Source organism: Myzus persicae, unplaced genomic scaffold (assembly GCF_001856785.1).
Source record: "Myzus persicae strain clone G006 unplaced genomic scaffold, MPER_G0061.0, whole genome shotgun sequence".
Lineage (NCBI taxonomy): Eukaryota > Metazoa > Arthropoda > Insecta > Hemiptera > Aphididae > Myzus > Myzus persicae.
The window spans coordinates 1-144,179 of record NW_019103839.1 but is presented as its reverse complement, the minus strand read 5'-3'; the positions used below and the strand labels follow the sequence as shown (position 1 = coordinate 144,179).

At 29.1% G+C, this 144,179-nt stretch overlaps 7 protein-coding genes and 3 non-coding genes across 17 annotated transcripts; 6 read left to right on the top strand and 4 right to left on the bottom strand.

Moving 5' to 3' along the window:
* The first annotated feature begins 4,374 nt into the window (after positions 1–4,374).
* Trnad-guc lies at positions 4,375–4,446 on the top strand. Its single transcript has one exon. It is a non-coding gene; the product is annotated as a tRNA-Asp (tRNA).
* Positions 4,447–8,447: 4,001 nt separating this feature from the next.
* LOC111035412 lies at positions 8,448–22,131 on the top strand. The gene is made up of 7 exons (XM_022317016.1): positions 8,448–8,754; positions 12,744–12,919; positions 13,721–13,870; positions 14,736–14,835; positions 15,797–16,118; positions 19,611–19,877; positions 21,196–22,131. The coding sequence occupies exons 1-7, from the start codon at positions 8,694–8,696 to the stop codon at positions 21,755–21,757; spliced, it is 1,638 nt and encodes a 545-aa protein (XP_022172708.1). The 5' UTR covers positions 8,448–8,693; the 3' UTR covers positions 21,758–22,131.
* Positions 22,132–34,262: 12,131 nt separating this feature from the next.
* On the top strand, positions 34,263–34,334 carry Trnad-guc. The gene has a single exon. It is a non-coding gene; the product is annotated as a tRNA-Asp (tRNA).
* Positions 34,335–37,686: 3,352 nt separating this feature from the next.
* On the bottom strand, positions 37,687–37,758 carry Trnad-guc. The gene has a single exon. It is a non-coding gene; the product is annotated as a tRNA-Asp (tRNA).
* A 27,432-nt stretch (positions 37,759–65,190) lies between these two features.
* On the top strand, positions 65,191–73,884 carry LOC111035413. Of its 2 annotated transcripts, none has more exons than XM_022317018.1 (9): positions 65,191–65,358; positions 67,736–67,874; positions 68,660–68,790; positions 71,143–71,292; positions 71,379–71,494; positions 71,898–72,199; positions 72,294–72,583; positions 72,676–72,899; positions 73,241–73,884. In XM_022317018.1, exons 1-9 carry the CDS (start codon positions 65,295–65,297, stop codon positions 73,526–73,528), a joined length of 1,704 nt encoding a protein of 567 aa, XP_022172710.1. In that variant the 5' UTR covers positions 65,191–65,294; the 3' UTR covers positions 73,529–73,884. The 2 variants fall into 2 exon arrangements, with proteins under 2 accessions (XP_022172710.1, XP_022172711.1); XM_022317019.1 differs by lacking the exon at positions 68,660–68,790 and adding an exon at positions 69,275–69,387 and having other exon boundaries at positions 73,241–73,635.
* Positions 73,885–77,638: 3,754 nt separating this feature from the next.
* LOC111035405 lies at positions 77,639–83,931 on the bottom strand. The gene is made up of 3 exons (XM_022317012.1): positions 83,262–83,931; positions 78,667–78,841; positions 77,639–78,602 (listed from the first exon to the last, which is right to left on the bottom strand). Exons 1-3 carry the CDS (start codon positions 83,366–83,368, stop codon positions 78,336–78,338), a joined length of 549 nt encoding a protein of 182 aa, XP_022172704.1. The 5' UTR covers positions 83,369–83,931; the 3' UTR covers positions 77,639–78,335.
* A 237-nt stretch (positions 83,932–84,168) lies between these two features.
* On the top strand, positions 84,169–92,234 carry LOC111035403 (glycerol kinase). Of its 2 annotated transcripts, none has more exons than XM_022317005.1 (14): positions 84,169–84,285; positions 84,350–84,603; positions 85,979–86,059; positions 86,167–86,232; positions 86,434–86,692; positions 86,791–86,878; positions 87,227–87,374; positions 89,088–89,197; positions 89,675–89,780; positions 89,876–89,986; positions 90,287–90,543; positions 90,804–91,009; positions 91,794–91,922; positions 91,996–92,234. In XM_022317005.1, the coding sequence occupies exons 3-14, from the start codon at positions 86,006–86,008 to the stop codon at positions 92,097–92,099; spliced, it is 1,638 nt and encodes a 545-aa protein (XP_022172697.1). In that variant the 5' UTR covers positions 84,169–84,285; positions 84,350–84,603; positions 85,979–86,005; the 3' UTR covers positions 92,100–92,234. The 2 variants fall into 2 exon arrangements, with proteins under 2 accessions (XP_022172697.1, XP_022172698.1); XM_022317006.1 differs by having other exon boundaries at positions 84,178–84,304; positions 84,423–84,603.
* Positions 92,235–92,540: 306 nt separating this feature from the next.
* On the bottom strand, positions 92,541–95,527 carry LOC111035406 (geminin-like). Its single transcript, XM_022317013.1, has 5 exons — positions 95,294–95,527; positions 95,107–95,207; positions 94,924–95,039; positions 94,682–94,854; positions 92,541–93,482 (listed from the first exon to the last, which is right to left on the bottom strand). The coding sequence occupies exons 2-5, from the start codon at positions 95,190–95,192 to the stop codon at positions 93,330–93,332; spliced, it is 528 nt and encodes a 175-aa protein (XP_022172705.1). The 5' UTR covers positions 95,193–95,207; positions 95,294–95,527; the 3' UTR covers positions 92,541–93,329.
* Positions 95,528–95,690: 163 nt separating this feature from the next.
* On the top strand, positions 95,691–100,293 carry LOC111035404. 4 transcript variants are annotated; one of them, XM_022317011.1, is made up of 9 exons: positions 95,691–95,847; positions 96,668–96,833; positions 97,582–97,784; positions 98,047–98,250; positions 98,315–98,614; positions 98,705–98,799; positions 98,897–99,099; positions 99,168–99,299; positions 99,367–100,293. In XM_022317011.1, the coding sequence occupies exons 3-8, from the start codon at positions 97,718–97,720 to the stop codon at positions 99,286–99,288; spliced, it is 990 nt and encodes a 329-aa protein (XP_022172703.1). In that variant the 5' UTR covers positions 95,691–95,847; positions 96,668–96,833; positions 97,582–97,717; the 3' UTR covers positions 99,289–99,299; positions 99,367–100,293. The 4 variants fall into 4 exon arrangements, with proteins under 4 accessions (XP_022172703.1, XP_022172702.1, XP_022172700.1 ...); XM_022317010.1 differs by having other exon boundaries at positions 95,691–95,929; positions 99,168–99,287; XM_022317008.1 differs by having other exon boundaries at positions 95,691–95,929; positions 99,168–99,291.
* Positions 100,294–103,198: 2,905 nt separating this feature from the next.
* On the bottom strand, positions 103,199–135,129 carry LOC111035414 (retinoic acid receptor RXR-alpha-A-like). Of its 3 annotated transcripts, none has more exons than XM_022317021.1 (8): positions 134,561–135,129; positions 110,851–110,977; positions 106,737–106,889; positions 106,502–106,667; positions 105,157–105,309; positions 104,935–105,067; positions 104,638–104,862; positions 103,199–104,540 (listed from the first exon to the last, which is right to left on the bottom strand). In XM_022317021.1, the coding sequence occupies exons 1-8, from the start codon at positions 134,577–134,579 to the stop codon at positions 104,275–104,277; spliced, it is 1,242 nt and encodes a 413-aa protein (XP_022172713.1). In that variant the 5' UTR covers positions 134,580–135,129; the 3' UTR covers positions 103,199–104,274. The 3 variants fall into 3 exon arrangements, with proteins under 3 accessions (XP_022172713.1, XP_022172712.1, XP_022172714.1); XM_022317020.1 differs by lacking the exon at positions 134,561–135,129 and adding an exon at positions 126,446–126,900; XM_022317022.1 differs by lacking the exons at positions 110,851–110,977; positions 134,561–135,129 and adding an exon at positions 109,156–109,539.
* Between the last annotated feature and the right edge of the window lie 9,050 nt (positions 135,130–144,179).

Sequence of the window (144,179 nt, the reverse complement as noted above, 5' to 3'; positions counted from 1 at the left end):
AAACAGCATTATCAGTTATCATTGTATACCTATAAGTATAAATAAGTAAATATGTATATGAATAAATGTAAAATAAATGTAAACATTGCCAGGCTTTATAAATGTCAGCCGATTTCAACACCTTAAGCAACTGTAATATAAAGACAGTTATCTAGTTGTTGTATATATCTATGAGTGAAACTAAAAAATGTTAAGTGTTCCATAAAATTTGTACAGTGAATTTTATATTGCTATTGAGTTATGGACATGTGCATGTGCTCATGAGAATTGAATTTAGTACAAACACTATAATTATAATTATAATTTGTTTTTCAGTGTCTTTATATATTTTTTTCATATTTTTAAAATGTCCTGCAAGTAATTGTTCGTACCTCAGCTCTTCAGTATTTTTTTTATTCTCATTTATATATTTCCCTAACGTTGGATGGTATGTATCTGCAATATGAAAATAAATTTAGGCATAAAAAAAGTATAAACTTCATACCTAATAATGTACTGAACCCTCTGTGCCATCTTTCAATGTTATATTATTTGTTCTCGGCAATTTTTTTTTTGCCAAATCATAACAATTTCAAAGTTCCAAGGGAAATGTTGGTGTCCTACGGGTCATTTGTCTACTACCAACAAGTCGCCCTGCAATCTAATTGCCTTCATCGTTATCAATATAAAATTGTGAATTTAATAATTCGTCAAATGCTGTTACTAAATATGATTTAGGAGCATAAGCTAAGGCCGGTAACATTGTAATATGTAAAAATAATTTGGATCTGACAAATATTTTTCAGCTAGGCCAGGTATTTTTTAAATTTTTCTCCACAAACATTGAGTGAAATGAAAAAAAAACATCGAGATTGTTTGATATTTGGAAATATATTTTTAAAAGTGATTAAACTGCTATACCCGAAATCTGTCATAATAGTCTCTGAATTCAAATTTGGGTTAATTTCTTTTATTTTTGAAAGCAGCAATGTATAAATATCTTTAGTTTTTTCGGTAATGCATATACAGTGGGAATGATTGTATCTTCATTTATTAACACATGTATCGTATAAATTTAAAAAAATAAGACTGGGGAACTTTTAAAAGTACATCTGCGAATCATTGTTTAGATTTTTCCATCAGTTTCATATTTTTTTCAGTAAAATATATTAATATACGATTTTTACTCGGCCACTGTCAAATATTAAAAGTGGATGTCCATTTTTATTTTTAGTGTAGATCTTAGGAGTTTCAAGTTAAATTAAAGAAGAAGGATTTTGAGGGACATTCCGTTTTTTCTGACGTGCTCTCCGTAAAGTACGTTTTAAAATAGGAATAACGGGAATATTTCCGGCTGCACCTGCAGGCGTAATTAGAGAACTGGCAATAATTTATTGAGGATTATCATTAGACGAACATACTTTGATTTTCTTTTTTTCTACGATTTGTCTGGATTCAATTATGGATTCAACATTAAATGTAAATTAAAATGTAGTTTCGTTTAAAAATAAATATTCATTATTCTACGAATATCTAATAATAGATACTTAAAAAGAAGATGTTTTTTTTCTAAAATAATGCATAATAATATGTAATACATTTTAAAATTGCATAATACAACTACAGGAGTTTATATTATACTCATCCGTTTTTGTGAAATAATTTAAATAGGATTTTATATATGTATTAAATATTTATAGTGTCTTGCATAAGTGGATGTCTATAGCGAATAAATAAGTTTATTCATTATATAAGACTTCGTACAATTTATTATTGTATTATACAATTAAAATTATACTTGTATTTTGCCAGGATAACGTATTCACACACATACTGATCATAATATACAATTGATTGTATTATAATATAAAAATATAAAATCGATGCACATACTCAGGGGCGTAGTAGCCAAATATTGCGCCCGAGGCAAAACTTCAAAATCCGCCCTTGTGTATTTTTAATTATTATAAAAATTTAACACTGAATTTTTTTAATGCAATTTAAACTGCAATTTTTTTTCTTCATAAATATACAAGCATTTGATAATTTTATTAAAAATCAATAAATATTTAAAATAATAATGTATTTACAAATTTTAAGTATAACATAATAATATGTATAGGTTATAAAAGTAAATAGGTACATAAATTACTTTTACTTATTCATAACATTTAAATTATAACTTTTCCAGCTTTTTTCAATGCAAAGTTTTCAATAAGTTCGTTTATTTCTTATGTATTTACCAATGTATGTTCAATGGATGAAATAGCCATATCAGATATTCGATTTTGTCTCATTGTTGACCTCAAATAGTTTTTTATGAGCTTTTACTTACTAAATTATCTAAAAGTTCATGCCTACCTAGCGACTTTAATATATTAATATTAATTATTTATTATACACTATAAAATATACATGAATATCCGAATATGTTTACAATTTTTTTTTTAAATTTGTTTTGTGTAACACGAGCTCTTTAATATTATATTATTATAAGCCACTACTGTATAATCTTATAAAAATATAATAAACTCAATCACATACATATATGTTAGGACGAAAGGCTGTAGTAAAATAAAAATCTTCAAGAGCTCAGGGCTGAGCACAGGACAAAACACAAATTAAGTAATAAATAATCAACGAATAATACATTTAATAACTAATAATCAATTTTTAATAGATAACGATTGCTACTGTTGTATAATATTCAATAAACATGAGACATTAAAAATTAAAATCATTAATTGGAATAATTTTGAAATAAAAATAGATGAAATTTATAATCGTTATATACGTTTATCATCTTTAATTAATCTCGATATTTATAATATGGAGCATTAAACTAATTTTATATTAATTTTATTCCTATAAAATACACAGTAGAACATTATGACTGTGAGACGGCACCAAATTATATTAAGTTTAAACATATTATAGCAATGGCTTGTTGGGTGCGGACAACGGACATACCTAATATATTATAATACTATAAAATAATTATTTAAGTGTAAGAACTTTCTGCACATAGATCGATTGTATTTACTACTTAACTAATTGTTGGCTTAGTAGGTACCTACTTTTATATAAAAATATATTATATCTTCAATTATTGGAATAAAGGATATTGAAGTTTTTATAAATAAAATATACAACATCGACTTTTGTAATTTTAACATAAAATCCAAGTTTTTAATTTTTGCGCCCCCCTAAGGATTGCACCCGGGGCGTAGGCACCTCTCGCTCCCGCATCGCTATGACCCTGCACATAATAAATCAATAAAAATTCGTTTATTCCACAGTAAAAAATATGATTTATAAGTACGCCGTATAAGATGCCTAAGCATTGCTCCTTAAAATACGCTTCAGCGTAACGTCTAATAACATAATATTCTTCGGATCTACTAGTAAAGTGAGTGAACGATTATTTTATTTTTTTACCATGCAACGCCTGTGGATTTAATTTATAGACAGCCCAAATCACTTGTGTGCTTGTCACCTAACCGCTCGGGTCCCCTAAATCGTGGTTACGGTAACTTAATAAAATTATATTATATTATTATTATTATTATTATTATTATTATTGACTATTGTTGTTGTTGTCATAATGTCATCAACATCAACGGTGTCAGACACACATCTCCATTCTCTGAACAGACAAAATTTAATAGTTTTATTAGATTCGTTGTATATACCTATTTTGAATGTTAATAACTTTCAGAACCAATGAACCAAGATCGAAGATTATGACGAAAGTACCTGTACCGAACTACAACATTAATATGAGAAGTATAAAATCGGATGGTTATCGCTTTAGTAACTTCTTAAGTGCCAAATTCAATACGGACACATGGTACATTTAATTCGACGATTAAGTAAGTATAATAATTATATGTCTTTTAGCCCAATTTTTTTTCGTAATGCGGTATTTCGTCTTTCGAGCATCACGTTCGATCGAAAACGGATGTACAATGCTCCAAGTATAAAATTAATTCTAGTATAGCGCCCTTGACATTTTACTGGTAATAATTATTAATTTCAGGCTGACAGTCAAACAACTTCGAAAGCCGTTGTGAATTAATAAAAATAAAACTGCACAGAGAAAACAGCGGTGCCATGCTATACCTATCTATCGCACTTCTAATATAATAGGTAGGTACGAAAACCATCAACAAGAAAAATAAAATAAAAACAGTATTTTAATATTACACATAAGGAGTATAGAGAACTGGAAGGTTAATACCTATATGAGTCATGAGTATTGAGTATACAATAAACAAATATACGCCATGCACATTCTACATTTTCAGTGTTTTTCAAAGTACGTAAGTATATAAATGATGTTACAAAATGATAATGAAAACTGAAAAGGCTGTGAATTCAGGCTCATCATCGTAGTCCTCGGTAGTATAGTGGTAAGTATCCCCGCCTGTCACGCGGGAGACCGGGGTTCGATTCCCCGCCGGGGAGGAAAATTTTTTGCACTTTTTTTAAAAATAAATACTTTTTCTTATACATTTTTATTACTTTCAATTTTTATGTTTCCATTCTCAAAAACCGGATTTACCGTTTATGCCCAAGTACCAGTTATCACCGCCGTCGTTAGTCTGTCAATTTTTAATATTCTTTAGTTCTTTACTACTATTATAATACCAAAGATAAATAAATATGTTATATAAATGATTATGCTTTATTTTAATTACTTATTTATAGACAAAAAACTAACAGACCAAAAAGCACAAAATATGGAATTACTTAATAATAAATCGATATGGTCATTAAATAAATGAATCAATTATTTATAAAAGAGTGAAAGCCTAAAAGAGCAAGTCCAAAAACTAATACTCTAAAATAGAAAAAAATCTGTGCCTTTGTATTGTTCACAAACTAAATGTTTGTATATATTGTTTGTACATATAATCATATACGAACGCAATTAACGTATTCAAACTTGTAACAAAGTGATTTCTCCTCAAAACGATTTTAGTTATTGTTTTTATTATTCAAAAAATATTTATTGCAGAACCTTAAAACATTCCAATATTACTTGAATTATCGTTTTATAATTGTATTAAAAAATTAATTTGTATTCGTTAAATCAATACATATATACTATACTGCATTAAATATTTATATTCTACATAATATGATATAATCAGATATATTGATAATGCATTTACAAATAGGTCAAACATTTTGAACATTTAATACAAGGTTATTCTCATAAGATGATCTCATAGTATTCTAAAAGTACCGATTATAGGTTCATAATAATTATGCACATTTCTTTTTTATAGACATATTGAAGTTCTAATTTTGATGAAATTAGATATTTTAGTACATTAAACTATTTTAGTAGATATGTTATAATAACTCAAAAAATATTAACCATAAACACTTTCTTACCTTTAGGTAGATGTATTAGTAATTTGTATGTAAGTACACTTTTGACATTTTTAAAATATCTAGACCAATTTGTAATCCTCTTCAAAACAATAAAATATGATATAATATTCCGTCTCCACTCAAAATCATCTTTCATGTAAGTTGGTATAGTGATTTATCACTGAATTCACTACAGTGACTTCTACACTTCCACTGAATGTCGAAGTACAAATACACTTACGAGTTACGACTTACTGTACAAGTCTCAAGTCTGTACTGCATTGCGGTTACCAACTTAGACACTTTTTTCGATTTGAATATTGTTAAAATATCTGACAATATTAAAAAAGAAGAAAATAGGTTACGTCTTATTGATATTCATTTCTGAGAATGCACGTAAAAACCTATTACGTACTTTTGGCGCGAATGTTATCATCGATATAATGCCAGGAAGGTGGCAGGAACGAAAGTCGTGTTTGATCAGTTGTAATAATACATAACTATAGTATTTATCCAGTTCATACAACAAAAGAACGAATCAGAATTTTATACTTAGGGAAAAAAATGTAAAATATTTTGGAACCAGTGAATTTTGCTTTATTTATTTGTGATTACTTATGCATTGCAAATGGTACACACATTGGAAGTGATATGGAAATTACATTTTGACTTGATTTGATGAGTAGGTATTGTACATAACTTTGAAGGACCTACTTTAACACTGAAAATTAAACGCTTCAAGAAAATCTTTGCTCGTCGTTCGATTCTTCGTAATTTTTTTACTGAGAATATTGATATTTTCACGAAGATACTGCGTTTCGCATTTACCTTCCTAGTAATCTAAATGGTAAGACACACCTATTTATTTTTTAAAAATATGAACTGAAACAGCTGAAAATATAGAGAATTTCAATAAATTTGTTCACGGTTCGTCGTAATACCTATGTAGGTAAAAAAGCATATCTATACAAGTTCTATAGTTTTTAACATATTACCGTTATTATAGTGTTCACAATAATCAAATAGGTGTGGACAGTTGACTATTAAGCGAACCTACCCATTTTTTTTCCGTAAATAAAGTAATAATAGAAACCTATGCGACATATATATCCTATATTGTACGACGAAATCAGTGCCACGTGTTTATGTTTATACGCATTACAGATTAAAATTCTCGTATGCTTACAGCGTTGTATTTTATTCGTTGTATATTATGTGTTCGTGTGGTGAGTGTTAAAATGCCGAAAACATCTAACAATAGTCGTGTACATATACATATTATTTTATACCTACAACACGTATCCGAGTTTAGAGAAAACATTTTTTTTCTGTTGATGCGATGATATTCATTAATCTACAAACAGTGCGTGGGCGTTGTAACCAGGCCAGCCCCGCATTTTCACTTCGAGCAACCTTCATTTTGAAAATGGAAAAACATCATTCATTTTAACTGCGCTAACGACTTACAACTTTTAACAAGTGCCTAGGAAACTATATTGATAGACACTCCCAAGCGTTCTCCATTCTGACTTGACGGGTGAAACTGGGATCCTGCGGATAGATAATTTATATTCCTATGAATGAATTTATATCGAGTGACAACGACTTGAGGTTTTCCTGAACAACTGTCCGAGTATATTACGCTGGGAATATCAATCTTATGAAAAGGCCAAAGGTTATATTATAATAATATAATATGTGTACATATATTAATTGTAATCGCTATTGTGTATAATATACTCCAACATAGTTCTCATTTTAACGGAAAAAGGATGAAAATACGGAATTCGTATTCACCCATTTGTATTCGGGGGACTGTGGTGGCAGAATGGTAGGTACTTTTGCCCCCTCAACACATACAACTGCAGAGTATGAAGTGGTAAAAGAAAAATGAATAATCCAACAGTGAATCAATATATTAGCTACTATACTATAAGTCTATGTATTTGCAATGCAATTGAATTTCAAAAAAACATATTGCATATTATATTATGTTAAAATAATGAAATTATTATTATTATATTATTTGATATAATATTACTATTATAGCCGTTATTATTTTATATAATTTATAAATCAATACCGACGAACGCGACGACGTAAACAGGTAATATGTTTATGGTGCAAATAAGTAATAACTATAACAATTATTAATTAGTAATTAGTAATTACTAATTACCTATATCTAAATATTTTTAAAATGTCATTGCGTGCATCCGTAGTCAATAATAATAATATACGTACTTATAATGACGAAAAGTAAGAATTTGCGAGTCCCTACTAATAATATTTTTAAACTTATATAAAATATTAGGTATACAACTAAAATCGATCATTTTCGTTTTATAATGTTCAGTAAAAATTTGAACTTAAAATATCTAAAATACAATTTTTCATACTTTTTTGTTGTGATATTTAGGTCTTGTAAGAACAACTTGTGAGGAACCAGATACACAATGTTCAATATACTTGATTATTAGAATTGAAATTTTAAAAACCACGCATCATTGTAAAAGTTTAAAACCAATAAATTCATAGTCCCTCTCGAAATCTAAAATGTTTGAATGTCTACAGTGTACTAATATTAAAAACGGACACATAGCGTACCCACCTATGATTAAAGTGGTCAGATTAATGAACAGTATGGTAACATAGTAATTTTCAATTTAAATATTATACACGCGTGTAAAATAAAAATTACGTTTTTATTGAAGAAATCTTGTAAGTACCTGTACTATAGGTACTGTATGCCTATACGACTATTCGAGCGTGATGCATTTCATAATAATATATTATTCAACCAGCATCAGCAATTATATTATGTTCGAAAAATCTGCTCAAATAATGTTTCAAAAGATAATATATTTATTCTTAGTTAATAATTTTTGATAGTGCCCAATATCAGCATTATACCCATGTAACATTATTATTCAGTGCCACATTATCATTCGCACGTCGATATTATAATATACGCGTATGGACGCGGCAAGACTTTCACGACTGTTGCTCGATCAGTGGCTCTACCTGTCGGTACACCGACGAGTTTAACGCCCCGGTGAAATGCGTCCCGGCGTATATAAGACAATAAATTGACGCGCCGCAGCCAAGTGTGAAACCGAGTCTTGTTCCGTCCGTCACTGTTGCGGACAGTCGTAGGTATACGTTGATTTTCGAGAGACAGACAGAAAAATATCAATTTTTTACAGTTCATTGGTAGTACAGTAATAATTTTTTCGTTTAATTAGTAACTGTCCGGCAACACACAAACATACGCACGCGGTCGTGTGCAGTTTGTTTGTTCGAAAGTGCTTGTGCGCTCGCATCAGTCTGTCATGAGGACTACCATGTCAATCTCACTCAGGCTCCTGGCGATCGCATGTCTGATCACATTGGGTAAGTAACTAGAGTTAAACCATTTCACTGTACCTAAAACAAATTATATATATATATCTACACACTCAACTGTGTAACACCGCCGTCATTGGGCATTTGAAATCTTTCCGATGAAATCGTTCATCCAACATAATTATATTGTACGCTGCAGGTATTGGACAATGATCAAATGGTTCTCATTAAACCGATAATAGGATGTATTTTTTATGTGCCGGGTGTCATACACAATATAGGAACGGTAAATCTTTGTCGAGGGTTTTTTGAAAGTAATAACACTCAGCAGTGCCGTATAAAAGGATGTATACAACTGCGTTTTTGAAAGGCATGTGCACTGCTGAAGTATAGGGTATTTTTTTCTCAGACGCTAAAACACGGTTGTTCCTTCTATTTATAAAAAAGATATGTTTGTAATTAAATGAATTGTACATTCTTCCAAAATACATAATATGCGCTATGTTCATAATATTATAATTTTATTATATAATTTTTAAATTTTTAATATTATAAAATGGTTGAAAAAAAAACAAACAATAAATCATATAGATGCTCGGAAGAGAGTTTATTTGAATGATTTAATTTCTATATTATGCTCTATTTTACTTATAATTTTTACAGTAATAAGTACATTTAGTTATGAGAAAATTAAAAATTTCGAATAAGCTCTTAGACAGTAAGCTTTATTTATATTCTAGTTGTAACTTGTATTACCTACCTATATATATAGGTAACTAGTCAGCGGTAAATCATTTTTATGTCCACGTGGAAACAATGATTAGGTACATGTCTGTATTAACTACATGTAATTAGGAAGTTCAGACGACGTACAATATGTTACGCTGTTATTACCAAGACATACACACACTAATGCGAAGACTATAGATTGCCAATAGTAGAATCATAATACGATGACACGGATAACGCAATGTTTGAAGTTACTTAACTGCATAACGAGAAATATACGTAGGCATATTATTATACCTAAATATAAAAATAAATGGACGCCTATATTAGCTCGACGAGTAGGTTTGTAGCACAGATGATGATGATGCGTGTAGGTACATGACGCCCACTGAATAAAAAATTATAAATCAATCGAAATCTTAAAAAAATTGAACTCCATTGTCGTTACATGGCACGCGGCGTTTCTTACTTATATAAACATAATATAGGTGTGTGTATACGTCCATAGTAGTCCTGTATAGTTTTATAGTTGTAATACGTATGTCATCGCCCCACTAGATGTATACCTACTACACGGTTTATAACAATTTTAGTTACGATCTAAACATTATTTTACTATAATATGTATTATAATTTATAATATATATTGCTTGCGCGACAGTAGGTATTGGCTGATAGATAATAATAATTTGCCGTGGGCGACAACCGTGTCTAAAGATGATTTCACTCGAATTCCAGTGGCAAATAGGTGTGCACAAAGGAGTACGATTAGATACCCGGATGTTATACCCCGCGTAGGTTTTCGTCGCTTTTCTTGAGATCAGAGTGTGGTTTTTCCTTGTGCGTCGAAAACGTGGTACTAACAAACCAACAAGCAATCGACAACAAGGGCAATATTTAAATATATCATATTATGGTGTCCCTGATCGACTCTCCTACTTCACCCCAACCCCACCAAATCGTTTTTTTGTTCAAAGAACTTCACGATTTTGGTACCAATCGGCTTACGAGATCGGTTGTGATTTTTACAATTTCTAAACCGCTTCATATAACCAATTTGTTTTCTCGATACCATACCTACCCACCTATTATTATTTACGCGAACTCGGATTCGTTTATACTATGGCCATTGGTCAACATTCGCTGGTCATTAATTATTTCCTCTATTTATCGGGCCTCACAACACGTACAATATTATATACCCATGTATGGAAAGGGTCCTCGCGCAAGAGTCCGTTGACCAAACTGTCACACCGTCGCGTTAAGATCGGACACAAGAGTATTATATATAGGTATCTAAGTATAGAAAGTAGAACGCGCGTGCAGTCGTAGAGCTTTTTTTCCTCCCACCACGCAGTTCGTACACGCTTCCTTCCTTCCTTCCTTCCTTCCTTCCTTCCTTCCTTTCTTCCGTCCTGTCCAACGATAAAATATTATAACAGGACCACGTGCAAAATAATATATACCTACGTGGTGTGTCGACAGACTCGGCGCTCACGCGTGCCGTTTTCAAATTTCGTTTGACCCGTTCGCGTGAAAGTGGAATACATTATATCGTATAGTGCAATAACAACAACAGTACCTAATACCTATACGTCGTAATTTGTGATCCGCACGTACGGCGGCAATATAGTGGCCCGGCATAGGTAGGTAGGGTAAATACCTGCAGAATATGTGCAAGGTAACACAGTATAGGTAGTAGGTTTATCGTGATGTTGTCGTAGATACTATGACGTGCGAGTAAACGAGGTCGTGCGTGCACGTTCCAAGTTCATCAACATTACGCGGCCAAACCGACACCGGAAGGCATATTATATACGACATAGGTATACATTAAACGATCCGAAAACCATTCACGTAGGTACCTACCTCCATATGTTCCGTGTAGTTCCGACTCCACACGCGTATCCGACCCGGATAGTTAACGATTCACGATCGTAATATTATAGGAGTACAAATGCGTTTAAAATGTTCGAACGAACCACAATTTGCCTACCCATAGTCAAAGCTTCTTGTCCGAGGCGGGCTGCAAACGTAAACCTACGTAATACCATCTACTGCACATATTTTATAGATGTACCTATAACATTAAAGACACGAACGACTAACCTAACACGCAGCAGTTCTTCTCGAAGGCTTATTATTATTATTATTATGCTCGTTCGTGTTTTCGATTTGAAAGATTACATTATGAAATATTAGCCTCGCCAAACGAGAAATTAACCGTTTGGAAAGACGCGTCAACAGGTATGGATACAGACATAGGCGCCTATACCTGCTAACACCTCAGTTTGATTTAAGATCCTTCTCGTTTTCGTGTAACGCGTAATAGTTATATGACGTCCAAATTATTTTTCGTTGATTAATAATTTATGTTCACGAGTCTCACCCGGCCGATTTGGTAGTGACGCAATGCTGCATTTTCCATAACCACCACCACCACGACAACTTTTGATATCTTAAACATAATAATATAATATACTACCGTACATTTGTACAATAAAATATGTAAAATGTATTAATATTCTAAAATTATATGTAATCGGCAGTTGGGTAAACATATAATAATTAAAGCGTAAATATTTTTTGTAGCTTTATACACGATTTATCAATTTAATACTAACTTACATTAAATGTTAATAATAATATTGACAATAAACTGAAGTGAAAATATTTTTGCAAACCTATTAACAAATTATTGATTCATATGATTTATAACATAATAATATTTTTTATATCATAACACTCGTTGTTAATGTCCAAGGATAATATTCACTTTTTATAGCAACTATTTGCTTACCAAATGTTGGCAGTACATATAAAATACATTTATTATACAATTTTGAAATTAATTAATTAGTATTCACAAGCCATTATACATTCCAATTCACGATTACGGGTGATAAACATAATTACTATTAATAAATAATTTAATTATTAGTAACATCATAAAATATGTCTTCAAGTTAAAATACTTACATGAATGTAATGAAATAGTCTAATAATTTGAAAAGATTTTTAAGATAATTATGTATTTTGTATATTGTAACGTACTTATGTAAGATTAATAAAGATTATAAAATATAACAAGGAACAAAATAAATTTGGGTTTAATACAAATATGTGTACTTATAAGGCTACAATAATACTACTTCATAATATCAGTATTATTTAATTAAAATTGAAATTTATAACTCAGTCTGTTCAAATATTAAGTTTGTTTTGATTTTCTGATAGGATAGATTAGTTAGAGAATACGTATGCTATTATTTTAACTAATTAGCAAATTTGTTTTTTTTTTGCCCCAGGATCTTGTGATTCGTTATTGTCACGAATTAAACGTCAACAAGCGTCAACAAGTGAACCAAAAAAAGAGGAAAGTTTTGAGATCGAAATATGTAAAGACAAAGACGCAGGAGAATGGTTTCGGTTAACTGCACAAGATGGTGACAGTTGCCGTGACGTCATCCAGTGCACATCATCGGTAAGTAAAACGGAATGCATTCAAAAATGATTATTTTTTCATATAAATTTGCCATGGATACATTGAATTTATTGAAATGAAAGTTATATTTTATTCGTAAATAATTAAAAATATATATATATATTATAATTTTAGTCATTTCAGTGACCCACGAGTATTTAATCAAAAATGTGTAGATACCTACCTAGTTATTATAATTACTTAACTCGAGCAAGCTGTACGGTTGATTAAATACAATAAACTACACAATTATTTTTAATTATTTTTTTTGAAAATTGGAGAAATTAACGAGTTGTATTATATGACGCTGGTATTTAATATTGTGGTCCAGTGTTTGCATAACCTAATCTTTACTCATTTACATCACTTCTGTCGCTCAATTCTTGTAAAAATTAATTTGTGAGGTATATAATACTAAGTATCTGAGAAAGTGAGCAATATTAATATTTAGTATACCTACATTTATAGGTAATGGTTAGCAATAAATTGTACATGTACCTGATGTTTTGTAGACTAATAAAATATATTTCCTATTTTAAATGTTAATGGTTCACCAATTATTAATGTACCTACTGATTATCTATTTATTAAAAATGTGTACCCTTCAATAAAAAATAATTCCAACACGTGAGACGAAAAAATATATTAGAATTTTCGCGTAATTCAATTTGACGACTAAGGCGCAAACTCTTTATAAATAATAAATAGTTAATCACGAAAAGTACTTACATATTTTACTGATTCCGGTAAAATAATATTAATAGTAATACTAATAATATTAATAATATTTACATTTTACAGGGATTGCAAGCCATTCGTTGTCCTGCCGGTTTGTATTTCGATATAGAAAAACAAACATGTGACTGGAAGGCTGCAGTAAAGAATTGCAAGTTGAAGAATAAAGAACGCAAAGTCAAACCTTTATTGTTCACAGACGAACCATTGTGTCAGGTATTAGATAAAGGATTATTTTTTGTATAGATTTATAGTGCTTATATCATTGTTGTACGCATGCGATTTACGATTACATATTATTATAGATAATGATGATACGTTAGATAATGATAATGCAAACTATTATTTCAGTTCTGCATTGATGTTGAAGGTCTTTCAGTGATTAATCCTCTAGTAGTTTTTCAACTTGATTTTCAGAATTCAAATTAAATCTGAACACATTTCATAATAATATAATAGTAATATTAGATACGCATAACTATAATATATCAATGGAAATGTGTACGTACATTTCAATAACGATTAATAGTAGTTTGAACTCCCCTTTGAATATTCTTTGCATTTATTATTATAGATAGGTACATTGTAAAATTTGCATGAGAAATATCTCCAAAAAACATCCTTTTAAAATTTAAAAAGTTCGACTACTATAAAAAGGATACTATACCTAATTATTGATTAAGGTGGACCTTTTCGAAAGTTTTTCCGGTATTTATCAGCACCAAATTTACATACACGAGAATAGTGAAATTTACATCAAGTCAGTTGTAATACATTTTACTTTAGTTCATTAGTTGTTTTGTTGCATTATCTAGAAAATAACAAAATTTGTCGTTTCAAATTTTCATCGCATTATTTTTATGAAATAATAAAGTATTTAAAAAAAATGTTATCATGATAACCCACGTGGATTCTAAAAGCATATACATAGATCATTAAAATGTTTGCCTTTTGATAATCGAATATGATTATCTCGATTGCATATTATATTTTATGTATACCTATAGAGAACACACACATTTAAGTACAACATACTATGTATACACATTTTAATATACGTTTATATTTCCCATTACTTTAGGACGGAGAATTGTCTTGTGGTGATAAGTCTTGTATTGAACGAGGACTATTTTGTAATGGTGAAAAGAATTGCCCCGATGGTTCAGATGAAAATTCTTGTGGTTCGTATGAATTAATAATTACTATTACACAAAATGAGTTACCCGTAAAATAATAGTAATTTTCAAATTGGCAAATAATAATTAATACGCCATGTGTCGTATGAGTTAATTAATAAAAATAATTTATACTATAGCATATACTATATAGATTATAGGTAAACATATAGATGTATTAAGTTTTGTGGTTTTATCATTTGCTTTCATCACTGAAAATTATCTTAGGCAGTTCTACATCGTTCATCTATAGTTTGACAAAGCTAAATAAAGTAACTTATTTCAAAATTATAAATAATAAATTTCCGTCTGACATTATAAACACTTATGATAAATATAATATATTTTTCGCTATGAATTATGACAAATCATAGAAGTTAAACAAAATGTTTTGTACATAACATAAATAATTTTGTTTGTATGTACCTATATCAATATTACATTTTTTCTAAATTATTATTCGAATAGTATTAACCTTCAAATATATTACAATTTCAAAGTGTACTACAATAATGTCTTACTAGTGTAAGAACTTAATAAAATTAATAACACAATGAGTTATCTCACACATTCATAATTTTAGATTTGAAATCGCACGCTAGTATATTTTTCTGACAATCATACGTAGTGTTATATTTCTCACAGTATGTGAAATTATCTATCTTTTTAAAAAAATTATAGCATAAAAATACTCATTGCCTGAGGTAATCGAAAACAATGTACAATTATTATGGATACGAACTTTATTAAAGATATTAGGTATCAAGGCGATATTATAATATATTATAGTATTGCACTTATACATTTTTTTTATTTTACATAAAACTATAATATAAATATAACATTTTTTGAATAATATTATCACGTAACAGCCTTGATGGTAATCCGAAAATTGATGCACGGTTCAATAATCTCCGATAATGGACAACAGTAATTATTTAATTATATTTAATTTTTTTTTCTACAGATAACGATAATGATCCTAATCGCGCACCGCCTTGCGATCCAGCCGTGTGCGTCTTGCCCGACTGCTTCTGCTCCGAAGACGGCACCGGAATACCAAACGACTTGCCGGCCAAAGAAGTCCCTCAGATGATTACGATCACCTTTGACGATGCCATCAACAACAACAACATCGAACTGTACAAGGAAATTTTCAATGGCAAACGCAGGAACCCCAACGGGTGTGACATCAAAGCCACGTTCTTCGTGTCGCACAAGTACACCAACTACTCGGCGGTGCAGGAAACCCACAGGAAAGGCCACGAAATCGCAGTGCACTCAATAACGTAAGTACCAAACCTGATGCCTGAATGATGAGTACAATAATAGGTTTTCAAGCGAGATTTTCGAAATCAAACATAATACCCAGCTACGTCATATTGTCATTATACATTCGTCCGAGTTGAACGAACGTTTTTCTGTTCCGGTTAAATAATATTGTGAAATACTCACAAGCTGTAGATAAGTCCGGATAGAAACACGGCATAATAATAATTTATCATTATAATATTATAATATGAAATACCTACACTACATGGGTACCTAAAAATCCGGTTCTCGTGAAGACAGATTTTTTCAGACGTTCTAACCTATTAATGTGTTTTAATCAAATATTAAGATTCACACGATTGTGGTGTCTGCGTATAGTTGTCTTCGTCATTATGTCATATGCTCATATGTATACCTATTATACAATTCGGAATACATTTATTCATTTCCCTTTCCAGCCGAATATATTATAATATTATATTGTTTCTACCGGACTAATATATAAAATAACACTAACCGATACAATATTTTACGCGATAGCAGTATAGGTAGTTAATATTTTTGAACGGTCGTGAAAGTAAGTACTATAACAGATAAACTGGAAAGTAAAAACTATCATGTAATAATCCGGTAGGTTAGGTACCTAACCATAATTAATGCAACTAAAGAGAATGGAATTGATTCGGTGAAAAATCATTATTTATAAGTTATTATAATAATTCCAATATGGATAATAGGCAAAATTAATTAAAATATATATATATAATATTATACATCGATGAAACACCATCATTTTTTTATAATACATTTTTAATTGGTGAGTAAAATTTCAAATTTGAATTAATAAGATTTTAATAATAAATTATCGTCGTATATGTATTGTATAGGTGTATAACACATTATTAAAACCTCGTGCCATTATATGCATTTAATTGAGGAGGACGTGTTACGCTGCCGAGGACGATACCTGCAGTCACAATATTTAAATATTTTCATGAAATTTCTATTAAAAGACCGATGAAATTCACTTTTTTTTTTAAATTTAATTTACGACAAATGTTTACAAGGACACCTTCTCGGCAGCAGTTTCAGTTGCGTAATCCAAGTGCACGAGAAATTATATTATGTACCTATACACAATACTGATAATATGTAATAGCATTCCGATCGATGTGTCTGCCGGTCGCAAGAATGCCGAGAAAATGTGGTATCCGTTTGCATATTGAAATAATACTGACGGTAATGTGTTCGTGTGAAAACCGGTATGAACATGTCAGACAAGTTCTTTTTAGCGGTCTATTTTCTCATTTCTGCTAATCCAATGTTAATGGTTCAGACGTAAGTGTCAAAATATATATATATGTATATATATACAGTATAATATATTTTATATATGTATATCTCCTATTTTATACTATATTATACTTGTATTTTGAAAACCAGTACGACTTGAACGCGAGGAATGTATTGCACAAGCCCCAAGTGCACAACACATTCAAGAGGATCTATCCGTTTACGATTTTAAGCTCCGTTGACTGTTTGGAGCATTATATTTTCATTTTTTTCCTTTTCCGTGAAACCAACAAGATTTAATACGCACATTTTTCGGTTGTCTTATAAGTTGTATAACACTAAAATTACATTTTTTTCCTAAAACATATGAAGCACAGGTACCTCTATACCTATTATTATTACTATTACATTTAAAATCACACATAAACTCTTTGAATTTCGTTTGTGTAAACTACATAATATAATGTGGGAAGCGTATGGTGTGATTGTATCTGGTTAGTTCAGTCAAGTTATGACAGTTTGAATAATTGAATCCGAAAGGGATACCTACTACCTAGTTGAAACAATTTGAGCTATCGGAGATTTGATTTAAAATTAATAATGATTCTAACATAGCTTATTTGTACTTCAAAGTGTCCCAAACTGTATTTACTCTCCATAGTATAATATACTTTGGTATTTTAAACATCATAACGAGTTATAATGTGTCGAGACACTATTTTTAATGATTATTGTAATTTTCATAATTATTATTAAACTTGTTTTTTTAAAGTACCTATCTATAACCTTTACGTTGGTAGACGAATTACTTCTTCATTTTATATTTTAATTTTTTCCGTGTTTATGCCAAGGAAGGTATAATATAATATAATATAATATAATATAATATAATATAATAACTTAATGACGTCTACAACTAGATATAACTAATAAACCTTGATTATTGCAGGCTATTGATCGATCAATCAACCTGAAGTCAATATCATTATAGAATAGGTTTACGTCAATTTTTTTTTAAATAGAGACTTGAACTAACATTGGAATACATATTGACAACAACATATTATGACACCTTTCAAGGTTACGACTATTCGTATACCTACCAAATAAAATGTTCCCTGTCAAATAAAAAAAAAATGCAACAAAAGTAATTTTAGATTATGTACCTATTTACTTTTATACATAAATAACTATTATTAGTTACTATTTTTTTTTAAAGTTATTTTATTGTTTTCTCGAAATGAATTTGAAATTGAAACATTGATTATACAATGTAACTTTCATAGAATTATTTGTACATTCAAATTATTTGATAATATATAATTATTATAAAAATTCTTTATACACTTACCCACCGATAGTGCTATTTTTTTGGACTAATGGTTTATTTTTGTTCTGTATTTATTGACAACTTAGTAAAAATTACATCCAAAATCTATAATTTAAAGGTAAAATACAAAAAAAAAATATTTAAAAATTTTTTTATTTTTTATACATTAAAATATAATGAAATTTACAATTTATAAATTGAAAAAAAAAAAAATAATACATTTGGTGAAAGACGGAAGATCGAGGTTTATTAGGTCACTGACATAATAACAAAATGCAAAGGATAATAAGTAACTTTTATTTTCATTGATCACGTCATAACTCGTTAATTTGTGGTTATACTGGTTTTGTGGTCGAAACGTCATAAAATTTCCCACTCAATGAAAAAAACATAATTTAAAGTTTAAAAAACGTATTACATATAGGTAGGTTAGGTTAGGTTAAGTTATACAAATTTGAAGTATTTTTAAAATTAATTTAACAAATAATAAATAATAAATATTGAAACAAAACTTTGCTGCAGTTGCTACTTGTTTTATTTGACTTTAAGATTTTATATTTGCCTATATCAACAAGCTAATCTAATCGATTCATCTTTTGTGTTGGTTATACATTTATAACAATCAAAATTCGTGTTTGTATATAAAAATTATATCTCATAATATTATAACATAATTTTAATGAAATGGCAATATTACGGCGATTCCCGTACAACAATGTCTCTAAGAATCAGTTGTAGTTCCAGCTCAAGTAGCTGATAAGACTGAACACCTATTTAGTGTGGATACAAACAGGATTCATCGGCTCACGACCCCTTCGCATATAATATTATATGATGTGCAAGATGAGGTTTCGTCCTAAACGATCGTTATATTGGCGTGTTACAGGCACAACGACGACGAACAGTTCTGGAGCAACGCCACCGTCGAAGACTGGGCCAAGGAAATGGCTGGTATGCGCATTATCACCGAAAAGTACGCTAATCTGACAGACAACAGCGTTGTCGGTTTGAGATCTCCTTATTTGCGAGTAGGAGGCAACAACCAATTCACCATGATGGAGGAACAGGCTTTCTTATACGATTCATCGATCACTGCACCCTTATCCAACCCGCCACTCTGGCCTTACACCATGTACTTCCGCATGCCCCACAGGTGAGGTGTTCACATAATAGTAATATTACATGGTAGATAACCTGCTGTTATTGTCGTAGTCGTCGGATGACATTTTCTTTTATCATCGCTGTCGACCAAACTCATCTATGATATTAATAAATAATATTATTATTGTTCATCGGACTCGACGAGACCGTAACAGACAGCAGAAAATAATCGTACTCATACGATATATAATATAATATTATTGTTATTACGTCCGATAATATTGTGTGGTGGTTTTGAGAAGTATAGTTGTTCGAGTGGCTTATATTAATATGTTTTTATATGGGTCGGTACTCGAGACAAGTACAATTTTAATTTATTTGGGCTGTCTTCGTGATCGGGGGAGGGAGATCTGTGACTAGTGCGATGATGATTTAAAATATTCTACGTACACTGCAGTTTCCAATCAAGCTCATAATATATTGTCTAAAAATTTATATAATACACTTGTTATAGGTACAAGTGATGTATTATATATAGCATGCATATGGTTATATTATATTATTATCGCTATTTCTAATAAAATCGTCATATATTATTATGCTGATTAGATATACTTACCTCCAAGCCTATTTTGTGTCTAAAATTTCTTAAACGTATCGGCTTGATAAATTTGATTTAATTTAATTTCATCAACAGATGACAAAATGTATATCATGATACTAACTTACAGAAGCTTAAAATAGTGCTATTCGAACTAGAATAACATGACGGTTAAGTCGTTATGGTTAACTTTTAGTTTTCTATTAATATTGCGTAATATTATGTTAAATATTAATTCATGAACTCGCTTACACGAATACAATATATAAGATTCGGCTTATTAGAGTATCGGGATTTAGAACAATCTGTATTTCAATTTAGGTAGTAGGAAGTAGAATGGAATGTTAAATTTCTAGTCAACTATATTATAGATTATACTGCAAGTGTACAAGATGTTATTCAATCAGCGAAAGTTGTCTAGATTCAAGGACTAGAGGGCGTATTCTGTATATGGTTTTAAAACAGCTCTATAATAACATACCTACCTAACATTTTATTTTTTTATGAATGAATAAATATTTTAGATCAGATTTTTTTTCATTCGAGTATTTTTAGACTATTTGAAATCTATTTCAACGGTCAATCCATACTACCTATTATAATGTTATAACGACATTTTTAAGGTTACCTTTCCATCACAATACTAATACTGTAGCTGTTATTACAAGCATTCTTTACCAGCTCGATCTATAAAAATCAAAGCACATCGATTATAGTTTGTCCGTGCGGAATTAGTCTTACTCACAGCCACAATCTTTGATTCTCATAGATGTCACGGAAACTTGCAACACTGTCCGACTCGTAGCCACGCTGTATGGGAAATGGTGATGAACGAACTGGACAGGCGAGAGGACCCTAGTTTTGACGAATACTTGCCCGGTTGCGCCATGGTAGACTCATGTTCCAACATCCTGTCCGGGGATCAGTTCTATAACTTTTTGAACCACAACTTCGACCGGCATTACGATCAAAATCGAGCACCCATGGGCCTGTACTTCCACGCCGCCTGGCTGAAGAACAACCCCGAGTACTTGGACGCGTTCCTGTTCTGGATCGATGAAGTGCTGGCCAACCACAATGACGTGTATTTCGTCACCATGACGCAGGTAATCCAATGGATCCAAAAACCAAGGATCATCAACGAGGTGAAGAACTTCGAACCATGGAGGGAAAAGTGTGTGGTCGAAGGACCACCAGCCTGTTGGGTACCACACTCGTGCAAGCTGACCAGCAAAGAGGTTCCCGGGGAGACCATCAACTTGCAAACGTGCGTCAGGTGCCCCAACAACTATCCGTGGCTCAACGACCCCACCGGAGACGGTTTCTTCTAAGTCACACGCACATTGTTCCCCGATCTCACACACCCACACTCATTAATCGAATTTTTTTTACAATCCAATATATATATTTTTTGAATTTTTATTATTACTTTTATTTTGTTTTACTTATTATTCTTTTTTTTGTTTTTTTTTTATCTGGCTGTCGAGACAATGCATCTCCGTCATTCTTGTCCCAAACAAAATTATTTAATCAACAAATTTCTATAGGTTCATTATGTGTATCGGGTTTCTCAATTAACTGTGATTGTTGTTGTTTACGACGTCGTCGTCGTCGTCGTCGTTCATAACTACACTACATCGTCAGCATTATGCGGCGGCATAACGCGTGTTACTTATTTTATATTGTAATAATCGTCAAACATCGATATTAATTAATTTTTTTTTACTTTGATTGTAAGAACTTTTTTCAAGCAAAAAAAACAGTTAGGTACTTTTGTAAAAATTAATGAAACGTTGTATCTATAGATAGTAAATAAATTATATTAATATTTAATTGTTTCGTAATTTTCTATGTAAATCTATGATTATTTTTTTTTTATTCCACTAGCATCCTAACTACAAATTACATGAAATAATGCAGGAAAGTATGAGTGGCCTATAACTTTGCATATTTATAGGCAATGTTTTATATTATAATATGTAAGACTATACCCAAGATCAAAAGATCGTACAAATAATGCAGGTATGTAATAACATAGCTATGACAAATACTATGCACGAATTAAAACAATTTAAAGTGCCTCAAGCTCAAATATATTTAAACATTTTGAGTATAATACTTAAAGTAAGAAATGTTAAATATATGAAAATGAATCTAAATGTTTTACGGCCGTTTTCAAATTACTTCTTAACCTAAAAGTTTTTTTTTAATTTTCTATCCTATTAAAATTATACGTGTATCGACGATATTGATTCACAAACATGAGTCATCGTTTTGAAAAAGTATGATATGAGATTTTTTGTCTCGAAAATAGCATACACATTCTCTTTTAAGAAATCGTTTTTGCGTTTAGAACGCGTGCTAAGTTTTTCTAGTTATATTCATCGAGATTCGCGGTGAAATGTTACAATTTGTAACAATATAACAATTGACACTAAAAGTGTTATTAAATCAATTGTCTTTGAAGTGTATTCTTAAACAATTCTATATACCCTCATCCTGTGTATCATATAAAACAATACATCATGAGTATGTGCATGCATTGTCCCTGTACTTATTTCAAAGGGTAATTATTAATTTTTTTTCCTCGAGAATAGCGCTAGGGACACAGGTAAACGTCATATGCGTAATTCAGATTTATTTCTAATCGATCGATAATTGTCAAAAACAATTGAGGTTTATTGTTCAATGCCCTCTGCAAGAGTATTCTCGGCCAACATCATGGACGAGGAAGCGTTTCATAATAACTAATAATGTAAGCATAGGTGGGCAGTTATTTCTTGTGACTTGTAAGGTACATAATATAGTGTATATATATATATTTTTTTTACATGGCATGTACCCATTGTTTTATTACGCGTAACCTTGAAGTGCGATGACTTTTTATCGACGGAGAGCGTACGACATTTCCAAAGTGAAAACTAACACGTTAATCTCGATTACGAAAAAGTTGTTAAGAATGCAACCAATAATATTTCAAACACCATAATATATTTCAGCTCATCGGTGTAATAATCAAAAATGCGTCGACAGAGTTATGACTTGTGAAAAAAATTGTATATATATAACCGCATTTCCGGATAGTATAAATGTCATATACTTTCTTCTTTTTTTCCCATAAGTCTTGTTGGATTTAAAAAGATTGAACGTTGGACAGTCGGCGACCTGAGTTCTAAAATATAAAATTATCATACAATTTTTTTCTATAGTTTGTTAAATCAATATTACATGAGTGCAATACTATATAGCTATAATAGGCCGGTGAAGATTGTGCAGCTGTATACGTATATATCTCACCTATACAAAACAAGACAGTCCTTTGAATAGCAATATATTCCCCAACGCAATCTAAAAATATCAAAAATACAAGAAGAAGAATAGTTAATTATACATACCTACCTGTGCTCTGGGCAAAGAACAACTAACAAGCGTGATATAATATAATCAAACTATAATAAAAATACCAAGGTAAATTAGGTAGTCTAAAACAATAAGAAAAGATAGGAACATGTTTTTGACATTAAAAAACGTAAAGTTTATTAGGTCTATCATTGACAACAGTTTAAGCCCACAACACATTTTAATAAAAATTATTTCAGGCATTAGTTTATGGCGTCCTCCCGTCCAAGTAAAAAAAAACTTTGAGGACCCCTTCAATTCCTGAATTCCTTGGATATATAGGGTGACGGCAGGACCCTCTTTTCTCAGAATAGACACATCACACATCTGATGTGTAAATAGTATGATGGTATTCGTATTCCACACTATACGTCAGAGTGGCTTGCCCCTTTTTTGCAATCTGCTGATAACACATACTTTCGAGACTCACTTGGTTTATGAATTTTGGTAACATATTATCAATATTAATTAGACACGTAGGTATTTCGTAAAAATAAAAATATCACATTTAATCGCACGTACGAAATAATGCAAACATTTAAGTAAACGGGTGCCAAATTAATCTATAAAGATAAAAAATAATAATAATGATAGATATGTACTCGTATAGAAATATATTTTGTAAAAAATAGTGATGGAATATGATAATGAATAAATGTTCTAAAACCTTAAACAACGTTGAGTAACAATAAATTAAATAGATACAATAAATTTTTTTTTTTCAAACACTTCGATGGTAAATTTATTTAAAAATGAATAATGAACTTTGAATGAATCATTACATAAAAAATCTTTGCTATCATTAAATTATACTTTAATTGTGATATTTTTGATTGAATACCTAATTAAATGTTCGATTATTTTTGTCCACACTTAAAAATATATAATACGTTACAATAGTAATGAGAAATACAATAGTGTAGTTGTAGTAGGTACCTATACGTTAGGAGAACAGAAAATTGTCTAAAATATTGTTTTCTGTATTTAGTGGATATTTATAATGCTTTGGTTAGTTTAAATTTAAAATCAAAATTGAAAATAATAATACTCTTGGTCTGTTCCATACAATGCTGAGGAAAACTAAGAATTTTCTCAAAATGTATTTGTAAAAAAATGTACTAATTAAGTGAAGGATTTATTATAAAGTAACACTGTAGCATTCAGGTACAAGTGTACAACACTACAACAGTAAACGATAACAAAGAAATAGTGCTTATGCCAAATTCTACATGACGTAGGTACTTAGGTATAGGTAATTAAAATGTTACAATCGTATTGATATTTGCAACTAGTTTTTTTTCAAGGGACACATCAGTTACCTATATTATTATTATACGTCACACGGTTCATACCTACTTACATATTCTATCCTGCAGTTCGTCGCGTTTTTATTTTAATTATATGTAAGCCATAATAAAATAATGACATTCATTAGCATATCCGCGTATTAGCTAATTATAAAGTATAAAAGTTTGAACAGTGGTTTATTTATTTAATTATTACTACTGCAGAGATCATTAGATTTAGTCGGTTCATTGACTTTGGCCAAAATATAGCTTGAGAGGACTACAAATTATGGCCAACAAGTGGATCAAGGGAAAATATCTACAGGTCAATATCACCAAGTGCGCGTGTTGTTAGGAATAGTAATAAAGTCTTTATAATACAATAACGTCACGAAGGCGATGTAGAACATAATATGCATTTATTTTTAAACGGACATACAAACTGTACATTTATTTACAAATTATTTATTGCAAAATTGTATTTTATGATACTCAAAGACACTTTAATTAATTATTTTAACGTATATTATTTGTATTCTATATATTTCAATATTTGTATACCTATAATAAATGTAAATAAATATATATTTTTGTTTTCAATACATTTTAATATGAACATTTAGTTATAATGTTGTAAGGTACATAAACATAACATTAACTTTTTTCACACCATTATTATTTACCTGGTACCTTTAAAATACATTTTATAATTATTTTGATATAGTTCAATATTATTATGTACCTATATTTAGTTTCTACATTGTTCAAACCATCAATAATTACTATTATACTTGAATGTATAATAGTAATTATGAACTTAATGTTAATCGAATATCGTTTGATATCATCCCAATCAAAAATCAAAACGTATCTTACACAAACAACTAATGTTATAAACATTTTTGATCAGGTGATAACACGAATACGTCTTTTTTCGATATAAAGAAAAATTTGTGTTCTAAATATGTTATTAAGCTACATCGCTTTAGTCATATTTTTGTATTAAATAATTACTATTCCAAACCATACTTGCACCTGTTGATATTTTTTTTTTTTCTTGATCCACTTGCTGACCAGCCATTTGTAGTCGTCACGAGCTGTACCTATTATTCTTACCAATGTCAATGAACCGACTAAAATACGATATTGACAATATTATATTATTGCCTTATTAAAAACTATTATTTTCACATTCACCAATACAATTCAATAATAAGCGAAAACAATTAACGAGACGTGTTACGTTTACCAAACTATATTCGCTTGAAATAAAGTGGATACCTAAGTGGTATATCATTTTACAAATATGTGTAAATATATGTTGGTATTTAATAGACTGAATACGTATCTACAAGTAAAAAGTGTGTATACTAGTGTTTGTCTAATCAGTAATCGACCACTTGCACAGCTGTTAATGATGTTTTTACAAATATATATGGAAAGTTGGATATTTTCAATTTTACATACTCACGCGGAAAATACAAAAAAAACCTCACTTATAGAGTCAGGCATTAGTGTGTTTATTCAGTTTCCTTTGTCTAACATAATATAAATTATAAAGTACGCTACTGATCATTTATATTTATGTATATTGAATATGTCCATATAATATAGCTGAAATTTAAATAACACGTGCAGTGAAATAAAATTGGCAACAAGTAAATGTTACATTCATTACGATAGTATTTAATAAGTTATAATACATTTATAAATAATCTATGGAATTCGAATAACCTGTTTGTGCTAATATAGTTATTATTCGTTTCCAATGTTAACAATTAAGTAAATAAGTAAATAAAAAATTAATAACAAAACCATTTTATGGTTCTGAAGAGATGTATGTGTGTATGAGAAGATTTTTTTTTGTGATAATATTTTAAAAACCGTACAAATATTTCAAGTATCATAAAGAATCAAATCACTCCAACTCGCAGTTTCAAAATAAACACGGATGGTACTTTAAACTTCAATAAGTGGTCTTCCTAATTCCTGCATAGGCTTATATAGTTAAACGAGACAAGCATCGAACATAAGTCATTATTTCTACCAGTCAGGTTGTTTTTCAATGATACAACTAAAAAAAAATAACAGAACTTCCATTATTGTTTTTGTTTGAACTACTTTAAAAAAATATATTTTTCGATCGAACATATACAATAAGAAATACAAAATACACATACATGAAAGCTGAAAGGAAGTTATAATTTGGAAACCAACATTTATAAATGCTGTTTTCGTACACGATTAAATCAGAATAGTAGACTGTTAAAATGTGAAAACTATTAAAAATAAAAATGTATTGTTTTATTTTTATTAGATCCTATTTAAAAACACCTAATCATATTTTATTTAATAAAATAAAAATTTTCTTAAACTTAATACAGTTATAAATAATAATCGCCATATTATAGCTGACTGCAATGGATCAATTTAATGTCAATTGTTTGGATTTAACCAAACCTAAATGCCAGAACGCAACACGTGAAACAGGAACACGTTTATTTGAAAATTTTCTAAACGATTGGATGAAAGCTTAGCAATTGTTAGGTTTTATTAATTATTATTTGTAATCACTAATCTGTATTTCGTAAACATTTTTGGGGGAAGTAAAATTTATAGAAGTGTATGAACAACAAATTTTATATACCTACCACATATTTTGATGATATAGAAAATCGAGAAATACTTATCTTTTAAGGTGCAATTATTTTATTTTATCAAAGCCCAAAGTACATTTTACTGTAATGGAAATCGATATTCTTTTAAATAATATAAGCAAAAGGGGTCTTAATAATATTATTAAAGTACAGAAAATTAAAACAAATAAATAAAAATTATAATATTCATGCATACTTTTACATTTGAATCGTATTTAAACTGTTATTTAATAGTATGTAACAATATGATGATATTTTTGGCATACATATAGAGTTACAATGTTTGTCGACCACTATTATATAGACTGCACGTGAATTATCCAGTATAATTAAGTGATTTATATAATATAATAAGAATAATATAACTTGTATTTAAAAAAAAAAAAACTACAAATCTGCCATAAAATATTGTCATTGGTCATTTCACAAAAAAATGATTATTAAAAAAGCACATTTGTTTGAATTCACGTAGTCACTAACTCACTTGCATGTACCTATATTATGCAATACATTTTGAAGGTTATGGCAGATGCTATAACCAGAAGTTAACGTGTAAGGTAACAATATATACTATATATAAGTAAGTAACATATATTACATGTATGATTGTGTCATGTACCTATGTGGCTATATGAGTGTAACACGTTGCATATTATATAATATTTATTGTTTTAAGGACTTCTTATCGAATGCAGTCGCACTAAATAGAAGAATGCAATTATTGGACAATTCATTGTCAATATATTAAAAGACCAAACGGTTTTAAAAATTAATATTTTCGTCCATAAGTCAACCCTAAAAAATGTTAAAATATCACTTCGAATTGTATTGTATAAAATATATCCATATTCAATATTAATAAAAGACTATTTTCGTGTGTGTAAACGACCCACTTCCAAATCCATCGCATTTCTGATTCTGAAATTTGATAGGTACATAAGTAGTCCTTACCCAAAAATTTGCATCTAAAAGATAATTTTTTTAATTTTGTATTTTGAAGAGGGGCTTATGCAGGGATTTGTAAATTACGATAAACGAATATTGTTTTGTTTATTTAAGGTTGTACTGGTTACATCAAATAAAATACGTAGTTATTATAATCCATGTACAATTAAATTAATGTTTGTCTGTCCTCTTTAGACTTCTACTGGGCCATTTTCAATAAAAATGCTATCAAAAAATTCCTCGATTCTAGTGGAATTTTTGATTTGTACAGCTTTTTTCAACCATTGCGGTTGGTATGGGGTTTCTCACACATGAATTTAGTTTGCGTTCATGAAAATCGAATATTTTTTTAGTTGATATTGATTATGTACTATTATTATTAGTAGAATAATTGAATATGTATATGGCACGTAAACATTTTTACTCACATATCACATAAAAAAACACATTACAATGATGTCACTTTTATGTTTTTCAATCATGATTTGTATTCTCAATTCTGGACATATATTTCCTGTAAAAACGTATAGAGACAAAAACGATCGAAGGATAAAATAATTTTAACCCGTGGACATAATAATACAGCTATATAGTGTTGTATTATATTCGATGGATTCTATATATGCACTAGGTATAGATTATGTTACCCGTTTGAAAACGAAATTATCATCGCGTTCAAAAACGATTATTCCAACTGCAGAGTTCGGTCGAAACCGCATCGTTCCCAGTGGAATATCTGCAGCACTGCCGCTGAGAAGTTTGGAAAAAAATAAAATAAAAAATGTACGTCTTACACGCGCGTCCGGGCTCAGGTCCACGGAATGCGGTTTGACTCCGGGCCGACGGGCTCGCCAATGGCGGCGTAAGTATCTGTGCATATACATAATAATATAATAATATATATGTATACATGTGTATGGATAACATACACGCGCACTTTCGGTTGTATGGCCCGCGGACTCCGCATATACCTAAATCATATACGTGTACGTATATAATATGTGTTGCGCCTCTCGGCCGGAGAAATAGAAATCCGCGTCTGCACCCGAGGTTTTCGCTTCCATCCGATCGTAAAATTTATATATTATAATACCTAATGATAATAATAATAATAATAACAATAATAATAATATTGTTATTATTATTATTATTATTATTATTATAATATGTATAGTGGATACTGTATGCATGTATAGGTGCGTATTATAATTAGAAAGCTAAACGGCGGCGGTCAAACGGGTCGGACGAGTCGCGCGTGTCGTGGGCGGCCGGGTCCACGGATGGCGACGGCGGCGGCCGAATGCCAAGTTCACGTGGCGCCCAGGACAAGATAATACGAGACACATATATAATGATATTATATTATAATACACGCGTTATACGTATCTGTATGGGTATATGTAATACGCTCGTATATATATATATATATGTGTGACATAGGTACAGGACAGGTATAGGTATATTATATACGTCACTCGCAGCTTATTATATATATATTATATTATTGTCAATTTTTTTCGGACGTATTCGCACACGCAATTGATCGTGAATATGCTTGCCTTGCCTATACAGTGTATTATAATATTATAGTGACCTACCTTTTTCTCTCTCACTCTCTCCCTCTTTCTCTCTCGCTCTCTCTCTCTCTCTCTCTCTCGCTCTCGCAAAATGTGCGCATATTACGCATTTAATACACGCACAGCATAATAGGTAGTCGGCTAGTGATTTTGTGTGTGGGTGTGCAATGTGTTCGTTTTAGATAGTTACACTTGAGTTTGTCACTCGACCGAGTGGCTTATCGCTTACGCATATTATAACGTATCGCGTACAATGTACACATTGTATATACATGTATACATATATATATATACTGTTTAGATATAGCAATCTGCCGTACCTATGATATTTTATATATTGCGTAACAGAAAGAATTATTCATTATTTATTATTATTAGGACCCGGATTTATATTCCCTAAAAACTATCAAAAACACTCTAAACAATAATCATAAATATCTTTTCAACACAATAATGTCCCTGAATAATCTCCAACATTTTTTTCATACGCACGAAACTACGTAAGCGACCGAAAAACGGTGGTTTAAAATATGATTTAAAATATTCAACACTTCTTTATTTTAACTAAATGAATAAACCAAAATAAAATACGAAACTTGGCACACACAAATACAAAATAGATAGACAGTTACTCTTTCTATACTGGAAATAAATGCGATCGTGATGTAGGTATCTTCAAATAACCAATTAGTAATTATTTGTTTGAGTCCTACTCATTTGAAAGAATGCATCACCGCACATCCGATAGTCGCTGGATATACTCGTATATAAAAACGTTGTCATATACTGATATTCGTAAATAGAAAGTTTGGCATTTGGTACAGAAGAAAAATACCTGAAAACTATTAAAGCAAGTATTATGAAAAATTGAAAACCATAGGTATTTAATGACATAATATTTTGAATTTCCTAATTTGCACTAAACGTTTGTACAAAGAACAAAATTATTACCAATTTAATTATATACATTCATACACATTTGTACATACAAATACATGCACTGTCAATTATTTTAATAAAATGGTCTAAAAATGCAAAATAATAGTTTTATCTTTGAAGTATTTGTTACATAAAACAAGTTATGTACTTGGAATGCATTGTATATTAGAACAACCAAAAAATAATGCACTTTGCAGCATCGAACTCCGGGCCCTAATCATTATATGTTTAACAATGTTTTTTATTACTAGAAACAGGTTTAAAAGTGTTATAACTTAACATGCAACTATCGACGGACCTTATATTATTTTAACATATATATATATATATATATATTATATGCAGCCATGCAGGTATATACTATTAAAAATTAAAATACGACCGCGAGACTCGAATTATTTAAGTAGGTAATAGTATTATATGACGTATACTAAAATTCTTATTATTGCGAGATGAGCAATGAGTTGTAATTGCTGAACATGAAAAATATTATAATTATTATTTTTGTTGTTGCACTTTTACTGTTTATTCCATTTAAATCACATAATATCGTTTAACGCAATACTTTTTTATTTATTTATTTCGGCCAAATAAATTACAATAAATTGCATTAATCGTATAGCTGGTATAATATTATAGCTATATTCGTAATATAGATGCGTCAAACCAAGTACAAATCATCGAATTATCGAGTATATTTCTCCTCGCAATCAAACTTTCACGCATACATTATTTACTATTTGGTTTGACCACGGCACTTCGATATCATCGATTATTAGAGATGTCTGCACGGTTAGGTTAGGTTGTTTTGCTGTTCCACGATAATAAAACATTTTTACCGTGATACCTACCTAATTATAATTACAAGTTATATTGCGTGCATTGTTCGATCGTTGTAATACACGCCACGCGATGAGATGAACACTGACCCCCGAGATTATATAATACGTTTTTATTTTTTAACACGGCCGTGGCAAATCCATTAGATGCAACAAGGAGGAGTACTATATTGAGTAATTTTTCTCTCTAACCCTCGATCAGAAATAGAATTTTCGTAATAGGTACACCGCGAAAAGTTGGTCTCCTTAATAAACACGTTGATTATAATAAATTTATATTTATGAATATGTTCATCGATTTATTTGAATTATTATTCGACCATTAGAGCGTACCTAATTTTATGTCTGAATAGTTTTAGACAAGTCACATTTGTTGCGGGCTTGCGGCGTACATGCTTTGGTCCGAATAAAACTATTAAAACCTATTTTTGACGAAAATTATATTATAGTCCTACACTTTAATTTCATCATATTATAGTAATAATTTACAAGTCATAAAATAACACATTGTAGTGTATTATATCAAATCAAAAGAAAAATTGTGGGTGTATTATTTTCTTTTGTTGAAATAGTTTTAACAGATTTATCGAATATAATTTTCTGATTACAAATTTTATATTATAAAAGACACACCCACAACATAACATAGTTCTATAGTCTATCTAGTACAATTATTTAAAATGCAATAGTTACTCAATCGTTGCAATGATGTGAGGTCATGCAATTGCTCCAGGGAGTAAATTAAACTTGTGATTCTCACGAGAATGTATAATACAATATTGTACAATAAAAAATAGATAAGAAGTTAATAATATAAGTCACCTGAAAATTATTGCTACCCATATGGAAATAATATTATAATATCATGTATGTATATAAATAATACATCATAGGAATGTTATTGTTACGATAGAATTAATACTCAGCTATAAATTAGCATTAACATTTTATTTAGTCGTATGAATACAATTATTATTATATTTAAACTGGAATACATTATAATATATTGATTAAACAATTTATTTTATCATTATTTAAATCATTCAATAGCTGAAAGTTTTGCTGTACAACCAACTACTAACAATTCGATTTTTTTTTTACGAATTTCACTAGTGTTAAAACACTTAAAACCAAATATTTTTATCTCATAACATTCTACTGATTAAAAACTATTTTTTTTCTCACTAGATACTAATATTATCTTCTTAGAAAATACTGTCAGAATATTTTTATAAAATCGCATTACCATTCTTGTATTGAATGTAAATGAACCAGCCTTGAATAACTTCCGTGATACTCGTGATAGTATTCATATAACTGTAAGACATGAAAATACATAGTATAGAAATTATTAAATAACCACATCACGTACTAATCATAAGCATTGAAAAAACCAAAAACGAGTCCGAACAGAGAAAGTTTGTCAATACTTTTTGGTATATTCCTTTATTTTATTAACTTCCAAACGAAGTAATCGAAAAACAATTCTTTAGTGTTTCTATAAATTATACTTCATATAAATAATGTAGTAAACAGATTAGTTCACTACCTAAGCATCCTAATACTTCCAATTTATTCTAATAATTTTAATTTTTGGAATTTGTAAGTATAGCCAGTATAATAGGTAATTACCTATACTTAAAAACCATATTTTCAGTTAGTTACGTAGGTTTATTGGGAAATTTAAAAAGTGACATGAATAACTACAAACTTGTTTTTTCAAAAGAACAACAATTTAGATTCTGAGAAGAGTGATGTATTGGATTTACAAACATGCGTTTTTTATGTATGTGTAATGTATACTGACACTCCTGCCACCTCCATCAACAGTGGACAATGTAAATTCTATAATTTTCAACCTTGAGGGTGGATTCGGGTAATCTAATCTAATTGGTATTTTTGGGTGGGTCATAAGTACAAATGTAAAATACTTATCAATATAACCAGGATAAACAAAAACAGATTACTGAACAACGATCTAACTCAAAATCGTGTCTAATATCTATTCAAATAGGTATGCAACAGTTTAAGTATGACTACTCGGCTATTATTAATCGTTATTGACTATTAGTTGTTAAGTCTTAAGTAGACAATAAAATGTATTACTTCGACGTAGTACTGATATTATTAAGTTAGAAAATATTATGACAATTAATATAACGAAAAGCCATTTAATTCAAAGGTCTAAGCATAATCCTCGGTAGTATAGTGGTAAGTATCCCCGCCTGTCACGCGGGAGACCGGGGTTCGATTCCCCGCCGGGGAGGAAAAATTTTTTGCACTTTTTTATAAACTGTAATATTATTTTACATGTTATTACTTTCAATTTTTATGTTTCTATTCTCATTAACCGGATATACCAGTCATATCTATTTACCGAATATCACCATCGTCGTCGGTCTGTCTGTTTTTACTATTCATTGTGTCAAAGTATTATCTATACCTTCGGGCTTCGACTATAATAATATGTTCTATATATCAATTTTAATGATAAATTGGTTAGGTATGCAGTGTATGCTAATCAATTTTTTATCTTTACATTTGTTCTAAGTTCCTGTTGTTAGTTTAACAAGTCTGGACAAATTATTGATAATTTTTAATTGAGTTAAGTTAAGTTGATATAAAACATATTAAAATGTTTAAAGTTAATAGTTATGCTAATTTTTTTTTAACACAGTCAAATTAAAAGTTAGATAAATGAAAACTTAATTACCTTAAGTTATTCATTAATTTTATTTTTTAATACATAAAAAGCCAGTAGCACGTTTTAAAATAATAAAAAGTAAATGTTTCTGTAACATATATCATAAATAATTAATAATAATGTTGTATTTTATTTATTATTTAATGATTTATAAATTAGAGTAACTTGACTTTGATTAAAAATAGTGAGTTATTTATTGAGAATATATGATTAAAAATCAGTTAAGTTAAAAATTAAGTTAATGAAAATAAAATGTAAAAAGGTAAAAAATTAAGATTAACTTAACTAACTCGTTTATTATTTCCAGGCTTAAGTTGTTGTAACCTTTCTTTTAATTACTTATTAGTAGGAGTAGTAGGACAGCAGACGTACAGTCCAAACAAATCATAGAATATGCTAGAACTTCATAATTAATCGATTATAAGTTTATAAATGAAAGGGATTAAGTCCAAAAAGTAAGAATTTCGGAGAAATAAAAAAACTGTACCAGTACTTAGCAGTTAGTATTATTCATACACAAACTAAATGTTTTAATTGCAGTGTACACTGCGAAAGTGCGAACACAATAATATATTACCATTCGCTCCTACTTCCTAACTCATTTAAAAATTACCAATTTAACCTATATAGGTTAGGTTAGGATCCATCTTTAGCCTCATAACATATTGTTTTTTTTTTATAAAAAATCATTTTCTGAAAAATTGTCACTTATTGCCTTTCGTAAATAAACGATTCGCATGCACTAAAATATAACTTTGTATCAACGGCTTTATCAATAAATTAATAAGCATTAATAAAATAAGAATAATGATAAATACTGTCGGTACGAGCACATATCCTCAATCCACCTGCAGCACTGAGCAAACTGTTAAGGTTTTCCAAAAATAAAAAGTCTTAAAACCGTTTGTAGTTTTGATAAAATATGTTGGACAGTAAAAAAAAAATACTCATTGAAAAAAAAAATAAATATGCAACCATTTTCAATTTAAAATGTTGACTTCATTTTTCTATGAAACAAATTTATTAACTGGCCTTTGCACGGAACAAATTACAAAGTGATTGGTGGAGACCACTGTACCATACCGGTGAAAGACATAAGCGCCAAAATGTGATAAGAAAAAAAAAATCGTACCTTACAAAAGCGCCAAAATCGTATCGTACATAAGCGCCAAAATGAGATGAGAAAAAAAATCGTATTTTACAAAAGCGCCAAAATCGTATCGTATATAAGCGCCAAAATTCTAGGTACCTGTGTGCTACGCAGTGGCGGCTCGTGCCTAGGTGTGCAAGTGTGAGCTCACCACATATATTAATTAGATATAATAGTGAAAATGTATAATAATAATGCATTTATGTATAATAATAAATTAATTTTAACAAATATCTGTTTAACTGTATTTATTATATAAAAAAATTAAATTTTAAAAACAAACAAACGACAATTATTATTATACTCCGAATTAATATTTTTTAAAGTACTTAATATTATTTTCTAAAACTGTATAATCTCAAAATTAAAAATGCTAATAAATATTTTACTAATTACATTTATGCTTAAAACAGACTAATTTTTTTAAAATAAACTTTTGCAATAATTACACACCGCCTACTTTGAACACCACGAGCCGCCACTGGTGCTACGGTTAAAAGATATTAAATAACAGATAATATTATAATTAGAACTATATCGATCAAAAACTCCAAACGTTTAATCTTAATCGATAAATGTATTATTTTACAAAAACTCAACCAATTTATTAAATTTATATTTATTGCATGTATACATACCTATACTCTTATTATATTTTAACAATTTATTATTGAACATTTTTTTAATGTAATATATTATATGAAATAAAATATTAAATTTGGCGCAAATGATAGGTCATTATTATACCTTTGGCGCTTATGCCATGTGTTAAGTACAACAGGTATACAATATTAGATTGGCGCTTATGTCATACAAATTTTGGCGCAAATGATAGGTCATTTTTGTACCTTTGGCGCTTATGTCATGTAGCCTACCATACTTATTAGTTAGATATATTATAGTATACTAGCTGATCCCGTGCACTTCGACTTCTTTGCCCTTTGAAAATGCTAAATCTATATATTATGATACTCGATTGTTATAATGCGAACAGTAAATTATTAGGTAGGATATTATATTATTGTTATCGTACCCTACGCTAGGCGTATCTCTATATTAATAATATTTTTTATTTTAATTTTATTTTTTATTTTGACTGTGGATGAGCGACTATAAATCCAATTCAGCAATCTTAGTAGGTAATGTGTAAAAATTTGATTAGTTATTTTTTACCAATATCTAATATAACACATTCGCTTGGATATTCAGATAAAATTAATTGTTTTTTTTTTTTTTTTTGCTAAACTAAATAATTATAATAATTGTTTATTATTCCACGTCGATACCGACCTGTCTGGAAGCATCTGTGGTTGTCGAGTTTGAATGTTATTTATTTTCAGCCAGCGACTATTTCTTACTAAAAAAGGTATGGGTATACAATTTACACGTTTATTTTAATTAATGATAACTAATTATTTATTAACTTTATCGGACTAAACTTATGCGTAAAACCTTCTCTGTGATGTCCTCTTTAATTTAAAAAAACTGCACGATCATCCGATAAGTAGTTTTCTCGGTTAAAACGGTCGTTCTTTTCTTAAATAAAAAAAAAATTTTTAAAAGAACGGTCGTAGAAAACCCCTTACAATTGTATAAAAATATAGTATAGATTTAAATAAAACATTTTCTTTCATAAACTTAAAAATATAAGATAACAATCCATAATGATGTAAATGTGCAAATTAATTTGATTTAATAATAACTCTAAAATTATTTCAAGTTTTTATGAACTGAATATAAGTTTAAAAAATGCAAAAAGTTTTCCTCCCCGGCGGGGAATCGAACCCCGGTCTCCCGCGTGACAGGCGGGGATACTTACCACTATACTACCGAGGATTACGAAAGATGAATTGGATTAAATGCCTTATCATTTAATATTTTTATTATTTTGTTTTATAGGTATCTATTACTTACTTACTAATGCTTACCTAATACTTATTAAAATACCGTTGGTTTAATGTTTAGAACGAAACCTAAAAAGTATTTTAAAATAATTTGGAGTACTTATTAAGGATTCTCATAAATAGTTCATACTATAAACAAAAAATATAGGTACATAAACATTTAAGTTCAAATTTGGACTGTGTTAGTTACTTTTAGTTTTTGATGTAATTTAAAATTATCATTCGTGAGTATTTGAAGCTATATTATTCTACATATTTTATTCATACAATGACATTTTCAAATGCATTTTATTCGGCATAAATTAGTTTAACCTAGTTACTGCAGTTCTAATCTCTAATAGGTACCTAGTAAAATAAATTACTTTAATCACAAATCACAAAGTATCAAAAAATATCTTTAGTATAATAAGTGATAACTAATATTATAGACTGGAGGATCATCTTCGCTCATAATCTTTTTTTTTCATAGTATTCGAATTTGACACATCCATTATAGTGACTCCTATATATAGACTATACTACTCGGTACTCCTAATAACTCGTGTACTGCAGAACGTTACAAACTCTCCCACTTTTTTGAAATTTTACTGTAATTCTTTTTTCTTAGCTTTTCCAATAAAAAGTGTTTGATCATTTAATCAAAATTGAATAAAATCATTAAATCTTAACTGTTTCAATAATCTGAGTAACCAATGATATCATATTGAAAATTCATAATGTAAATAAACAGATAAAAAAAATAAAAAATAACACTAGGAAACGTTAAAAGACATTCATTTCTGGACTCGGAGAAACTATAAAGTAAATATTGATGATTGCACAAATATTCTATTTTCACTTAGTTTGTTTATTTTGTATAGTAAATCGACATTATGATAAAATTATAATGAATAGTGAAATTCAAATTTCAAATTGACTTTTGTTGGAAAACAATTGTAATCTCATTTGAAATGATTTTTATTTTTATTTTTTTTTTTTTTTGTGTTATCAAGGATAACTTTGCCTTTTAAAATTAGTTCATACGTATAAAATAAGTACTTACTATTAATATTTCAAGCACGAGGAAGTCATTTTTATTTTAAGTAAAATAAAAATTGAACTCAAGGGTAAAGGGCGTTGTCTGGCTCACTTTTGTTGTATATATTGATTTCCAAAAGAAAAAATACCATAATCGCCTAAAGATACAACATTGTGACTCAGGAAGCTTATATAGTATATCAAGGTCTGGAATACTTTAAAAAATGTCCACGTCATTAAAAGATTTAAGAATCGTATAGTTAATTATTTCCCTTACATAATTTATACATTATTAAGTAATTTATAATAAAGTGTATCGAAATGAAAATGCAGACGTGTATAATTATTTTTAATGAATTCTTATGAATTATAGAAATAATAAAAAATCAAATCATCAATTTAATAATAATAATAAATTATATAATTTACATACATTCATAACAAATCAGTCTATGTATGTACATATTTCACTCAATATTTAGAGTTGTTTTTGTTTTATTAAAGGTTTAATTTTAGTTGAACAGGATCTATCGTGGCTGCATGATATAGCACAATTAAATATATTTAATGGATAAAATAATCAACATTAAATATATCTAGGTATACTTCTCCTATTTTTCGGTTGAATATACCACTTAATTTTAAATTATTTATAATATTTAAGTTGTTATGGTTGCAGTATTGCACTGTGATTAAAATGATTAAATATATGTATTACATTATATTATAATATAGTATATACTTGTATATTATAATATCATGTTGTAAGTATTCGACATATTATTATGATTTATGATATAAAACGCAAGACGCTGTAATGTTATATAATCGCTTAAATGCTTTAAAAACATTTTAATGATTCACAACTCACAAGTCAAAAACATATTGATGGCAATATTTTACTGTAATTATATATACACTAATTATATAACTACTCTTAAAATAACTATTACGTTACCCCAAATATTTGTTTCGTATTCAAATGAAGGGCAGAAATTTTAAAGATACTCATGTCGTGAGCATGACGTATTCATCACGATCTCAGAATCCACCAAGGTGACCACCGCCAAACAAAATTTTTTCTCTAAATACAGAGAATTGAATTATTCTAATTTTAACCCAAAATGAAAATATGATACATTCATTTCAGAGAAAAACTGTTGGTTTATCCCTCGCCTACATTGCCGTTCAGGTTACAACAAGTAGGTTATCTCAGAATCCACCAAGGTGACCACCGTCCACTACCAAACTCAGTTTTTTTTTCTCTGAATGCTTAGAATATTCAATTATTCTATTGACTATTTTTACTTAAAATGAAAATATGATACATTCATTTCAGAGAAAAAATGTAGCCTGTAAAGTCACTTTATCCCTCTCCTATATAGCCGTTTAGGTAACAACATAAGACACAATAGGTGTTCTACCTATAATACAATTTACATTTTACAGTAGGTATAAGATAATAATGATAATAATAATAATAAAATAATGCCACAAACTTTTCTATGCGTATACCTATTATACCTATACGGAAATAGAACGGTGTATACTGTGTAATGTGTTGCTGAAATGCTGATGAAAGACGAAAACGCTTACTATAAAATAGCTGAGTCCAAATCCAAAGCATTTATTTAAAAATTAAAATCTCCCCACCCTTCCGTGGTACATGGCATCCATTCATTTAAGTAGACATTTTTGTCTAATAGCTAAATAAAATGTTCTGAAATTGTATATCCATGATTTATATCATAGGACATAGGTACTCGAGGTACCTACATATAATCGTGTATTGATTATGTTTATACTATTTTCAGCTGTAGGTATTGTCAAAAAAAGTTTTATTATCAAAATACAATTATTATATGATCATCATCAATCTTCATTAGTAAGTAAAGTTTAACGAACAAAAATAAATGAAACTTATAAAATGTCAATCAGAACATACAACAAACACAAGCCAAACATGACACACAGACTGGAACTTGGGCCTTGATCCCAATTCGCTCACATCGGTGCTGGATATTGATGTTTCATTATTTATTTATTATTATTATGTCATGAACTGTACCCCTAAATTAGTAAGAACGACAAACGCACATGTACGTATGACTACATACTAGCAATCGTCATTTAATATATACATACATATAATATCTGATCTTATGGAAAATACGTTGACGTAATTTTATATACTATAATGTTTTAATAAACATGACCATGAATAAAATTATTATCAATAAAACAACATCATATTAATGATAGAGGGATTGTATATTAATTTATTATTACATTATATTGTGTGTGCATCATATAATATGTAACATGCATGGGCGAATAGTCTATACGTTTATTATTATTATTTATTACGTTAAAAATTGAAACATGTTCTGTACCGGAAAATATTTTTTCATCTACAGATTTTCATTGGATTTGACTATATCATCTACATGTTTAAATATTAATATAATATTTTTCAATTTTGAATATAGATTTTTATGTTTATAAATTCTCCTAGTAGGAATGTTATCAAAAAGTAACAACTATAGTCATCTTTTATGTTTTAGTTTTGCATAGAATCAACTTAATCTAGATTCCATAGTTATCCTTTTAAGCATAATATTATTGGACTTTCAGCGAAGTAAAAACATACTTGTATTAAGTTTAGTGTTATACTATAAATTGTTATTTTTAAAGCCGTAAAGACAAATGAACAACAAACATTGAAAAATGTAGAAGTTTTTACAATAATCTGTTTCAATGCCGATTTTAGTTATTCGTCTTTAGGATATTTAGAACTTAGTCGAAGATGGTCTTGACATTTTCACTAATTATATGATTGAGCAATATCATACTAACGGGTTATAGTTATCTAATATTTTTATCTTTCTTTGATAAAGTATTTCCATAGGATTTTTTTTATGTATTTGAAAAAGTGTGTTGGTTTTAAATTCTTTATACTAATTATTTAAGTATTTAAAATATATTATCTCAATAACTATTGTTGATTACAAAAAGTTCATAGTAGCAAATAGTTAATATTTGTCATGGGGGTGAGTAAAAATTCGTTAACATCACAAAAAATTTGAAAATTTGAAGTTAAAATTCATACCGTTTTTAATTTTAATTTTAATAGCTAAACCTTATAACATTTTATTAGGTATATAATATTTAACGTTAGGGATTTTCACAACAATTTAAAAATATTGAAAATTCGTAATATGCACAGTTTGAAAGCTCAAAATATTATAGGTAATAATATCATAGTGCCTTTTACCCCTTTTCCATTTTGCGCCACTTATTTTAATAATTAATAAAGAATAATAATATATAGGATGTAGATTGTAATTTGTTAGTACATAGAAGTATGTCATGTTTTTGACATAATTTAGTTTAACCTACATATTACTTATAACTGTATAAGTTATTATTAGTAATAAAAATAAATTACTAAAATAATACATAAGTAATATTGTAATAATATAAAAAATTATTAAATATCCTTTAAAATAGTTGCTGACACACTGTCTCAAAATCTTTGTTCGTAAACAAATATCAAAAATGCAAGTGCCCATAATGCAAAATTAACACCTATGTGACCTGCTCAATAATAATGTTACACTTGAAACCTATTATGCAGCAAAACGACTTCACAGATTATTAAAATGTTTGAAATTTCAAAATTTTTCTCTTCAGACATAAAACTGATGATGTAATAATAATTTAGGCAATAATTATTTATTCCAACAATAATTTGAAACATTCAAAAATCTTTAGTTGGTGTTATCCTGTATATAGATACTTTTTAGGCAGAATAAACTTCATCCAATAGTTTCCAATATTTAAGTATCTACATACAGTTATACGCTACCCTATAGAAATCTTTAGTGCTTTGAAAAAAGTCATTTATTGTTTTTCCATAAACAGGTGCCATCAGAATTGTTTATGAATCTTTGTTCATTACTCATTGTTCATTACAAAATGACCATATTATACTAAGACAATATACTGTAGGCTTTTATTAAAAATGTTTGAAAAGTTATATTTATTTTTAGTAATTATAGTATGGTAATATATATTTTAATATTCTGGTTACGGTCTTTATCGTAGAATTGATAGATGTATAATAATGCACGATTTGGTATTATATTTTAAATTATATTGTTTCCAAAAAATTTCACTAGAATAGGTATAGTATTTTATTAAGCATTGTGACACTTTTATAGCAGCAGCTATAAATATATTAAATAGTACGTATACGTGATTGTACGTATTAGAAAAATAAATCTAACAATACCTACGCGTTTCATGTATGTAACACATTTTTCTTTCATGTGCCTAAAACGTGTGATACATATCATATTATTACTATTATTATGATACGTTCGAGTATCTATGAAACTGCCACACGGCTATATTGAAATTTAGCAGTCCAGATGAAACCTAAACAACGATATTATTTTGTCGAAGGTGAAAAATAGACTCGTTGTCTCGTCTAAAAACACGTACACAATGATCCAGTTTATTGCGATCAGGAAGAAAAAAAATTGTCATATAAATATATATACATATTGTGGAGAGTATGAGTGTTGTATATATATAATGAACAACGGCATAATAATATAATGATACATACGTATATAAGCCAAACGTAAAACATTCCGACGGGTTGGCGGGTGAAAATGAGAGTTGAACAGACCGCGGAGTTGATTTCATCGCCGGGCTGCTTTTACTTTTAACCTCAGTCGTTTTCATTCCCAATACAAGTCACTAAAAAAAAACACCATGTTATTATATTATTATTATAAACCGGATAGCTGCAAGACGTTTGACGGATTATTGTATAGGTATATGCAACGGGTAATGGGTATAGTGCGGGTACCCACACGGACCCTATGGTAGTCCGGTATACGTATGTACATCGCAGACTGCTTCCAGGTACGTGTGTTTTGTTCGCCGGATCGGAGTCTGAGTATAGCAACGAAAAATATTACCTACCGGATATTATATGAACGGTGTACTGTTTTAATTACGTATATCCGAACGTTATCGGACAGGAACTTCTATAATAGAAGAATATTTAATATTTTAATACAGAGATTAGGCTGGAACAGTCTTTATTGTCTAGCCAGGGTTAAAATTCACTGGTTCTCGTATAATATTATTAAAATAACAATTAATAATTAATAAACAATAAGGCGCGAAACAACAATAACACCGTTCTAGTGCCATTTAATTATGTATAGACTGGTTATACTTTACTTAGTTTCAATTGCATAACGCACTTGTGCAAAAACGATGTGATATAATAATATTACATTATTACAACGATCAGTTGATTATTATCTGATTTGGTACATTATAAAAGTCATGCAATATTAACAAATTTCTTTCTAACTTATTATTTTAATGATCTATCGATTTGTATAACCGTTTAAAAAATAAGCCAAGTGTACGTACACTGATTCACGAATAAACCCAACTAAAAAAGTCGTGAAAAGAAATCCACAATATTATGATTTATGAATAAATGTAAAATGTATGTTGTACATAGTGTTTAACATTATTTTGATTGTATTCCCCTTATTATATTATTCTTTTTGTAGTTGGTCACAATCTCAAATCATTTATATCCATTTTCAACGAATCGTAACAGCTATACGATATACATAGTATATGTATCGAAATAAATTATTGAAATAATTGCTTGGAAAAAAGTTTATAATTTAAAATAATAAATATAATATTTCAACTGAATGTAATAATATAAGTATAGTGGTTCTGTCAATTATTATTAGTACCAAATACTAATTTCTATAAAGATAAATTCAATTACATTTAAAGTTAATTATTTTGTTGACCAATATAAGCTACCAGAATTTACAATTTTCCATAAACAAAATCCAAATATTATGTAATACTGCAGGAATAAGAAAAGGAAGTCAAAATGAATGACCTTCTAACTAGTTATTACTTATTATTGCTAATCCTTAAGATTTTTAAAATCGTTATTTTAAGCCATTTAAAAAAAAAAGTAAACTTATTATTAATATACAAATAATAATAATTTTATTACAAACTAAGATAATAATTTGTCTTATTCTATAATAATTCCTACAGAACAAATTTTCTTAGAAAAAAGGTATTCGGTAGATTAATCATTAATACCATTATTAATATTATATGAATAATAAATTAGTAATAACACCGTAAGATCCAAGGCTAATTTTTATTATTTTAATACTCCTGAACTATAATAGTACGTCTATAATTTACATAATAGGTATACTTGTATTAAAACTATATATTATTTGTATTTAATAGAAAAATATTTACTAATAAATTGTATACATTTGTATACACAATTGTATTACAGTACATACAGTGTCTATAGTTCTTACCTGTACAATATATCAGACGCATCAATCGTCTATTCATCTATTGGATTAAAAACTCGTGTGTTCAGTAATAGGAACATTATGAAAATAAACCAAGTATACATATAGTGACATCACATAAGACTTATAATTCATAAAATTAATGTTTTGACGAAAATCAAACTGTTTTAACTTATAAATTGCAGCAACAATAAAAAAATGTAATATCATACAAGTTATGGTAGAATTATGAGCTACACTTTTCATTGTTTTGCAATTACTTAAAATTATGTAAAAAAAATTAATTTTTCAAGAAAAGCCTAAACGTTAGTTAAACATTCGAGTCTTTACTTTTAAGACCACAGGGACCTCGTCAAGTGTTTTTTAGGTGAAGTAACTTTGTGTTGGCAAGGGTGAACTGGCAAGTGCCCTGTACAATTTTACAAAGTGGAAAAATCATTAAATTTCAAAAAAAGAATGCAATACATTTATAAGAAAACATTTTTTTAAACTTAATTTATTGCATATATAATATTACATTAATTATTTCATGTTTCTCCTGTTGTATTATATTTATATATTGAGGTATATTTAACGTTATCACATAACACACATCCCATTTTTTTCAGATATTATGTTGTAGCGCTTTTTTTTTAATGAACTCTTATTATACGTAGGTACATAATATTATTTAACGATATGAGTAGGATGCCTTCCAAGTCATAAAATTAGTTTATTACTTGTGTAAAAGCAAGCAATCATGCTATGGTTTCGATCTTGGTGAATAATTTATTTTGCCCTCCCCAGATTTTTTCCCACTTACACCACTATAATATATATATGGTATTACGAGTTATGACTATATATAATAAAAATAATATTAGGTGCCTGTATCTACGTGTGTATACTATTCTTATATTTTATTTATGATTCACTTTGCCTGCGAGGGGTCGTTATACCGACGACGGTGAAAAACGAAAAGTCGCGTCACTCGTCTAATGGCGGTGATATATTATTATAAATGTATTAATATCTATTATTATAATACGAGTGTACACAATAACATCGGGCTTTCTCCGAGGCGGCTGTCAAGGTTTACCGCCCCCGGTAACACGTCGAATTATTATTGCTCATCGTGCGTAGTATGCACCTATCATAATAACACACACACGTGCGATGACACTTCGTATTTATTTCGTCTATTGTTGTTGTTATTATTTTACGGAGTAAAGTATGAGTTTCGTCGGTTATTGCCGCCGTCCGCCGACGACGACCGCGATGTAGTCGTCGTTGGGTTTACGCAATGTCGCAATACAGGTACAATATTCGAGCAAAATATATTATATTATTTTATTAATACGATTTAGTTGGTCACATAGGTATATGTGTGTTCATTATAATATATATATATATATATATATATTAATATATGATATGCATTTGTAGACACAATTGGCCCTAGGGTAATACCTGTGTTTATAAAGTGTATAAGAGTATATTATGATATACATTGTTCTTATACATACATGTTATATGTAGGTATATTATAATATGTGTATCATTTATTTTTGTTATGTGAAATTATATCAGCTCAATAAGGCGTGTGTAATTCATCCGAAGGCGGTACTTATAGAGGTGCTATATATAGATATAATAGTGTGCGTATTATGACATCGTCATTATCGTTTAAATTTCTAAGCGGAGCATTGCGTGTATTGTTTTTAGTGTTTCCATGATGACGTTTTGATTTTTTTTTTAAAGAGCCATAATATATTTTGAAAATCATCTCAGGTCTAGAAAATTCTAGACATTACTAGTATAAATAAATGAAAAAATATGAAACCTCTAAGCATATTTTTGAATTACAATAAAAAAAAATCGAATATTGATACATTATTTTTCTTTTAATGTTTTTATGAATAGTTAGAACAAGGATTTTTTTTTATTAACTAGATATTATTAGGTACCATACCCCTTGATACTGAAGATAGAACTATTTTGGTCAGCTTTCAAAAAGTTTCTTCAGTCACGAAAAAATCACACGCACACACCATAAGAAAAACAAATAATAATACATAGGTAGGTACATCGCTCAGCTGAAATTATGAGTAAAGATTTACACCACGAACCTATCCACACCGTCTTACGGTAAATCGCCTCATCTGTATTGACTTTAAAGTTATACAAGTTAATAACGATAATATAAAATGTTATAGATATAATAGTATTATGTATTTTAATAACTACAACGTAATATATGCAATGTTTTTAACAAAAGTGAGTTCAATCTATAGTATTAGGTAACTACTATAATACAAAAATAAATTACTAATAGTGTATTCCTACCTAGTACCTAATATAAATCAACTGTGAAATATTCTTAGAAATAAAAGATTAAAATCGTTTTTCAAATGCCACGATTTGATATTTTGATGTATCATTGAGCTCAAAATTAACATATCCATTTCATTGACCTACTCGATAACGAGTGAAAATAATAACCTACTATACAGCAGATTGACTCCCAGGTTTTCATCATCAACATCCATCTGATACATCGATATCCATATCCATCAATAAACACACATGCTTATCTATAATTAATTGTATACATGAATTTTTAAAAATTGAGTTATAAAGCTTTAATGATGCCCTACCCTTTTGTTTCGGTCGACCACTTTGGTAAACAAATAGAGCTGGCTACCAAATATAAAAGTATGAATAATCACAATTTTGTATAAATAACACAATGTACGTATACATAATTTGTTATTATATCACCTAAATTGGACTTATTTCTTATCTTTTAGATATAATAAGCAACATATTCATTTTTTTTTCTAAATATTCTGTATAAAATTGTACCAAGCCACATAAAATTTCCTCGCTGCTCTCGTGAAGCCTGGTTGAGCACCAGTGATCCAGTGCTCAATGGCATCATGATAGTTTTGATGGAAAAACAAAACCTTGAAATTTTTTTTAGGAAATTTAACAATGAGTCGTGATTATTGCCGATTACACATTCAATAAATTAGCTAATACTCATTACCTAACTCATGCATATTATGCTAAGTAGTTGAATAAATTAATCGTTTATTTAGTTAGTCGTATATCATATTAAAATAATCATCGACCATCAAATACGAATAGTTATGAAATTTTTAAAAATATAATAAACTCATAACCATTATAGGACAATCCAATCGCGTGTATTGGTGTCCCCGTCATTAACTTGGTTCAAAGTAAAGTCGACTTTCGTATATTTATTTCAAAACTTAATTAACAATCGAAAATTATGCATAAATTTAAGTTAAATGTCACGACATAACCTAACCAAGATTTTAGTAGCTAGTATTATATAGTGTTTTTAATTAAGTATTTTTCGAATTTTGAATTTAATATTGTATTACAATTTATTAGGTACTTATTTAAAATTTTAGATGCAGCACTGAAACCAAATTAAAAAAGCAACAAAATCATTCTTTAAACTTGAAAGAATAAATTATATGATGTTATTTGAAAAAAAAATATTTCAATGTTAAAATTATAAAAAGCTCAATAAAATAAATTATTAGTTGTTTTTCTGAAGATAAAAACATGCCCCGTCAATCTTTACTGAAAATAAGTTTAGGCTCGTCTGAGTTGCAACCCTGAAGATAACATAGTACAGATTGGTAAAAAATAAACTTCAATTTTCATTCTTTTTGATGTTATAACATTTTAGTCTAAATATAGGTATATCAAATGTAATATCCTATTTTAGGTAGGTATATATTGTACGCAACGCAATTATCAATGAATTATAATAGTTGATGCTTCTTAGTTTTTACTGCTTAAAATATGTTATAAAATACAAAACGTTTAATAAATAAACTGTATTATTGTACAATAGTTTAAAAGTGTTTTTGATATCAATAGTATCATAAGACAATGACTTGTTGACTGAAGTGAATATACTGGGATACAAATGTAAAAAAGCTCAAATAAGTGATATTAGAATTATATGATCTGAGATATGAAATATGCTTGGTTCAAAGGTCTTAAAGGCTCGAGGGCTAAATATGACTCTAAAACGACAATGAGTTTTTGGGGTCTGGACATAGCTGCTGTATAAACGGGACTGTCGGTGTTCAAAACAGAAATTATTACAAGCATCTATGCACCATGTGTGTCGATTCTGATAGACTGGAAAATAGAGAATACTTCATAATAATGAGCTGAAGAACAGAACTTGTTTCAATGATCAGATATAATAAAATAAATGGCAAAAAGAAGGCTACCGTGGACCTTACATACACTTTGAAAAAAGAGTTTATTGATAAAAACCGTTATTAAAGAAAATCTGTTCGGAAAAATACTCTTAGGTATGCTATTTTTAGTCGGGAAGATCAGTATTTGAAAAGATGTCAAAGCAATTGAACCAGACATGAAATGGAGAAAAATGGAGGAGAATTAAGGTTAGGTTAGGTTATGAAAAATTTGTTTGAGGGCCGATATTGGAGGCCACGGAAAAACCAGCAAAATTCACAGTATGAAGAAGAAAAATAGAAGGTATATTATATAAATAAATAAAAAAAATGCAGAACGATGAGTTCTACAAATAAAAACGTCAATATCGCTATTGACGTACTGAGATGATATTATTGCATAAAATATACTAGCTGATCCCGTGCACTTCGTTTCCCATTAAAAATGCCAACTTTATATGAGATTCACTTCTGATAATGAAAGCAGTATATTATCAATTAGACAATGCATCTGCGCTGGATTGGGGACCCTGCTAGGTGCATACTCTATATGAATAAAAAGTTTTATTTTGTTTTTATTTTTTATCGTGAACACGCCGATGAGAGGCTATATACCTAAGTGCTACTCGGCCACCCTGGTAGGCAATGTGTGAAAACTTGACTTGATGCATGCTCGGCTCTGCGTTGATTATTAATCAGGAGGACACTTTCCTTTATATACATATATATAGAAGATAAGAATAGGTATCTAAAACATTTTTAAAAAAAAATTTGTTTTATTACCGGCATGGTGGCATACAGTTGAGTACCTACCAAATAACATTTTTTTTGTGGTTAATATCAATAATAGTTGTTATTGCATTAAATATAATAATATGCTTTCGAAGCATTCCTTTCCTGGTTGCGGTAATTGAACTGAACTTAAAGTGTATTTGACGTGTCTCTTATATATATATATATATGTATATCATATCAATATCATTCTCTTAATTTAGGATTAATATTAATTTTCCTTTCAAGTGTAATATCTACCTAATTATTATTATTGTTTTGTTTCACATCGCACATTTATACACTGCAAGCAACATATTATATATTTTTAACTACATATTAAATATAATAGTATATAGCCTTTCCGCGCAGTTTCGAAGTCTAATGGCACAAAGAATCACGTCTGCCCCTTCTATAGTTTATATTTATAAAGTTACACACTTGTTGCCGAGTGTTTTATGTTCTATCGATCAAAACCTATGCACGACGATGATCGGATAGCAGCACTCAAATTAGTAAAAGATAATGTATACATGCACGTGATGGAGAGAGAAATAGTGTAGAGAGAGAGAGAGAGAGAGAGAGGGAGAGAAATACAGACTATGAGTACACCTACCCACCGGTATATACTTATATACTTGCTCGTGTAGCTATATACAACACCTATTGTGTATATACATGCATATAATATATATAAAATTATACATTGTACATAAAATAAGAGAAAGTGAAAACTCGCACAACACGTTCTCTCTGTAGCGGGCTGTACCTATCTCGTTATTGTATGCTTGTATGTATCTCCACTCGGCGTCGGTTTCGTATAATATATATACCTATATATTTTTATTATTATTATTATTATTATTATTATTATCATCAAGGGTAAGAGGAACGCTCGCTCGCGACCGGTCTTCGCAACGTGCTTGCGTGCCGCCGACATCGCCTCCCGGTACGGGTCGTGGCGCCCACTCGACGGCGGCGACGGCGGCGGATTTCGTGCAGCCGAGATATGAGCGAGATATTGCTGGAAATATAAATTACCTCACAATCGTCTCCGGACGACTAGTCGGCCAGCTCTTATATTACATTCGTGTGCGCCCGAAAACCCGAACATTATAGGTAGGTAGGTATATAATATTATAATAATATATAACTGCAGGACGAAGGGCGGCCGCGGTGGTGACTGGCGGGTTGAGTTTTCGTATATTATAATTCTCTGCGTCAAACGTAACCATTATATTATTATATATTATATTGTACTTCTTCGCTGTATACCTATTACATATATATAATAGGTATTGTGGGATTAGCATAACGCCCTCGAGGCATCCGAAAATCGATTCGTCTGCCCGGTAATAATACACTTGGCTAACTCTCGTTTTCAACAGCTCGTGCAGTGCCTTTATATATTATAATAAACAGTATATTGTCCAGGCGTATTGTCATATTATAATATATTACAGTAATTATAGTCATAAATATAATATAATATATACGGTTCACGAAAAAGTTTAAGGACCGGCTGAGAGTGTTCGATCGTATAGGTACAAGTCTTATCCATGGTAGTTTATGATACAGCCATTTAGGTAGGTAAACACCGGACTACGGAATTACCTATAAAAATGTTTAATTGAACAACTCGACCGCCTTGAAAGTGCGGGGACGGTAGGAGCTCTTTCAAACAATTCTCAAACCACAGGCCCCCCAAATAGGTATTAGGAAAAAAAGCCCCAATATCAAAACACGGTAAAAAAAGCCCCGTATACAGGAAAAAAAAACCCGTACCAACTAAATACATAACACTTTTTTAGTATAGTGTACATTTGATTATTTTTAACTTTTAAACAATGTATTATTATTTATCTATACTTTTTTGATATCGGGATCTATAACCATGTACATAATATTTAATTTGTATATACTTTTATACCATAATAAATGTAATAAAATAATAAACTCAATATTTTAAACTATTTAGGTATAAACATACATTTGAAATATGAGAGATTAAAAAATATACTATATAGTAGTAAAAGTAATTGACATTTGACTTTATCTTAAACATGAAGAAGGTATTATATTTTATTGTAGACTATCTTAGTATCTACAACATTTTATTATTAAAAATGTGGTTTTTTCGTTCATATAGTTATTACTTATTACTTATTTCTGTGATTATTTTAAATTAAAATGATAATAATTTAATTATTTATAAAAAATAAATTGTTAACATTAATTGATTAACGTTCGGTGTATTAACTTATTAAATATTATTATTACATAAAACTATAAAAGTTTATACAAATTATTAAGCTAGTATTTTATAATATAATGTTTATGGATATGGATATGTTAAAGAAGTGTTACATGGTGTAATATAATGATTATATTATGATTATATTTAATCGTGCAAATCAAAATAAAAAAGAATAATGTATTTAGTTGGCACGGGGCTTTTTTCCTATAGATGCGGCTTATTTTTACCTATTTTGATAGCAGTGCTTTTTTTCCTAGATTTTCTAAAAATGCCACGCATATAATGTACATAAAATTATACTAATTTAAGGCTTGTAATACTAGAATGATTTTTTATACTTTTATATTAACAAGGATTTTGTTTTGGTATATTTTTTGTTGAGCTGATATTTTTATCGTTGACGACACTCATCTCATTATTTCGGAACTAAGCCTTTTTTTCTTTTCATCAATATAAAAATTACTTTATTTTTTTACTTCATTCTTTACTATTTGATGTTGTGTAATTCCAACCTAACAGTTAATTTTTAAATAAATACTATCTAGCTAATTTAAGTTTCAATATTTTTAAATGTCGTTAATTGTTATACTATATGACTTGGCTGTAAAAGCTGTTAGAAACTGCAATAATGAAATCAAATAAAAACATAAATCAATACTTAAGAAATATGTTTTACTGTTTAAATAAATAATTTAGATAAGGTAATATAATATATATTATGTTATCTGTAAAGTGTTGAATATAGCTTTTCTACAGAATCCCTATTATATTGTGCAATTATTTGGCAATGTATGACATTTTAATGTTATTTTAAATTATGCCTAGTCAACTTGAGTTTGGATATTCTATACACTTCCTAGAATTTATAAATAGAATTCCAATGCTATATTAAGTAAAATATGAAGTTTTGAATAGTGTTTGATCAAAATATACCTATTTATTATTAATTTATTTGGAATTTACTTATTACAGAATATAGTATGATGCATGTTGATGTAAGCCACTTAGGACTACATTAAATATTATTCTTTGCACAAAAATATGTTTTGATTTGAAATTTTGAGTTTTGACTTGGCACTTGCGTGTGCATTTGACGAAATACCTTGTCCAGTTCCCTTTAAACTTAAACTGTTAAGTTACTATTGTCTGTACAGCAAATGTATATTCTTCATTTTAACTTCTTCAATCGTAACTAAATTTGTATGACATATTGCAAGTTTAAAATATAAATAAAAGGTTTAGCTTTCTATAGAGTATCCAATTAACATTTTATAAATGTTATACTTTTTCCAAACATTTTTGATATCTCATAGATATAAGAGGTCCAGGTATTTTATGTGGAATGCCGGAATCAACACTGCCTTACAATGAAGTATATACCTGTACGGTAAACACAAAATAAGAAAATTTAGAGTCTTATTAGTCTTTTAAAAAAATTATTGAAGATAAATAAATTTAGCTCGGTCGAAAAACTTAAAAATTGAATATAAAATTTCTAGTAAGTTATTGTTAGGGGACATTTTTTAAAAAATTGAGAGTAAATCCACAATTATTTTTGTATAAATCTACTTTACCGAGCTAATTTTTTCAATGTGTGTTAGTTCATGCTTTTCGATTTAAAAATATTAGCCTTTTTAATATTTTTATCTATTTTTTTTAGGAGCGCCTGAAGTTAGAATTTCGACAATTTTTTTTTAATGTTGGTAAATGCATCGTTGGTGCTGTAAAAGTACGATAAATTTAGAATCACTATACTATTATATTCACATGAGCAACTCAAAACATATACGGAGTAGTCAGCTACATAAAGCTATGCATATATAATATATATATACATATAATGTAAATATAAACAAAACATTATTAATATATTAGCGACTGTTTTCGAGCAAGTGATAAAAAAACATTTTGAGTCGGAAAATTGATCGGTCTACAACTCCTCTCTTCCCTCCCAATGACCTGTTCTCGATGGCTTTGTAAACATGCTCAATGCTCATACACACATACACATCACACATCACACATTCACACATTCACACATATAGTTATAATGGTGTATATTATGTCTACATCGTTTTATTATAAAATAATATTATTATAAATTGCTGCTATATGAGATCATAATTATATTAAGTAGGTAAGTACGTATATGTTAGATTAAATTTATACAGTTGAGAGATGTATGCGACTAAGACTATTTTGGTACTTCCCTCTTTGCTCATATCTATCAAGGTTTCGTTTAAGACTTTCACTTTTATAAGTCGAACATTTTTCAATACAGCATTGAGCGTATAAATATTTTCTCAGACTTAAAAACCGTGATTTTTGAATCTAACCTATAATATAAAAATATGGTGCTGAACAAGCCGGTTAGGAAAAAAAACTATTATTTTTTTTATTTTTTGGAAATAAACTGAAACTCGTTGAATGGCTCTATTAATAAAAAATAAAATGCCGGCATAATCAATGTATTGTTTTAGGTAGTTGCCCGACACAGTGGAACAGTCCGACAGCAAGACATGGGCCCAGCGGCGGCGGATTAACCCGATCGCGAGAGCCCCGAAAAGCCGTAGAAAGTGTACGTTAACCCCGATAAACCATGTGCCGTTTCTCTGCGGCCCGCCGCGATCACTTTCGGTGACTCGGGCGAAAGTCGATTGATCATAAACTACCTACATCTCGCTCGTGATATTTGTGTGTGTGTGTGTGTGTGTGTGTGTGTGTGTGTGTATGTGGTTCTTTTAGTGAATAAACACACCACGAAAACATTAATTATTATGATATTAGGTAAGTATTGTACACAAAAAAATCAAAACCTATAGTATACAGTCATAGGCGCAATTCCAGTTTTTGACTTGGAAGAACTTAACATAATATTTAAATGAAATAGATCCATGAAAGGCTCTGGCACACCCCCTCCCCACATTAAAACACATTTAAACCTATTACTTTAAGTAAATTCAAAATATTTTTTTTTAAACAAATAGCAACATTTCGATTTAAGGTATACCTGCTTATATATACCTACCTGTATAAATTATAATGTTCAAAATTAAAAATGTATAAAAAAACACTACTGTATTCAATATCAGCTTTATCCTAGACGAATTATAATGTTTTCAATATCTATTGTAATTATTAACAATTTGTAATACTATTGTTAAACCTAGATTATATTCTGTGGGTGGATGCGACGTCTACTACGGAGAACCCACGAATAATGAATCATTGTTTGAATTTTAGAAGATAATTTCTTCAAATAGCGTTTACTGAGTTACGTAGATAAGATAACTGATGAAGGATTTAATACTTCAATTAAAATACAAATTTTTGGAGGAGCAAAGTTCTCCAAATTGCGTCTATGTATACAGATGATATTACATTATACACCACATAAAAACAGGAAACTTGTTCTATGAGATGACAAGTTATCACTTTATCAGTTTGTTTGGATCAATTTTTGATAAACATAGCTAGTTATCATGATTCGTGATTCATGAGTGTATAGCTAGAGAATTAGGATTTTTTGACAACAATAAAAATCTTAAAAAAGAATTTCCTTGATGCAATTAAACATATAGTTATTAAATTTATGTTAATATAAAAAAAAAGACATCCCCAATATTTTGTTAAATTCCAGTGTTTCGAAAAACGTTTATAATTTAATGTAATATATTGTAGTTTGTAAATATTGTATGCTTTAAAAATATAATAATAAATAATAATAATAATTTTAATAAACTTTAATGTTCCTACATTGCATACCTAATATCTTGAATCTATATATTGCATATATTGTATATTTGTATAATAAATGCTTTAATATATGTATTGAATTTATATATAAATATATTATTAGTTATTAGTTTATTACTTATTAGATATTACCAATCACGCGACAATTAAATATGACGCATTCAGTGTGACTATAAAATTGTAATTATTAATTCAGCAATATTTATCGTTATATAATTATATCTATGTGTAAACGAATCAAATTTGATTTAAACGTGTTAGTTTCGGAGAGTTTATTGACATGACGATCGGCCACGTAATAAGATACACCTCGTGTCTTTATATTCACATAGGTATTGTATAGAATATTCTGAACACGATAGCATTATTATAAGCTATAAGACCAATTGTATTATAAATCATAAATGTTCCCGATATGACCAGAGTTGGCCAATTCGAAGTTCTTTATAATTTTCTGATTTAATATTATACCTACTCCTAAATTTAAAATAAAATTTACCAAGTATTCCAGCATAATAGGTAATCTTACAACACCAAAGACACCTTCGCTATAATACACTTTATATAGTTGTATGAATGTACATGGCTACGATAATTTAACTTTAAAATGTTTACAGTGATAAGTGAATGAAGTAGCTTGCTAGTCGAAGTGATAAGTTTAAAGTGATTCTAATTTTTTATATGCTCAATGATTTTTCTAATTTTCAATGCTTGACTCCTGTGATGAGAAATAATTTCACCACAAGTATGACATGCAAGTTTATACTATACTCTTTGAAACATCATCAAAATATAAGTAGGTACTTATATTTTTCTTGGAATGATCGCCACAATTCATATTTTTCTGTGTTCTTCAATGATGTACCTATTATACAGGCAGCTTAATGTTTATGATTTTACGCTATAATATGCTTACTTTTAGTAATTTCATTGTTCTCTATTATGTAGACAATAAAATTAAGTGATCTAATGTTCTACTGATCTAGCTGGTACAATAAATAATATGCTTTCTAGATCAATGTTACTATTAATTCAGAAAAAATATACTAAATGAGTAAATGTTCTTTCCGTTTTCTATCGAATTGAATATAGGTAGAATATATTATATTACTATATAATAATCAGAACGTGACGCGCTGCAGGTACATTATCGTTTAAATTACAATTTTTTTTTTTTTGTAAATGATATGCAATAAAAATCTTGTATAAACTGATAAATTTAAACTGAATTACGTGTCACACTAACACGGCAGTAAATGGGTTGTAGGTATATATACAGTTTACTCGTCTGCAAAAGTTGATTTGAATAACTTCTAATAATGCCGACCTATCGAGAATACATAAATATTTTTTAAACATTTCATACAAATATGCACATTACGAAAATTTAAACGATTATTGTTTAATGCAAATTAGAGTAGGTACAGTTTCTCAATAAACACTGTGCTTGTAATAGTATTATGTTGAACAGGCTAGCCCGTTTTGTTGAAATTAAATAAATATTACGAGTTAAATATGCGTATGTCTAATTAATTTCACTCGATTCGATGGGAATATTATAATAAATTTACATCAAACGTAACATAGCTGGTATCGTTTATACCAGCGAGTTTCGTCGTGTGTACGAGAGAATCGAATTAAAAGTAATACGCTCGTTGGGCAATCGTATGGTCGCGTCAAAAGTTCTCTCTCTGGGATGTACGATTTCGCTCGTCATCTTCCTGTCAAGGTCGGAGGCCATGCGTTATAATTCTTTATCACGTCAACGATGATGACGACGCTTGACGGTGGCCCTACGCCCATAATAGTAATAATAATAATATATAATAATATAGTGTGTACTGAAAAAAAAAAAATTCATGACTGTAAATAATGATTTCATACATTAACATTTTATGCCTTCTTTCCTTTCCTTCGTTCTTTCTTTCTTCATTTCTCTCGTTTTCGAAACACTAGCTGTGCACAGCAGTCAGCAGCTACCGCGCGTATTATTTTCGTACAGGTGGGTAGGTACATACAAAATATTATTATGTTGATGAATATCTACTACCGTACGCACGGATATAAACGACATATCAAGTCGGGACCATAATTTCTACAATAGTGCCAGCTATCACAATACACGGGCGTACTGCCCATATTATATACCTATAATATTATAATATACATATTGTACGTTATGCATATTATAATAACATTATTGTGTATTGGACAACCGTCATAATCATTGTGGCCTATACCACGTGGGCGCAGCCGACCGATATTGTCGTCGCCACCGCTATATTATTATGCCGCTGTTATTATATGAACGTTCCTACACATATATATATATATATGTATACCTACCTTCTCACTGCTATTGTGCATGAGATAACTTAAAAGAGTAAAATATATCTTTTTTTGCGGGTAACACATATATCCATATAGGTATATAAGGTGTATGGGTAATGAGCGACGACGTGTTTATGCCAACAGCAGTATAGTTACTACCTATATATATGCATATTATCTTATATTATGCATAATAATAATGATAATCCTGTTTTTTTTTTAACACCGAACACTTTACGCGGTTATCTAATAGATTTTTTTCGATTTCAACTAAAAACCACCAAACGTGTTGTGAAAACTTGATTAAATCACACTTTTTTTACGATATGCAAGCGACAAATACCCTAACGCACATGTATAATATTATATATATGCGCATAGTTTTAATTTGAATATCACCCAAAAAAATTCTATTGTCCAAGGTTATAAACACGTTTTACCCATAAAATTTGCAGTGCATTACATTTTTAATACTTTTAAGTTATAATATTTTATTTACGTATTTTATTTTAAATTATAGCATAGGAGAATATAGGTATTGGGTACAACATAGCACTCCCATAATTAGTAAAGAAAAAAATATTGTTTAATTAATATAATTACGAATTTCAAATCGAATATTAAACATACCTAGTTATAACTATAGTTATCAATAAACGTATAAGCTAAATTATTAATGAATGTGAAAGTATCTATATGGTAAGCACTATCTTAGTAAACGAAAGTAGATAAAATTGGTAAGACTATATAGAAAATTGTGGGTGAAAGTAAAATAAAATACACAAATTTGGATATAGACATTGACGATTGACTATGAAAGTATAAAACAATTAACAAATCTGTATTATAGGTAACATAGGTTAGGTACCTTTAATATATATATCAGTGTTATAAATATTTTGTAACACAATCACCAAATCGTCTATGGGTTGAAATTTGCTTTAAAATTTTTTAAATGTTTATAACATCCATCTTTTATCTGTGTAACTAAGTTGATTTTAACTCGCTAATATTTTGGGGTAATCAATGCGCTATGCGCATTACAATAATTGGACATCATTTATGTTTTTGCGTTTCACACAGTCTACAGGTATTTGATGACGAAGACTATCTTTAAAAAAATATTACCTTCGCCCTTTAACCGTCGTTCAAATGCGAAAGTGCATTTTATAATTGCTTAACAACATGCAAAGCTATATTATGGCATATTGCAACAAATCACGGGATTTTTTCTTATACAGCAGCGTGCAGTTAAATGACCCTGAGTCGCTGAGTGGTATTTTCATGACGCATTCAAAACCTTTTCAGAAAATTTAACAAATATTTTACACTGTTACAATTTTATCTTTTAACCTTAACATTTGATTGCATGGCACATGCGATGACTAAAAATGTCTAAACACTTGTGCTAATTTTTCAATTTCATTTTATGTTTCAATTAGTAACTATTGGTAATTCTTATTGTTATACTTCCTTATTTTTTATTATATAAATTTAAAATAATTATACAGATTGGTATAAATAATACATTAGCTTATTTTTTAAATGTTTGTAAATAGTTTCCGTTGTTACACTTTCAATTTGCATGTATCGAAATTAATTAATCTAAATTAAAATTATTAATCAAGCTTAATTTACTTATGAAATTAATGTTAAACTAATGCCATACGACATACTAATACTTTCTCCATGAATTCACTATAGCAGGGATGGCAAACCTCTTTGTATCAGAGTGTCAAATAAAAATTTTGGTTGGATTTCGTTTTCCCTGCGTGTCAACTTATTCGATAACCCTTCAATTTTTTTTTAACCTTTGATATTTTCAAAATTTTACACATTCGTGTGTGTCACTAAAATAGTGTGAGCATGTCATAGGTTCGCCTCTGCACTATAGTATCATCTAGAGTAGGTATTAATGTATTATATTCTTTTAGGTTGCAGGTGTTGCAGAATTGGTATAGGTACCTTTTTTCTTTTTGTTTTTTTAACGTGTTATCAAGAACCGTTGGAAGAACTGGTGTTGGCATTGCTTCTCTAAAAATTTATATTTGGTGTAGGTACCTATAGTAGCTTAAAATAATAATATTGACATACATATTATATTTAAATACTGGCATGTGTATGTCGTTTGACTTAAATTGAACAATTACATTCTAATGACTTGGCCTGTAAACAATCTTTGCCAAATATTTCATTTAACTTAATAATTAATAATTATTTTATTGTTGGTTAGTAAATTAAGTACCTATACGTTAAATAGATATATAAGCTTAAAATGATCATTGACTACATTGATTTAAAAAAAATTATGAATGTTAAATTATTGATTGTATTTTGAAATTTAAATTAGGTCATAAAATCATATCACTAAAAAGGGAGTTTCTTAGATCCAAGCATTCTGATTTGTGAATTCTACAGATTATCTGCAAAAAATATAAATTTATTAATACGTTATTATTAGCTGGTATTTGAGCTAATTATTAAAAGTATTTTTTAGACATTTTCACATTTGTGAACGTCAATAAAAATTAACATTATGTATTTTAATTATAAAAAGATAATATAGTTACATACTCATATGAATTTATTGAAATTATATATTATAAAACAGTTTTATTCATAATTTTTATAGATGGATGCTTTATTCCACTTTTTACCACACCCCGTGTAATATGTGTATTGTATTATCATTTATTATATATATGTATCTATTCCTGTATGACTAGTATCGCGGTAATACGTAAGACATAACACATAAATATTAGTTATTACCATATAGCTATACTAGTAGTTATAGCACTTATAAGTATAATGTATAAATTATTATTAGTCAATACTTGATAAAAGGGCATATATCTACCAGGAAACAGTAGCCATACTAGTTACTACCACTTACCTATATATAATTCACTATATTATATTCATTGTCATGTACGGTGTACATGATTGTACTAATCAATAGAGCCAATATTATAAAATCCATACTACTGGTTTCGCCCATCACATATATTACCGTGTAGCTGCTTTGTGTGAAGTAGCTAAGGAAAATATAAAAACACAATTTAATAAAAAAATAAAAACCATAGTAAGTTGACTAGTTGTAAGTGTATAAAAACAGTAATTGATGGCTTACGAACATTTTTTTCTATTTTTATCGAATCAAGCGTTTTAAATCATAAAAAAAGGTTTCTGAGATACATTTAATAATGAGCTAATTATTATCACTTATTGCACCTTAATTATTCTACCTATATGATTGTATGGGCGATTGTAAACTCCGCCAGAATATCGGTTAAGATAAAAAGGTAATAATAGGTCTATGGTAAACTCCGCCAGCTTTTTTTTCTTACCTGTAATGGGTATATGTAAACTCCGCCAGTTTTTTTTTTTACCTGGTCAGTGCGACAGTACTCACATTGCCACGTGCCTTCTCACATTAAATACGTTTACATCTATTGTGATGTATATGTCAAAATTGATAAAATATTGTCAAGGAAATAAGTAAGTGGCTTCATTTATGTTTCGGATTATTATTTTTATCTCCGGAAAAAGTTCCCGATGTATTTGCATTTACTTTAGAAGCAATCATGCCATCCGACTCTAGAGTAACTAAGTTCTCAGATTACCTTGTTGACAATTATATAAGTAATGAAGCAGCATTTCCTCCTCATTTGTGGGCTTATTAAAATGCAAATTTAAATCGAACAACAAATGCCTGTGAATCCTTTCATAGTCATCTGAGAAATTCATTTTATAAAAGTCATCCGAATGTTCACATTTTTAGTAAAGTTCTTATCGAATTTCAAACCCAAACTTATATTAAACTAAATGGCATATCTCAAGTAAATCAGCTAAAAAATTCGAAATCAAAAAAAAAAATGACAGTATTACAGGATGCTATGAATAGGTATACTAATAAAGAAATACAAGACTTAGAATATTTGCAAATTGTATCACATCATTATAGTTTTACATAATAGTTTTTCATACAACACAATATTTATAACGATTATTTATTATTTTTTATTATATTTTATTATTATGTGGACAATTATTAATTATTATTATGAAAAATATGATTTTGGATTATTTATTATGATTTTTTATACTATGATTTAAATATTGATATAATATGATATGATATTATATTATAATTGTATTCTACTATTTGATTTTCTTCACTGGCGGAGTTTACATAAACTCAATTTTACCTGATGTTTTTCAGTGGCGGAGTTTACATGAACCCAATTTTACCTGCTTTTTTTTTTGGCGGAGTTTACAGTAAAAAAAGGTACTTGTGGCGGAGTTTACGTGCGCCCGATTGTATTGTATCTATTGCATACGTTATACCTACAAATTTTTTAAAGGAAATACCAAAAATAAATAAGAAGACGAGTAGGTGCCTATATATTAGGTAGGTACTATATAGGTACTACACGTTTCTATTGTACAATGGTATACGATAGGTATCGTAAAAATATATAGGTTATTACGTTTTGGCCTACAAAATATTTGTGCACAAAATCATAACACGTTTGAGCATCACAGTCTATAATAATGATATACGAATACAATATATTATGTAGGTTTTTATGTACATCAAGTATACACCCTTTTCTTGTAAGTTATATATTATACATAAGTATAAGTTAGAAATCATATATTATGAACACGAATTAAGACTAAAAAGTCATAATAATGAAGTCATAATATAAATCAAACAACGCCATGTAACTATCTACCACTTAGAATATCCAACGGGGCTTAATGAGTTAATTATAATGGACTGTGATAAAAGTGTGTAGTTACAGACAATATTGATAATCCATCTGTAATTTAGAAACGTTTTTTAAATTATTATAATATTTTATTGATTATTATGGATTAATAATTATATACAAATTTGACACAACACATTTTTAACATATTTTAATCATTAAAAATGCTATATTAATAGATACCTAAGAACCTACTTATAATTACAGTTTAAAATATTTATACATTTCATGTTTAGTGGCTTATACTTTTATTTTATTATTTAACGCCCAAACGTTATATCTTTTTACTGTTTAGGGATACATACTGAGTGCCAAACGTTGGATTTTGAATATTGAACAGGGAAAAATTCCTATAATCGTGCTTCACCGAAAGTTTGAAATATCTTCTATTGGTACTATTATAGTTATCAATTGATAATGTCGTAAACAGCTGCACAAGGCGTCAAGACATATACAACCAGCCAGTTTTTCCAAGTGATTTTTATCTCCTTGTATTTTTTAGTTAAGGTATAGTGAATAAAATCGGTCTATATCGGCCAATTGTATCCGACCAGCACATGTTTCAATATTGCACAATTTGGTATTTAGATTCTTACATGGAATCTATTTAAGAAAATATATTTTATTTGGAATATTACATGTTATAATTATAATAGTTATTTTTTTTTTACTATTAATTCTTTAGATACAAAAGTTTATTAGCCTACAATTTTACAATAGCTTACAATACTTTTTATTTGTATACAACTGTTGAACTATGAACATATATTTGTTAGTCGAATTATTATTAGTGTATCTATAAAATAACTCAAATACAACATAAAATATTACAGGTACCTGCTGGCTGCTGCAGTATACGTATTATATTATAGGTATTCATTTATTTTGTGTGTATCGTTTTAATAAAAATAATTACGTTTTAATCGTAAATAAGTATACAGATACTATAAATAATAATTTTCTAGTTATATTCTTATATCATATGTTTCTTTATCTGTATACAGAGGGTACTAGAAGTACCAAAATATAGCAGAGTTAGATATACAACTGATACGAGAAACGTGCCAGATATACATATTAAATATACGTTTCAAAGTACTAAAAGTCTGTAAGTATCTATACTGCAATTTCATTTGTCATATTTTAATGATTTTTTTTTTTGTTAAGGCGTGTTTGATGCCACGATATTTTTTATGCATTTTATTAAAGTTTTGTTCTTAAATGTTCATAGTAGGCATGATTTTCAAGTATTATGTCAAAAGAACCTAAACCTAAAAGTTTTTGAACTGTGATGCATTGAACTTTTATTCAATAAATACAATTTTTTTTTCAGTGAAAATAATTGAAATACACGAGTATTACTTATTATTATTGTGTTTTACTACAGCGAAATTCCGGTGGTTGCATTATGCAGCTGTATAGGAGTTATTATACTCGTACATCGCATCACTTGCAAGTTGCAGTAGCAGCAGCAACAGCCCACCAAACGTCATGGCAGGCGCCTCCACGCGATCGTATAATATACCTAATAATAACATTATATAGGTACAACTACAACAGTGGTCAAGGCGTCGTCGTCGCAGCCGCCGCCGCGGTCGCGGTGAAAGTGCTCGCGTGCTTGCCGCGCATGCGCGCTAGAGACGGCGTGCGAAACGCGCGGCGTATTCGCGGGATAGGTTGTGGCGGGGGAGGCGAAAAAGACCTCCCGTCAGGAGGAAAATCGGCCACCGAGCGGCTTCCCCACCAGCCAGCCAGCGCCCACCCGTGTATTTTTTTTCTCATGGTATTTACGTTGTGCTGCGCGTATATTATCGTGTCGCGGCTGCGTAGACGATAGGGGAGACAGCAAGCAGATCGTGACGGGACCGAGGATATCTACCTATACACCGGCAGTGTTGGTCCGCGTCGCTCATTACACGAACCCACACGCAGTAGCGATGACGGGAAAAGCTGCTCTGGCCGTCGCGCTCCTGATGTGCCTGTCGCAGGCCATTGACAACTGTAAGTATATAACATGCACACATATATGTACATATATTGTTATAAATATATTATAAGACGACCACTATCTATACGGCAATAATAAATAATAATGTGATACCTATGCCTATGTTTATATCTGCACACGATATTACGATGTTCGATTTTTTGCGATCGTTGCAAATCCACAGAGTCCTCTTGCATATAGGTGCCAACCATTCGTTGTATAGGTACTATTACTACATAGTAATATTGTAGACAATAGAATAATACGTATATATTATACATATGTACCTATACCGTGGTTTTACACTGCAGATGAGTTCAAATAAGGCTGTCCGTTATACTCCGGCGATCATTACGTCGTCGTTCTTTCTGCAGTACATTTTTTCAAACACAAAATCCACATTTCGTGTATATTCTGAGAGCCTTTCTGACAGACATAGTATATAATAATATGCACCTGCAGAGAGAGGCTATAGGGAGATCGTGAGTGCAAATTGTGCAAGAGCATTAAATAAGACTGCACAGTCGTCAACCCCCCAGACAGCTAGTGTTTACACGGATTATACATATTATTATCGTTTTCGATTAGCAACAAACAAAATAACGAGATAGTCCGATAGTTGATAACCTATAATAAAGACAATTTTAGATTTTGTTTATCAGAAAAGAATGTTTGAAAAAGAAAGCAACTCGAGAGTGAAATAAAATTAGTCGAGTTCGTTGCTCTCGTTTGATTGTTGCATAATTATTACGCTTTATACACCTGTATTATTATCAAATTGCTATACACGAAACGAACAAACGCACTTCAGAGGTATTGCAAGTATTTGGACATGAAATATCGTGTTTACATAATTGATAAATAGCATTTTTTGTACAATTCGCTTATTTAACTTTATCATTTTTGTGTGTTTTCTGCCCTACATTCCATGTATCAAAATATTATGTTGCCTCAAGTGTCCCGTATTCGATTGTCACGTTTTCTTGGATTGTATCATATCAGCAATCGTAATCACTTAAATTATAGGAATGACTTGGATATTATGTATGGGTTTCCGTTGGAATTTCATTTTTTTTTCGGAGCGAATTGAATTGATTAAACTCGGAAGCTCTTCTCGTGTAAGAATATAATCAGAGAGTAATTACTGCTTCTGTGCAGATATTTATATTATAAATCATGTTTCAATCGACATCGTTTACAATTAATTTGTACGGGAGTCGGTGCAAATCGATCAGGTTTTTTCGTCTTATAGTTCGAGAAAGTGTTTCAAGTCTAATGTATTAATTTAATTCATTTATGTATCTCAAACATGACTAGATAAATATCTAATATAATATTATTATATTTAATATACTGTAGCAGGTATATCCACATATTTGAGTGGGTCTATCTGGGAGTATGATTTGTTTATGACGCGCGATTCGACCGATTATTTTCTCTTTTCGTCACCACTCGAACCACATATTCACCTGTGTAATATCAACGATTTCCAACGCCTTTTACTCGAGCGTTGCCCGAACAATGGGCACCACGGCCATACTACGTGACTTGGCCGCTACACGTTCAATGAGCCCAACCTGCAGACTCTACATATAGAACTGTACTATTATACTATTATTATAGTGTTTTGTTCTGAGAAATATAACGACACTTGTGTTCATAAAACAGCTGAGATACAGAATAGAAAATAATATGTCAAACACACCCACACACGAGTACACGACACGCACACACACATTATTAATACATACACATAATATAATGTTCACGTACCTACCTATATGGTATATTGTAAAATATAGGTATTATAATCGACGATTTGTCGGTATGTGTATGATATATTCTAGAATTTATTATTCTGTTATCTATTCACCGCGTGTTATTGGCACTGACGCCAACGGCCACCAACCTTGATCAGTCTACTTCATCAATTGTTTTCTTGTTAGTCTTTTTGACTTCAAACACTGTATATAGAAGTACCTTAATACATATCTTTATACAACTATACTATACCTAAACAGACGTACAGATTTCTTAGCTCTTAAGTTTCATAATTTAATACTGATCCGACTGCAGGCTGTGCATCATTATGTGAGTGCACTTGTGAAGTTTAAGAACAACTTTATTGTATGATAATAATTAATAAGATACCTGCAAGGCTGCAACATTTCAGTACAACAAATATAAATTCATTCATATTTATAATAAAACTGGAAACCCATATTGTTAGCACGGCGAATAAACTTGGGTGACCTGGAATTCTGAATTAATGGAAAATGTTTGAAAATTGTAATATTTTATTTTATTTGATTGAGGGTGATGAATATTGAATAAAATTCTACCTTATTTGAAGATTAGTGTAATAGAAACATGGAAATTTGTTTTATACAGGCAATGGGTTTATGACACCAAGAGAGAAACGTCAAGCTGACGAAGGTGACGAACAATCAGTAGATGAACTGTGTAAAAACCGACCAGCTGATGAATACTTTCGTTTGTCTACCGAAGGTGACTGTAGAGACGTCGTAAGGTAAATATTTAAATTTATGACTAAAATACAAATAAATGCATCAAACTTGTGTCTAATAAAAATATTAATAATAAATTATAAAAAATATATTTATATATATTATAATATTCTTTATAAACTAATAAATTGTAATAGATGTCAATCACTTATAAGTTATAAATTCATGTGTGATGTTGAAAACATTGAATAATTATTATTCATTCCGTTACATCATCGTACAGACGTACTCAGTGAACGTAAACTTTACCATGACGTCATTTTTACAATCGATTAACCTCAAGATAGTGACAAACATACTATCAGATTTTTGAAAACATCTTTTATAGTTTATACAGCATACACGTTTTGCTTTAACTTAATGCAAGTTATTTTTGCAAGAGAAAAAATATATATATAATAATAATAAAACAAACAGTAATGCGAAGGTATTAGAAATTCCAACAACTATAATGAAGACCGTAATAAATAATATCTACCCACACTATAATGACATATACGAATTTAAATTAATTTTTTTTATATTTAATTTTGTTTTCACAATATAAAAAAATTGCAACAACATTATACGTTTTATCAAGACGTAACTACCTAGTAATGTACCTCGACTTAATGACTATGCATATAATATAGTATAATTCTTACTAAAATCAAACAATTAATAGTTTTTGGTAAAAGTTTTTTTTTAAATCCTACCAAACATTAGTTGTACGTTACGCGTAGGTCGATTCAGTGCATGTCCGAAAACTTTGTATTTGTTTTATTGGTATGATTGATGCCCACAATAGGTGCGACCAAGCAGGCGAGAACGGCATTACCCGTCTCGCGGGCGTCAGATGCCCTCAAGGATTAGCTTTTGACATTGATCGTCAGACTTGCGATTGGAAAACTCGTGTGAAAAATTGTGACAAATTAGATAGTAAGTACGACGAACGGCCGGAGAAGGTGGTCTACGGGCTTTAAGCGACATACGCATCACTACTGTTGTCTTTTGAATCAATATAAAACAAAATCCAACTGGCCCTGGTTCTAATCTTAAGTCTGCGCAGCTCGAAATACACATCCATACTATATATACATACTAAGGACACTACTAAATAGTATTAAAATCGCCTCGAATATCATAAATATGCCTTTGCCCTTGTTCGTTGTTTTTACTAACAATACCTAACATAACCATTATAATATAAAATCGATAGGTATATATATATATATATTAGAAATATATATTTAATGGTGTCTTATTTAAATGAACCTTACATGCATTGCATCTGTTTGTTTTGGCTAAAATAAATTAATTTTCAGCATACCATCGATTGAACATCATAAAAAGTGAAATTAAGTTAAATTTGATAATGTCTTTTTTTAACATAAAAATAGCATGAACGCATTTTTTCCTTCAGGTGCACTAAAGCCGGTATAAAACAAATCACTTGCCCATCTGGTTTGGCATTCGACGTAGATAAGCAGACGTGTGATTGGAAGGGTAAAGTCACCAACTGTAACCGTTTGGACAGTAAGTGGTGATATCACTGTTTAGAGGTGAAGGACGAGAGTGTGAACTGTACATTGTAAAAAAAAAAACAAAAAAAAATTAACATATTATAATATGTTATGTTTATTATTCTATGTGGATGTTTGTGTTATTATACCAAAGAAAATTAGTTGAGTAGTTTTGAAAGACCTGTGCGCCAAACACAGGTAGGCTTTTTTTAGAATTAATCCCGGAATCGTGTTTTTCTTTCTTTTTTTTAGAAGATGCATGTAGCTTTAGTATATATTATAGGTATTATCATTTATTCAATTTTTTTTTAGTTTTAAAACGATTATAATATCATTTTTATTACTTATTGACTTTGCATGCGCTTTATTATTGTTATTCTAACAGCTTTTTTTGTGAAGAAAAAAAGACCAATACTAACATGCTTACAGCTTGCAACATAAATCATGATTAATAATTAACTTTAGTACTATATATAAAACAGTCAAAACGTTACTCAATTAGGTAATACATTGTTTAAATTAATTTTTACAAGATTAGGTTTTACTTTTTTTTTTTAAATCAAAGGTTATTTATCAGCACCAAAAAGATATAAAGTTCACCCATTAATAATTATTGACGTATATAAATACGAGCTTAAATTTTTTTTTCCACGTATAATAAATGATTAAGATTCTTTAGATATCTTAAGATCACGATATTCAATCAAATCACGAATTTCGTACATGCTTGAACGTGACTTATTTTTATGCAACGCACAGGTAGGTACGTAATCACATACAATCCAGTTCCATTTAGTCGCCTAGAGAAAAAGTTAATTATATTAAAAACGAGTTTTAAAAATAAAACAAAACTTGTATCATCGAATTGAATGTACGATTTAAAGTGTGCATCGATTTCTGGTTCTTAGACATTGGTGTTTGATATTATGAGAATATATTATTATATATTCTTCGAAACGATAATTATTAACAGCACGAAGGTATGGCAACAGAACAACCGGTCTGTAAATTGCATAAAAGAACATTATTCTTCAATGGGTTTAAAAAATATTTAATCACTTTCAGTATTCCTGTTTACAAAACAGATTAATATTAAATTTAACAGCAATACGCTCCAGACTAAGAATATAGTTACTTTCTTCGGTATCTTGTATACAAATTATAACTACCAATTTAAGATTGATATGAAAAGTTATATGATAATAACACATTAATTTACAAACTATACAATATACTTTAGTAGGTACTATATTGTAGCAAATAAAATTAGATTTGTAGAGCTAGATTAGTTGGTGGTGTGAACCTTTTGAAAAATATTCAGTTAGGTACTATACAGTAAAAACTTCTGTTTCATAAAATTAAAGAAATGCTTTTAGTCAACATAGAATGTTCTTGCGTAATCATTTATCTATATTACTGCACTTCTCATAATTATTTCCATCGCTTTTTCTCAATTAGATATTTTAGTAATTACTAGTAGGTACCTACCTAATAACTACTAGGTACAGTTAAAATAATATTCAACGCCGTAAAATGTTTTACCTAAGATTTGAAGAATGAAATCAAATTTAAAATGTTATCGATACATTTTACCAAAACCATTGTTAAAATACGTTTTAAAATACATTTATTTTAAGATCTATGATGAAACCAACTTTTAAGTTGTAATTACTAAAAATATTCATATTGGCGTTGAATATTATGATATAACATGGGTAAATTGAAGTTTAAAAATCTATAACCTAACTATAACCTAAACTATTTTCAGAACCCAGAAAAGCTTTACCTAATTTGAAAACAGACGAACCAGTATGTCCAAAGGACCAATTACAATGTGGTAACGGTGAATGTATAAACAAAGATCTTTTCTGTAATGACAGACCCGACTGCAAGGACGAGTCTGATGAAAACGCTTGCAGTAAGTGTTATCGGTTGTAGTAATTATGCAACTGGTGAACTGTAACGTGATCGATTACCGTTTACAATTTATATTCGTGACTTTAGGCGTGGAAACTGACCCGAACCGTGCGCCAGATTGTGATCCGAACCAATGTGTGCTGCCTGATTGCTTTTGCTCAGCCGACGGTACCAGAATACCCGGTGGATTGGAACCTAGTCAGGTATAACTATATAAGTATATTATATTTTTAACGAAGTGCTTAAATCGATTTTGAATTTTTTTCTTTACCTTTTTTTGGAAAACATTTTGATATCCAACACACAGAAGTTCAGACCATTTTAACAAAATATTAAAAATATTAGACTTTATTTAAATAATTAGAGTTTACACTTCCACAGACATTCTCATTTTTAAAAAATCAATTTAAGGTAGGTAATTAAAAATGTTTTCAACTGTTTCTTGAATAAATAAAAATATTTGTTGAACACAAATCGATTTTATAAGACAATACCAGCTGCTGTAGGTACCATGTAAATCATGAATTGAAAAATACACGTTTAACTTAAAAACAGGGTTTAATAACGAGTCGGATTTTAATAAATATTTGACATAATTGTACATAGGTACCTCAGTTGATCACTATTACATTCAATGGTGCCGTAAATGTTGACAACATGGATTTGTACGAAGAAATTTTCAATAACTCTTTGCCAAACCGAATGAACCCCAACGGATGTTCCATCAAAGGAACTTTCTTTGTGTCGCACAAGTACAGCAATTATGCTTTCATTCAAGAACTGCACCGCAAAGGACACGAGATCGCCGTTTTCTCGTTGACACACAAAGATGATCCGAAATACTGGACCGGCGGATCTTACGACGATTGGTTAGCCGAGATGGCTGGAGCTAGACTCATTACAGAAAGGTAATATTACTATATTTACAGTATTTATATATTAAGTTTTACATTAATACATTACAGTTACATAATTTAAAAATCCTAATCCGTCTTTAAACAGATTCGCAAACATCTCTGATGGTTCGATCGTCGGCATCCGTGCACCGTACCTCAGAGTTGGTGGCAACAAACAGTTCCAGATGATGGAACACCAGTTCTTCGTGTACGACGCTTCCATCACCGCCTCCTTGGGCCGAGTTCCCATCTGGCCATACACTCTGTTCTTCAGAATGCCACACAAGTGTAACGGTAACGCCCAGAACTGTCCTAGCCGAAGCCATCCGGTATGGGAAATGGTCATGAACGAACTTGACAGACGTGACGACCCAACTTTCGACGAATCTCTGCCAGGTTTGTGACTAGATTTAGTACAAAAAACCCCGATGAAACGTATTTAGAAAAACGGTTCATCTACTTCAACCATACACATTTCTTTATTATAGGTTGTCATATGGTCGACTCCTGTTCGAACATCCAAACTGGTGAACAGTTCGGACGCTTACTCAGACACAACTTCAATCGGCACTTCTCTACCAACCGTGCTCCGCTGGGATTACACTTCCACGCTTCATGGCTTAAGAGCAAACGAGAATTTAAAGATGAGCTAATCAAGTTCATCGAAGAAATGTTGAAGAGAAACGATGTGTATTTCGTCAACATGTTGCAAGTAAGTACCAGTTTTATAATTATATAATGCAGGACATAGGTACTCTGTAATGAGATACTGGAAATAATATATTAAATATGGTGACATAAATGATTGCATTATATAGGGTTTATAATATGCTTACAGTAATAAGTAACAACTTTAAATACCTAAAAGTGTTCACTAAATATAAAAAGTTCAGTCAAGTTGCATATGAAGTATTCAACTAAATATGCAAGTGATAATTTGTTGAGTACCTATAAAAACAAAATTAAAAACTATTATAATATTGATTATCTACATCGTAACATACATTTCGATGCTGAAAAAATATTTATTCATAATGGTATCTTACTTTAAAGGTTATTCAATGGATGCAAACACCAACTGAATTGGACAATATGAGAGATTTCACTGAATGGAAAGACGAAAACAGCAAATGTGATGTCAAAGGACAGCCCTTCTGCTCGCTATCAAATCCCTGCCCATTGACCACCAGAGAACTCCCGGGAGAGACAATCAGACTGTTCACCTGCATGGAATGCCCCAATTATTACCCATGGATTTTAGATCCAACTGGTGACGGATTTTCAACGAGAAGAAAGCGAAACATTCACTTGAACTTTAAAAACAAAAATCGCTACATCTAGTCACAATTCAAATCCAATGTCAGTTAAAATAAAGACATCTCATTTGTGATTTTATTTTCTTTTTCGTGCTCTACATTTCGTTGTTTTTATATTCGTTAGAAAATAAATTTGAATGTAAAAATAATATTCCAATAATTATTATGAGTACAATATTATTATAAGTTTACTTAAATTATTTTATTCATTTTTTTCTAATTTTGTATTTTTACATTTAATTTTGCTCATTTGAACAAATGTGTTGTATGTGTTTGATATATTATATGATTTCATTTAATGAATATTAATATAATTGTAGGAAAAAAATACCTTGTAAAATACAGTAGCATTCGAGCAATTTGAAAAATTCATTGCACTTTTTATATATATTGTATAATTCATTTTAGAAGTGTCAATAAACTATTATTTTTGTTTTACTTATATATTTTGAAAATATTTTATTAACAAATACGACTTATTGGTAAACTAATAGGTTGGTAACTGTAACTGAGTCAACTGATATAATAGTTTTATAATATAATAGACTAGACCCGTTCAAATATTTTACCGACAACCGAAAAATAAGTTATTTTAAACGGATACCTAGATACTGATTTAATTCATAATAATAATAATAGATCTATATATTATCATATGCCTCAAAACCAAGTCCTGTCAGTCCTGCCGTACCTAAATAGGTAATTTTTATTGTAACTATAATAATAATCAACTTCTGAGTTAAGTACCCACTGGTTTTTTTAATTTTTGGGTCTATAGTACCTACCTAATTTATCTAATTATACTTAGTAGTTAGTATAGGGGGAGAATAGGTACCTATTAAATATCAAGTTTAAAATATAATAAATGGATACAACATGCATCTATACATTTTATACTTCGAGTGGAGTGTGAAAATAATGCTTAGAAAATAGAAAATAGTTATATAAGTATTTGGTGAACATTTGCACCAATTTGTATTTAGATATTTTTAAATTTTAGATTGTCAATAACTTTGAACCCGATTCCCGCCTAAGCAAACTTTGAAAGTATAAAGTACCTATATACGTATAAGGTATACCTATAGTTTGACATTGATTATTTTTCTGGGAACAAAGATTAGGTACCTACGTGTAACCTATTGCCTTGGCGCATAGTCTATTGTAAATTGAAAATCGAATATATGTACAAGAGAGATCTTGTCTACTTTTAAGAAGTAATGGCAATTTGCAATTGTTAGAATAGTTTACTTATACTCGACGAAAAACTATATTACCTTATTAACTACAACCATCGAATTTACCTACTATATATATGTTAAAAAATTAGTAAATGTTGTATTACACAAGTTTTTAGAATTCGATCACTACTGATTAACAATGCTTTGAAAATGATAATAAATTGTAATAATAATAACAAGCTTTAGCTACCTATATACTTAAATCAAGTAATTTGAATGTAATACAACGAAATAAGTACCTACTTATTCAACATGTGTTATATTTAACTTATAAAGATACATCCATTTTTTAAATGTATTATCTAAATCTAATACAATTATACAAAACATAAAAGTGTCCACAAGTTACGAATAATTATTACGGATCTGAAGATCGATTCATTATCGCACTTGTTAAGGGGTTCGATATAGGCAATTTATTGTCCTCTCGTTTCTATGCGTATTATTATGTAAATTGTATATAGTAAGCGATCATACATATAGTGTGTGCGACTGTTGTAATGTAAAAATAATAGTGAAGACCTCTCGCACATGTCAATACCACGCTATGTCGCTATAAGAGTATTAATATTTTGTCTTAAAGTATCAATCTATTACTAATAAATTAAATTAAATTATTAACCTATTTATCCGATAAAATGTTTGAAAATTACTTGGAAACAACATTCTTACATTTTAAAATTCTTAGCAGGTAGTAGTATTTAATATTTAAAAATCTAATTTCGAAGAGTTAGGTGTTAAATTTAAAAAAAAAGTGGGAATGTAGTTTTCATGAAAATGTAGGTATTTAAGTCATGACAAACTCAAATATTGTTATGTTTTCAGATGTTTAATCTGATATTCTGATTAGCCAGTAGGTCAGTAGGCTAGTCGGTAAAATTGTACATAGAGCTATTTATGACATTTTGGTTTATTTGAATACATAATAGTATTATACTCCATACATGTTGTTTTTTTAATTTAAAAAGACGCCGGTACTCTATCCATGCATTTGTTTTCTCGGTCTTACATATATACGACTATACGAGTGATATGACATACCAAATTTCCGTTCACCAGTTTCAATCAACTACTAAATTTGATATTAGAGATATCAAACTTCTACATTTTCTGTGCTTAAGCGTCTGCTTTTATTTGATGTTTTAATTTTCAAGCGATATACCAAGGAGCATTTTTAATTTGTGAATTGTGATATTTCACATACATTTCATATATTATACAATACACATATATTATACAATACACATATATAATTTCATTTTTTGGTTGAAAATTAAAATATCGAAAAAATTGCTTAAGCACAAATAATATTTTTACCTAAAAGTTTGAAAGTAGATTAATACACTTTAATATTAAGATTAACAGCACACATTGAAGTCATTGAACGAACATTTGACATGTCGTATGTTTGTAAAACGGAGACAACAAACACAAGTGTAGAGTTCTCTCAAGTTAAAGTTCTATTTATTTCAACATAATATATTCAATCTTAAATTTTCAATAGATGTGTAGCCTACATATTTGATACCAACATTTAAAATGTCCAAAGGATGGCATATTGGTATCAGCAAAGTAGCTAAAAATTAAATTAAAAATAATTTTTTTTTAACTTTTCAACTTTATTAATTAGTTAACCTCTAATTAACTAGATTAAGTATTTATTGTAACAGCTAACCTTTTTCAGTCAAATTATTGTAGATAAGTATGTTAAGCGTTTTTTTTTTTTAACTGTCCAACCTTTAAAAATATTAATATCATTGTAACTATACTAACTTGTTAACAATATTTTACCATTAAAAGTAAAGCGATGACAATTCTCTATTCTATTCAAACATTATTTATGTATTATTGGTGCATAATATTATACATTCGTTATACCTTATAGAATATTATGAACTACTGAGTCTATGTTATGTATATTCTATAATAGTTAAGCAATTTTTGGTATTATTTTATAGTGTTAATTAATTTATAAATTATTCATTAATTGAGCTAACATTTATTGTTCCTAACTAACACTTATATGGTCATACATAAGTTATAAATTATAAATATAAATAATAATGATAAAATTACAAACTTAATAATAAATTGGGTGCAATAAATCAAAATGAAAAAAAAGTCGGTCATCACCACAAGATAGTTAAAGAAATTAAAACAATTATAATACAATTCATAAATTAATAAATAGACGATAATGATTTCTATACATCTAAATCTTCAAAAGAAAGTAGATTATTTATCTATGTTAGCAGTTAGGATTAAAAAAGTAAAAAATAACAATAAAGACAAAAACATTTTTTACGTTTTCGATAATATGATAATATGATAAGTAATTAGAAGTTATGAAATGTATGTGGGTATCATATCTTAAATAGCTAAATATTTTTCTGTATTATAATATAATTGTTGAAAAATGCTAAGATTATTACTTTTATTTTAATCAATGTAAAAAATATCCAAACTTTAAAATCATTTGAAAATAGTATCACAATTTCGTATTAAAAATAACTATAAGAAAATGTTACATTTTGTACAGATTTATCGTAAGAATAACTTTGACAAGAATTTAATATAGACTTTGTATCTATGATTTAAATGTTAACAAACAATTATATTATAATTCTAAATAATAAGACATTTTCAAACATTACTAAAATGCTATTTATTTTAATTGTATTCTCATTAAGTCATAAATGAGTTTATAGTTATTAATTATACATGATTTATTTTCAATTATAAATTTTGATTTATTCAGTTGAAGAACAAATGTAAAGTCTAGTTTCCGAAGAAATATGTTTTGATAGGGAATACAATTATTGCAAACTAGTACATTTATTCACTAACTACTAATGCAAACCAACATTTTATTTTGCTTACAAATTACTTATGAGTTATGAAATTAATAGTCACTTGGGTGAGATGTGAGTTCAGTTTATTAACACTTAAATGTATAAAAAAAAAAAATCAAATTTGGCACGCGAGTTAAATTATACTTTTCAACGCCTGAAATAAATGTTTTGGGTCTCAAGAGTAATTATATCTGTCAAAACGAAATTTTTTTTATTTTATTGGCTTTAGAATTGTTTACTCTTGAATGTCCAAAAATTACCAGTTTAACTAACACTTTAAACACATTTAGAATTGCAGCTAAGAATTTATCACTAATAATATTATAATTAACTATCATTAACAATATTCAATTAATTTGATATCAAACAATTATAATTATAATCTATTTAATGTATTACAATTTAAGTTATAATATGATTCTTATTTCATTAAAATTGAGTATAAAACAATAAAAGTGAACAATAGTTCTAGGACCATACCAAGGGACAATGTATAGGAGAGTAAACATAAATATGACACCCTTAATTCAATAAACGCCCTTCTTAGTCTACTTACTAGTCAAAAATATCAAAACATTGTTCTTGCAAATTGCATAGAAAATAATAACAAAAGTATTTTACATTATTGACTCAAGGTTTAGCCAACATTTTCAAACCATTTGATTTATGATTTATGTTATTAAAATAAACTATCAGAAGTACTACCTCAATATTACATAAAAGATTGTATTTGTACTTATTATCATAAATTCGTAGTTGGATTTTTTAATTTTTTCTTATTTAAATTTTTAAAAACTAATGGGTTTAAGCCAGCATATAGGGTTCTCTTTTTTTTCTTTGGTTTTTTATTAACTATTGTTTCAACTTTTTCTTCGGTTTTTGATGTTTTTTCAATGGTTTTATTTAGTGTTGAAGTTTGTAGCAATTCTTCAGTAGGTTTTTGATTTAATATTTTATTCTTCTTGTACACTGAACTGGTCGTATTCAAACACACTAAGCATTTCATTACCTAAAGCAAATATTAATAAATCAATATGTTATTAGTCCAATTAATCATATTTATTAACATTTACCATTTTAAATAACATTGTAGAACGCTTTTTTTGTATTTTATTATTTTCTCGATTTGGAAAAGTTTTCACAACAAAATTGCCATGCTTCCAAGGAGTTAAGCAGTGTTCGCAATAGTTTCCTGTGTTTGTAAATTTGTTTTCATCTATTAGACTGCTTTGTTTGTGCTGAGAACATCTACAAAAAAAAAAATGTCATAATATTAAACTCATATAAATAAGGAGTAAAACCATTGAATATGTACCAATGTATGTTTGAACAGTTAATTAGTTATTGTTAAGTATATACAAATAAAAAGAGGCTGAATATTTACTGCTTATATAAAATATTTAATTTGAAAATTAACATTTCAATAACTTACATAGTTATATTTATATTATATATAATATACATAATATATATTTATGAATTAAAATTTATTAAAAAAAATTATAAATTATAAATATAAGTTGAATTATTTATTTTATTTTTCTTCTCTATTTATTATAGATAAGATATAGTATGAATACTTTCTACATGATACAATCATGATTCACAAGCATTGAGCACTGCGGTGCTTAAGCATCATAACAAATATATAAAGAACAAATAAATAGTTCATATTATATATTAAGTATAAGTACGTTTAGAAAATTCTAAGAAATAAAATAATATATGGTTATTGCCCAGATATTTTCTTTTTTTCGTGTGACTTCTTATACATATTTTATTAAACAGTTTTTTCTCTTATAAAAAATATATATTTATGATAAATATATATAGTACTATGGTAGGTATATCTCTGTCTATCATAATGTATGTTAGCTCCAAAATAATTAATTTGTACTTGTTGTTTATTATTTATGTATTATTTTGCTGTAACATAACATGATAATATGAAAGAAGTTGTATGTTACTTATATTTTGTACATCAAATAAAATAATTATTTATTTAATTATAATTCTGATCTATAAATTCATTTTTAACTTGTATAGAACTGAAAATCGAAGAAATAGTTTATCAATATCTAAGATAATACATAAATGTGACAACGCTGGAGACATCTTTTGTTACTGGTTTGTTATATCCCTACCCAAGCATGTGAAAATTTTAAAGCCAGGTTTTTTTATCTCCCAGCCATTGATTATAATTAATATATAGGATAAAAATGTACCAAAAATAATAATAGCAATAACAAATAGTACTTATATGAGTTAAAATATTAAATATTTTAATATGTATAGTAAAAGTACAAATATAATTATAAACGGTGATGATAAATCATATTTTTTAATTTGCATAATAATAATAATATACATTGAAAAAAAGAGATATTATGATATATTAATATAAATTAAAGTTTACCGCATTTATATTAGGCACCTGTGGTTAACAAATCTTTAAAATTCATTTTAATAATATTATAAATAATATAAATCTGTAAATTGTAATAATAATGAACAAAAACGTACTAAAACCCATCACTGATTGATAGCAGTTTTTCATATATAATTCTATGATAATATAAAATAATACTTTTGCAACACCAAATGTTTTATAAATTAAAATTTGTATGTTTTTATAAAGATATGCGTTATGCTATTTTTTATCATATTATTAAAAAATTAATACCTATTTGTTCCATGATAGACATATCTGTTAAATATTATTTATATTCAGTTCAATTAGTTTTAGCTTAAGGGTGTTGATTCCAGTTTTTCCAATTTTTGCAATCCTATAAAATGTTAAAATTATATTTTTTATCTTTGCTGTTACCTTATTTATAAAACTTTTCTACTAATCTACTGCCTGATACTTATTTTAGGGAAGGAGAGGTTGATAAGGTGTTTTATCTACAAAAATTATCTCATATGAAAAACTTCCACACCTCACTAATATGTTGAATTTTAGTAATTTTTCAAGTTTGTGACACCAAAAATGTGAACCAAATTAAGCAGTTTCTTATAATTATTAAAATTGTGCAAATACAAAAATGAACTATCCACAAAATATTAGGCAATAAAAACAATTGAGATTTTTAAATGTAATAAACATATTATTGAAGTATGAACATCATATTTTTAAAACTGATTAATAGTGATTCCAATATATTTTACAGAGTTTATAAGCTAAGAAGATAAAATAACAATTGTACATAAAGTTATCAACTATAATTATATTTAGACAATTTGTACTATGAACTTTATTTGAAAATTATTGATTTTAGAAATTAAAAAGATGAACAACATATTTTATTGTATTTTATTTCAAGAGAGTTAATATTAAAAAATAATTGACACTAGCCTTAATTTTACTAGATGAAAAGATTAATTTCGATTTTCAAAATTAGGTATTATGAATGGTATCATCTGCAATACAAAATATTAAGCCTTTGGGTTCCATAATTAACAAATCATTAAAATTATATATAATAAAAAGTAGAAGTGTCATATCTAAGACTTTAATATTTTCTAAAAGTATTGTTCATCGTATTGTGTACATTGACAAAAAACTTCTAGTAAAATTATTTTCAATTGCGTGTATGAAATATTAATCCAATTGAAAAATCAATAGAATATTATGATCTATACAGTCAAATGCTCTTATGACATCAAGAAAAATTCTAAATAACAAATTAAATAAATTAAATTTGTCATGAATACATCTAACTGCTGTTTGTAGCTGTTTCAATCCCTATATCATATTGAGTATGTAAGACTTGAAATAATCCAATTCTTAATATTTTTTTTTTCAGTAAAGTAAATGTATAAAGCTTTATTATGAAATCTATAGTACAAATTGATTTATTAATATCAATATTTAAATCATTTAAATTTTAAACAATCGACACTTGTGTCTTCTCTATAAATTTGTTAATTATTTTGTTCAATTTTTAAATTCGAACGGTCTAAAGTAAGTATTGATTTCACAATAAAATGTTTTTATGTATTTTTTTTTTTATCATTCCAAAAAGTAAGACTAAAAATCACTTTCCATCTTATACAATGAATTGTCATCAAATTCAAATTGAGCACATCCCTTATAGTACATACTCAATATTGTCATAAATGATAATGATTTATGAAATACAATAATCAATATTAATTTTAATACCATTCGGCGAGTTACAAATATTGATCATAAAAATAGTAGGTACAAAGCCAAAACAATTATGTAAGTTTTTGTGTAAGCCTACACATAATTCAATTTCACTTGACATAATTGATGCTTGGACAGTATTACTTTGGTAATATTAAAATTAAAATAACAATAACCAATAATGCAATTAGAATGAGCATTCAACACTCCACATTAAAAATAATAAACTAGTATAGAATACTATAGTATACAAAGTGCCAGATCTAGGGGGAGGAGAAGTAGGTAGGTACCCTTGTTTATGAAAAATAAAAAAAGTCATGAACATAAATTATAACATATTTCCAAAAAATAATGATAGGTATTACACAGTAATTCGTTATTTAACACGTTGAATACTAATGTCAACAAGTAGTTAGCACGAGTGACTGGGCACCAATGGCCGATGTCAATGTGTTGTTGAGGTACAGTTTATTATTCTCGATATTATTGGAGGACTATAGCAGATTTGAGTCTTCCGTAATTTCTAGCAAAATAAAAAAATTAGACACTTGTGGAAATAGAGTTTTTATGAAAATTGTTTGTTTTTTCCATAAGATGTTTATTTTAGTGTTTTATTTAAAAACGACTTGCTCCTAAAATAAATGTTTTGTTCAAAATCACTTTCTTTAAATTTAAAAATATACTATAAACATTTTAAGAAGAAAACTTTTGACATCAGAAATTGATTTATTATTTTTTACCTATTTTTTGTATCATTTATAAATTATAAAAAACAAAAAAGAACTATCTTGAAAAATTAGAAAAATAGAAAAGGTCCGTTTGGAATTAAAACCCTCCAATTTGTTTTCAGGTTACAGATTACAATGATAAGCTAGTTTAACACCTTTCAAATTAAATCATATATTTTTATTTTAACTTAAACAATTTAATCAGGGTTGTAATATTTAAAACATTGAACTCTTGAGTTGATATTTCATTTTTTTTTGTTTTTTTGAAATGCTCTTGTAGTAATTGAGCTAACTTGGAACTTTGTTCACTGAGTATACCCACAATGTATAGACAATAGACAAAATAAAAGCAGATTACAATGTATTATTAAACACCGGGAACATTGTTTGTTCCAAATGTTTGTTATGTTGAAATTGTTTTGTGTATAACTAATAGCAATATGAAACTATGTTAAAGTTCAAATTAGTTATAACATTTCAAACTTTTAATTTGAGTTCAGTTCGCTCTAGTTTGGGTTTTTTTAAATTTAGTTTGACTTTTTAACTTAAACCGAATACCTAAGGTTTGGTTTGATTTTTCAAACTTCGAACATTACGACCCACCACTAATTGTCAGTAGAATAAGTGCTAACATTTTGCTAAAGTACTTATACTATAGATTTTTTTGTTTGGTTTTGAATTACAGGTTAATGATTAAACAAATGATATTATTAAACAGTTATCTAATTACAAATTTTCAGGTTGCTTTTATTAGTTGTACAAACTATTATTTTATTCAGACAATACTTACAAAATAGAAACTCTTAAGGGGGCCAATGCTCTTTGGTCGTTTTGCAGTTTACTCAACAATCTTAAATATTTGGAAACATAATCTGCAGTCACCATTGTTGAGTCCATAACGTCGGATTCGGTTCAATTATTTTTGTACATTAATGAAAGACGTGTCCTTTCAGCGCAATCGTTCAGATTACAAATTTTAAAAAAAGAAAGCCTACGATTCAAACCATATCAGTTATCCGACGATTACATTTATCATTACAACACACATCGATCGTCGTGTTATGATTGTTTGTTTTGTTTTCACGGCGAGTATTATCTATGATAAATCCATGAATGATTACAGAGTTACAACTGACCCTTAGCCACAGCCCATAGATAATAACGTATACATAGGTATTATTTATTATTTGCGGTTATAACTTTGCATATATGTTCTATACTTAATGCTTATAGCACAGAACAGTATTAACAACGATTATTAAATCCATGGCCATTTAAATTACATTATTTATAATTTATGCCCATGATTAAATCGAATACCTATTAATTATTATAATTTATTATAATTTTCGTTTTTTTCCCCTTATACCGTCATACCGATTAAATCGTACATTTCACCAAATTGTAATACGTACAGACTTCTTTTTAAGGAATGAAAATTTATTAGGATAATTATTGATTACTCTTTACGAAATAGCTTCTTTGTCGGCGCTGGCAATAATAAATAACAATATTCAATAACATCTCGACGTATCGTGTTCTATATTATAATATTATTATTATTCAATACGTCGTAGATGTCGGATAGATAAACACAACGTTGGTAACACGTCGGTGAATATTGTAAAAAATAATAATATAATATATTCAACAATATTATGCGATATGTCGTGAACGAAGCCGTAAGCATGTTTATCTTAATATGCATACGCGCGTAGATAACCGTGGTTGGTACTCGCTTGTGAAAGAAAAAAAAATATCAAAACAGACAAAAAACACGACGAATACAATTGTGTTCCTATTTTTTTCAATAGGTATTATTATTATTATTTCGTAAGTATTGTCCTCGGACCTCGACTGAAATTTTGTTTTCACTAGCGGTGACATTCGTCGTCGAGTGAGTGACGACAACGAACTGCGAAGTACAATTAATTTGCTGCTTAAACCCTAGCGCGAGCAGTCGACTAGTGCGCCCGTGACTGGCAACCGCTACATGGATATATTATTTCGAGCTCACTCAACGTCTGTTACCCAAGTCTCTTTTTTGCGTGTTTCACATACGCCATCGCCATCGCTGCACCATCACAGATTGGGCACCTAACGTTCGGACGCCGTCGTTTCGTATTCTTCGTGTGAGTAGATCGGCCATCTGATTTTGAGACCCGCAGTGGTATTACACACAGTTATGCTCTTTTTAGCCTTTATGATTAAAGATTTAATATAAAGTAATGACTATGATCTAGTAGAGTACCAAAATATTTGATTCTCGATCAGTGTAGGGGTCGAGGCTTTAATACCATGTCTCTTGATCAAACGATTCATTTAATGGTGAACTTAAATTCAATGTTTCAATTATGTTTAAGGGACTTCCGTTGGCTATTAGCACTATTGATTCATTTAATTTTTTGTTGCTGTTTATGCAACCTGGCATCGTGATATTGTTTTATATTTATTATTTTATTTATCGTATTTTCAACAGCCTTGAGCTAAAGAAAATTGTCTTCGCCATCTATTATTAAATACCCATTTTGATCATTATGTTTGCTTTTGAAATCAAGTCAACGAATTTTAATAAATATTTTGAATTCATGTTTTCACAATGTGTATACTTCTTGGAACGATAATGTTTCAATCATTCCATTATACCTACACACACCTATATTGAATATTCTGTATAATTTGCTACTAATAATTATTATTTTCCAATTATATTATAAATAGTAGGGATGGCCACATCCAACCATTCATAATAGAAAAAAAATAAAGAAAATGGAATTAATTGTCAATCTCTTTATTAATGCTTCATTACTGTGAAGTTGGCCTACAACACTACAACTCTCTGACAAAGCAAAAATATAATTGTCGTTTAGGCACTGTGCTTTGACAAAAATGATTAAACAAAATCCAAGTTAATAATAATAAACATAATAATATACAAATAATAAAGAATTTTATGTAATGAATAGTATTGAATAGCAATGAAGTAAAAGAGGCTTGTCCGATTGATTTTGACTTAAAAATTCCGTAACATAACATTGTTGAACATAGCATTTGAATATTATTTTAATATTTGCATGTAAAAATACAATGCCAACAATTATTTCATAGCATATAAAGTTAATAGTCTAGTATAATTTATACTAATTATAGTAATTAATGATAATTGGAATTTTATAAAAATTATAAATGTATACATTACAATATGATATTGTAGGTCCCATTATCTATAAGTTAACAGTATGATACACAATGCATTAATAACAGTTTATCATTATTCTTGACCTAAACATTATTGGAATCAATACTTAAAAGAATCTTCATATTCATATATGTATATATATATATATATGCATTTATATTGGTCAATTATTTTAATATTTCTTTTTTATTGCCATTGGCTTCAAAATCCATAATACTAAGTAATTTTGTATCATATTCATTATTAATAACCTTATAACAAATCAGAATACACATTCTAATTTATGGTAATTTTGTTTGTAATAACAGTTAGATCAACGTCCATAGTTTGTTACAATGTCCAAAATACATAACTTAATCTGCTATAAGAAAAATAATTCACACAAATCGGTACAGTATACATTGAAATATTTTTATTATACTAATATGTTAACACATTAATAATTTGTGAATATTCATCATAATAATTAGTTATGTTTCGTTTATTTATATTAAAGATGTCAGATGCTGAGGAAACATATGTTGGTGCTATTGATGAAGGAACTAGCAGTACACGTTTCTTGGTATGTACTAATTATAATGGTACAGTTAATGTTCTCAATAATTATTTCTTAGAGACTCATGAACTAACCTTTTTATTTGTTGACTAAATATTTATTAAAATAATATTTGGGAATTAAATAATTTACAAAATGTATAATACTATTATAGGTTTATTTACTAAAAAAAGAATCTTACATTTAACATTATTTTATATTTAATAGGTTTTTTCATCAAAAACTCACCACCCAGTAGCCAGTCATCAAATAAGTACTACTAACATAAGCTTGCATGAAGGATGGGTGGAACAAGATCCAGAGGATATACTAATGAAAGTCAAAGAAACTATAGCTGTAACATGCGAAAAACTCAAAATGATGAACATATCACCTTCAGCTATTGCTGCGATAGGCGTGACAAATCAACGAGAAACTACTTTAGTGTGGGACAAGTATACAGGGAAACCATTATACAATGCTATAAGTAAATACATTTCTATACCTAAGTAAACTGTAATAGTTATATAACATTTTAATTTTATATTCCTAATATCTAAATTTTAAATAACTTCTATTGTATAGTATGGATGGATTTGAGGACACAATCAATAGTTGATAGATTCATCAACAAACGAATTCCTAACTGTCATACATTGGACGAAAAGAAAAGGTGAGTTAATATTTAAATGGAACAGTATACATTGTACTGTAGTAAATACTTAAGGTTAATAGTATTGGTTTTGAAACTTCTAACTTGATTTAAAATTTATTTACTCAATATTTATACGCTGTTCTGTTGAAATAAGTTTCTACATAAATTGGTTTAATATACTTAACACTTCTTCCAAAACTGTAATCTATCTGAACTTACTGTTCTTCACTTTTACTTTACATTTTAAGATACTATCAGATAACATCATAACAAAAGTACATATATTTTTCTATAATTTTATCATAGTTATATTATCATGTGCTAATACTAATATTTGTTTGTTTTTTTTTGGAAATTATTTGATAGGCATTTACAATTCAAAAGCGGTTTAACGATGAATCCATACTTCAGTGTTTTCAAATTGGTTTGGTTAATGGAAAACGTACCTGAAGTTTCAAAAGCCATTCAAGAAGAGAGGTGTATGTTTGGCACAATGGATTCATGGCTAATTTGGGTATTAACTAATAACCTAAGTATACTGTTAATAAAACATTATTAAAAATAAATCTAATACATTGTTAACGTGATTAGAAATACATTTAGATTCTATTATTTTGTTAAAAATTTAAAAAAACTTTTTTTTAAGACAGACTATTACATAAAGTTATTCTATTGAATGTTTGACAAGCAAATATTCCATCTAAGAATCTAACATACTATAGTGTTAATATATGTATTTATTTAATGAGTAGGGGTTTAACTTTTATACACTAAGAATCATACAAAATTTTCTTAAAAACATTCATGCACCAAAAATGTGGTAAAATATACTCGTAAATCGTGTTTTAAAATATATTGATATACTAGGTATAACATGAAAACCTGACAAATTAAAAAACATTTGTTCTAATTAATATTTTTTTCTTTATGCATAACTTAATGTCTAACATAATATAACATTTTTTTATTTTTTACACCGAAATAATTTGAAATAGCTAATTTGTAAATCTAGAGTTTAGAAAACTATTAATTTTAATAACATTTATTTAGTTCAATAGTCTATAAATAATACATTTAAAAAAATTTAAATATTGATTAAACAAAAGTTATTTCATTTGCCAGGTATTATTAAAAGTTACAACAAAATGTATTTAATAATTTATTATTGAATAGTGAATACCTAATTATAATACATTATAACACATAATTTCTGAGAAAAAAACATAAAAACTATAGTGAAATGCAGAAAAAATAATATTATATGTCTTTGTAAAAGTATAGTATTTTTTGCTCAAAATTGTGTGTGAAGTTGTTATGTAATAGGTTACAAAATACTACAAATGTCATAAAAAGCACATAAATAACATTAAAATTGTAAAATTTGCTCTAAAAACTATAAAATATTGTAATATGCCTTAAAAGAATTAATAATTTAAATCATATTTTAATCAAACTTATCTTGGGCTTAGTATACAATAGAATCAACTAATAAAAGCATTAAAGTTCTTACAAATCCAAGCCCTATTCATGAGTTTTGCCTCCTGTTTATGTTACTTGCTACAATTAAACCACAAGAACAAATTGTTGATATTGGTGTAGTAAAAAAAACTTGCAAAGTTATTATTTACTATGAATTACTACTAGATATTCTAAACACTGAATAGTTCAAAATTACATGAGATAAACATAAAACTGACTAACTTAATACAATTTGGTATATGACTCCACAGTCCACATACTTCTCTCTCTATGATTAAACTGAGTTCCTGAGTAGAATTAAATATACCTAGTGATAAACAAGGACGTCTGTGTTGTTTAACTGTGTGCTTAACAATTCAAAGTAATCATTATTAAAACTTTCCGTGTCTTATATTATTGCTCGCAATATGGCTAATAGCATATTCTCGTGCATAATTTTATGTAATATTATGTGTATATTTACTGGATCCTTATTCTCCATACAAAATGCATAAGTAATAAACAGCATAATACTTATAATAATTTCAGACATAATGTTCATAAATATTTTATTTACAAACCCAATATTAACAAAAACCCAATGTTATTCAACTTATACTGTTATTTTGGTTCCACTATAGAATTGTGTTGTGAAAAATCATTATTAAATATATTAACCACAATCTTAGAAAATACAACTAATTGTGCTGAATGCGACTTTCTTAAGTTGAATTGTAACTACTAAGTGGAATTTACTTTCTGTTTTTAGAATCTAACAGGCGGTATAAATGGTGGAGTTCATATAACTGATGTCACTAATGCTTCTCGGACCATGCTGATGAATATTCACTCATTAAGATGGGATAAGGCATTGATTGAGTATGTATATTTTTCAATAGTCGTAAGTTCTTATGGACTGTGATTAGTAATACTATCTTAGTATTATGTAAATTGCATTTTGTACATTTATGCTCACAAAAATATATAGGTACAATGTTTTGATTATAAAGAGAATAACATTTGTTTATTTTATTTATTTATTTATATATATTTTTACGGGTCTAGCCCTTTGGACTATTTTAAACTATTTTTTCAACTTGAGTCTTTTTTGAACATTTTAATAGGCTAATTTTCTTATATTTTCCTAAAGCTGCTTTAAACTAAATAATTTAGTCATGAAAATACTAAACCTTAATTATTTAAAATTATGAATTAGATTTCTCCTTCCTCCTAAACAATTACTGTTAACTATACAAGTCAAAAAAAGTATTAACATGAAGATATATTAGGTTATTGCTATAAGTAATCTAACTTTTTTGAACATTGTTATAATAATTTATTTAAATTTTGTTTCAGTTTTTTTGAGATACCCAGCAAATTATTATACCCAGAAATACGGAGCTGTTCGGAGGTTTATGGCCGTATGACTGACGGACCACTATCAGAAACACCAATATCTGGAGTAATAAAAAAATTATTTGTGATTTTAATAATCATACTACCTTCTCTAGAGATTCTCAAATTTTTATCATTTGTACTATTAATATATTGTTATAGTGCATAGGTGATCAGCAAGCAGCACTTATGGGTCAGATGTGCTTCTTGGCGGGTCAAGCCAAGTGTACATTCGGTACTGGGTGTTTTTTGTTGTACAACACTGGTCGTAAGGTAAGCATGAATTGTTTTATTTTTAAGTTCAAAATAAAAATGCTGGATAGCATTTACTTTATCTATAATAATGTTGGTATTTTATTGAAAATTATGATTGATTACTAAAAAACAATTCTGGTAATTCTAAAAATTATTAATAATTCTTGTGTACCTATATAAAGAAAAATATAAAAATACTAGACTAAATTTCTACCCTACCACATAAAACTACTCAAAATATTTAGAATTTGTACAACTAATTCATTTTTTATTCAATCAAATTTTTATTTAAAAAATGATCTATTTTCTTTTATTCAGCCAGTGATTTCTACTCACGGCCTTTTAACTACTGTGGCTTACAAAATGGGCAAACACACCGATCCTATTTATGCGCTTGAAGGATCAGTGGCTGTAGCTGGATCTGCTACTAAGTGGTTGAAAGATAATTTGTGTATCGTGGATAGTTACAAGAGCATGGAGGTAATGGCCGATAGTGTTGAAGACACAAATGGAATTCATTTCGTCCCTGCTTTTTCCGGACTTTATGCACCATACTGGAAAAGTGACGCACGAGGGTTAGTAGCATTACAACAACAGATCTTTAATTGGTTTTTGTGGTACTGTTGAATTCATATTTTGTTTTATTTGAACAATTCTGTTTGATCTACATATTGATTTTTTCCGTGTGAAGAAAGGCAATAGACAATAAATTGCTATTAAAAAAAATTACTCTTACTACTCTGTAAGGATTTAAATGTTATTTTAGTGTCTGAATTTGTATTTTAAGAGTAAAAAGTAGATTAATAAACCAGATTTAACCTTCTATATTATACAGTACTATCACAGGGTTGACTATGGAGACAACAGATGCACATTTAATGCGAGCAACTCTTGAAGGAATCTGTTTCCAGACAAAAGATGTTATACAGTCTATGCAGTCAGACACTGGCCATCCTATTACGGCATTGAATGTAGATGGTGGCATGTCTACTAGTGATACATTTTTGAGAATTCTCACAAATGTTTGTTGTCTTCCTGTCGGTAAGTTATTCTAATCACTAATATTTTACATCATATGTAAGCTAAAATCTCCTTCACATTAACCTTATAAAAAAAAGGTATTTAGGTACCCAAACTATAACAAAATTAATAATCATAATTTTATGTGTGTATTCATTTGTTTCAAGTTTTAGTAATTTGAGCTATATACACAATCGATAGAATTAATATATAATCATAATTTTGTAATATTATTATTATCAACGATTAGTAATTAGATCTCATAAGTTGTAGAAGTTGCATATTTCTTATGTCCTCTCAATTTATAATAGATAAGCTTGAAATTAATTTTATACAAATCTGTCAATGAAGAATCAAAAAATAAAATGCAAATTTTGATAAGTTAGTTCATTCTAGAATAAAACTAAAAAGTGCATTTTAAATTTTTTCTAAAAAAAATGGATATGTTTATTTTCTGATATAAATATTTTAGTATACATCTTCACAAATATTAAAAATATAGTTTTATTTATACTATCTGCTGATAATATATTTTCAGTTAAATAATTAACATTCCAACAGCAACCTGAAGTTTTCTACTCATCACTTTATATCTCTTTTATACTATGAAATAATTTTTAATTAAGTAATGCGCAAGTATTGTTACAATACAACTCATCATAATCAATAATTAATTTGAAAAAATAAATATTGGATACCTAACATTTTTTAGATTATTTGTGAATATTCAGTATTTAAGTCCTATTTTAGTTCTTATGTATAACTACCTAACCCAACTAATATTAATTTTTGTCCTTTAAAATAGTGCGCCCTATAATGGTGGAAACTACGGCTCTAGGCGCTGCTCTAGCAGCTGGTTTTGCTATTGGTGTATGGAGTATGCACAGTGTTAAATCTAACTGTGACACATTTATTCAGACTTTATCAGAGGAAGGCAAGTCAAATAATTAATTAATAATATTAATAAAGAAAACCAGTTTATTAATCTTAAATATTTTCTGTTCTAGAACAAAAATCAGAGTATGTTTTGTGGAAAAAAGCGATAGACCGGAGTATAGGTTGGAACAAAGATGATGAAGAAAATGAATACGATGACTTTGTTGGGTTTTAGCCATTTAGAATAAATCAAAAGCTGAGTTATAAAATTTGTTTGTGAATTTTTAATACTATTGTGTTCAAATTAAAAGTTAATTGTATAGTGCTTTAGCACATTTATGTTTTCTAATAAAATGTTTAAAAACGTACAGCTCTAAGTACAAAAATAAAAATATTTTATTTAAAATATGAATGTATTCTTTGTTATTTCTGAAAAACAGAATATTATCAGTTTAATGTACCATTTATGTTGGCAAACTTCTTTTGAGTAAATTCTCAATATTTTGTTATTAGTTTTAGAAAAAAATTCATGTGCCAATAATGTTATGCTCGAATTTATAATTCTTTTTTTCCAGAAAATCAGGGTCTTTTAAAACCAAATGCTCAAATATTAAGTATGTATTCAAAAACATTGTAATACAATATCCTTATTAAATGCCAATAAATAGAACTGAACTTCAACACTTATTACATTTAATAGAAATTCTATTCTATTTTCTTAATAGTATTTTTTTACATAGCATGAGTACTTTTAATAAAAAACAAGCAACATTAACTTCATCTTTAAATGCATGCCACCGTTATGCAAATCTAAATCTTATCTTTCTTCACTATTGTTGAAGCAAATATTTAAATTATGGAATTAGCTATTTTTATTTCATAGTACAAAATATGTAATATTCATATTGAACCTTTTATAATCAATAACTATCACTTAGAAATAATAATTATTTTTCATCAAATACAAGATACAGTAATAAAAATAATTTTTTTTCGCGCCATAAAAATATGTCTAACATTCACCATCTTAATTCAGGTGACTATGTGATTACCCAAATAATAGTTTTTACTTATTAATAATAATCTATAGACTAACATCTAAATATATGAAAATATATGTATATAGATGTTAAATACTTTTTTCATTTTATAAACAAATTTATTAATTTTATAATGCCATAGTTAAAATGATAGGCAATTAATTTTTAAACATTTTTAAACAGTTTAAACATAACTCTTTGGTCTACCTTGTAGTATTATACTTTCATATACCAAACAATTATATAATTAAATGTGAAACAAAAAAATAATTATTATACTTAATATAATATCCTTATGGATATAAAATAAATTAACATAAACATACTAGAAACTTGTGAAATTTTTGTAAAATAATCATATTATTATTATGTTAGCAATTTATAGATTAGATGTAATACTTAAGTATAGGTATAATTTAAATCTGTTAGTCGATATCTGAAATATCATCTGGTGATGTCTTCATTTTCTTATGTATATGTTCTACACTCAAATAACTGTCTGGCGTACTCAAATCACTGTCTTCCTGTCCATTAGATGGCTCATGATCGTCATCAGAAGTCTCTTCATTCATCATTTCCTGTACGAAACATAAAAAGAAGACATGACAATAATAATTATAACTAATATAAAGGTTAAATGTTTTAAAAATGAAATAAAGAAAAGCTATTTCATTAACATTTCACAGTAACCAAATTTTATCATAAGATTACTGAACAATTTGTGCCTGGGAATCTTGAGCATAACGTACATTTAGGAAAACTATATTAATCAAACGAAATCACATAACATCTATTTGGAATTCTAAAAATAACCAGAATTACACCACAGCAGGTAAATATTGTAATAATAGCTACCATTGCACTAAAAAAAATACTCGATTTTTATAGATACCCATCAAAATTTAAAAAGTAATAGCTACAAGATAATTTTTAATTTGTAAATATTAGAATTAGATATTTGGTCTATGGAAGTTATTAGCCAAAGGGTGTTTAGTCTCCAATGTATTGATTGTAAGATTTTAGGTCTCATGGTTTCATAAATCGTTATTTTTTACTATATCTTAAGTAATATTTAAATATTGAAACATTATTATTTCTTGATCAATCAGGTATTTTATTTTTTATTTTAAACAAAAATAACAATAATTCCAATCTTATTACCAGGTTTTCAGATAGAGTAGTGTATCAAAACGGAAGAGAAAAAAGTACAAACAGTCAATTTATGCCAGAGACTAAACTTTCTATGGCTAATAATTGAATTCTTGGGAGCAACAACTAGGCATCTTTAATTTATACAATTTTTTAAGAAGAACTAAAACCTATTCTATAAATTAACAAAAACGGTCCTAAAAATAAACTTTAATTATAATATTCAAACTACATTTTTATGCTTATGATTGAAATCAATATAAAATGATATACTCATTTACAATTTATAATATAATCAATACATAAAATGGTTTTATTTATGTTACATCGTTTGTAATACTAATAGGTTTTATAATTTATAGTGAAATATTATTTTAAAAAACTTATATTTTAAAATAAACAATTAATGAGTTAATTTAATTGAACATTTTTCTGATCATTCATATACTATTAAAATAACTAATTTATTTTTTAAAAAAATCAGCAACCTTCATTAATAATAGACTTCAAACATAATTTTTTTATATAACTTTAACACCCTTATAATCGATACATCATTAGTTGCGAAACAAACCACCTGTTTACCTGATAATATTTTAGTTTTAAAATACCATGAAAAATTCTTTACCTTAAGGGTGTTGACAAGATCAGTAGTGTTATCAATCAATACCTCCAAAGACAAATTTTCTTCTTCTAAAGCAATTGCTGTTGCTTGTAATCGTTGCTGTTCTTCCAATGCCTCTGATAAAGCTTTTCTTCGACGTTCGGAGAGCACTTGCCAATATTTTTCACTCGGGCCATCTATGAAATATACAGGCATATAAATATTTAAAGTTGATCTGATTGTACTGGATGTTAGTAAATACTTACCTGAAGAAGTAAGATCTTCAGTTAACAATTTCATGTACAACGATGAAACAACAGAAGGAGTTTCTGTAGCGAGTGCTTCGGTCTCGTTGAATGTCTGTTCAGGTTTGCCGTTGATCCTGAACAAAAAAAAAATATGGAAATAGATTTCATGCATAAACAATACACTGTTGGCAAAACACCCACGCCATGTCCCGCTGTGTCCTGCCACCACCCACCAAACTTTCCTTGGCGGTGCTTGATGGTTGCAGATTGTGCAAAAACTTCCTCATGCCTTTCTTTGACACCTGAAAATACACAACAAAATATTATTAAAAGTTTATTTTCGTGCAGACACTCACTATTTCAACGCCGGCCGGAGCCCGGAACTCACTTTATTATTATTGGTTTCGTCGCTCGAAACAGTTAGCTTTGTTTTTAAAATTAGCGACTTTGTATAAGTGAAGCGGTTTTCAATGCGTTTTAACGAGCGATTGAACGTTTGAGGGAGCGTCTGATGTATATGATGTAAATAAAAAGGTTATGTTTAGTTAGTTAGGTAAACAGTCCATACTCTTAAAATATCGAACAAAACTATCAACATCCTTCTTTATTGCTTTTAATTTAATATTATTTGACAATGAATTGTTTGTAACTGTCGGCCGGTCTGTATAGTACGTGATACGGATGGCGATGGTACACTCGTTCCAACGTACACCTGGTCAATGAAATTAGATAACAGATACAAATAATATAAAGATAATACCTATCTGTGATAATATTATTATGATATAATTTATTTCATTGAAAAAAAACCAAATATTTGAAATATTATTGGTCTATTATTTAGTTCATTAGTTGTTAAGTCGTACGAAAAAAAAATATAGAAAATGATTGATAAACTTTGATCAGTTCAGTCAATCGGACTACGGAATTTCGAATAGTCGAGTTAAGTTCAAACTCATTGTTATTTGACCGTAAAAAAACGCAAAGGCCACCCATGTCCTGAACGTACATTCGGAAAATTGATGTGGGTAGTAGGACTTGGTGTTCCTTTTCACTCTATATTTCCATAATAATTTATTATATCGGCTTAATTCGTAATTGCCGTAATTCCATACTGACGACTACTCATCAAAGACAAAAAATAATCACATTAATATTTGTGATTGGCGTAATTCACTATTTTATTAACTCCAACATTTGTTGCATTAATTACTTTTCAAGGGAAATAATAGACGTTTCATTTATATTTTGTATTTTTATCATTAACATTAATAAAATATTATTATTACTATTATTTTACATAGGTACGTACTCTTTACTTGCTCTGAAAATTTTATTAATATCATAACACAACAATGAGATACCTACCTAACACAAATAATATTTATCACTTCAAGATTTATGAATGCACTATTATATATAATACTATATTATTAATTTACTATTATTATTTATTAAAGCTTTTTTAGCTTTTTTTTTTTGTAAAATATAACTGCCAAGTGCTGAGTACCAAATACAAATTTGGTAGCATTCGTCTTATTTTAATGGAATAAACTTCTGTTTGAAGTAATAATTATTAAACAATTACTACTTTTAGTGATCTATAAATTAAGATATAAAAACCTCATAGTCGAGTTTTTGGAGTTTGGGCAATTGAGATTTAGGCCATCTTAACATAACCCAGCCAGAAATATTTTACCTTATGGCTCCTCATTTAAAATGTGAGAATTGTAAGTCTTAACCATAATTCCATATGTTACAGAATTATATGCACACATTGACTGCATTTGCAATAAAAACAAACTTCTCAATTGATCTTAGCCTTAGGAGATTCATTTTTCACCATCTGATGAGATTTATAACTTCTATTGAAAAAACAATACGATATAGAAAGATGGAGAATGTATCAGAAACACAAGAAAACTGAAGTATGTACCTATGAATATAAAAAAATATATCATGCATAGGGGTATGTACAGGGGCAGCAGGGTGTGCAAGAGCTGCACCTGTACAGTTTGATTAGATTTGTTTGTTAGGGCTGATCAGTTCCAACTGTCTAAGCTGAACCACTGTAAAATACTCAATAAAAAAAAAGTTAATTATCCGAAAAGTGTATTGAGTTCAGAATTCAGACGTTTATCTTTTCTGTGTTAAATAGATTTATCTTTAATACAGACCACAGTATATTATAATTATTAACATTCATTGAAGACTTGTATGGTGCATATGGTGTATACGGTGTATTTAATATAATTGATCAAAAACTAAAATTAACTAGTTTCCATGTTCCATCTGTTATTTTTCGTTTAATTATAAATAATACCACAATATGTTTGATAATACATCATAACCATGCAATAAGTACTAAGAACACTAGAATATTAATTTCATTACCACCATTCCTCATGTCATGTCAAGAGCAATTGAATAAAAAATGAAAATATAAAAATGTTTACTGCCCCTGATTTGAAACTCTATGCATGACTATAGACTAATAGGCATAACAATCTAAATGATACTACTAAGAAATTTAGCATAGATAAATATATAAATCAATATATTTAATATAATTATATAATTTCACTGCATCTAAGGGAAATTCTCCATAGGCCTATGAATTTTAGTAAAATATGTGAAATATACCATTATTATAGGCAATTGTATTATTTGTTACAGATTTAGCTAGAGTTGTATATAATACTCCATACCACATGTTTGGGGAAACTTTTAAATTGCAACACCAACATACTTTTGTACAAAAAGAACACTATTCAATGAAATTTGGGTGTCAAGAGCTGAAAATTGTGGAATAATGATAGAAATAAATAATATTATTTATCGATTAGTCATTAATTCAAAAAGTTTGATTTTAGACTCAGGTAATAATGTAGGTATATGAGCAATTTAATAGTCTTATAAATGAATATATCGGTAGCTAGCAAATTAATTTATCATCTCAAAATGCTTACAATACCAATCTTTTTTGGTCATTACATTCAATTCTAATTAATATTTAAGAGCAATAATAAAATACATCACTACCTACCTACTTAAAATTCCGGCCTTTCTAGAAGAATAATAACAAATAATTAAACTATGTATGTATAATTACTAGATATTGTATGTTATAAATCATTTTAGGACAACTTGGAAAACAATTTTTGGGAGAAGCTAACAGAAAGAGACTAAATAATACAAAGAGGGTTGCATCATTTTCAACAACATCAATAAATAGATATAAAAAGTCAAGGCCTGTAGGAAATTATGGTTTAGCAAAAGAATTATCTGAAAATTTTGAAAAACAAAAAATTGATTTTATAAACAAATTAAGAGAAATTGATAAAGGTCTTTAAGGAATATTTGTATAGTAAAATATAACTTATTAAAAAATTATTTTGATCTAATATAGATAAACTAGAAAAAGATACTAGAGAACAAGCAAAATCTCCTCTATGGTTTTCGGAAAGGAGAAAAAGAATAACTGCTTCTAAAGTAGGAAAAGTTTGTAAAATGCGACCATACACATCATGTAAAAAAACAGTTCACGAACTACTGTATGGAGAATTAAATTATAAAATAAAATCTGTAGAGTATGGGCGTATGATGGAAACGGTGGCCAAGAAAAAGTTTGAAGAAATATTTAAACTTGCTATTAAGCCTGTAGGTTTATGTGTGGATAAAAATGATCCTTATATAGCAGGAAGTCCAGGTAATCAAATAAATATATTTAAAATAACACACATTTATTTTGTAGTTTTAATAAATTGTATTACCTACATTAATTTTATTACTTGTGTAGATGGTCTTATTGAAGATGATTCAATTATTGAAATTAAATGTCCCTTTTCGGCTATAACTGAAGTTAATATGTTAGAAGCAGTTAAAAGTGGAAAGGTAAGTTAATGAAATAACTTAACTCTAGTAATTTAAAACTAATATGAGTATTAGGCGTGATCGGCACATAAGTAAAAAAAATATTTTACTTTTATAGGTATCATTTTGCCAAATTGATGACAAAAAATGTGTAACATTAAAAACCAACCATGACTATTATTATCAAATCCAAACTCAGTTACATGTTACAAATAGAACAAAATGTTACTTTTTTATTTTCACAGATAATTGGTCTTATAATATAGTTATTTTATATGATGTCAACTTTTGGAACACAAAAATAAAGTTGCAGTTAGATTTGTAAGCAATAAATTTATGTTTGTAAATTAATAAGTACACTAATTTACTATAATATTATATTTGTATAGATTTTATAACGAATGTTTACTGCCTGAATTGATCAGTCCGCTATTTGGCAAACGTCTTTTAGTAAGCGATATAAGAGATCCGGTTAGAATTTTGAGAGAACAGTATACAAGAAAAAAATAGTAGGTACTAAAGTAAGTACTCCCTAATAAATTAACAATCTACATAATAATTTTAAAAACATTTTGTAATTTTTTTTAGGTAACTCTACCTTTACAATATATTAGAACAAAAAAATTCTAACTAAATTCTGTTGTGTTGCTGAAAAAATACCAAACACCATTTTTGAAAATTAATTTTTTGTCAGTTGTTTTTAAATTGATTATATGCAATTTAATGAGTTATTATTATATATTAGTAAATAGTTGTTTTATTATACAATTATGTGATAAAATCCGAGAATATTGTAGCCGACATTATTTCAGTCGAAAATTTTTCATCCACAATATGTAATGGGTATATGTGTTACGTGTTAATTTTTCGAATGGTAAATGTACATGTTAATATTATTGTGATAATAGCACAGACCATGGCTAAATAGCTAAATATTAAATGGCACAAACTATATGAAAACAGATAGCTCACTCGGGATGTAAAAAAAAATTTAAAAATTAATACCACGACAAAATTAGTGAGGCCATAATACAAGCATAAAATTTTGTTTGGTTCATGAAAAATAATGTCCTTATCATACCTGGAGCCAACATTGAAATTCACATTCACTAACCTGTTTAACCTTGCATTCTTTATGTTCGGTTAATCCTAACCTCTTATACCCCCTTAGATTATTTTGGCCTTTAGTTGCTGTTTGTGTGATTTCCATGTGACTTGACTTATTAGTTGATCATTGACCAAATATGTAGGCTTTAAAATATTTTTTTAATGTGAAATTTAGTGTTGTGATACAAAATTTAAAAAATGGACTGTAAAAAACAGGAATGCGTTGCTCTGTACAATTTCGTAAAATTAAAGCAAGGGCTAGGAATGCAAGTTTTTTCAATATCCAAAAGACGATCGTCTAGCATTATGGATAAAAAAATTGTGGTACAGGAAGTCTGACTGAAGAACTATCAAACAAAAATAGTTATAAAGTATGTAGGGACCACTTTGTAGATTCAATGTTTTTTTAACTCTACAACAAAAAACCGACTTGTCTTGAATGCTGTTCCAACAATATTACCAGTAAATAATAAAATTATCAAAACATGTTCAAAAATAATTTCCAAAACTAATTTTAATCTGAATAAATAAACTAATTCTTGATTTAACTAAAACTTTCAATCATAATTTGAAAGATTAAAATTGGCGAAATTACAATCAACCACGCAAGTAGATCCACAGTATTTTAATGATAGTTCAAAAAAATCAAAATAGTTGTTGTGGTTCAATTCAAGGCACAGGAGGATTATCAAATCATTTAGTGGGGTCCATGAATACTTCTGATGTTTCTAACGAATCCTGCAGCTAAACCACAACTACTGATTCTTCTAACCAAACTCCTGGATACTTATCGGCAAACATACCAAGGAAACAAAAACTAGCTATGGAGATTGAAACTGGAAAAAAGAAATAAAAAAATTAAAGAAGAATAAAGTGAGACTAAGTCAACAATTATCCAACCATGATAAGGTTGAACAATTTTTAAGATTAAATGAAAATATATATATCACCTGAATTATTAACTATATTATCAAGTCCCAAATTGATTTAAAAAGAAAATAATTTAGATCCTTTATTCTTTTTATTATTTTTTTTTTTAAAGCGTATGAAAATTATTAAAAATCAACATTTGGAAATTTAAATATACCCCATGAACATTTGTTTATAATTTAGAATCTTAATTTATAAATAGTTTTAGAATTTATGCTTTACTTAAATGTTCAAATAGACATTTAGTATCCGAAAAATTAATTTAAAAAATGAATTAAGCAATTATACAGCATTTGTGAAGCAATATTTTTTTAATTGTATAATAATTTTGATGTATTGCAATTTAATAAATACCATTTTTCAATTTATGTATTATTTCAACTTTTGTATGTGTTAATATGTACTTACCTTTGTTCTTGCAGATCATAGATAATGTCCAAATATTGTAGTAAATATTCTTCTTATGAAGTAAAGTATAATATCATCATTGTGTTTACAGTACTAACAAATGTATTGCAGCCTAGAGGTAACTTTAAATAATAATTATATAATGTAATTGAGTCGGTGGTTAATAGTTGATGATTAAAGACTAAACAACTGTTAGATGTAAATTGAAGTTTATAAAGTTAAGTTAAAAGCACAGACTATGTGTTAAAATGTCACAAGCTAGTGATAACTATAGCCTTTCATAGTTACACATTTCATTAAGTATTAACTTACTAATTACCATGAGTCATAACAATTAAGAAATGACGATTACAATGACTATAAAATGCAAGCAAATATTCAATAATATTGTAAAACATCTGAACAATAATTTAGATAAATGCATGCAGCTACACTGATTTGGTCGCACCCAATCAGAGAATCTTATTTTGTTCCCCATTGATTTTGGCCGAGTGAGATATCTGTTTTCATATAGTCTATGGTAATGGTTTAACCACTGTTATAGACATTATATTTATACAGCGAGTAAAAACATTGTAAATTATTTACATTGATGACCAGGTGGTCACTCACTCGCTGCGATGCGCTTGGACAAAAAAAAAAACAAAAATATTACTCGTATATTTTTTATCTCTTGTAATAGGGAAGAATAAACAAAATCTAAATTTATATTAATTTCTAAATGTGTAATATAGTTTTAAGATAATTTATTGAAACACTACGTTTTAAAATATTCAATGATAAACCAACCTCAACTAAACTTAGCTCTTTTACAAATATCCAAAAATAATATAAAAACGGATAACATATTGAATATACTCAAATATACCAGTCCAAAAGTCGACATTACATGTGAAAAGTATTTTTTTTTTTTTATATAAAAGTAAAAAAAACATTTGTTTTAACTTACAGTGTAACTCTTTATTTTAATGTAACATTTTTATTATGAATGAAATGTCAGTAACTTGGGATAAAATTAAAAATACTTACATTAAAAAAATATATTCTTAAAAAAAAATATCATTAAAATAAAATAAATAATAAGAAGATAATTCACATACAAAATACTAGGAACCTAAAACTCTATAATCTAATGTAATTTTCATACATATTTTAATACCGTAACCATCTTAATAATTAATAATTTACAGTGCCATATTATAATGATTAGTTATGTATTAAAAATAATAGTAAATACAATAATAAGTTAAAAAAATAAAATTGTTTACATTGAATAATAATAATAATAATATTAATAATAAAAAAACCATAATTTATTTTTCATCAAATGTTAGATTAAATTCCTAAACATAATGAGGTATAAAATTAAGATAGGTAGTACAATTTTGAAAATAATCACATAGAACAATCACTCAACAGTTTTTGTTTTTTTTATATATAACTAATAGGTCTTTTTTGGGTTAATATATGTAACTAACTTCTTATTGGCATTTAATATAAATAAAAATTGGTACATAAAAACCAATACAGTGTTTGCAATTTTTAAATTTAGAAGTGCCATTATAGAATTTTAAAATACTAAATTAGATATGCATTAGGTTTATACAGGAAATATTTTTTGTCATAAATTTTTATTTTCAAATCAGTTGAAATTTGAAATATTTTTAGGCTGTCAGTAGTTTAAAAGTAATTTTTTTATAGTTTAATTTAATGACAGAATAAATCATAGAAATAAATAATAATATTTTAGTTTAAAAATTAAACATATGTCCATAAGTAGTTGGTTAATACATTAATAACTTATATATTTATATTTTATTAGGATCGAAATTTATTTAAGTAGTAAAATGTTTATTTTTTTTCAGCAAAGACAATATGAATTTCACATTTTTTATATTTTAATTAAGCAGAGCTATTTAAAATAATTATCATAGTTGATTTATAATAGTTTGATTAAAAAATATTTATAGTTGGTACGTATACAATAACAAAATACACATAGCACTGAAATTAATACAAAACATAAAACTACGTACTTCAATCTCATATAAAACAACAAACTAATGAAGTTTAAATTCTAAGTACTTTAAAGTTAAATCTGATTACACTCAAATAATACTGAAAGTTGAGTTAAAAACACGCTACAGCTTTAAAAACCATTTTTATGTTTTCATACAAACCTAATTGAATATGAAGTTATAATTAATAATAAATGTTATTGTTGTTCAAGAAATGTGTCACAAAAATAAATACATTTATGAATATATAACATGATTGTGACAAAGCTACGTGTCTGGACAATTATTTTTAAAGATATTCAAGATAATAATATCAGAAATTAATAACTATTGATAGTCAACAAAGTCTATTGTTCCGCAATAAAACAAAATGTAAGGTTTTTGACCAGATATAAGAAATAAATGTTTAACGCTATTTCATTTTTGATGAATAATGCATTGGTAGTACATATACTACAGATAATAACATGTTTAATTGGAATAAATCATATGTGATGATGACATTATAATGCCTCATGAAAACAAAGAGTAAATAACAAAATAATTTGTGGTCGTTTTTAGAAACAATTGTTTTGTGTGGCAGACAACTCATTATAATTTTTAACAAATCACAGGAAAAACATAAATCTACTAACAAAATATGCCGTTTATAAGGCGTTTAAAATCGGTTAAGAAATTACAGTACTTTAAGAAAAAATAAATAGAAATAAACTTGTTTAAAATAAAATAATTAATCAATAATCAAAAAAAAATGAGTCAATAATAAAATGTTTAAAATATAATTACTATCTTATAATAAATCATTGTTTTCCAAACACGAGCTTAAATCATTCATTCATAACATTAAAAGAGTTATAAATTACTAAAATGGTTAAGTGATTTATCTAAAACCAAGTAAAATATAAATTCATAAATCTGAAGAAAAATACCTACAAACAATTTTGTATATGTTTTTTAATCTAATCAATATTATATAAATGTATAACCATTAGATTCAAGTAATGGTATTATGAACTAGTAAAATATCTAGAAATCATGTAGCTACTTGAACGTCATGTGAAGATGATTCGAGAACTTCCATTAAAAATGTATCAATTGGGGAATCGCCAATAAGTTTATAAAAGAATAAATGTTCCAGACATTTTAATCCAATTGAACGTAATGAAGGAAGCCGAAGAAGTAGTTTAGCAAATCGTCCAGGTTCTTCTGGATGTGTTGTACGACAATATTCTTCTAACGCAACATAAACCTTATCACGCAGTACTTCTACTTCATTCACAGACTGCAAACCTTTTGAACCTAATACAAAAATTAGAAGTATTAGTTATATGAATAAGGTAAAATATATTCTTTATATGAAGTAATTGATATTTATAACTAACTATAAGAACATTACCTGGATTAAAAAGAATAATAGTACGCAAACAGCCAAGCTCTGTTCTATCCATACCCATATCTCTCATTTTAGCAACGAGTTCAGTGAGTACACGATCAAATATAGCTTCAACACCAGCTTGGTGAGCTGAATCTCTGTCAACAGTAAGTCCAGTAGCTAAGACTATACCATCTTTTACACTGATTGATCTATGGGAAAATGCTGCAATCATCAACTCATTCCAACCTATAAATGAAAAGTAAATTAAATAAAAATGTTGTATGCTTTAAACAATTTGCGATTTATATATTCACTTACCAGCTCTCAATAATAAAACTTGATCGCCTAGAGGTAAATTTTTAAAATGCGGTATATGCTTGGCCCATTCAACAAGTTGTATTAACTGCTTGTCAGTTGCTTGACAAATAGCACCAACAGTATGTTGAGGATGCTGAAAAAGTTTTTTTATAGTTAGGTACACGATCATTTGTAGTATAAAATATAATTAATTCAGTAATTTTTGTGCAAAAAAAATCTCACTCGTTGCTCTATATACTGTTGTTCAGTCTTTATAGCATCAGCTTTATTCTCAGCCCTTAATATGAGTTCCACTGGCATATCAGTATTAGAACTGCTCGTGGGTTCAACTTCGATGTTATTATGATCTCGTTCTTTTGTACGTTGTCTTTCTTCCTACAATTTATTGGAAAGCATATTATATTATATTATATCATACTTAATATGTGCTTTTTTGAGCTTAATATTGTTAGTGGTATTTTAATCAAAATTCTTACTAATTCTAAGAGAACAAATTATATTTCAATTACATTAGTAAACAACCAACAATAAAGATAAATTAATAAAAAAATAATAATTATAAATTAATTTTACATGTTCAAATTTGTGGTATTATTAATACTATTTTTTAAACATCATGCAGTCCTATTTGTATGAAAATATTGAAAAAATTATTTCATTAACAAAATATTATTATACCTACATGATTATGGGTAATAACTTAAAAAGTGCGGCGCAATCACTAAACATTTCGTAAAATTGCATAACAGCTTATAATTTATATGAATGTATTTCAGGAAGAGTTGGTGTCCAATCAGATTCTGAATACATATTTTTTTTAAGTACCAAATATGCAAATATATGAAGTTCCGATTTTATAGTAAATTTTGTTTGTATTTTTGTAATAAAAAATCTGACATCACCTTATAATTACTCTTTAAATGAGTAATCCACGGGGAGATGGGTTTAGAACATCATACAACATAATATTATAATTTATAACATTAAAATACTAATATTTAAAAATTTGTTGATATTTATAATTATTATTTTTTTATAATAGTAGGGCACAAATTCTAACACATGTCTAAATATCTTACAAACCAACCCATTTGCTACAAAAATGTTTAAACCTAATAATTTCTTAAATAATTTATGACATCGTTATTACCGGTTTATGTTTTTATAAAAATATCACGAAAATCTCGAACACCCGCTCGTGTTTAAGGCACCAATGCACCATTCACATCCGCGACCAAAAAAGCCAGTGTCTTTTTTTACGTCAGTAACATAATTATTTTTAAAGCTTAGGTAAGCAACCTACCACCCACCCACAAGTACTGCAAAAAAAATTCCTCAGCTATTAGTTTAACTATAATATATTTTGTCATAGGCAGGACAAACTTTTGACGCCTCTGGTTGCGACACATGGAGGCTAGAAATATGGAATATACCTATATATGTGTACCACTGATGTTACTATTATTGTATAGTTTCATATGTCATATAGCATATACGGTAGTACGGTATGAGTACAAAAACGTTTAAAGCTGCCTGTAAATAAAGGCGGACGACGACAACAACGCACCTGCACAGCTTCTCTTTTCATGCCCATGGTCAAACATTTTTGATACCTGCAGTATTGGCACCGATTTCGTTGGCGCTTGTCGATGATGCATTTGTTTTCTTCGCGACACGCGTATGACAAATTTTTCCTCACTGTGCGTTTGAAGAACCCTTTGCACCCCTCGCAGCTATATAGAGATGCAAATATGCGTAATTACGATTAGTTGGCGGAAAAATGAGAAAAACGCGGACGTTACCTGTAGACTCCGTAATGTTTTCCACTGGCGCGATCGCCGCATATGGAGCACAGATGTTTCGAACCGCTGAGTGGATGGTTGGGCGGGTAATTCGGAGAGTCTTGTACGTTGCAAGAATTATTCATCATACTGTTCCGATCGACGCTGTATAATCTAAAAAAATTAAAACAAGAAAAACGTTATTTAAATTTATTACAAATCTAGTCATTGACATTTTTGTGTTTAACAACATATATTTTTTCAATTATTGATTAGACAGCACTTAAGTTCATAAACAACAAGCTATTTTTTTTTAACTTTAAGTACATAAAAATTATGACTTTCTAGTACTTTCTGGAATAGTTGTTCTTTAAATCATTACATTTTATACAATGAAAATTGGCTCTTTGATATTTGTGTGTTAACGCTCCAATAGGTCAACAATCTATACAAATCAATGATTGAATAATAATAAATAAATGTATGCACATAAGATTTATATTATAATTCATTATGAATTCATTGTTCAACCAAACATATTTCATATAGCGTATGTCCTACTAAAATTAATTTGCACATTTTGTAACAATTTTTATCAATTCTGGAAAATTAATTAGATAACACTCTATTACTATTAATGGGCTTTAGTGACATTTTTGTATAAGTAACAATATTTTCTAGTGTTTGTATTATATACAAATTAAAAATTTAATGAAACAATATAAACACCTAAGTATAAAAAAACACAGCCTTTAAGCCAAAAGCTCAATTTATATTTCAGACACTTGGCTTTCTAATACCATTAATTATAATAAATAATAAATATAATAGGTGCTATAATTCTATACAATTAGTACAGCTAAAATTTAAATTAGATAGCTGTTACAATTGATTTTCAACAAACTTTAAAATGTAAACATTGATCATTGCAAAAATAGTGGACTAAGCTAATAATACAAAAAAGATCATTGACTGCAGTATAGTAATACTGCTAATACTCCATATAATATGATATGGGTATCAAACGGTTATATGCCAGCCACTGCCTACTTACATAAGCTACTTTAAAAAAGTTATTTAATAAAAATAGTCTACATCAGAAAAATGTGGACCTACCAAAAATAAAGTTTCACATTAAACATTTTGCATAAAATCAGTTATATTGTACATAATAAACCTAATCGAATTGCTCAAAGTATGCTAATGAATTATGTATGATCATATAATTACAGTAAGTACTACACTTTTTAAATATAACGGATCAACAAAATTTTTGTAACACCCATACCAAAGTAAAATATCCACAGTATTAAGACATTTTATTTACAATTTAAATTCACAATTTTGAATGTGAATGAATGTATAGCTGTATAGCAATGTATGTACTCAATTACAGTTGACTATGCAAAAGCAGAAATATTTTAAATCTAAAGATATAGACATTTTTAATTATAAATATCAATCACATCATACTGACAACTATGTATACGTACCTATATTTTACATATGTCTTTATATGTATAGTAAATTAAAAACCTAACATAGAACACTATTTAATAGTTGTAGTAAATACTATAGTAAGTTGCATGTAATATTACAAGTAATATATAAGTATAAGTAACTTCTAATAAATCACAACAAAATTGTTGAAGAAGAAGAATAAGAATAGTAATTATTTATAAAATACTGAAGAGAACATTTTACTTTTCACAATTTTTAATTTAATTTAGGTATACTTGTAGATGTGGAATATTAAAATCAATCACAAATAAAATACAAATACTTCAATAATCCATGAATTGTTTATGGTTTAAAATTATAATAGTCTTAAAAGTCAAGTGATAAAATTAAAATAAAGTAAGTAGTTAGTAAGTTTAACACTAATACAATAGAATAAAGACTACAATAGAGAATTAATGTACTAAAAAAGTTATCTAGTCTCTAATAGGTATCACCTATATTTAAAAATTATGATTGAAGTTAAAACACATTAAGCAGGTACCAAGGTACTTCTTTCATAATTTTACTATAATACTATAAATCTTACTCAGAGGCGACAAACGTAAGTATACACTTAGCCCCTCATATAAGGTACCCCACTGTTGCATGCTTTAAACATGATTCCACAACACAACAAAAAATTAACAAGATTTTCTAAAAATTTAATATTTTTATTCAACCACACTGTATACGCTTCTACATAGGTATATAATTATATTTATCGATTTTGATATAGCATAACCTCTGTAACTTTTAAATCTCAGTTATACCGATAGAAATACCTATAGAGTGCTTAGTAAAAACGTACGTTTTATAAAATACGTATTTTATTAAAAACGATAAACAAATATAACAACAATACTTTCATACAGGTACCTACGTTCCGTCCAATGTTCAAGTTTCAAACAATGCGTTAACCCAACCCATCATTACAATTTACCTGTCACTTGAATACATGGTGTACGAGTTGGAATACATTTTAAACGTCTTCGAAAACTCTTCAATTTAACATAAAAAATAATAAAAATCGTTGAAACACACTATTTGGACCGAACATCGAGTAGGTATAACAACACTGAAGACCAAACACACTATTAAAATAATATGTACATTGTACAATGCAAATACTATTATGATAAACGAGCAAAAATATATTTTGTCAGCCAAAATAAATGTTTGTCTTTGATTTACTGTGATATACACTACGTACACTGAAATATGTACCTACTATGCAAAAATTAATTTACAACTGAGACGTGCACACTGCGAGAGCATTGCGAAATATAACGGAATGAAATAATTGATGAATACGGCTTGTTAGTGAAAAAAAAATCGTATAAACACAACAATGACGATTATATTGGTTGTAATAATATTAGGTCATTTATGTTTGTTACACGTCGACGGCGCATTATTGATAATGTTAATAATATGTACATCGTGTTCAGTGGAATATTAGATAATATTATGGTATTCAATATTTACACTATAATTAATAATATTACAGGTCGGATTTTCACGGAAAAATAAGATACTATATTATTTAATTAAATGTAAATGTATACGTGATGTGTACCTATATTGTAGTTGTATACACATTATACATTTTAAAATACCAACGCATAAACATCGAATCAGACGAATTTAATTAAAAAGTTTGATAATGAGAATATTATATCGGAATGAACAATAATCAGTTTTTTATCGACCGGTTTTATGATTAGATAGGTATACACACTTTATTAAAAAACTACACATATTATACACACATTATATAAATATATGTAAATATTATTCATGTTTGGGGTACCTATATCTGTAGATAAATAACACAAGAATCCGGATTTTTATGGAACAAAAAAAAACGTTTCATATAAAAAGCCTATTACTCTTAAACTCCAAGTGAATAAAAAATATTTGAGTTTCAGAACCAGAATAATCTGTATGCACACGATTTTATTTTGTATGTAGATGCATAATAATATAGTATAATATGGTAATATTTCCAAAAAAAAACCGGACATTAGTAAGATACAACGAAATAAGAAATGTTTGGTTTATTACAAGTTTATTCTTTTTGGAATAATTTTTGTCAGATTAAATAAGTATTTTTAAGGAAAAAACGTTTCATAAGCCTATTATGCTTTTTATACTCCATGTAAATAAAAAATATTTGAATTTCAAAACCAGTAGAATCTATATGTACATGATGACTATATTACACATACATCCATAACATAGTATATTAATATTGTAGGAATATTTCCTATTATGGCCTACGGAACATACCTATAGGTGCAATGAAATACAAAATGTTTGGTTTATTACACGTTTATTATTTTCTAAATTAAAGCTGTCAGATTAAATCGGGTTGAGAAAGTTCATGCCGAGACTACTAAAAATAATTGCATTAATTATTTATAATGTAATAACTATCATAATCAATAGTAATTAATACAAATAATAAATCAACAACAATAAATGATAATTAAGATTAATCTGTTTTTAATATTTGTAATCAAAATAATAAAATACCATATGTTTCACTTCTAATCCACAGGTTAGCGAAATAAATGTTGAGTAATGAGTATTATAAGTGCAGTCGAATTATTTAATCGGTATAAACTATGCTTACCCTGCAGGACTTAGAGGAGCTCCCGGAGGACTGAAATTAACCATTAAAGTTGCCGTGTCAGGTTTGAGGTCTAGGGGCGACTGAGGACCCATTGAACTCAGAGACAGATTATTGTCCAATCTTAATCCTGTAAACACACGAATAAAATATTAGGCATTAAAAATAAATAGGTACATAAGAAAAACAGTTGAACGTTGGAAATTATTGCCTTATACCCAAATTTATATATCGATATTATGTAAATTAAACCGTTTACCTGAATAATATATACGTCATACATTACATATGTTACACATTACAATTGTTAGTAATTACATAACTATACGGTTTGTTCAATATATGCAAAAGGAAGGGAAGAGCTTAACTAGGTACCTGCGCGTCATTGCATAAGACAAATATGTGTACAATACGTATAGGTACATGTATAACATTTATGATGTATATATGGTTGTAGCGGTATTAACCATATTACATATTATAATACACATTTAACAGCTTGTGACAATATTCGATCGAGTAATGGAAAAACAAGATCGAATTTCTACCAACGGCGGTTATTGTACGAATGCGGGATGTGCGTTATTGACTTATAGTACATTTATAATATGATATGTCTTTATTTACCAAAGTGTCTAGGCATCCCTACTATGCTGTCATTGGTAAGGGAAAATTAACTTTTGTTTTCAAAAATGTGGTACCTATTGTTGAAATTTCAAATTTTATTAAAAATAAATATTTTCAAAGACGTTAAAATCGGTATTTTTTGACGTAAAGAGTCAAAGAATAGAATTCTTAGTTAAAATAAATACGCCATAAAATCGGGGAAATTTATTGTAGAATGTGAAATTATGCCATTAAAAATACACATTAACCTCCCCCTATCAATTAACTAGTGTACAGTGAGCCCAATTGACAATTTTTTTTCTTTTGTTAATACCTACATAGGAAGTATATACGTTTGTAAATTGAGACCAGTCCGTTTGAGCCCAATAGGCGAATAAGTGAACTGTTTAACTAACTAATCGTGAGTCCTGTAAGCGGCGACAAAAGTTGTACTTTATGTAGGTTCTTTTGATTTTTCATCGGAGATACGAATACGGCAGCTATAATCAGACTGCACATGGATCCAATTATACATTGCTGCCGACTACAGTATACTATAATGACGAAAAAATAAACTATAGAATCGAGAAATGCTCGATTTTATATTAAAATAAAATGCTACATTTTTGTTATATTAATCTCATTTAAATCTTTTCTTGGCAAATTACCGTGCATATGAGGTACGAGTGACAAAGATAATCGGCGTGCGATTTTTTTTTTTTACGCTTTAATACACGACGACCATTTCACATACACACAACATACGTTACAACAAATACCACAGCTATGATCGATGTTTTTCGAAAATAGCAAAAATATAGTGTTGTATACGTGTGTGTAGTCTAGGTACTCGTATAATATGCATACTAGTAATATACATTACACACACACATATATTATATTATATATTGCGTTACTGTGAAATCGTGGAACTACAGAGTACATGTATGATATATTGATATATATAATGTATAGTGTACATAATGCATATTATATACATAGTATTGACGCATAAATTGAAATATCCACATGCGATAAAGTGTATACAATACAATAATAAAGTAACCTCGAAAGAAACTAAAAAACGTCGGTAATAATATAATAGATTAAAAATAGGCATACCTATACACCTATATTATAATATTATTTATGTCGTGGATGTGCATTGTGCATGTTAAACTGCAGTAGGTAATAAAAAATATTATATTATCACTTTAACACACTATTCGTGCAGTCGAAACTATGCGTAATATTAAATATCAACTGTATCTTATGGTTACATTGTTGTGAATATAGATTAACAATAATAACACATCCACATTTTGTGGTGTATATGAACACACACGGCAACAAGCTAATGCCAGCCGAAAACGCATAATATGTACGTGTACGATTGATATCAGGTTTGTATACCTGAAAACAGTAAAAGCAAAATAGCAATAATGACTAGGTACCTACATTTCACTTATAATAGGCACCTATATTGAAATTTGAAAGGACTTCAACTTTGCAGTCCATTTTCAACCTCAAATCGATAGGCAATCGATATGGGTAATATTATTGTGTGTCACATTTATGTCTCTCTGTTTTCCCGAGTACCTACATATTGAGAGCGAAAACTCTCCTCGACCTTCACCTCTACAAATTTAATGTAAAAAAAAAATACACAAGTAGCATAATGATACGACCTTGAATACTTTTATTCGCTGCATAATAGGTATCCTCTTTTCAACTGCTGACTAGTATGCCCTTGATTTGGTATATATAGTGTTAACAATAAAAAATACGTTGAAAGAAAAATGAATAAAAACAAATTTTAATCTATATTATCGCATATAATCATATATTTTCTGTGTTGTATATTCACAAACAATAATGCAACAGCCAATAGGTATAATACATAAAAAATCATATTGTGATTTAGCTTTTAGGCAATGATGTGTACCTATACACTGAAAATATAGTGTTAATTAATATGATGTTCAAAGTTAAGGTTTCAACAAGTTCAAAACGATTACCAATCATCATCACTATTAACAAGACGTCTGTGATAATGTTTATATTATATACTATCAGATTACACTAATTGTTTACTGTCGGAGTCGAGAATATTAGTTTGGTGCAGGCAAACCTATATTATATATACATGTAAATTTAATTAAATACCAGGTATTCTTTAATTAGGTTGTTATATTCACATATTAAAATCGGATAAGTTGTATTGTAAAACTGCACAATTTTACATAAATTTGTGTTTTTGTCCAAATGAGTAAAATTAAAACTATTCTAAAATCCTAGGTACATACGTACAAACAGAAAATTATTTAATACCGTGAAAGTCAAATTTCTATATATTCGGTTTAGTGTATCTAGTCATTGAATAGATCACTGTAAAGGATGCGATACATTTTAATTCAACGATAAATCATTATTCATTACATATACGAAAAATTATGCGGAAACGATATGTCAGATTCTATTTCTATAAGGGTATTTTATATATAGTTGATTTATTTTATTAAGCTTTAGTAATTTATTTATATATTTCTAAATAGCTCTAATGTTCAATTAGAATTCAATTAAACGTTGGAAGTTAATTGAACTGATATTTGAAAAAATAGTAACATATATTATGTATCTAGGTATAAATAATGTACGTCTGGATAGGCCTTATACAGACTGGAAAGCACAGAACCAATTGGCGTCGAATTTTGAACAAATATTTCTAGAGACTTGGGGAATATTTATAGCTTCATTTTTCAACCTTTTTATAGGTTAGGTTCATAAACTGTCTTACACAGAAATTTCGTTTTGCCTCATGAAAATTATAGAACTTTTTTTTCATTTGTATTAAAGTTGCCACGGGTTATAAAAATATAAGATACTTTTAAATAATTTATAAAATATAAAAATTATTGTAAGTTTGTAGCTTATATAATCAAAAAATAATCGACTAATTTTTATGAACATTTAAGAGATTGTTTATAGAGGATTTAGAAAAGTTTAGACTGTTTAGAGAGTAATATTTGAACCACGTTTCAAAAATACACTGAGTTCTGTACCCAATCCACCACAGAATCCTAAATATACACCAAAACATAATATATAGCATAGTATTTTATGTTTGTTAATTTTTTTGGTGGTAATACTATAAATAGTCAGGTTATATAGTTAGTACTTAGTATTATATGCAATTGTATTTCCCTATTGTTGTTGTTAACTAAATTGTATTATAGAGCAAGCCAAATGATAAATATGAAAACAAATTTCAATTACAAAATAAGTTTTTAATTTTAATTTTAAATTATATTAAGTCAGTATGTTATCCAGTCAGTATTTGGTCAGGCCATGGCCTGACCATTAGTTTTGACTATGGGTATGTCAATTCTCAATACCGAAGTAGAATTGAATATTATAGGTCAATGGTTTAAAATTTAAATAGCTTTAAACTAGGGTAAAAATTTGAAAATGTCATTGTGTATTTAACATAATAATTTAAGCAATAGAGAAATGTTTTAAGTTTCTACTATTAGTGTTTTTAATTTCAACAATATAACTAAAATCGTTATTTTAAGTTAAATTTTAATATTAGACTTCAAACGATTATAATGCCGCATTAGGTTTCTGCCTTACAAAAACATGCAGTTAGCAATTTAAATAGAAAAAAAACTACAATAGTTGAACAATTCAACTGTTTATAAATAGCATAAACATAGCCAAAATATTTTAAAATCATATCTCACATTCCCACCAAGCCACCAAGGAAATGCTAGCATAAATTTTTGCCGAAAATTTAAAGTGTTTACAAAAAACTGCAACAGTTTTGAGGTTAATATTACCATTTTGCGTATCATTTTTTTTCGATATTTTTGAAAAGTATTAGGACATTTTTTACCACAAAGTACTACCAACCAGATCTAATTGCAACTAGAAAACCCCTTCAAAGTTTAAGATTGACATTTTTTTACTGCTCCAAGAGTTGACGAAGCGGACAAAAAAACATCCACACATCATTGTATAACCAATACGGCAATACAATATGCATCGCTCCACTCAAAAATAAAATGAAGGTTGTACAATAAATTAGAGGACATTAAAAGGTAAGGCTAAGTTAGTTTAACATTGAAGAACAGCGTGGTGCACTTATTCGTAATCGATGTCTTATGCACACACATAACATACTGAATAATATCGCTCCACATTTCCAATTTACCAAATATCAGATAAAAATATTATTTATAATCTCTCGTCGGTTTTTCGGTATCTTCGTTTTAAGGTGACGAGTAAATAGAATAAACAATTAAAAAAGTAGATCAATGCCCACTTTAAAATGTTATCGTTCTTAAATTCTGCTCAAAGTAAATGTATGTTTATTTCAACTACAAAAAAAAATAATTGTAAATAGGTACTAAACGTAGGTATACAAATATATTGTAAGATATTACGTTGGTACATCATTTGACTTATTTGAAGGAATAAACAGGTAATGATTACGCGTGTATAAAACATAAAATGTATTGTTATTTTGTGTTTGTTTGATCAGCGTAAAAAGTTTGCACCTCCGTTTGCATCATGGCATAATATATTTTAATTGCAATATAATATCTAACATACATATTATAACTGCATAACATGTTTGAACTATTAGGTTGCGATAGCTGTGACTTATACGAGATTGAAGAGATGTAAATAATTATACTACACAACAACATTTTGACCTGTGATTTAGTTGAGAGATGGAGAAAGGGTCTCTGTGCTTGAGCACCATTGATTCTCCCCACCATAAAGATATTTTGTGAGAACATTGTGTTATAGTCAAATATATAAGTAAAGTAATCTATTTGCACTCGAGCATATTATTAAACAAAATATTACACTTCTGCAAAATTATATAGAATATACTGCAATTATTATTGTAATATAGATATGATTACCCGTAATAAACGTACAGTATAGTACACTATACGTTATACCTAAATGCATAGTGCATTATTCATCCACGGTTTGTGAACCATTGACGGCGGAATACCACACGTAAACGTATGGGAAAAAAACACACGTAGGCACATTCAAACGAAATTTTCACGTATGGGGGTAACCCAATCAAATCAATTGCGAGGATCGGCCTTGACATTTTGACAACGTCTAATAATGGAACGAGCGGACAAGAGCTTTATATATATATATAATATACGCTTTAGGTACACGACTATACTAGCTCTCGTACGTATACACGTGTTACGTGTAAGTATAAGTTAATTATTTATGAAATGCAGCGAACTGCAGCGCCCGGGCGGAGACGGGTGGGAGATTTCAATGCAGTTATAAGCATGCACATGCGCGCGCGCGCACTACAAAAATGCACGTCAAGCGTTCGTTTTATCGAATTTGTACAAGGTTGGTGCTCACGCAACGATGATATTGGACGACATGTCGCATTTCGAATTCGAACACAATACTAATTAGCCGATTTGTATCTGAATCGGAACGATACGTATATAATATTATTGTACACAACGCACTAATGTTTTATATAACCATATAGGTATTTAATAAATAATAAATTAAAGAAAACAGTATGGATACATATCTTATCCGCCCCACGCCGTCCACGACAGACGTTGACGCACGTACATATTGGGTCATCGGGTAGTCGCGGTATATGGTATACACACAGATTGCTAAATAGCAGTGATATTATTTTACGTCGTAGGTATTACGATTGGGTTACACAGAGCATTCAGGGTCAAAACCACATTTCCGCTTCAGATATATCTGCCATAAAGCATTTCATTTCTGATTTACCAATTCAAGACATGCGGCATAGGTACTATCCTTTTTTTAAGTACATAATATATTATGGGCATGATAATATGTACGACGTCAAATCGGGTGTTTTTAATTGAAAACAAATCTTTATTAAATAATTTATTGAAACAAACACGAGAATATTAAAGGTAGGTACCTAACTAATAAATATAATACGTACGAGATAAAAATAAAAAATAAACGTTTGCGAGTCCAATCTCAATACTAATATACTATAGGTACTATGATGTAGAACTAGGCGTATTGTGTACACCGAGGATGGGAAACTTATAATGATGGTGACATAAACAACATTTTGTTCTAAGAAAGTGATAAACAAAAATGTTAATTGGAATACAATCCAGAGTCCAGAGAGCTGAACTTAAGCCTAGAAAGTTTATAAAATTGATCCCTTAGGTAATTGTTTGTGTTTCCCATAAGTGGTATACCTACAAAATACAAATAACTTTTATGTTTAATAATTTTTTTTAATAATTCAACACAATACAATATTATGCATGTATGCGGTTACATATAGTGCATAATATAGAAACGCATAGGTTATAATATATACAAATATAAACAATTCATATTGTATTTTAACTGAATGACGCAATTGATTTTAGCATCAGATTATAATTGTACTGTATTGTATATAACGTTGTACACTTGTACGTCTGAACATCGAATTTCCATTGTTGTCTTCTGTTTCTTTGCAACTTAAAGTGAATAGCTAAGATTTCGCAATAAAACGCCACTTAAAAATAATAATATAAATGTTATAGATTTTAAAGGCCCTAAAAAATGTTTTCCAAAAAGTTAAATTTAAATATTCTGATTTTTACGAACGATAAAAATATGCACGAAACAAGTGCTCCGGACTTGTCAATCCATAGTTATATATATTTCATTCCAATGAACGAAATTCCACACATTATTTTAAAATAAAAATGTTTAAATATCTCCACTGCTGTAGATTACAAAATACAAAAAGTATTAATTTATGTTATACTAAGAATTCATTTTGAAAGTGTTAGAATTAACTCAAACAAGATAAAATATAATCGGTACCACGACGGCGCGACAGTATTATGAGAAATGAAAACAGGACTTCAAAATATGTAAATTGTATGTACAAATTAAATACGATAAATATAACAGGTATAATATTATATTGTAATCGAATGAGATTTCAGAGTTGAAAAATATTTGATCCACTACACCTGCATAATATAAGGTATTAATATGCATACGAAACCATATAGTGTATTATCTAAATACTTGACATATAAATTTATAATTTATTACTTAGTATTTACTATCGATACCATATTTAATGGTTATGTGTATATTACTAATACTTTATGAAATAGAACTGAAAATAGTTACGCTGATATTCAGTTGAAGTCTGAAAATGTACCTATCGTTATACACACAGCAGCAAGCTGTTTTCGTTAACAAAATTGAGGAGTTTGAACTAAAGATGATTTTAGAATGTACATAGCCCAGTCTTCGAAATTATTTAGAAAAATAAAAACAATTATTTTGTAACTGGATTAAATATTGCTTTGTAAAGTGATGCAACAATTCAAAAACGTCTATTTAATATTTGTATATTATAGAGATTCACATATAGTTAGTTATTCAACTTGTGACTGGTGTTGTTAAGATGATTTATAAGAATGTTTAAGAGGACATAGTACTTGTGCTAACTACTCCGTTTTATTAAATACGCATAACAGCAAATTATAAATTAAACATAATTCATACTGAGTTCTGTTATTTTTAATATTAAAGTAATTTGACCTACAATGAAATTTAATGGTAAGAATATTATCTTTAAGAACACCTCCCAAGTGTTTTCGTTGATATTTTAATTTTGAAGAAATTTAAAATTTTAAAATGTTTAAAACTTGCGTCAAAATTAGTACTAAAAAAAGCATATTATACACAGGACGTCATGTAATATTCTTACGTTTGCTTTAAATTTGAAAATAGCCAATTCACTTTACTATTAAAAATAACAGAAAAAAAATTGATTTTTCTAAACGTAAAATTTACCATGTTACTCGCTGGTACGATGTCATCTTAAGGCCTAAGGAGTTTAATATAGGCAATATGAAGAAAATATTCGAGCTAGCCGTCTTACTTCCACACGAATATGCACATTTCAATACCGTAGAGTAGGTTTAATGGTGAAAATGTTATTTTTTTTGTTAGTAATTCATAGTCGATCTATTTATCGGATATGACTTCTGAAAGCAGATTTAAATTTGTCAACAACTTACATTACGTGGACTTTTTATTTTTCAAATTGTCACTTTTATATTTTTCCGATAAATATTTATTAAATTAATATTTAGTATTTTGAAGATTTTCGATTCTACATACATTAATATAAAATATAAATTGTGTAATATCTTGTGTTCGTATGATTATTCCTATTTTAAGTTGATTTTCATCCCCCTTCAGGCACATATTTTTTTCCCGATTATTCAAAACTCTACAGCTAGATTTTGCTACATTACAATTAAATCTTGATTATGTTTATGGCTGTAATACAATATACTATACAATATACTAGGTGTTTTCTCCTGTTTTTTGAAATATTAAGGCGAATGCTGTTGAAATCATTCAAAAGTACTTAAATAATAAGAGGCAACCATACTTTTGCATTCGACAAACTAATGTAATGCAATCAACCGAAATTCTATTAACAAATATGTAGTAATATTTTCTAACTTTAATGATAACTTCAATTGTATATGGAAACAGAGCGATTTATACTGACGGGACTGATGAACGCACTAATTTTCCATCAACAATGTGTAATAATATTATGGCTGACACTGTTCTTAAAGGTTCTCGCGTGACTATAATAGCGAAGTATATATATTAAAGAGTAGTAATGTGACATTGAGCAATAAACATAATATGATACATTTATAGTAATTAGTAACTAACTATGTGATCATCAAGATGTCTATCACGATTTAATGCGAACTAAGTCTACAATCGACAATACTCGAATGCACAGCAGCAGTTGAGTATACTAGACTGCACCAGAGAAGACCAATTATAAATAACCAGCATTAAGCCGGTTTTTGTGTCGTATATAGGTACCTAACCGAATGTTGGTAACGCATTACCGTCATGTTTACTATAATAATATATATATTTCTACATGACACAACGTGCGCACGGGGTACCTAATCACTAATCAGAGTACGTTGTTGACTACTCTGCAGCAGTGAACCTTTTTTGTTAAATGTACACAATAGATTGTCAATTCTATAGTTAATATAAATTATTATATTATAGGCGTAAATATGTACATATAATAATAATAAAAGTGGTATATTTAGTAAATAGTATAATATTCTAACAGCAGTTAACATTAGATTTAGAAAAAAATGTACCTGTTATAAATTATAATTTATCTTATATATCATTTATATAGGTGACATTATATTAACGAGTAATGCAACTACTAATTACTGGCAGTGGCGCGGTATATAATTTCACATTTTTTCTATAACTTTTAATAATACCTGAGATTATTTTTTTATGTCATTTATAAATATATTGCAGTAATCGTGTGATTATTATACTCGAGGGTTAATATTATGTTCGTTTAATGATAAGGTTCAATTCAAATATCCACCAGCACAGTGATTAAAAAATGTTAGCTAACCCTTCTATATTAACAGTTGCTTGAACAGAAACGAGAAGAACATAGAACTAGATAAAAAATATTGAATTTAAATCACCACAAATGTAAAACCAACGTCGGTAAAAAACGTTGAAGAAATTCTAATAGATCGACTTTCAGAGTCAATATTTTTATAGTTATACAATATAATATATACAACCTATAAAGTTGCACAATAGCATCTGGTATGGCAATGACTGATGAATCATGATATGACAAATTTATATGACTAGAGTTTGTAAGAGTATTTTTTTATTAAATTAATATTAAATTACCTATATTAAGTTTGACAATATTAGAACAATATCTTGATAACTCGTGAAAAAAAAATAAAAATATTTTCCAAACAAACAACATTGAGATAACAAAAGTGATTCAAAAAAACAATAAATCAGCGGGTAATGTATAATTTCTGATACCAACATATTATACCACTGCGGCACTGCATGATCATGATTGTGATTTTATCCTTAAGATAAATACATTTTAAAATTATAGACTACATCGTTTATTAATACCAAAATATGTTTTACAAGTTGCAACTAAATTTCTGCAAAGGAAAAATGCATATAAACAATGTTTCTAAAATTATATTTTATGATGATATAAAACTACCTACCTATAAACGTTTATGATTCAAACTGCAAGAGCAAAAATTCAATATTAAAAAAAAATAAACTGTAGGCAATTACATTTTTATATCAACGATATTATTTTAGAAGCTAGCTGAGACAGAAATATTGAAACAGAAAAAAGAATGTAGACCATTACATTTGAAGTGTTTGCCAAGGATGGAATTACTGCCACAGTGCCACTTCACTCGTAAAATGAAAAACACAAACATTAAGAAATAACAGTGAACGAAAAAGTACTCGTAGCTCGTAAGTATTAAATATTTACAAGTCAACGTCACATCACTTATGGTACGAAACGACTGGAAAAATTACAAAAAATAAGGAGGAGGAGGAGGAGGAGGAGGAGATGGCGATATAAAATATATATCAATACGGTAAAAATGTATAATATAACACGTGCTAGCGTCGACAGAGACTAAAAATAAGTTCACGTTTGTGCATCGAAAAACAGTCGGACGAAATACAATTATATATTACGTGCTCGTTGTACACTTGTACCTATGTAGCTTTGACACGAAAAATCCGCTAAAAAAAAAAGATCCGTTTCTCCATCTTTACGACGTATTTTCTACGATATTACTGTTAAAGTATAATTTTTTGTCACTCTAACACAGAAAATTTACTATGAATTGAAGTAATATATAGGGGCATATTACAAAAAAAGTACAAAACAGTAACAAACTGAATTTGTAAATTTGGTGACTAACAAGAAACAGCGACAAAACAAAAACTGTTCGTTTACACCAAAAATTGAAAATGGAAACGTTTAAGACGCAAAATAATTATGTTTTGTTTTTTAATTGCTGTTCACATCGCACAGGCAAAGCAGAAACAACAAATCGTGATTTTAATATATTTTATTTGATGATGCGTCAACACCTGTTTACACCAAATAAACAAACGTCCTGTTTTATCCAGAGCAATTTAAAATGCTGCCCCCAAAATCATAAAATAAAATTACATAGTGAAAAACATATTTATTTAATATACAAGAACATTATGCATTTCAAAGTACGATCTATAATATTTTGTCATACTAATATTTAATTTTTTTTTTAAACAATCTGTTTCCCCGCATGGTGGGAGTAGGTACCTACTTGCAGAAGTCAGAAGTTCTTAGATAAAACAAGTATCGATACGTTCATATATATATATTATGAATCGGATTTGGACAGTAACTTTTCCACCTATTCGGATGAAAAAAAGCATATTTTACTGTTCACTATAGATGGAAAAATGTAATTTTGAAAAAAATATGATTGTATCGTTTCTAAGCCGTCCTCGCGGCCGACCACCAGTTATCGACATCGTCTACGACCATTTCCGCGGTTATTACTACACCGTCTTTTCCCCCGACGTTCCATCGTTTCAATATAATATTTCACGGGTTAGGTCCGTCGTCCGGAAGCCCAAAGGCCGTAATAACCGTCGTGGCAACAACGGCAACCTAACCTTAGGTCGGCCGTGTTACGAAACGCAACAATATTTTATAACACCCATTACACCCATTAACAATAACATAACATTTTCTAATGATTTTTTGTGCTACATCTTCGGACGGGTGGGGCGCACGCGCGTATTAATGTCACGACACCGCGGTGTACTCGAGTACGGAGCGCTCGTGCCGTCGTGTCGTCATCGCGCGCGCCGTACCCACCGGAGGAGTCGGGCGCCGAGAGCCGGGCCTACCGCTCGCCGCGAGTTTTCCCGGCTGCACGCGCAAACACGTATGTGTACAACTGCTGCAGGCCCCGTGCGCGTCCCGCGCGCGATACGACGACCTTGAGGTGCGAAATAGGAAGCTCCTGGTAGGTCAGCGGGGCGGAGAGGACGAGGGGCACGGCGACGACGACCTTGAAGGCGGCAACGCGCGCGCCGCCGCTAACGACCGTATCGTTGTCGTCGTCGTCAATCATTTTTCACTCGCACCACTCTTTTCCACCGCACTAAAGACGACCACAACAGGCCCGACCACACGTCGTCGTCGGATATTATTATTATTATTATTATTATTATTATAATCATTATTATTATCGTCACGATACATATTATTATTATTATTATTAAAGGTACGTCATTTACGATATACGTCACATGCACGGGAATTGCAACGATCGTTGTGACAACTGCTGAGGACGACGATATTATATTATATTACTACGACCGTCGTCGTCCGTCGATCATATTATTATTGGTCTCGATGACTATATGAATAATATTCTAAAGAGGTCCGATGTGTGTAGAACACACGCGAGGGAGACTGTTTATTGTTATTTAGTAGACATACAGGTATTATAAATTATAATGCCTATATAAACAAATGAGAACGAACCAAACCGAATAGCAGTGAAATATTATAATCTTGAGTCTTGACAACGGCACGGACGATGATCGATTTTACTATTGATTTTTTTCTGACAACCTCGAGAAATACAAGGTGCCTACGACGATCGGTGGTTATACGTACATCATTTTATACATATTATTATTATTATTATTATTTATTATATTATTACTACGATTTTGAAACGGACGCGTTAAACTCGAATGTGAATAAAAAATAAGTACGTCCAAACCGACAACTGCATTTGACACGCGCGCGTATCGACTCGAGTTTTCCCGTCTCTAAATTAACATAATATTATTTTGTGGTCATAGCTAGAGTCTGAGGGCTACAACAGAAATGGTTAATAACAACTACGATCAAGATAAACGCTTTCAAAAATCTTTTATTATAAAACATTATCCGAGTTTTATTTTTTATGACAATACTTAATTCCAATACTACAGAGTTGAAGCGTATTTATCCCGTATCAAATGAATATCAAATCAAATTCATATTATAAACAATATGGTTTCATCTAAATATATTCAGACAGCAGTGGATGAAACGGTTTCGTAACATTGATTATTCCGTTTCTTTTTATCACGACTGATTTATTCAATGATATGTAGATACAGTTTATGATGAATAAAATATACATTGAATTACATTAACTATAATGCTCGGCAATCTAAATTTCGTACACGAGAGTTTTACAATATAGATGACCCAAGTGAACAAAAATATGTATTGTGTATACATGGTTATGAAAATAACTCTCATAAATACCTTATAAATACATTTTTATTATTGTTGTATTATACAAGGTATTATACTATTGTTGCAAGTATCGATTTACATCATTAAAACTGAGTAAACTTATATTTAGCTACACAATGAGAACTATTAAAGCTCCGATAATACTGAAACTTCATACAGCGTATAGGAATAATTTTTAAGACTTAACATAGACAGTGCAATTATTATGCATACCTACTTATAAGTTATAACTTATAGTTTATAAAATAATATGCTTCAGAAAAAATAGTTATAAGTAGATGACAGTTGTACCTCCATTTCAAATCTAAAACCAAATCTTTAGGTCACTATCTATTTTATTGATAAGCGTATATATTTGGCTTGCCAAAAAGCTATTTTTCACCAAAATAATCATTTATCTTACAATGAGCTGAACGATATATAACCCTCGTCCCTGGACGACCAACGGCGTTACGGCAATAACTCTGGACGGCGAGTACAGTCATTATCATGAGATGCATTTTTAAGACCATTTTGACTATTACGATTAAGAACACTTAACTTTTATAGTTCTGTCGTCAAAATATATAATAAAGTACTTTGAAAATCCATGTATATAGTTATCAAAAATATATTATATATATAGCAGTAATCCGAACTTCGAGAATAATAATTATTGATTACCATTTGAGATAGCATATTACTGAGTTCATCAATAACGATAATCTATATAAATACAACGATAACGGATTGTATGCAAGGATAACAATCAAAATTACTCATTACTCATGACTTGGTTTCATTTACTTGTGCCTCATTTCAAAAACATTACAATCACACAAATTTGTTGGATAACTTTCGTTCTCTCTAGAACATATTACGCTAGAGCGTTAATAATTATATTTAAGACACCATCGCGCAGTTCCCGTTCAACAAATCGCTCTCAGACGAAGAATATTTACAATCTAAGTAGTCCGCAGAAAATTACGATTTAAAGGTGTTCGGGGACTACCCACAGCGGATGACACGCCGGAATAAAACCACCTCAAACAGTTAGGTAGAAAAAAATCTCGTTCCACATTATTATGAAATATTATCGAACGCAAATCGACGAGAGAGATGTCGTGGGGAGGAAACGGAAAAACAAGTCGTCCCGTTCGGACGATTTTTTTTTCTATTGGTGCGAAATTATATCGAACAATTTCAGAATATTATTTTCGTCTTGCTCACACACGCATAGTGATGAATAAATACGTAGACCTTTTTTCCCCACTTTGAACAGACAAGGGGGGCCTCCGTTTGACCGTTATACAGTATACTGTGCGAAACATATTCTATAAATTCGTTCGTTATCCGGAATACATAAACAATAATACCCGCAAAATCTCCTAACGTTTATATTATCGGCATATATACCGGTATAATGTTTATCAAGACATTTTTTTTAACTTGTCGGTACAAAATGTCTATTTTTTTTTTTTTGTATATCACGTAAATGTTACAATGATATTTTAATAAATTAAAATAGGTGATATGAAATAGGTAGAGAACCAAAAAAAAAACGAGGGATTACGCATTTACACCGGTATTACATGCATGTTGAACCAGTATCACAAACAAAAATGTCTTTATTATTTTAAAGCGGCATTCTTTTTAAGGGGAAACCTATACCGGATACACGAACACATTTCTAGATTATTATAATTATAATAATAATAATATAATACACAATCGTATAATGCAGCCGCGTTTTACCTCTGCCCCAGTGGTGTGCAGCCCTGCTCTGTATAATGGCCGACACGGACATCATGGGTTTTTCTTTCTTAAACATGTTCAAGTACTCAATCCGACAGGTGCAGCGTCCCGGTGCCGGTGCTGGCCGGAGCACGGCGAACGACGGAAACTCAAGCGCGACCGGACCGACAACAACGACGCGGCAACAATAATATTTGAATCGACGGAAAATATAATAACGACAACGATACGCGCGCGGACGACAAAATCACCGAACGCTTTATAGGCCGGTGCTGTGCTGCGCCTGTTCCCCGGACCACCGCGGACGACCCACTGATCCCGCGAGCCGGCCGACGCACGCCGATATAGCTATACAATGATGTGCCTCTGCCCACCCAGTGACACAGTTTTGGCGCGAGAGGCACAACGCCGGAGCATCAGCGGCAACAGCAACAGCACGGCCCCGCAACGAATACGTACTATGTAGGTACGCGCCGCAACGGACGGCAACCAAATAAACACGCCGGCACGCCGCTCGGTCGTCGACGAAACCTCGTCGCCGCGCCCCACCATTTGCTCGACCATACCGACGACGAGAAACGTTGTTACTTTATTGCCGTGTACGATGTGTACTTGTTGTACCGTCCACCGGCGCTCTACACAATGTCGCCTAAATAATGTTTCCAACGATTACACCAATAATAATATATCCTACATCGTCACCAGATCCTTCGATCCGTGTGTCATCTTTACCCCCACCGACGATCCCGTAACCCTTTGAAGACGGGTTACCTGTGGCTACAGATTTATTTTAAGAATACATCACGCTCGTCTATTTTGATATTGTATAGTTCTTGTCGGATCGAAAATTGTGGTATTCTTATTATAATATTAACTCGGAATTTATGCAATCTTAAATAAGTATTTAAAATAGAAAATAATATAAATATAGTAGCTATTTGCCCTGCTTCTTATAATTGCCATATACTATTTATTGTCTATCTTATATGCCAACCGTTTGAAATAGGTTATTTAGAACATTATCAACATAAGTCGCAGAAATTTGAATAGTTTTTCAAAATGTAAGACAAATTGACATTAAAAAGGCGCACCTATCAATGTTTACGATTTTCATTTGATTTCTGTTCAGGTGACAATATTATTTTTATTTTTAATGCTAAATAATTCAACAGTCTGATACTGACGTACTATGGCACTATGCTAATGCTACAAATGTTTGATGGTTTTATAGTTTCGATTAATCAGAAAGTAGTTCTTCCAGTATTAGTAATAAATAATAATATTCAATTGAATTTGACAACTAAATAATTTTGAAATACAGCATGTGCCTACAGCATTTTTAGTGTGCGATTAGGTACCATAAAACTGATATTGTGTAATTAAAACATTTTCAAGAAATTAATTATTTGTTGTATTTTGTCATCAGCACCATTAAGGTAACTACACACAGCGGCGGTAGCAGTACAATTAGTCCGAACACAATTTACCCCCCCGCGCCAGTATGTGTGGTTCTTAAGCGATTTAGCGATGAGTTAAAACGTAGTGAAAAATTAGTGATAAGTACTAAAAAAGCTAACTAAAAATAATCGTTTATGGAACTAGCTGGGTATAGCACCAATTTGACTGTAAATGTGACTTATTTTAATTACATTTTATGTCTTAACTACCTACCTACTTTGTATTTATAGTATCTGTGTACCCATGGTATACCTATCTTAGAATATTGAACAATTGAAATGCCATTTAGTACTTACTATTTCAAATAGTTTATCACCTATTTCATATTGTTAATTTTAAATACTTAGTTTACTGTATACACCATTTCTGTTTTCTGTTTTGCTCCTCTCTAATTAAATATTATATGCGAATTGAAAACGTTTTATAGCTCGTAGGTACCTAACATGGCTATTAAAATCACGTATTTAAGTCATTGTTAGTGGGATGTCGGATGTGTATACTGCATTGTATACACATTATAATATAATTTACGTTTAGATGATTAGAATATCCAAAAGCCATTAATAAGACGCGAATTTGTCGTCAAAATAGACATTTTTTTCCTTAGAAATTACACATTATAAAATACAAATATTACCATATATATAAATGTTTGTGTTGTGAATTTTACTTAAACAATTTAAAAATCTTTAAGTTCAAGGACAAAACATATAGTATCACGTTCATCGCCGCACGAATGCTATAATGTATATAAATCATACATAGCAACTGCATAGGTATAATATGCTGACGTTCACACCCTCCATTGACCGGAAGCCAAAGTTAGTTTCGGTATGAGACTGCTCAGGGGACAATGTCGAAATGGACATCGAGAACTTTTAAGAGTTATGACCTTTTTTTATTTCACAATTTCAACAATAATATATTATAATGTATATAATGTTATGTTAATTTATACCACCTAAATTACATTATGATTATTGTATTACATCTGACATTAAGCACTTAAGCTTTTATTTTAGTTTTTATTTTTAATTTGCAAATCTTTGCCACACATACACGTGTTCCAAGCTAACCATTCGCCTCCTACAATAGTTAATGACAATATTTGACGTGCTCAAGATCCATTAAAAAAATTAATATTAGTTTTAAAATATTTAGACTGTTATGTGACTTAAGAACAAGTGTCAATTTTAATAAAACAAAATGACAACTATCTACTGACTACAGAGTTCCTAGCACCTACAAAGTACAAACTATTGGAAGTTGTGGTATAGACAGTAATACAGTAAATTAGTAGCTATAAAACATTTTTCTAAGTAGATAGTGCAGCGGATGGACAAATGCAAAATTGTAGACTAACTGTGAGAGGGTAAGACAAAGTCTGTCCTGTCTACCACCATTAAAACTAAACCAAATGTTAAAAACCTGAAGAAGGCAAATTCCAGTAGATAGATTCTAAAGGTAGCCATTGTATATAATTTTTTAATTATTTGATTACATTTAAATTAAGGGGAAGTTATGCTTACACAGTTCATCTTCGTTCAAAAACAGAAAAAAGATAGTACAACGTTAAAGCAACAAATAGAATACAATTCTCAATATAAGGATAAAATTAAATTGTCTGAACTCTAAATCCAGTATTTATTATAAGTAGGATCTATAAATATGATTACAAAACAATGATAACGTACAATAATATCTATATATTTCACTAAAAATCTATTAGTGATATTTTGACTAATTAATAGTTATTATATAATCTAAGATGACTATTCTTATGTCTTCACACTACTCATTTTAATAGTTAATAAAAATGATAAAAATTGTATTATCAACAGAGACCTGGAAGATTGATGCAGCTGTCAATGAACAACACACATAATTTATTTTGTATTGTTACAATACACACATAACATTATGTAAATTCAATAAATTCTAAATACCGAGTGTACAGAGGATTATTAACTATAAATAACTGTCTATTAATGCAAAAAACCTGTATAAGTAATATAATATAGATGACTGATGTGCATGAATGTTTTACTTTAACAGTCTCAGTGAACTGGTGACTTCTTTTGTCAAACTGGAGGGATATATTGAGACTCGCCAGTATATACATTCAAGAATTAAAGTATTAACTTTATTTGGGTCGAGTTTTCTTATTACATTAATTAATTTTTATGTGATTAATATCATTATTATTATAATTATTATAGTCTTTTTTTTTTAAATATATATTTACAATCTGGATCAAATGTATACAATAAGGAAATGCATAAATACATTACGAATATTAAAATTACATGACATTATTTACGTGAGGAGGGAGACTATCTATTGATAGAACCTTTCAGAGCCTGATTTTAATTAATTAAGGAGGTCTCTACACCATCGTCTTTTGAGGCGTCATGGAGGGAATTATTATAGTTAAAAATATTACTTGTGTAACATGTAAGTACCAACCTACAAATTTTTAACTTTAAATTAAACACGTATTCTATTTAGGTAACATGCAAAAAATACATATTGTGAAAGTATCAATATCAATTATTACTGACTTTAATTTTTTTATATTGGCATCGTTAAGATAAATTGTATGATGAATAGAGCAGTTTGAAGAATGTGTAAGCTGTACTCTAAATGCTAACAATAAATAATAACGATTAATAACACAAACCATATTTAATAAAAATAATGTTACTTACAAATGGATTTTAATTAATATGAAGTATGTTAGGTACCTTGAGTAGTATAAATTTTACACATTTTAGGAGGTTTAAAAAATTCACTAGTTAATATGGTAATACCTATTGTGTACCTATTTATTACTATTGTGTAGAAATAAAAACAAATTCTCTTTGTCTATGTTTGATTATTATATAAATATAATATAAAAAAATAATAATATTAGTGATTACTAAGATATTACATAATTTTAATTTTAAATTCTTAAAGTTAGTATGTTATCCAGTCGGCATTAGGTCAGGTCATGGCCTGATTGACCTGACCCGTAGTTTTGCTTATGCCTGTGTGATTAATATATTTTTAAATATTGTACTATACTAGGTCATATTTAACTACTGTTATTTTATTAAGTTCCTGTAGATATAGGTACATCATATATAATTTATATACCTATCAAATTATCAAGTTAATTATAGTCTTAAATCAAACAATAGTGCATGTAACATCAAATAATTTAAATAATTTTGCTGTAAAAAATGAACCTGTTGATGATTCTCTCAAAGTATTTCAAAAATTGACCGATTAATATTAATGAAGATTACATAACATATTTCATAATGTATTTAGTGTTCTAAAAATTGGAGTAGTATTATTAATTTTCAGTGAATTGCCAAAATGTACCTATTCAAAGCTCTAGTATATAAAAAAATAGGTACCTACATCATGGTTCGGAATCACATCAGAGATCTAATGATAATTTTATATAAATCTCATATAAAAACTGATACAACAAATTTATTGAGCACTTTGCCATGAGATTTTCATTTTTAAAAATAGCTGTTACTCATTAAAATATAAAAATACTTTTAATACTATAATATGTTATTAATTATCAAGTACCTTATCAAGTATCTACACATTATTATAACTCATCAACTTTAATTTAGCACTTGGAAACCTTTACAATTTGAAAAAAATAATCCAAAAACTATATACCTAAGGTATATTGAAAATAATATAGATTTTGGACCACTGTTTATATAAACAGAAGAATATTCTATTTTCTAAAAGTTACAAGATTCGTACTTTTTGCTACATGTAATTATAACACAAAGTTGTTAATTATCTTTATAAATATATAAAGTACCTATACTGATATATTTATTCTTTATTTTATAATTATTATAATTATATACAGGGTGATTCACCAAGCATGCTTAATGCTTACCCCCATTTTTACTTATAATAATGAATTTATTCAAATTCTGATTTTTGGAATTTTTGAATATTCTCAAAGACCATATTTTCAAATTCTTGAATTTCTTTGTACTACTTAAGGAGTTTCCTGTGGTGATATAAACTTCTATTTTTCAAATTAGAAATCCTCCCCCTCCCCCACCTCACACTTTTACTATACACTAATTAGTGATTAATTTTTTTGAAAATTTTTGATGTTACCCATTCAAAACTTCTTAGTTAAAGTTTAAAGTCTAAGTTTCTTAGTTATTAAAATGGTTGTATTAAAGTTAATAGCCCTTAAAAGTTAAAACTGGTTTTACATAAATATAAAATAGACTTACAATAGGATCTAGTATTTATTATACTTTGGCCATTTTTACAAGCTAAAGATAGATTAATATTAATGACTACAATTTTCAAATCACCATAGCCGCTGTGGCTGTATCTTATAAACTCATTACTATGGACCATTTATCCTTAGAACACAATGTTGAATAACTCAAAAACTACTCATACAAATTTTGATTTTGTTACGTCAAAAATTTCAGAAAATTTACCTACTGTATAACTTATAGTTGATTGGGGAGTGTTTTCATCCCTGTTTTCATTTGAAAAACAGAAGTTTGTATCTCCACAGGACACTCCTCAAGATGAACAAAAAATCTCAAGTATTTGAAAATATGGTCACAAAGTACATAAAAAAATGTGAAACATCAAATTTTGAATAGGTAACTGTATTATTAAAGAAAAAAGGAGGTGAGCATGCTTTGTGAATTATCCTGTATATTTATTTTAACCATTTATTTTGTCTAGGTACCTAAGTAACATAATATACAAACTTCAATTACTGGTTTCAATATTATCTGTGTAAAAACCTAAAAAGAGATCCAATTACATGATTAACAGTCTTTAAAAAAATATTAGATGTATTCCAACAACCTATACAATATGCAGTGTTGCGGTGTCGGTCAGGCTCATAGTTGAGCCTTTGGCCCAGTAATTTTAAATGAGTCCTAGTTGAAAATGCCCCATACATTGCAATAAAACTATTTTATTTTAAGTTGAAACATTTTTTATTTTTTTAAATAATTTATTATTATATATGTATAATAAAACATTGAAATTGTAAACATAAAATTTTAAAAAAATGTACCTCAACGTAAAACAAAATTTGATAAATATAAATGACGTAGGGTCAATAACGTTAATTAAATAAATTATAAATTATTACAAAGATAGTAGTTCTTGTAATTTATTTCTAAAAGATCCTAACATATTAATAATTTAATTGTTATTTATAAACTGAGTACTATCTTCTTCTACAGAAAAGTGCAGACAAATTAAAAGATCCAGTTCCGGATCTTGCAGTGTTGGTTTATCAAAAATATAAGTATGTTTTTAAAATTTTAAGTTTTAACAGTACTTGTTCATACTTACTTGAGGATAAGAGTGTATTTGAATGGTATGCACAATGTATTGAATAAATCAAACTTTTTCACGAATTCAAAAAATCAAAAATTATTTTAAATGTCTTAGACACAAATCATAAGAGATTTAAACATATATTTTCCTACTTGGCTATGTGCCTCCACTCCCCAATATTGAAAAATATCCAAGGGCCCCCAATAATCACCGGGTAACCGAGTGTGAAAGACCGACTCTATGCCTATATGTATTAAGGTACCACTATTATAGATTCCCAAATATTTACTATTATCAAACTACTAGAGATAATACTACTATTTGGTTTGGTAATAATAATAATTATTATACTACCTATCAGTTATCAGTTGTTTAGTATTTACTATTTACATAATAATATGTTTGTTTATGTACATTGTACATACATGGGCTATTGACTTGTTGTAGCAATATTAAATTATACTTGTCACATGCATAAATACATTATAATAGTAATGAAATGTTATCATTAAAGTTGTTGTTAGGTGCTATTTTCTTGCACATATCTTATGTAGCTATATTATAAATTATAGTATGTTAAAATGAAAATTTGATAATTGACAAGACATTGTAGATATTTATGTTTGGCAACAAATTAATATTAAAACATAGCCTTTAACATGGGCATTTGTTGTCTGTCTTAAAAAAATACTACATGGCAAAATGTATGTTAGATAGATTGCTGGTATTTGGCTGGTACTTATTATTAGTAGGTACAATTTGAAAATTAAAGAAAACATAATAATACCGAAGTAAATACCTACCTTAAGTAAGTATTTGAACCACAGTTAGAAGTAGGTACCATTTACCAATTATTAATATAATAATTGGAAGCATATTAAACAGGACAAATTTACCATAATAGTTTGAGTTAATGAGTTATGGAATGATATTAAACTGGATGAATTTACAATATTAAAGTAAACAGTAAACATTAGATACCTATGTTGACAATGTCACGTACAAAAGAAAATGGAAAAAAAATACCATATTGAGATTGAGCAAATGAATCTCTTAAATTAAAGTATGGTCATCACAGTAACAGAGAACTCTTATATAAATATATGACAAACTACTCAACTCTTATTGCTTATGAAACACATAACTGAGGATTAAAAATATTGCTGACGTGGTGTACAAATATGCGAACATTAAAAGACTCTCGACACAGATCATCGATATAATGTCATTGCATACACACCTTATGAAGAGTTTGACTTAGCATTCTTACGATAGTATGCACTTTGCGATGAGTACAAAACGTCTTACCTCGTTCGGTGCCGTCCATGGTCGATCAATGGAGATTACGGTAGCCAGGTGACAGGGGTGACAATGACAGGCTGCTGAGTGGTGCTTGGATGATGTCCCCGGAGACAAGGGTATCGCTGTCCCGGAGTTCTTATCGGCCGTGCGCGGATGTAAAACAATATTATTATGAAGTCGAAACAATATTATTATTATTATTATTATTTTTATTATTATTATTATTATTATTACTATTACTATTATTATTACTATTATTATTATTATTATTATTGTTTTGGAATGGACGGGGGGAGAGCGGACGGCCGGACGAGCGCGCGCGCGCTTAGGAAAACACACACAAGAAAACAGATAACGCCGTCGATGTGCCAAGGTTGATGAACTAGGTCATTGAGCGTTTTGGTCTTACGCACCCGAAGCCCCGAACAAGTCTCGCACGTCGAAAACGAATAACGATCGATGGGAAATTATTTTCCCTTCTGTGTTGCGGTAAACCGAAGCAGCGGCGGCGGCGGCGTCTTCGGCGGGCCCGACGACAGACGGTCCGAAAACCTAAGTTGTACGCACTCACTCACGGGGCGGGGGGGGCGGGCGGTGGGTAATCGTGGAGACTAGCGCAAGCACGAGATTGTGGCACAGCGCGGGCGGGGAGGGGGCGGCGGTTATCAATCGGTGTCGCGGCCGGAGAGACCGACCTGTCGGCTGTCGGACGGTCGTGGCCGCCGCCGAGCGGTATCATGGGCAAGCTGCAGCCGAGTGCAGCTGCTGGTATCTGGCCAGCGGTGTCGGGGCGGGGATGATCTGGTAACGCCGCGGTTGCGCAATGCGCACTGTCGATGGGAAGTGTTTTACAGCAGTAGTAGTGGCGGTCGACCCGCGGCCTGACCCCGTTCCCTCCATAGTACCACCAGACATGTTAATAATATTATATACCTACCTACATAGTAAAGCCACCACCGACGGAGTCCTATAAAGAGGATTGCCGTATTCTCGGTGACCAGTCTATCCGTACTCGACGTTTATATTCTGTAATAATGAAACATTATATTATTATTTATTATATTATACATATAATATACTACTTTAGTATGCGCCCACTTTAATATATTATAAACTAGCTGAATTACCCGGCTTCGCCCGTGTGTAGTTTTTGTTTTATCAAAATTAAATTCTTAAATCAACACAAAATGTTGTGTTTGAAAGAATTATAAATACAACAAAAATAATAATAATAATAGTTACAAATGATACTAGGTAATGATTCCAATGATTCTATACACATATTGTTATTAAAAAATGTTTCTATAATTATATATAACTTTTTTTATGAATATTTTCAAATGATACGTAGTTGCTTAATTTTAATATGGCTTAAGTCAAAACCTCTTGGTATACCACATTTAGAGTTTTATTTTGTGGTGCATAAACGTACAAATGGTCAGGTCTTCTAACTCTAGAAAATGCCACATACAATTGTCCGTGTGAGAAACAGTTATTTTCTAAATCTACACCACAATAAGTTAAAGTCTGACCTTGAGCTTTGTTTATTGTCATTGCAAAACAGACTTTTATTGGAAACTGAACTCTTCTAAACTTAACTGGAAAATCAAAAAAGGTCAAAGTCCAGGTAGACGAAAACCTTCGGACCGCCGTGCAAATTATTATTATTATTATTATTATTTATGCCAATTTCAACCCTTTAAAATCAAAATTTTGAAAATCGGACGATATAATAGGTAGATTATAGAATTTTACTTCTCAGAACAATTTTTATTTACATGCCGATCAAACACAAAGTTAGACGAACAAAAAGTTATGGTTGCATGTCGCTATGGAAACCCACAGGTCGCCAAACTGTAAAATATATATATAGATATACAAATTGCACGTAAACAATTTATTTTGACCGAATTCAACCCTTTAAAATCAAAATTTTGAAAATCGGGCGACGTGGTGACACTCACGAAGGTATTTGGAACAACTTTGTGAAAAAAAATTGGAAAAAAGTTAAATAGCGTCGTCACAAAATCGGTACATAAAAAAAGGCTGTTCTTTTATATACCTATATAAAAGAAAAAAGGATTACCTGTAGACTGCACAACTGTAGTATTTTACATGAATGTTGTGCACTTGTACTGTGCTGCTCGCCTACGGTAGGTGACCTACCCACTAATTTTCAACCCATACCGACGTACGTATCGACGAGACCGTCTGGCCGTGGCTCACGTTAAATTCATGCCGTGGTGTGTTGGGGGATAAACGGCGTATGCTAACTTTTTTTTTCGCGTAGGTATATCTATACCTACCCATTATTTAATGTACGATGATCCACGATAAACGGCCGTATGATAAAAACAAAATATCCTTCAACTTATAATTTGACTAATTCCAAACGAGACTTGGATGGTATTAGTGTATTTTTTTTTTATTATTTGATCTAAAGCCCGATAACCATGGCTATTGGCTGTTTGAAACAAGTATTGTAGGTATATGTGTCATGCGTGGCAAGGATTTTGTTACTAAAAAATCTCGAGTGGTCACCCACCCGAGAACCAGCAATGTTAGCCTGCGTGTACTCAGGTCTCAGGGCAAGTAAGCAGCTCAGGGTGAACACCGCACTACACAGTGCCACATTAATTTATTATAAGACATTAAGACGTAGATGTCACCGGAAAACTATAATAAGGGTTATAAACTTGTAAAAGAAATATTTTCAAAATCTTTGATTTTTTTAATATAATGCAACTCCGTATAGTATTTTTCTCAAATAAACCGGCCTGACCATGGTCGGTACACAAAATAAAACTTACTATCTTTGATGTTTTTCTCTTATTGAGGCACCGGTTAACAGCCCGTCGTTATGAAGGACGATTTCTGACAATAAATCTATATCGAACTATCGAAGTAGTGTTTTTGAAATTTACCTCGACTAAAAATAAGAATATAAAGAACCATTAGTTAACAAGAATCTTAAGTTTAAGTACCTCTATGATTATTGATTTGATTTCACATAATAACAAACATAGCCAGTATAAGCAGTGCCGAGTTGAACATTCTGCATTTAAGAAATTCTGAATTATTGCTGCCTTACTATCACATTTTTGAAAGATAGGTACAGCAAATCTGTCTACATGATGGAAGTTTTGCATATTATTTGGATACTCTACCCAAAACTAAAACAATTGACGGTTACATTTTATACATATTATCATCGATGTTAAAAACTTAAATATGACTATAGTGGTACTAAATCATTATGAAGAAAACTTGTTATGAACAATATGTTTTTAATCAACACTGAACTGTCTTAACTCATATTTTTTATAGTTTCTATATGTAGTGTTGTAGTACTATTATTATTCAAGTATTACATAAAAATAATAATTCACAAGATGTTGCCGTTTGGACTTTGGGACTTGGGTAAAATTATGTTTATATTGTCATAACAATTTAGTTAATATAAATAGTTGACCGAACTCACAATGATGTTTATAATCCTGCCCAAACGGCCGAGCCCGACAAACCACAGTATAATATTATTATTATTCAACAAACCACGGTCCACGGACATAACAAACTATGTGTTTTTCCTTATCACAAGACCATTGATAATTAACGAAATAACGCAATAAAAAATTGTAAAAATGTTGTAAAAAAGCCAAAACTGTAACAAATGCATGAAAATAATTTATTTCACAATTATAAACATTAGTAGCTACACGCATACTAGTACGCAAAACAAATTACATATTATGAAAAGTCATTGTGTGAAAAAAATGTAATAATATATTTTAAAAGTTTCTAGGTACCCACAAATAATATTTTTAAATGACAATAAAATAACTTAAATCATTAAGTAGGTATTCTTGGTTATTTAACAATATGTAATTTCATCCAAATTTTAACATAAAATAACTATAAAAAAAACTGTATTTATATATTTTTTAGATTTTTGGTTACATAATTAACTACTTTTGGCCTAACCTATAATGTAACCTAACATTTAAGCTTTTGATCTTTAGCTAGAAAAGTTGATCATTTTATAAATATTCAATAACAAAACAATTTGTACATTTTCAATTTAATAAATGTTGTGAACATATTATGAACAGTAAATGCTTATAAAACAAAATCGTACCTATGTATTTTTAATATTTTCCAACTGATATTGTAACAATAGATCAGTGGCTTTTTAATAAAATTTTCAAAGATTTTGACCCAATAAATAAATTTTTATTGACATTTATAGAAAAAAAAAACAAAAAAATTGAAAATTAAAAACGTCCGTAAACAGCTCAAAACGAGTCAAAATTATTTAGAAAGTCTTATGTATATGAATTGATAAAATAAATATATGGAGTAAATTTCAAGTATCTGCAGTCATTTGTTTTTTAATTACATAAAAATAAAAAACTCGGTATATGAGATATCGAGTCTAATATCCGATGTTGAATAAATTTCAACTTCATACATTCATAAAAAATTTATTTGACTTTCTGGTAGAAGTTTTTTTTTTTTGGTAAAGGTAGACAAACTTATAAGAAATCTTGTGTTAAATTTTAAAATCTTAGCTATAAAAAGAAACATTTTTATGAATTTCTGGCTCAAAATAATTTGTACATTTTATCAAAATTCTAACTTCAGATGCTTATAAAAAATAATTTAAAAATGAAGCTTAATTTTTTTTTTCATTTAACATATCTAAAATAACTTATGAATTGCCGCGTATTACATTTTCAAGTATTTTTAACGACTGATTTTTTATTGAAAATAATTAAAAGTACTATTAACTAATGTCTAATACAAATCGAAAATTTCTTATGCCTTTAAATGGTTGAAAAGGAGTCAAAATATTTTGAAAATGTTATCATATTGTATAAAAAATCTAAGATAAATATTTTGAAAAAATGTCAAGTACCTATCTATTATAGTCATTTGTTTTTGAGTTACAATAACGTAAAAGGTCGTTCGATTGGAAATGTTTAGATGTGATATCCAATGACGTTACAATTTTAACTTATGATGAAATATTATAGGTATAGTCACTAATAAATAATAATATGACTACTATGTGACTTTCCTGTAAGATTTTTTTGTTAAAGGAAGAAAAACTAATGAGGAATCATAAATTTAACAAATCTTAAACACTTTAAGAAATATTATGCTTTTGTACTTCCGATATTTTTTAGTTGCTATACAACCAAGTTGGTGAACCTATTATATTTCATACTTTTTGACCGTGCGAAAAAATGTTTATCGAAATGTAAAGAAAAACCCCAAAAATAAGGAAAATGTCAAATGTTCATATATAGGTTACATATAAAATATAATACGATATAATATCGTACATATAATAATATTTATTTGTTGTAATAGTAATTTAAAACGGTTTCAATATTACAGCACCACCTAAAAGCTAATCTTGTGCTATTGTGCTGACTGCTAAGAGACGCGTTCATATCAACTACAACAATATAATATGTTTCAATTTTAATTTATGCAACTATTTTAAGAAAAATTAAAGTGTCTTTAATAACAATAGAATGCAGTTTTATTAAAAGCGTCTAAAATTTAAATAGTAGATGGATTTAAGATTTTTTGTGTTGAACATACTTCTCAAATAACTTTAGTTTATTTAAATTATTAATATTTAGCATAGGTACAATGCAAATTTAAACAGCCTGGATTTTGAATGCTTTTTGAAAATTGTGTTAACTTCTGCTCATGATCTATAATAATGTTAAAATAAATGCTCATGTTTATAGAACTCAACTTCAACAAATAAATTATAAAAAAACTCAGTGTCTAAAATTTAATTTTTCATACATTTAACAGTAAGCTGTTGAAATAATGCTTTAATTTACAACTTCAGCATTTTTTTCAATGGGAAAGGGAATCTAGTTGCACAAAAAAAAATTGAGGAAAAATGATAATTTTTTATGCAAAATCTATTTTGGTTTTTGGTGTAAGTCTAAAAAATTACCTAAATACATGAACTTTTCACTAAATGTTTTTATTAACATTTTCTATACACTATACAATTTTTTAAATATTTTGAATCATGTTGACTCATTTATAGGCATGAGAAATGTTCAAATACTATTAGTTTTTTTTTAATCAATGTTGAAAAACAAATGTCCATTCGGTCAAAAAACTTGAAAATGTAATACATCATTCCTCGTCAAAAGCTGTTAACTGTAGTAGGTACTTGATATTTCTATCAAATGTTTATTTTATCATTTTCTATGCATGAGACAATTTTAAAAAATATTTTGACTTGTCTTAAGTTATTTATAGACTTTTGAAATTTGAAATTTTTAGTTTTTCATTCCATAAATGTCAATAAAATTGTATTGTGTTGGGTCGTAAAAGCTTGAAAATGTAATACAACTATACGAGGTTCCTTTGTATAAGTTGTTAAACAGGTGATAATTATTAAAGATCTTTGTGTACGATTTTTTTTATAAGCTTTTAAAATTCAAATTTTGACAAGATCTACAAATAATTTTGTAGTTAAATATTTAAATAATGTTAAATGTTCCTAGCTAAAGACTAAAAATGTATTATAAGGTTCCACGTAAATCTTTCTATTTTAATTTATACACATTTTATTTTATTTATTACTGTTGAACACGCCAACTCGGTCTTAGCAGATCAGGCGCGGATCCAAGGGGGGGGGGCAAGGGGCCATGCCCCCCCCCCCCCGTAGACTCACGCTTAAATGGACTTGCATTACTTGCATTTTTATCAGACTTATAGGCTGAAATTTTATTTAANTTTAAAATCCCCCCCCCCCCCCCGTAAATACGTTCTAGATCCGCGCCTGTAGCAGATATGTCTTCTAAGACCGTGGATTATAATACCATGGTAAAGAAAAAGTTTAAACAAGATTCAAATTCGTATTGTTGCTAACATACCTATTTTTTTATCTTAAATAATTCAGTGTTGTTTATAATATTATCATGGTCCAGTATGGCATTGTCTATGGTCAGCAAGGGCCACTTACCACAGTTGGTGTACCAGGTACATACAAATGTCATTGACATAACAGTATAATATTGCTCTATGTCATAATAGTAGATATTATAACACCAACTACCAACTAGTTACTATATACCTTGTAGTCGCCATTTATTTAACATGGGCGGATAGGTAGTTTGATAGCTACCGGGTTGTATTTATTAGGGTCACATAAACTTAGCACCTATATATTGTATGTAAAAATATTAAATTTCTTTTGTCTTTTATCATTGGCGCAAATCTTGATCTATTTATTTTTATTTTTGAAGCCCCACTTTCGAAATTTTGTTTCGACATAATTAATAATTATCATGTATATTATCTAATAAATTAAAACACAATAAGAAAAAAGCCACAATAGCCAACAGGAAAAATAAAATAAAAATAATAACACCTGATGAAGTATTGAATAATACCATAGGGTATGAATGGGTAAATTATATTATTGTACTTGCTTACCTACTTTATAGTTTATACTTTATAGTTTTATACTGTTTATTTGTTGATGTAAAAGAAAATGATATTTTAGACATTCACATTAGTCCGCATTGTTTAAAAATAGAACAAATTGAATTTAATTGCGATACAAATATATGTATATAAAAGTAGATAGTAGTACGTCATATTTAGCTATCATTAATCCAAAAATTAATATTATTATTGTTGTTTATTTTTGTTATTCGAACATTGATTATGTTTATTTATATTTACATTTTATATATAATTTAGTTTCAGCACAATAGTACATACAACAAAATAGATATGTATTTATACGGGTATCATCGAGTTTATACAGAGGCCCCTAGGCCCTACTGGGGTTTATAAATATTACAAATACGCATTAAGGGCCGCCAAAGCGCCAGCCAGTATTATAAAAATCTACTTTTATATTATTATTATTTATTTTTATTTTTTGGGATGGTTGCCTCTGAGTGTAATATTGATGGGGGCCTACCGAGAAAATCCCGATTTCCCGATGGGCCTATCCGCCCATGGTCGTCAACTATAGTTTATATTTTTATAATCGAAAATTATGATAGTCAATACGTAGTTTAAGTGTATAACTACTAACTAGGTAGGTACCGAATAGCGAATACGGAATAGGTGGACTCTCTTAAGTTGTCTCGTTCGCACGGACTTGACGCTGTTAATTTTCGAATCAGTCAATTAATTGCGTTATCAAAATCAATGTTATAGCTCAATCGTCTGTGGCGCGTGGTTTACGTGGCAACGCGGTAATTGTCCTACCCGGCCGGCCAGCCTATAAAATATTAATGTACATTAAAATGTTATATTAGAAAATAGACATCGTTGTACACTTGTATTCACCATTTATACATGGTTATTGGTTACACTCCTTTGTCTTTCACTGAACCCCTCCATTTGTTCAGCGCGGTTGGTTGTTGACCGTTCGGCCGTTCGACATTTGGCGTCTGCGTCGCATTTTACTTCGGTCACTATATTTTGCACACGTGGTAGCGGCAAAATCTTAGAGGTCGATAACTTATTGCCGTGTCCGACATGACATTCGAAAACGAAGACTCGATTAACTATTTTCACTACACCGATCGGCGAAGAGGCCTAACATGCTGTCCGAGCTGAATGCTGCCGACAACAAGTTCTTGTTTACGCTCACATTGCTCATGGAACACGGCATACTGCTCACGACGTTGAACTTGGACGCTCCTGACAACAGCGATAGGAGCATGGAAGCGTGTGAAAAATGGATTCAAGACTGGGAACATGCCTTCGACCTTCACATGCGCGGGGAGTTTAAGGAAGCCGCCCATCAGTACTCAAGGCCAAGGACCGGTAACCACACGCAAGTCCTGATCCACCGATCTGTCACTTTATCCAAAATGGGGATGTACAAGTCAAGCTTGAAGGACTTACGCATTGTCTTGAGGTCCAAGTACCCGTCCGTGCCCACTTACATGCTAATGAGTTTTCCGGACACTTGTACCGCAAACTGTGCCGCCGTGAAGAGGCTGAGTATTCCTATGCCTAGTGCCTGCGATTGTTGGACAAGTCGAACTTGATCACTGAAGAGGAACAACAACAGTTCAGGGTGAAGGTCGCTATTGCCGTAGATAAGTGCGTGGACTGAGGAGGAGTTTCGTCTACAGACGACTCTACCTTGGAAAGCCCGATTTTCGAGGAGCTTGTGGGTGGAAGAAACGAAAATATTCCGGCATTTTAGAACTCAAATCATGCATAAATATGGGACGAGGTGTTTATGCCATTCGCGACATAACCCTGGTAAGTTAAAAATCCATAAATAATTATACCTGAGCTATTTTTGGTATTTACAAATGTTCGGTACCTACCAAGTTATGGACCTGCAAGAAACGTAAATTTTCGGCCAATCAATTTTATCCAATACAGTGAAAAAAATCCCCGGCCCGGCCCTAAAATAATTCTAACCTCAAAAAAAGCTCGGTCTGGTCCATACATTTTATCGGGACGTACTAATTTACTGACCCAGATTTTACTGACCGGAATAAAATATACCGACCCGGGCTCCTAGTTCCCCGACCGGTCTGAAATTTGTAGGGAACATACCTAGGTACGTAAACAATGATGTATCCAAATTTCATTTGTATAC

Bases quoted from the DNA above. Each gene is read 5' to 3' on its own strand.
- LOC111035412 (XM_022317016.1), top strand. From the start codon at position 8,694: ATGAGGACTACCATGTCAATCTCACTCAGGCTCCTGGCGATCGCATGT. The intron at 8,755-12,743 runs GTAAGTAACTAG...TTTTTGCCCCAG, and splicing joins CGCATGTCTGATCACATTGG to GATCTTGTGATTCGTTATTG. The intron at 13,871-14,735 runs GTATTAGATAAA...CCATTACTTTAG, and splicing joins CAGACGAACCATTGTGTCAG to GACGGAGAATTGTCTTGTGG.
- LOC111035413 (XM_022317018.1), top strand. From the start codon at position 65,295: ATGACGGGAAAAGCTGCTCTGGCCGTCGCGCTCCTGATGTGCCTGTCG. The intron at 67,875-68,659 runs GTAAATATTTAA...TGCCCACAATAG, and splicing joins GACTGTAGAGACGTCGTAAG to GTGCGACCAAGCAGGCGAGA. The intron at 68,791-71,142 runs GTAAGTACGACG...AACTATTTTCAG, and splicing joins AAATTGTGACAAATTAGATA to AACCCAGAAAAGCTTTACCT.
- LOC111035405 (XM_022317012.1), bottom strand. From the start codon at position 83,368: ATGGACTCAACAATGGTGACTGCAGATTATGTTTCCAAATATTTAAGA. The intron at 78,842-83,261 runs GTAAGTATTGTC...TTTTTTTTGTAG, and splicing joins CCCTTAAGAGTTTCTATTTT to ATGTTCTCAGCACAAACAAA. The intron at 78,603-78,666 runs GTAAATGTTAAT...TATTTGCTTTAG, and splicing joins CTACAATGTTATTTAAAATG to GTAATGAAATGCTTAGTGTG.
- LOC111035403 (XM_022317005.1), top strand. From the start codon at position 86,006: ATGTCCAAAATACATAACTTAATCTGCTATAAGAAAAATAATTCACAC. The intron at 86,233-86,433 runs GTATGTACTAAT...TATATTTAATAG, and splicing joins CTAGCAGTACACGTTTCTTG to GTTTTTTCATCAAAAACTCA. The intron at 91,923-91,995 runs GCAAGTCAAATA...TTTCTGTTCTAG, and splicing joins TCAGACTTTATCAGAGGAAG to AACAAAAATCAGAGTATGTT.
- LOC111035406 (XM_022317013.1), bottom strand. From the start codon at position 95,192: ATGAGGAAGTTTTTGCACAATCTGCAACCATCAAGCACCGCCAAGGAA. The intron at 95,040-95,106 runs GTGGGTGTTTTG...TTTTTTGTTCAG, and splicing joins AGGACACAGCGGGACATGGC to GATCAACGGCAAACCTGAAC. The intron at 94,855-94,923 runs GTAAGTATTTAC...TATATTTCATAG, and splicing joins TGAAGATCTTACTTCTTCAG to ATGGCCCGAGTGAAAAATAT.
- LOC111035404 (XM_022317011.1), top strand. From the start codon at position 97,718: ATGATAGAAATAAATAATATTATTTATCGATTAGTCATTAATTCAAAA. The intron at 98,251-98,314 runs GTCTTTAAGGAA...GATCTAATATAG, and splicing joins ATTAAGAGAAATTGATAAAG to ATAAACTAGAAAAAGATACT. The intron at 98,800-98,896 runs GTAAGTTAATGA...TTACTTTTATAG, and splicing joins AAGCAGTTAAAAGTGGAAAG to GTATCATTTTGCCAAATTGA.
- LOC111035414 (XM_022317020.1), bottom strand. From the start codon at position 126,521: ATGTTTAAGAAAGAAAAACCCATGATGTCCGTGTCGGCCATTATACAG. The intron at 105,310-106,501 runs GTGCGTTGTTGT...AATAAATTGTAG, and splicing joins TGAAAAGAGAAGCTGTGCAG to GAAGAAAGACAACGTACAAA. The intron at 104,541-104,637 runs GTAATGTTCTTA...TTTTTGTATTAG, and splicing joins TATTATTCTTTTTAATCCAG to GTTCAAAAGGTTTGCAGTCT.